Raw genomic sequence first — 113,372 nt, forward strand, 5'->3', positions numbered from 1 at the left:
ACTCACCCTGCCCCCTTCCCGATTACTGGGAACTTCTACGATTCCCCAGGTGGCTGCAGGGTAGGTTGCCAACTAGCTCATCAAGTCACAGTTTTATACGGGGCCGGTGCTCTCATTAGATGAAGCTATGTGGCTGCCTCGAGCGCCACACTTGGAGGGGCGGCAAAATCACAGGAGGCCCAGGGCTGTTGGCAGAGCCTGTCCCATTGGCAGTGAAGAGCATGGGATGAGGCCCAGGGGTGCTAGCAAAGCCCATTTCACCAGCAGCAGAAAGGTCCAGGATCTGCAACCGGTAAGAAAAGTACAAGGCTGAAGGTTAGCTAGGGCATCTAATACCCCGCCGAGTGCATGCATTTGTAGTCTTGCTTTTCTTAGGGATATCACTAGGGACACCAAAAGTAAAGTCCATGTAGGTAGGACTGGATTAATCTATCCTGAAAATCTGTAGCCAGTTGTTAACCATACTGTAGAGTCACCAAGAGGCTTCAGCCGCTCTAAGTCAGAGCTTCCCAAACCTGGCCTGGTGAACCCACACCCAGTTGAGTTTTCAGGAGATCTACAATAAATGAGCACAAGATAAAGTTTGCAAATCCTGGGTCTCCAGGGTATGCAAATGTATCTCATGCATATTCAGTTTGGATATCCTAAAAAACCCAGCTGGCAATGGGGGTCATGCCATGTGGGCAGATTTGGGAATTCCTGCTGACAGCTTTAGGCAGACACAGATCCAGATGCTTCCCAGAAAGCACGGCCTGTTCCCTTCCTCACCCCCACTGGTGCATGGCCTGGCAGAACATTTCGGCAGCCTAGAGGGCAGGAATATGCCCACCGAAGAGAGAGGATAGAGCCTTTATCTTGTCTTTCACATGTGTGGTAAACCACAGCAGATCACCCAGAGAAAGCCTGCACTGGTGAACCACCAATTGTCAGAGCTAGTTTTGACTGTGCGCACTAAAATGCAACCCTCCCCCCCCCAGCGCCACCTGTAAGATTAATTATGGCATTCAGAAAACACGCAACTCTTTCTCAATTTCTTTCAGAAGGAAGGTGTAGTTAATCAAGCTGTCATGGAGCAGCAGTGCTATCGGACATGAAACATCAGTGCCCTCCGTGGCAGGCTGGAGTGTTTATTTTAAAATATTTAATATATAAAACTATTTGTCAAGCAGGTGCAGGAAAAAAAAAAAGTGTCCAGGAGAGGATGCAGCGCAGCAGGAAGGAGCAGAAGGTGACTCCAGACTGGGTCCGCGTCTCAGCACTCCACCCCGTAGCGGTCAAAGTGCCGCAGCAGCACTCCCAGCTGCAGGTGCACCTTTCCCATAGCTGTGGTCTGCAGGCGGTAGCGGTCGGCCCCGCTGTAGATCAAGTCACTATTTTTCAGCTGCAGCCCGCCTCCGACAAAGAGCTGGGAGAGCTGCTCCTGCCAGGAGCCCTGGGGCCGCCAGGTCACACATTCCAACTGGTGGAGGCCAGGGCCAGATGGCACGTGGCAGAAGCCGTAGCCGTACAGCTCGTTGCGGCCAAAGGAGTCCTGGTGCCACACCTGCAGGTACAACTTCGGCCAACCTAGGGGAAAACAAGAGCAAGCAGCTGTCAGGCCAAAGTGCTGGCACTCGCTCTTCCATTCACAGCATCCCCACGTGCAAAAGGAAGAGGAGGGAGAATATTTTGAAGAGCCCTGTGTTATTTGCACTTTTAGCCCACATACAATGCAGTCAGTTTTCAAAAGGGGAAACTACACGCATTGCTCCCCCTTTAACAATCAGCGGCTGCAAACTGCAGGTGCCAAAACCACTGGAGGCTCCTGCACCTGCCATTTGCGTGGGGGACAGAGAGGAGGCACAATAGATCCCTGGACGTTTGTCACGCACAGGCACTGCTTTATTCCCTCAACCTCCACACAGCCCCAGGAACGCCCCCCATTTTAGTGCGGTGAAGGGTGCACACATTGTGTACAATCCCCAGACTTTTTTAGCAGCAGAAAGGGCTTTGAAAGTTGCCCTTTCGATGAATAATGAGATCTGGATAGAAGCATGATCTGTGCAACAGCAGCAGTACTGGGAGCCGTTCCACGGGGAGCCTCAGCCTGCTCGCCGACACGTGCAGGCCTTGCAGAGGATTTGCCCCATGTAACAGAAGGTAACAGGGGGCAAATATGCACACAGGGCATGGGGGCTCCCTGAAGGGAGAAGAAGAAAAGGCGTTAGGAGAGAGGCTGAGCAACGGAGCAGAGAGCAGCAGTAAGACTGAGGTTAACTTAAGCAAGAGAAAGTGGTGGGGTGTGATCTGTCTATAATGCTTAGCTTTTATCGGGGGCTCCCTAGTTTTAACAGATTTATCCTTAGAGTTCTTATTTCTAGCATTTAAAGTAAGGCCCCACATAGCATCTCACAAGCCCTGCTGAGGATTGTTCACCTAAGGGACGTTCTCCCTTTCTTGCAAGTTAATTTAAAAGCCTTGTGATGCTTTTAGCGCCTTTCTGTGTCCAGCACGTGAGCGGCAGTGTTTTCCAACACAGAGGCAGAAAAGACAAAGCGGATTAAATCCAGAATCCCAATTAAATTAGTAAATTGCATTATAAAAAAAAAAAAAGACAAAAGAAATAAGAAAGCAAAAAGACTCCCTTGCAGCCGAGACAAGAGCCATAATGATGTGAAATTAATTCGCAGTGGAGAGGGGCCCTGGGATTTCTTGTCTGAAACTGTTTGCTCACTGAGCCATGAGCGATGAATTGCTTAATCTCCCTGTAACACCCTGCACTTCTGCTTTGAAAATTAAAAAAACAAAACACCCAGAAGGGCAGAGCATAGGAAATGGAGCTTTCACGAAACATTCTTGGAAATAAAGCAAGCAATCCTTCCCTTTGGGCTGGACACCAGAACCTCATAAGGACACAGGATGGAAAAAGCTGATACAGAGCCAACAGCACCTTGCTGCCGCAAATGCCTGGCGCAATCATCCTAACTTCATGCATCCTGCTCCCTCTCTGGCCATATTTGCATCCTGCCTAAAAACCACCTTAAATCCTGATCACGGCTCTGTTGATTTTAACTGTTATTTCTATACTGGAGTGAAGGTTCAAATCCTGCTCCTCCCATAGATTCTCCTTGTGACCTCGGGTAATTCACTTTACTCTCCATAGAAAAAAAAAGAGGCTCCTTGTGAAACTAGGAGGAGGGAAGCTCAAAGGGACTATGCCAAAATCCTTCTTTACCAAGAGGGCAGCGGGTGCCTGTATTGCCAGCAGCCGAGGCAGTCCTAACCAGAACAGTAACAGAGTTCAGGTATGCCTGGGATGGAGCATGGCAGGGGGGGGAGGAAGTAAGGTCTGAGGTGACAGAGTAGGTAAGGAGCAAGTGGATGGACAAATATTCTGTTACTGTGTTCTGCTAGTGGGCTGTATGCAGAGAGAGCCTCATTAACCTTCCCCCCAGGGCCCACAGTCGCTTTCTTTCCAAGGAGCAGTTCTCAGTTAGAATGTCTGCTGTGGATGTGCAGTGGTAGAAGAGAGCGGAGGAGAGAGCGGAGGAGAGACCCTAGTGCTCAGAGCAGGAGGCTGAGAATCAGGGATGCCAGGGTGCAAATCTCACCAATGATCTTTGGGACCTTGGGCAAGTCACTTTCACCCTCCACTGCCTCATTTACTAAGGCTTTTCTCTCATTCTGTCTCCATGGAAAAAAAGGATTAGTAAATTTTGCTCTTAGATTATAAGCCCTCTGGGGCAGGGACCTACCTACTGTACCTAAATTGGAACTTGCCTTGAACACAGGTTTGGAAAAGTGAGTAATCAAATACAAAATATGTGCTCATCAGCCTCAGAAGAAACAAAGAAGTTACTTTAAGAAAATAATTTGCTCCTTAATTTAGTGGTTTTGTTCTAGTGCCATGTGTCATACTTCCCTAATGCTCCTTGCCTCCCCCTGCACGCTGGAAATGATCAGGCAGTTACTGCAGTGATGCCAGAAGTCCCAGGGAGAAGCACACCACCCTCGCTGCTTCTCAATAACCATTGGAGCAGCACCGACAAGGACAAGCAGCAATTCAATTTTTACCCTGCAAGCCTTTTGTGGCAAAGTGAATGTCAATGGGGTGGGACCAGAAGGCCATCTCTTCGTTTTGGGGGTTGTCAACCTGTGTCTGTCCTTCTGCTACCCCAGACAGCAACTTCCAAGCACCACCTAAAAAGGAAGCAAAGACATCAGCTCCACACCCCCTGCAAAGGGAACAGAACAGCACCTGGATCTGAACACACTGTTCTCCATTGATGACAGGAAGGTAAACAAGAAGGAAACAAAGGCTCTGGGTTATTAATCAGCTCTGCATGTGGGAAATTGCTTAATATGGTACACAAAGGCATTCAACTAGGGTCAGGGTGTTCCTGTATACCATACTGGTACTAGGACACACCACTAGTCATATCTGTAAAGCCACTCAAAGCCTGAGATCTAATGATACCATGTTCCTGCCTTACACTGCTTATTGAGCTTAGGTGCATACCGCTGGAGAAATCAAAAGGGCTCAACTGGACGATTAGAATAGTGGATATCAGGGGCCACTTACACTGTTTATGGCAGCTGCTGGATTTCTTCCCACATGAAAGAAAGGGAAATGCGACTGAAGTTAATCCAGCATAAGAACATAAGAACATGCCATACTAGGTCAGACCAAGGGTCCATCAAGCCCAGCATCCTGTGTCCAACATTGGCCAATCCAAGCCGCAATTACCCAACATTAAATAGATCCCAAATTACTATTCCTTATTGATTAATAGCAGTTTATGGACTTCTCCTCTAGGAACTTATCCAAACCTTTTTTAAACCGTTATAATAACTGTTGTAACCACATCCTCTGGTAATGAATTCCAGAGCTTAACTATGCACTGAATGAAAAAGAATTTTCTCTTATTTGTTTTCAATGAGATACTTGATAACTTCATGGAGTCCCCCCTAGTCCTATTATCTGAGAAAGTAAAATAACCAATTTACATTTACCTATTCAAATCCTTTCATGATTGTGTATACTTCTAGCATATCCCCCCACCATTACTAGACCCTGCAATCTGGATTTCTGTTCTGGAACCAGGCTCCATTTTAATGTGCATATTGGTCTGGGCTTACAACCACTCGTATTGCCAGATGTAAATGTAAAGGCCATTTTCTGGACCTGATGTCCAAGAGATGATTTTCTCCCATTTTCTGCCTCTACAGAAAACTTCAAGAACTCAGACTGATTATATGGTACAATGCTGCAGCACTTAGTTGCTCAGCCTGTGTTTCTAGTACTTTGTTCTGGTTAGTATGTAACACATGATTTATAAACAGTGGATTTCTACCATTCTGATAGCCTCCAGTGCTGCTTCAACACTTTCTGGTAGCTCTCCAACCTCTGTATGGTCATTGGCCTCCTCTCACCTGGACACAAACAGCTTACCATCCACCACATTCACACCATTATATAGCCTTCTTGGGAGAAGCAGTTTAAAAATATGAATAACAAATAAATGAAACATGCTTGGACCCTGATGGAAAACAGTTGATCAGGGCCCTGAGCCCACATCTTCCACGCCACAGACCACCCTCAGGAGATCAGACACATTTTCCAGGATAGAAATTTGGCTCTGACCTGCATGGATCCCCCATTTGCAAAAGAGACTATGCTGAGGGAAGCCGCTTGCCCCCACAATCTGCCCAATAATGTGAACCTCTGCCATGATCCTGAAAGAGAGGAAAAAAAGAACGCTGAGCAAAAATGTCTACAAATGGCCGCATAACAATGTCTTCTATGCGAGAACTACAATTACCACGATGCACTGGGCTGAAAAGTCAAAACGCGGGAGTAACCTAAAGCCTCCCCCTACCTTAGCAGCTCAGATGTGGCTCACCTACAGATAAATCAATCCATGCAAGATCCTGCACGGTTAAGGTAACAAAATGCCCCGGCCCAGGACCAGAGGGCCACTTAGCCGCTGTCAATATCTCATCCAGGGGCTCTGAGCACACTGCCCGAGGCTGCCAGGAGCAGATTGGCCTCGCTCTCCCTTGCGTTAAGGAATGCGCCCCGAGCCCTGTCTGCTCCCGGGGCGGGGGAGGAGGAAGGAAAGGGTACATACCCCACTCCTTGCCTGCCCGATTCTACCGGGATGAGGCCCACAGGATACGCTCTACGGAGTCGGCCAGTGCGGAGAGGGGAGTATCACTGCAACCCCCTTCGCTACGCCGCCGCTGCCATGGCAACCACGCAGGCCGGCGAGGAACGCAAGCCAATCAGAACCTGCGCAGGGCAAGTCACGTGAGACTGCGCTGAAGCCAGCGGGGCCTTGTAGCTTGAGGGCAAGGAGATGGGTGCTGGGGTCCTAGCAGGGGTGACAAGGAATAATAATAATTCTGTGTGACAGCAATGTCTTCAGAGAGGAAATTAAATAATAAACCAAATACATGATTCCTCCTGGTGCTACGAAACCATCTTGAATGTGATATTTTGAGCTGAGGGTGGGAATTTAACGAGGATAAGAAGAACTAATGATTGAAGACTGAAGACAACAATCTAGATAAGTTTTTAATCTGTATTTAAAATGTATAAAAATGGAAATCTAAGATCGATATTTTGAAATCTGTCTCGCACGGAAAGAAATGTGCGTTCAGATGGATTGGCAAATGATTATAACCTTTAATGTAAAGAGTGATTTTGGGCATATGTGCATTCTGCCTTTCTTATATGATGGTCCTCATCTGTTTCATTAATACATATTTGATATAGACAGCCTTTCGTTGAGTGGAATCTCTTTGGAATAATAATAATTCTACAGGAGTCCCGGAGCTGGGGCCCAATTAAAGGGGGGGCTCTGCTGAGGAACTGTGAGGGCTGCCTACCCCTCCCACAAACTTACATGGTTGGGGCACGGGGTCGAAAGGGCATGGTGAGACTTTGTCTGGTTAGAAGTGCTCTGGAGCCATCTAGTGGAAAATCTGAATCTTCCTGATGCCTAGCATTATGGTGTTGTGTGGGACGCCTGCCCACCATAAGGGTGGCTAAGGAAGACTAGCCATTGTACATCCTAAATACTAAGACTCCAGCAAGGGACCGCTCAGCCCCTTCCCTCTTCAACAGACACACACACATGTATATTATAGAACAGAATATGTGCCCAATATTCTCACTGCTGTGACAGTTGGAGGCAGGGCTGGTGTTACCCAACCAGCAGCCCAGGGCAGAAACTAGGAAGTGGGCTCAGCCAGTGTCAGATACTCCGAGGCTTATGTGCCACACTGACATTACTTAGCTTTCCAACAAAACCCCCTGTGGTGCCGGGACTCTGGGCAATTACCCTGCTTGCCCCCCCTCCCCAAACTGGTCCTAGATGGTGGTGTGCAAAATGACACACAGAAATGAGTGAACCCTTTGCAAGAACAGATTTACCCGATCACTCTGCCCAAGTTGGCCTTTGGGTTGCTCAGGGATCTGGAAGTGCACGGCTATGGAAACATCCTAGCTGGATCAGAACCCACGGCCTAACTAAGGGTAGCAGCTCTACTGGTCAGCCCCAAGGAAGAGAACCTCCTGCCGGCCCAGCAATATGTGTTGCCAGCTAGGTTTGCCAACCGACTCAGGCTGATCAATCTCCAGGCCCCATTGCATCTATGGCCTTGTAATTTATGCTTTGCTTAGAAGAAATGAAGCGTTGACTAAAGAATTGGTCATGGGGGCTGGTTCCGTTCAATAACTTAGTGATATTGCAGAGTGGTTAGAAGGAACAGTTTGTCATTTTGTAGAGGACATTACGATCTGCAAGAGAGAGGAATGCCTGAGGAAGAAGACAGAATAAGAAGTGCCTAGCAGTTAACGTTCACTGCAAAATCATGAGGTAAGGATGCAGAAATAGTGGTACGCAATGGCAGGCACCATGAGTTAAGGATGCAGAAATAGTGGTACGCAATGGCAGGCACCAACTAGCAGAGAGGCCTTGGAGTGTTCATGTCTGATGAGCTCAAGGTAGCAAAAGCATGTGATAGGGCCCATATATTTTTTTTGGAGGTACAGTGGCCTGAACAAGCCACAGTATAGTAGGTGAGGTCTCTCCAACAATTTGTACGCAGGCATTATCACTTTTTTTTTTCTGCTGGTCATGGCTTTCCCTGTGCATCCTGTGGTTATGGCCAATGCCTTATTTTCCATAGTACCTGAATTTTATATGCTTTGAAGTGGCTGAAAGGTGGAATATAAATACAATAAATAAAAACTAAAATAGAATAGTTACTAAGCATTTTTCCCCATAGACACAAAATGGGAGAAAACCTGTAGTAAAAGAGTCCCATAGGCTGGCTGGAGGTGGTCTAGAGAGAGGCTATCAAAATGGTGCAGGGTCTAACCTTATGAGCTGAGCCTGATGGACGTAATTATGTATATCCGGGAGGAGGGGAGAGACAGGGGGGGATATGAGAAAAATGTTCAAAGTGCTTAAGCACAAGAGGTCACAGTCTGAGGCTCCAGGCAAGTTGAGTCAGGGGCAACAGCTGAAAATATTTCTTCATCAAGAGGGTGGTGGATGCATGAAATAGATTCCCAGTGGAGGTGTGAGGGCAACAGAAAAAGAACATAAGTATTCAAGAAAACCTGGGATAGGCACAGATGATTCATAGATGCAAAGCCAGAGATCATTTGGGGTCTGTGCCATTGCACCTGGCATGAAATTGGGAAGACTAGATGAACCTTCTGTTCCTTATCTGCCATCACGTTCAACGTGTCCGCAGGTGGCCGGGGGGTGCAGGGGGAGTAAATCCAGTCTGGTTTTTGTATTTTTTTTTATGACTTGGAGCTCGTTGGTGACCCTAAAGGGCTTTTCACTAGCAGCCCATAACTGGAGGTGCCAAAGTGAATGTGTCAGCCATTAACAGAGACAGCAGCGATATTTTCCACCAGATGAACGTGGCTGATGAGAGCTAAAGCTCGGGCTGCAGATTTACGAGTTGCTGGGCCCAACACTATCAGTAATCCTGGTCAAGACGTGACTGTAGTGATAAAAAAAAACAAACAAACCCAACAACAACAACAACAACAGTGCTAATCATGGCACAAAGTCTTCCTCTTGCCTCTTGTCCTCCCTTTGGTGTTTCCCTGTTTTCTCGCATCCATCTCCCCAGGGTGATAGGTTTAGGCAGTGGGGTTACCCATTGGCTCCGTGTCATGGGGGTTGGGGGTGGATGGATGGGGGAAGAAACACACTGAGCCAGGCCTAGTTTTACCCCCTTGCAACTTACACATTTCATTTGTGGCAGAGAAATTGGAATCACAAATCCATAAATGGGATTGGAAAGGGGAGAAGGGGAAAAGCAGAAGCAGCTCAGCCTTTCCATGCCCTGCTAACAGCAGGAAAACGGATCTTGAAAATGAAGCTGTTCAGACATCGGAGGACGTTGATGAGGCTGCGAGTCGCTCCCATTTTAAGCTTTGAATAATAAACCCCCCTCAGTCCTTTCCTCTGCTTCTCTCTCTTTCCTCCTGATTAATAGTGGCAGGCTTGCTTCCCAGGGGTATTTCCCCAGATCGCTCTGACAAATTTTATTACTTTTTCTGTTGTTTTGGTACTATTTAAAGCTCCTCTGGTATCCAAATGTGTAGAAGATTATTATTTTTTTAACAGATGCAATTAAATGAAAAGCAAAGCTGAACCATCTGTTGCTTCCCAGCAAATGCTTTTAGCTTTCTCCCAGCCCCTGCGATGCTGCAGTGTCTGGCAGCTCAGAAACTACGCTGAGACTGTCCTCACCCTTACTGCTTGCCCTGCAAATACCAATGCAGCTGGCAGAGCCGTGCATGTAGCAGGTGCATTTAGGCGCCTATTTTTGGAACGGATAGCTAGTTACACAGAGTATGAATACAGCACGGACAGCTGAAGGGTGGCTTTCCATCAGAGCCTTGTGCAGGCATCACACTGATAGTTGTGAAGCAGGAATACTGCAGGGGACAGCCGAAGAGTGGATCTTCAGCCAAATCCCATGTAGATGTCACACAGAGAGATGTGAAGCATAAATACAGCATGCAGACCCAGGAAAAGAAAATCTAAAAACAAACTGGAATGTGGCCATGTAAAGGTGCGCACTTTTGTTCCAAAAACAAATGTAAAGAGAAACTAATGTAAAGAGAAAAGGAGACTGAGGAGTAAGACCCAAAGAGAAAGCGAGGGAGCCAAACTAGGAAGAACCAGGTATTTGCGCACAGCAGGCTGATGTTCTCCAGCTGCGCCATAGCCCTGCTTTCTTCAGCTTCTATAGCCAGGGAAAAATGGTAAGACTTAAGAACATAGGAACATGCCATACCGGGTCAGAGCAAAGGTCCGTCAAGCCCAGCATCCTGTTTCCAGCAGTGGCCAAGCAGGTCACAGGTACCTGGCAGGATCCCAAGGGGTTGAGAGATTCTAAGCTGCAGAGTAGTTTGGACCCATCTTTTCCTGTGAACCAAATTAGCCTCGCCTGAGCAAATAAGATGCCCTCGGCTATACCACTGCTGCGAAAGAAAGCTCAAGTCAAGCTAATTAAGATCAAAATAAAACCTGAAATGAATTGGATTTGGCTTATAAACTTACTTACTCGCCTTTCCAAATCTGAGCTCAAGGTTGGAGTTGGGTGCCTTAGGCACTTCTGAATTTGGCTGCTCTGCAAATATCCCCCTGCGTGTTGCCCCTTGACAGGGCATCAGGAGACAGTGAACGCTCTCAGCCAAGGTCCCTGTCATATCGGGAATCTGTAGCACTTTCCCACAGGCGGGTAATCTCTTCTCCAGCTGCTGGAGAGAATGATAAAGCCTTTGTCAGTGGAGCATATGAACCACACAGATTTTATATCAATCAGACGCTCTCCAGGCTGCAGAGAACAAAAGACGTGCCTTCAAGTACAGCTCTCACATTTACAATCAATTCAGAGTTCTGCCCCCAAACACTGACTGATTAAATCCAGCCAGGGTGAGAGAAAAATCACTTCAACGCACCTAGAATAAAAAGTACCTTAATCCGATCTGTAAGAAACACTACCAACTTAGAAGAATTAAGAGCGACAGGCGGGGATAACAGAGGCCCTTCAGTGTTCCACACCAGGGTATTACTACAAAAATACCATGCTACAGTGTTCTGTACCCAGGACATTACTTCAGGAATACCATGCTGCAGTGTACTATACCCAGAGCATTACTACAGGAAAACTGCCCTACAGTGTACCGTACCCAGGATATTACTACAGGAATACAATACCATAGCGTTTCATACCAGGGTAAATGCTATAGTGTTTTGTACCCAGGACATTACTTCAGGAATACCATGCTGCAGTGTACTATACCCAGAGCATTACTACAGGAAAACTGCCCTACAGTGTACCGTACCCAGGATATTACTACAGGAATACAATAACATAGCGTTTCATACCAGGGTAAATGCTATAGTTTTTTGTACCCAGGACATTACTTCAGGAATACCATGCTACAGTGTACTATACCCAGAGCATTACTACAGGAAAACTGCCCTACAGTGTACCGTACCCAGGATATTACTACAGGAATACAATACCATAGCGTTTCATACCAGGGTAAATGCTATAGTGTTTTGTACCCAGGACATTACTTCAGGAATACCATGCTACAGTGTACTATACCCAGAGCATTACTACAGGAAAACTGCCCTACAGTGTACCGTACCCAGGATATTACTACAGGAATACCATGCATATTGTACTGTACCCTGGGTTTTACTACAGAAATACTGTGCATATTGTATTGTACCCAGGGTATACTCAAGGCATTACGACAGGAAAACTCAAGCATACTCAAGGTATGACAACAGGAAAACTGCCCTACAGTGTACTGTACCCAGGATATTACTACAGGAATACAATACCATAGCGTTTCATACCAGGGTAAATGCTATAGTGTTTTGTACCCAGGATATTACTACAGGAATACAATACCATAGTGTTTCGTACCCAGGGTAAATGCTATAATGTTTCGTACCCAGGGTATTTCTTCAGGAATACAATACCATAGTGTTTCGTACCCAGGGTAAATGCTATAATGTTTCATACCCAGGGTATTTCTACAAGAATACCATGCATATTGTACTGTACCCAGGGTATTATTACAGGAATACCATGTATATTCTATTGTACCCAGGGTATTACTACAGGAATACCATGCTATATTGCACTGTACTCAGGATATTACTATAGGAATACAATACCATAATGTTTTTCATACCTAGGGTAAATGCTATAGTGTTTTGTACCAAGGATATTACTATAGGAATACCATGCTATGTGTACCATACCCAGGATATCACTACAGGAATACTGTGCTACGGTTCTCCATACCCAGGCCGTTACTTCAGGAATACCATGCTACAGTGTACTATACCAGAAGCATTACTACAGGAATGCTGCACTAGAATGTAGCATACTCAGGGTATTACTGTAGGAAAAATACAGTACAGTGTACTCTACACAGAGTATTACTACAGGAATATCAAGCTATATTGTACCATACCCAGAGCATTACTACAGGAATACCATGCCATAGTGTTTTGTACCCAGGGTAAATACTATAATGTTTCGTTCCCAGTGTATTACTACAGGAATACCGTGCTATAGTGTACCATACCTAGGATATTACTACCAGAATACCGTACTATAGTGTTCTGTACCTAGGGTATTACTGCAAGAATACCATGCTATACTATTCCATACCCAAGGTATTATTACAGGAATACCATGCTATAGAGTACCATACCAAGAGCATTACTATAGGAGTACTGTGCTATAGCGTACCATACACCTAAAGGAGTAGAGAGTGTGCCGTACACCTGAAGGAGTAGAGAGAATGAGAAGTGGTCTACAGTTTGGCAGTTGGAATTCAGTGCCAAGTTGCGCATTTGAGATATGACAATCCAATGAATTTGTTTGTGTTGGGAGTGAAAGACTGATGAGCATGATCTGAGAGAGAGACCTCGGAGTGATAACGTCTGATGATCTGAAGGTGGCAAAACCAGGGCTGGTGGAAGCACTAGACAGACTAGGCAGCCACCTATGGCTCTAGCAGTTTGGGGGCAGTGTCCTAGTGCTTCCACCGGCAGCGATCGGCATTGGCCCCGCAAGGGTGGTGTGGAGGAGTAACAGCTGAAGGAGGGGCAGCAGCAGTGGCCAAGTAGAAGGAGCATCAGCTGAATAGTGCGTTGGCGTGGTTATCTGCGGAGGCAGAGCAGCGGTCTGATGGCAGTGTGGGAGGGACAGGGATATGAGTGCACGCACGCGTGTGAGAAAGAGAGGAAGTTGGCGGTGGGCGCCTTCAGTCTGTCCACTCCACCTAGGGTATCTGCAATACTTTGCTCAGTTCTGGAGACCTCCTTTCAAAAAGGATAAGGACAGAATGGAAGTGGTCCAGAGAAAGGCGACCAAAATAGCGTGAGGTTTGTAGAGAAAGCCATATGAGATGAGACTGAAGAAGTTTAATATGGAGGAGCGGAGAGACAGCGGAGATATGATACAGATTCAAATACCTGAAAGGAATTAATGATGCACAAAACTCAAATCTTTTCCAGTGAAAAGGAAACTATAAAACTAGGGGTCACGATATGAAACTCCAAGGGGGAAGACCTCAGGATCAATGTCAGGAAATATTTCTTCACAGTAAGGGTGGTAGATGCCTGGAATACTCTCCCAGAAGAGGTGGTTTAGACGAGAACAGTAAGGGAATTCAGAAGAGCTTGGGACAAGCACAGAGGATCCCTAATGGCTTGGGATGGGCATTCATTATATCTGTTTAGGGGGTATGTGTGTACCTCGACGACTTTATAATACACTTGTGAAAACGGATCGTATACATGGATTTTTAATAACGAGTTATGTGCACACAGAGAAACGTAGAAATGACGGCAGAAAAGGACCCAATGGTCCATCCAGTCTGCCCAGCAAGCTTATGGTAGCATCTGCTGTGCCAGTGTTTTAGGGCTTGGTGTAGTATTTGCAGTGTTGCCTTTTCATGAGTAGGGAATTACCATTACTGTGTTTTTATGGCATGGCAGGCTTGCTCTAGGTACATTTTTTGCAGTGTTTTGTATTCTTATTACACAGTGTTACTGAAGTGCGCTAATGTCTTGCAGTTACAATGAGCTGACAGCAGAATTTGAATATTGTTTTTCTATGCTGAGGTCCTGGTTCTGCTCTGCACCCTTTGCTGGGGGAGTTTCTGTGAATGCAGGGTATTGTAGAATTAGAGGTGCAGGGTTCTGTCCCATCTTGTATAGATCCCAGACTTCACTCCCCTAGAGAAGAACTTGATTGATTGATGCTCCTGAATATTTTTAGTGATAGTTTTCTTAGAAGGTCTTTGCTGTCTAAAGAGGCCACTGACATGCATGCCCAGCACTCGGAGGTAACAGTGGTGCCTCCTGCATTATGAGTGGGGATTAAAGAATTACCTGGGTAGTTTGCCTATCACAGGTCATACAGGATGATTCCCTGATGACAACTAATTGGAACATAGAACAGAGATCCTTTAAAATGTAACATTTTCAAGTGTGAGGTCCAGTTATGTGATTTTACAGGCTTGTTCTGGGAGGGGGGAGGAAACTGTTGATTATGATTGAGTTGATTAATTATCAGAACCTTGGGAGGTGAGAAGGGGGGACAGCTTACAGACCTGTGCCCGGGATCTTTCAGGGACCCAGCAGTGCCTGTGCCTGCAGCATTGTAGGATTAGCAGGGGATACCAGCGGGCACAGACCCCCAGCTACTGCCCGGGACTGCTTTGCACTCCTCCAGTTCTGCATCTCCCCTGCTTGGCCCCAGCCCATCCAAAAAAATGTTTCTACACCACCAGGTTGCAAGAGCCACAGGGCTGAGCAATGTCCCTGTGCTCTCTCTGCCTGTGTCACCAGCCCCAGGCTAGGGGGAGGGTCCCGGGGTGGGGGAGCCACCTCCAGCTCTGACAAAGCTTTTCTCCATAAATACTGAAATAGCAGCCCTGCTGTATGGGGGCAGGGAAGAGGGGAGGAGGCCTTCCTTGCCACCCAACCCCCCTCCCACCTCCCACCCTCCAGGCGAGGGCTTTAATAATTCAAAGCATTCTCGCAGCAGCGCAGTGCATAATTCCAGCCGCAGTCAAGATGAAGGAGTTCATTACCATTCCTGCCCACTCTTCCCCACTTTTACTTTCTTCCAGGGAAGAAATAAATGATATTCTCTGCAGTCCTGCTGAGCCATTCCCACAGTGAGATAGTGAAGCGCATGGGGGGTGTACCTGTGCTGTTTGCCATCAGAAAACAGTGAACCTGCTCATCTGAGCATAAACAGCTGAAGAAAAACCTCAGAGGGGGAGAAAGCCTCAGGAGATCGCCATAGTCTGAATGCAGAATGGAGAGCTGAAGTGAGGCTCAGGGTTGGAGACAACAGCATCCTGAGACACAGAAACTGAAAAGAGACCACAGGGATGGAGACAACAGCAGCACCCTGAGACATCCAAGACATGAATACCTTATGGTCAGCTGAAAAGAGACCACAGGGATGGAGGCACAGCACCCTGAGACATCCAAGATATGAATACCTTATGGTCAGCTGAAAGGAGACCACAGGGATGGAGACAGCGGTGCTCTGAGACAGCTGCATGCAGGACAAACAACCAAAGAGAGGCCTCAGGGGAGGGGACAGCAGTGCTCTGTGACAGCTGCATGCAGGACAAACAACCGAAGAGAGACCTCAGGGGAGGGAATAGTGGTGCTCTGAGACAGCTGCATGCAGGACAAACAACGGAAGAGAGACCTCAGGGGAGGGGACAGCTGTGCTCTGTGACAGCTGCATGCAGGACAAACAACCAAAGATCTCAGGTGAGGGGACAGTGGTGCTCTGAAACAGCTGCATGCAGGAAACAGTGGAAGAGAGGCCTCAGGGGAGGGACAGCGGTGCTCTGAGACAGCTGCATGCAGGACAAACAACCGAAGAGAGACCTCAGAGGAGGGACAGTGGTGCTCTGAGACAGCTGCATGCAGGACAAACAACCAAAGAGAGACCTCAGAGGAGGGACAGTGGTGCTCTGAGACAGCTGCATGCAGGAAACAATGGAAGAGAGACCTCAGGGGAGGGGACAGCGGTGCTCTGAGACAGCTGCATGCAGGAAGAGAGACCTCAAGGGAGGAAAGAGCAGCACTTGAAACTTCCAGAATATGAAGACGGCATGAAGGGAGATTTCAGGAGCCACCGTGGCCTAGGGGTCCCTTAGCACAGGGGTGGGGATTGGGTTTTCCCCCTGATATCCCTAATGAATATGCATGAGAAAGATTTGCATGCATTCTGCCTCAGTTGTATGCAAATCTATTTTGTGCATATTCATTAGGGTTATCCTGAAAACCCAACTGGTCTGCGTCCCTTGAGAACCGGAATTGCCCACCCTGCCTTAGAGGATCAGTTTTTAATTTCAGTTTCACTTTGCCCCCATCTGTGAAACTGCAATGAAAGTAGCTGAATATAATATTGCTAATGCGAATATTCGGTTTTGAAAAATTGTGGGACTCCCTAAAGGATGTGGCCCTGAGCCATTGCCTGAGTCGCCATCCCCAAAAGGCCACAAGTGTCAGGGAAGGAGACACCCAAAGCATGGACAGCTGGGAGAGAAGGTCCCACCCTGAATGAGAGTACAGCAGAGGCCGCTGAAGAAAGACCTCAGAGGAGGGAACGGCAGCCAGGGCATGAATACAGCAGGGAGAACTCATATCCTCGGGCCACTTCCTCCCCTCAGGACCCTGTTAGGGATCTGCCAGGTTCCTGTGACCCGGACTGGGATGCTGGGCTCGGTGGACCGTGGTCTGACCCAGGATGGCATTTCCTTGTGTTCTGAGCACTTTAAATGCTCAGCTTTGCAAGAAGGCTCCTGAGCTTCCTGGAACCCTAAGGGCCAGGACGAGAGCTGAATAACAATTCCCCAGGCCCGAGAGAGAGACGCGCGTGCGTCTGCCCTTTCCGTCCCTGGCCTCACTCGCACACACTCCATTCCTCTCTGCTCCCTTCCCACTAATCAATTTGCTGCTACATTACTCTGACTGACAAGGAGAAAGGTTTCCATTCTGCTGAAAGTCACTGCCCCTCCCCTCCCCTCCATCCTCCATCCTCCATCCCCCATCATTCATCAGCACCGCTCCAGCAATTCACCGATCCCCAGATTATTAATGGGCACCGACAGGCCATAAACATCCAAGCAAGGAGAGCAGGGGCGCCAGTCCAAGGCATGTAGGACTGCCAACTGGCTCCGTATTTTCAGCACTGGTTGATGCAGTCCTAGTTTCCATCCCCCTCCCCACCCTCAAGAAAAAACAAGGACTACAAGTCCCTGCATGCAGTGCGATAGAAACCAAGGACTGGACTGTTTAAGGTGGGGGAGGGAGGCAAGAAACATTCATCCTGACTTTCTCTTAGGTCTCCAACCATTTCCCGTCTCTGTGTCTCTTATCCGGTAAGAGAGATCACCGGTGGGACTGATTCACTAGGAGTGGCGTTACACCATCATTTTGGTTTTCTTGTATTGGTTTCTAGTCTTTCAACAGAGTGTGTGTCTTATTCTGTTTAACTAGGTTATTGTTTTTTATTTTAATGGTTTATCACTCACTTTTCTTCCTAGATTTTGGGGTTCATGCATGGTTTGCAGTGACCATCCCATCCCTTATTCCCTGCTCCGCTTCTCTTTGGGGGGAGAGAATGGAATTGATAAGCCGGTGGGGAAATTCATCCCAAATTCTGCAGCCACTTAGAAATAGCTGATAAAGAAAAACAAATTGAGTGTCTTGATAGACCCAGAGCCCTAATAAACAGGAGTGGCATTTGGCCTGAAGTTATTTAATAACCTCCCACAGCGAGAGAAGATCTCTGACTGCTGTAAAGTGGGAAGAAAGGGGGAGGGGGGAGAGAAGACAGAACCTATGGAAGGGAGGGGGAAGTCATACCAATATATCTGTGTGAGAGAGGGGAATATTAACAGGAGGCTGGAGGCTGGCCTGCTTGCTCAGTGGCAATGCTGCCCACTGCCATGCAGAGGAGCTGGGGTTCAATCGATGGGCTCACAGCAGGGACTGGGGAGGCCACACAGGCAGTGCTCAGAGCCCCTGGGGCGGGGGAAGGGGGAGAGGGAGTCCCAGTCGTCATGCAACTGAGATATCTGGCAGTCAGATTGAGGGTGCATGTTACGCAGTTCTGAAGGCAGCCATGGGCAAGGTCTGTCACTGGGCTAAGTGAGCTGGGAAGACAGGTAAAATGGGAGTGGGGAGGTGGGAGGTGGGGGGAGGGAACATTCTTGATAGTTGTGAATGAAGGCGATGGCACCATAGACCAATGGTTCTGATTGAACTAGAAGGCCAAAGCCTCTGCCCCACCCCCAAACAGCTAGCTCTGTGTGTGACCACAGGGCGAGTCACTGGGTATCCTCCTGAGCCTCAGATCTAATCCCCGGCTCTGTCACTCATTCAGTGTGTGACCTCAGAGCGAGTCTGTATCTCCCTGTGCCTCAGATCTAATCCCCTGCTCTGTCACTGATTCTGTGTGTGACCTCGGAGCGAGTCTCTGTATCTCCCTGTGCCTCAGATCTAATCCCCTGCTCTGTCACTGATTCTGTGTGTGACCTCGGAGCGAGTCTCTGTATCTCCCTGTGCCTCAGATCTAATCCCCTGCTCTGTCACTGATTCTGTGTGTGACCTCGGAGCGAGTCTCTGTACCTCCCTGTGCCTCAGATCTAATCCCCTGCTCTGTCACTGATTCTGTGTGTGACCACAGGGCAATTCACTGTGTATCCTCCTGAGCCTCAGATCTAATCCCCTGCTCTGTCACTCATTCAGTGTGTGACCACAGGGCAAGTCACTGTGTATCCTCCTGAGCCTCAGATCTAATCCCCTGCTCTGTCACTCATTCAGTGTGTGACCTCGGCGTGAGTCTCTGTATCTCCCTGTGCCTCAGATCTAATCCCCTGCTCTGTCACTCATTCAGTGTGTGACCTCGGAGCGAGTCTCTGTATCTCCCTGTGCCTCAGATCTAATCCCCTGCTCTGTCACTCATTCAGTGTGTGACCTCGGAGCGAGTCTCTGTATCTCCCTGTGCCTCAGATCTAATCCCCGGCTCTGTCACTGATTCAGTGTGTGACCTCGGCGCGAGTCTCTGTACCTCCCTGAGCCTCAGATCTAATCCCCTGCTCTGTCACTCATTCAGTGTGTGACCTCGGAGCGAGTCTCTGTATCTCCCTGTGCCTCAGATCTAATCCCCTGCTCTGTCACTCATTCAGTGTGTGACCTCGGAGCGAGTCTCTGTATCTCCCTGTGCCTCAGATCTAATCCCCTGCTCTGTCACTCATTCAGTGTGTGACCTCAGAGCGAGTCTCTGTATCTCCCTGTGCCTCAGATCTAATCCCCGGCTCTGTCACTGATTCTGTGTGTGACCTCAGAGCGAGTCTCTGTATCTCCCTGTGCCTCAGATCTAATCCCCGGCTCTGTCACTGATTCTGTGTGTGGCCTCGGAGCGAGTCTCTGTATCTCCCTGTGCCTCAGATCTAATCCCCGGCTCTGTCACTGATTCTGTGTGTGACCTCGGAGCGAGTCTCTGTATCTCCCTGTGCCTCAGATCTAATCCCCTGCTCTGTCACTCATTCAGTGTGTGACCTCAGAGCGAGTCTCTTTTTCTCCCTGTGCCTCAGATCTAATCCCCGGCTCTGTCACTGATTCTGTGTGTGACCTCAGAGCGAGTCTCTGTATCTCCCTGTGCCTCAGATCTAATCCCCGGCTCTGTCACTGATTCTGTGTGTGGCCTCGGAGCGAGTCTCTGTATCTCCCTGTGCCTCAGATCTAATCCCCGGCTCTGTCACTGATTCTGTGTGTGACCTCGGAGCGAGTCTCTGTATCTCCCTGTGCCTCAGATCTAATCCCCTGCTCTGTCACTCATTCAGTGTGTGACCTCAGAGCGAGTCTCTGTATCTCCCTGTGCCTCAGATCTAATCCCCGGCTCTGTCACTGATTCTGTGTGTGACCTCGGCGTGAGTCTCTGTATCTCCCTGTGCCTCAGATCTAATCCCCAGCTCTGTCACTCATTCAGTGTGTGACCACAGGGCGAGTCACTGTGTATCCTCCTGAGCCTCAGATCTAATCCCCGGCTCTGTCACTCATTCAGTGTGTGACCTCAGAGCGAGTCTCTGTATCTCCCTGTGCCTCAGATCTAATCCCCGGCTCTGTCACTGATTCTGTGTGTGACCTCGGCGTGAGTCTCTGTATCTCCCTGTGCCTCAGATCTAATCCCCGGCTCTGTCACTCATTCAGTGTGTGACCACAGGGCGAGTCACTGTGTATCCTCCTGAGCCTCAGATCTAATCCCCGGCTCTGTCACTCATTCAGTGTGTGACCTCGGCGTGAGTCTCTGTATCTCCCTGTGCCTCAGATCTAATCCCCGGCTCTGTCACTGATTCTGTGTGTGACCACAGGGCAAGTCACTGTGTATCCTCCTGAGCCTCAGATCTAATCCCCTGCTCTGTCACTCATTCAGTGTGTGACCTCGGCGTGAGTCTCTGTATCTCCCTGTGCCTCAGATCTAATCCCCGGCTCTGTCACTGATTCTGTGTGTGACCACAGGGCAAGTCACTGTGTATCCTCCTGAGCCTCAGATCTAATCCCCTGCTCTGTCACTCATTCAGTGTGTGACCTCGGAGCGAGTCTGTATCTCCCTGTGCCTCAGATCTAATCCCCTGCTCTGTCACTCATTCAGTGTGTGACCTCAGAGCGAGTCTGTATCTCCCTGTGCCTCAGATCTAATCCCCTGCTCTGTCACTCATTCAGTGTGTGACCTCAGAGCGAGTCTGTATCTCCCTGTGCCTCAGATCTAATCCCCTGCTCTGTCACTCATTCAGTGTGTGACCTCTGCGTGAGTCTCTGTATCTCCCTGTGCCTCAGATCTAATCCCCGGCTCTGTCACTGATTCTGTGTGTGACCACAGGGCAAGTCACTGTGTATCCTCCTGAGCCTCAGATCTAATCCCTGCTCTGTCACTCATTCAGTGTGTGACCTCAGAGCGAGTCTGTATCTCCCTGTGCCTCAGATCTAATCCCCTGCTCTGTCACTCATTCAGTGTGTGACCTCAGAGCGAGTCTGTATCTCCCTGTGCCTCAGATCTAATCCCCTGCTCTGTCACTGATTCAGTGTGTGACCTCGGAGCGAGACCCTGTATCTCCCTGTGCCTCAGATCTAATCCCCTGCTCTGTCACTCATTCAGTGTGTGACCTCAGAGCGAGTCTCTGTATCTCCCTGTGCCTCAGATCTAATCCCCTGCTCTGTCACTCATTCAGTGTGTGACCTCAGAGCGAGTCTGTATCTCCCTGTGCCTCAGATCTAATCCCCTGCTCTGTCACTCATTCAGTGTGTGACCTCAGAGCGAGTCTGTATCTCCCTGTGCCTCAGATCTAATCCCCTGCTCTGTCACTCATTCAGTGTGTGACCTCAGAGCGAGCCTGTATCTCCCTGTGCCTCAGATCTAATCCCCTGCTCTGTCACTCATTCAGTGTGTGACCTCAGAGCGAGTCTGTATCTCCCTGTGCCTCAGATCTAATCCCCTGCTCTGTCACTCATTCAGTGTGTGGCCTCGGAGCGAGACCCTGTATCTCCCTGTGCCTCAGATCTAATCCCCTGCTCTGTCACTCATTCAGTGTGTGGCCTCGGAGCGAGACCCTGTATCTCCCTGTGCCTCAGATCTAATCCCCTGCTCTGTCACTCATTCAGTGTGTGACCTCAGAGCGAGTCTGTATCTCCCTGTGCCTCAGATCTAATCCCCTGCTCTGTCACTCATTCAGTGTGTGACCTCAGAGCGAGTCTGTATCTCCCTGTGCCTCAGATCTAATCCCCTGCTCTGTCACTCATTCAGTGTGTGACCTCAGAGCGAGTCTGTATCTCCCTGTGCCTCAGATCTAATCCCCTGCTCTGTCACTCATTCAGTGTGTGGCCTCGGAGCGAGTCCCTGTATCTCCCTATGCCTCAGATCTAATCCCCGGCTCTGTCACTGATTCTGTGTGTGACCTCGGAGCGAGTCTCTGTATCTCCCTGTGCCTCAGATCTAATCCCCTGCTCTGTCACTGATTCTGTGTGTGACCTCGGAGCGAGTCTCTGTATCTCCCTGTGCCTCAGATCTAATCCCCTGCTCTGTCACTCATTCAGTGTGTGGCCTCGGAGCGAGTCCCTGTATCTCCCTATGCCTCAGATCTAATCCCCGGCTCTGTCACTCATTCAGTGTGTGACCTCGGCGTGAGTCTCTGTATCTCCCTGTGCCTCAGATCTAATCCCCTGCTCTGTCACTCATTCAGTGTGTGACCTCGGAGCGAGTCTCTGTATCTCCCTGTGCCTCAGATCTAATCCCTGGCTCTGTCACTGATTCTGTGTGTAACCTCGGAGCGAGTCTCTGTACCTCCCTGTGCCTCAGATCTAATCCCCAGCTCTGTCACTGATTCTGTGTGTGACCTCGGAGCGAGTCTCTGTATCTCCCTGTGCCTCAGATCTAACTCCCGGCTCTGTCACTGATTCTCTGTGTTGCCTTGGAGCGAGTCTCTGTACCTCCCTGTGCCTCAGATCTAATCCCCGGCTCTGTCACTGATTCTCTGTGTGGCCTTGGAGCGAGTCTCTGTATCTCCCTGTGCCTCAGATCTAATCCCCGGCTCTGTCACTGATTCTGTGTGTGACCTCGGAGCGAGTCTCTGTACCTCCCTGTGCCTCAGATCTAATCCCCAGCTCTGTCATTGATTCTGTGTGTGACCTCGGAGCGAGTCTCTGTATCTCCCTGTGCCTCAGATCTAACTCCCGGCTCTGTCACTGATTCTCTGTGTGGCCTTGGAGCGAGTCTCTGTACCTCCCTGTGCCTCAGATCTAATCCCCGGCTCTGTCACTGATTCTCTGTGTGGCCTTGGAGCGAGTCTGTATCTCCCTGTGCCTCAGATCTAATTCCCTGCTCTGTCACTGATTCTGTATGTGACCTTGGCGCGAGTCTGTATCTCCCTGTGCCTCAGATCTAATCCCCGGCTCTGTCACTGATTCTGTGTGTGACCTCGGAGCGAGTCTCTGTATCTCCCTGTGCCTCAGATCTAATCCCCGGCTCTGTCACTGATTCTGTGTGTGACCTCGGCGCGAGTCTCTGTATCTCCCTGTGCCTCAGATCTAATCCCCGGCTCTGGCACTGATTCTGTGTGTGACCTCGGAGCGAGTCTCTGTATCTCCCTGTGCCTCTGATCTAATCTCCAGCTCTGTCACTGATTCTGTGTGTGACCTCGGCGCGAGTCTCTGTATCTCCCTGTGCCTCAGATCTAATTCCCTGCTCTGTCACTGATTCTGTATGTGACCTCGGCGCGAGTCTCTGTATCTCCCTGTGCCTCTGATCTAATCTCCAGCTCTGTCACTGATTGTGTGTGTGACCTCGGAGCGAGTCTCTGTATCTCCCTGTGCCTCTGATCTAATCTCCAGCTCTGTCACTGATTCTGTGTGTGACCTCGGCGCGAGTCTCTGTATCTCCCTGTGCCTCAGATCTAATTCCCTGCTCTGTCACTGATTCTGTGTGTGACCTCGGAGCGAGTCTCTGTACCTCCCTGTGCCTCAGATCTAATCTCCAGCTCTGTCACTGATTCTGTGTGTGACCTCGGCGCGAGTCTCTGTATCTCCCTGTGCCTCAGATCTAATCCCCTGCTCTGTCACTGATTCTGTGTGTGACCTCGGAGCGAGTCTCTGTATCTCCCTGTGCCTCAGATCTAATCCCCGGCTCTGTCACTGATTCTGTGTGTGACCTCGGAGCGAGTCTCTGTATCTCCCTGTGCCTCAGATCTAATCCCCGGCTCTGTCACTGATTCTGTGTGTGACCTCGGCGCGAGTCTCTGTATCTCCCTGTGCCTCAGATCTAATCCCCGGCTCTGTCACTGATTCTGTGTGTGACCTCGGAGCGAGTCTCTGTATCTCCCTGTGCCTCTGATCTAATCTCCAGCTCTGTCACTGATTCTGTGTGTGACCTCGGCGCGAGTCTCTGTATCTCCCTGTGCCTCAGATCTAATCCCCGGCTCTGTCACTGATTCTGTGTGTGACCTCGGCGCGAGTCTCTGTATCTCCCTGTGCCTCAGATCTAATCCCCGGCTCTGTCACTGATTCTGTGTGTGACCTTGGAGCGAGTCTCTGTATCTCCCTGTGCCTCAGATCTAATCCCCGGCTCTATCACTGATTCTATATGTGACCTCGGAGCGAGTCTCTGTATCTCCCTGTGCCTCCTCTGCTGCACCTTATACACTCTCATGCAGTCAGTCCAGGAGACAGAAATGTGTTGTAATGCGAATGCTTCCATGTGCGTTGCCTTTTCCTTCCTTCCCCATCTCCATTTTTCAGCTCTCTCCCTTCTTCCCCGCCCCTTCTCCGTTTTATGCTCTTTTGCTCCCTGGGTCACTTTTCTCCCACTGCTGGCCTCTGCAGTTGGTGTCGGCAGCTGACAACTCTGCCCACCAGTTTAGTAATTCCCCCCAAACGCTCTCCTCCAGGGGTGGCTCAAGGCAATCCGCTGCTGCCTGAGGCATGGAAAGAGATGGGTCCCCCCTCCCCCTCCAAGGTGTGCTGTAGGTCAAATCAGTGAGAAGGCAAGGGAGGAGGGGATCCCCCTCGGAGTCATTTGAAATGCTGGGGAAGTTGGAGGCAGGGTCAGGTTTCCCGGAGGAGTGGCAGATAGTGCTCAGGATATTTCTAGGAAGCTGTCAACCCTGTGGCACTCCCAGGAACCACCCTTCCCTAGGGTGAATGGGGTGGGTCTGTGTGGGACACACTGGGTGCCCTAGGCAAATCTTACAGCCTTTCACCTGCCTCCCCGCACACACCCACAATTAAAAAATATGTATTTATAATAACAGATTTTTACATGAAAAAGGACATTCATAGTACAGTCTTCTGAGATAAAAACATCACTTACAACATGCATATTATATGTACATGCACTGTCGGGGGTGCCAACCAGAAAACCCTGCAAAAACAAAAAAAGACCCTTGGAACCTCTATGTTATTAGGCCTGTTTTAAAGTGTGTTAGTGTGAGCTTGGCCCTAATGAGAAAACTGAATTACAAGTACAATATAGTGAACCTTCCATACCAAAGAAGCCCTAACTCCCAGTGACAACTCTACCTATGAAAAGACAACACCTCAAATATTACACCAGACCCTAAAATACCAATATACTTCCTATTAGAACAAGCTAGGCTGCTATAGATCCCTGCACAGAAACTATACGGTAGAAGAATACCTCACCTCAGTCACACATGCAGAACACAGACCCTCACCAAATACAGAATTAAAAAACTATAAAGTATAATCAGAAATGTGCAGACAAAAATTGAACTGGAAACCGTAACAAGCCAGACTCTGCATGCAGTGCAACAATGGAAAAACAGAAACATCATTTCTCATAACACATCAAATAGTACAACCACGAAATACAAACCATCAATCATAATAGTAAAAACATACTAAGAAAATGAATATTTCCAAACAGCTGACATATGGACTTCAAAAAACCAAGGACTTCAAATTTTCAGCCATTAATCATGCCATTTTTACATAGCATTTAATTTATTTGTATACCGTTCAACCGTTTATTCTTTCCTATCTCTTCCTTCTTACCCAAGTTCTGCTACCCTTGTTATTTGTAACTGCTCCTTCGATCACCACAGTTCTAGTTGATGTATTTAATGCACTCCCGTTTCATGTAAACCAGCAAGATATGTGCTCATGATTGCCGGTATATAAAAACCTTAAATAAATAAATAAATAAATAAATGGAACTTCACTAATTAAGCTCATTGGTATTTTTTAAAAGTTCCCAAGAATTAATAAACATTTCAAAAGAGCAGACACATGAAATAACATCCAATAATTAAAACTAATAAGGATAAAGGAAATTCCCCACTCTCCATACCTGGATTAGTGGGGGAAGGGGGCTGCACACAGACTTTGTCCTCTCTCTCTCTCATGTATACTCACTGACACACACACACACACACATGCACACACGCACATTTCTCCCCCTCTGCAGTGCATGGGCTGTAGTAGACTCCACCTTCAGCCCACACAGTGGATAGGATTATTTTTTCCTCTCGGAGCGTGGCAGACGTTGCTCCTGCTCCTTATGGCTGCCTCTTCTTCCTACCCAGGCAGACCCATGTGTTACAACTTCCTCTCTTGGGCCCATGCAGGTGAGAAGAACAAGGAGCTGCAGTCCTCACTGTCTCTGCTGTGCCGTCCAAACCCCTGTGACACTAGGCAGCCACCTAGTCTGCCAGACTCTGCTCCCAGCCCTGCACACTCTCTCACTCACACACAGCCCCATATATTCTCCTTTCCTCTCACATCCCTCTTCCACCTCACTCATGCTCACTTCCCTTTTCTGCCTTTCCCTCCCCTCTCATTCACTCACCCCCTTTCTTCCTCCTCTCTTCACTCTCACCCCCTCCCTTCCTACTCAATCAAACCCTTCCCTTCTCTCCCACTTCCCACTCACCCCCTTCCCTCTGACTAAATCCCCTTCCCTCCCAATTCCCATTCACGCCATTCCCTGGCCCTTTGTTCCCGTCACTCACACCTCCCTTCCCTCACAACTCCCTCCCTTCCCTCTCTCACTCACCCTGTTCCCTTCTTGTGCTCACCCTATTCCTTTCTCTCTCTCACCCCCTCCCTTCCCCTCCCTCATTCACTCACTCTCCCCCCATTCCCTTCCCCCTCACCCTCCCTCCCCTCCCCTTTCACTGCCTTGCCATCACTTCCTCACACGGTTCTTCCTGCCCATGGGGGATGGGAACCCCACGTGTACATCTCCACTTCCATGGTTTTCTTCTTCTGCCTGTGCGGGTAGAAACCCTGCGGACACGTCACTGAATTTGTGCCAATGCTGATGTCGAGCCTGAATGCAGATTGAGGTGGCTGTGGCAGAAGTGTTTTGGGGGACCCACTTTTTGCGCCGCCCCCCCCCCCCCCCCCCCCCCCCCGAATTCTGCTGCCTAAGGCGGCCACCTCACCCTGCATAATAACAGATCCACCCCTGCTCTCCCTGTTTCTCTTCCAGGGAACGGTGGGTCTGTCTTCTCCCCTTAGTGCAACCTGGTGGAAGGCAGCATTTACTGTACACTGCCAGGCTGGAGCCTATTCCAACCCTGGCTACCCCCTCCCTGCAGGAGACTGTGCTGGAGAAGTCACAGGGGTTGCCCCCTGTGTGACTCTGCCCCCAGCTCCCACTGGGCCAGAACACAGGCACTGGCAAATGGCAGGAGCCTTCCCACCTGAGGTCGCTTTTAACGGCTTTTAATTTTTCATGGCATTTCCACCGCTTTCCTGCCAACCACAGCAGGGATCCTCTGAAAGCATCCAGCATCTCCCACCACTGCTGGGTCTGGGGCTCTGTCGCTTAACCCCTCCCTGAGTCTCCAAAGCTGAGAAACCCAGAGGCCGAGGATCACAAACCAGCACTCCCTTTTCTTTCTCTCTGTTTTAACACCACCCTAGATCCCCCTACATGGTTCTCTTTGTTACCGGGTTTATTGTAATTAGGTTAGTTTATTTAATGTATTACTTTATGATGTATGCTTCTCTGTGATCCGCCGTGAATTTTGGATACATGTGCCATGTAAATTGTTGAAATGATTAAATAAGTTACCCACCTAAAGTCACAGTTCAGTAATCTCAGCCCAGCCGAGCTGGTCACGTAACCATCCCATGCCCTTCTCTCAAATCCCGGCTGCTGGGTTTCCAGGTGACAACTTTTAAATTCCCCCAGCACCAGGGATAGGAGACAGGCTAACATGTCAAGTGTCCGTGCTCAGGATCACTGCACACGTGTGCATGCGCCTACGTGTATGATGTGTCGCTGGTGTGTGTGCATGCCCGCACCCATGTGCATAGCATGTTCCCGGAGTTGCGTGCACACATCCTCTCAGCGTGTCCTGCTGGCTCTGCGCGATGCGTGTAGCTCCATTCCTCTGACCTAGAAACCAGCTACAGCGGCAAAACCTTCAGGGAGAAGTAAAGAGAGGGAGGGTGAAAAAAAAGCAGATTCAGAAGGAGCGTTTAAAGGTAGCGCGCTGGGCTTGGGATGCTGTCCTCTGTATCCCCAGGGGAGGAATCCCACAGGTGGGACTCGGCCTCTTTGGAGGGCTTGGTTATAGCTCTTGGTCTGTTCTCTTTATACACCGAGCCCTGAAGCTCGCTCACCGCTTGAAGCTGAAAGTAAAGGGACGTCTCTGTCTTTTCTTGGAAAATCCTCCATAGCCTGTCCTGATTAATGAGGCAAAACCCAGCAGCCCCAGGAGAGACTGGGAAATATTCCAGGTGCAAGGAGAGAGAAAGACAGGCAGATAGAAAGAGAGCAGCCTAGAAGGAAAAGCCAGGGATGGAGAAACAAGTAAAAAGTGTGACCCCCCCCCCCCCCTCAGTTTGGATGCAGTGTTCCCTTCTGCAGTGCCAGTGATTAAGCAGTGGCCCTGGGAGCTGTCTGCGGGTCTTAGGGCTGCAGAGCACCCAGCATTGCTCCACTCTGCATTACCCTGGTCTGGCTGTGGGGAGCAAGGTGCAGGTTCTGCCCCTTTATTTAACAGTCTCTTCTCGCTCGTGCTTTATTTAATTAGCCGGGATGGCGCAGTGTCGCTGCTGGGGACAGGCTTCATTTGTGACTATCACATGCTCCAGCAGCAGGATTTCTAGAGTGTTTGTTGTGTAATAAATCAGGCCCAGGGGGAGGGTGGCATATCATCACACCTCAAGCATCTGGATCGGAAGAAATAAAGCAAAGCATTATAAAATGCCCAGATCTGACAGCGTTACTCAGACACTAACTCTGCAATATCAGGAACCCCTCTGGTGGACTCTGGTTCCTACCAGAGATCACACATGGGGCACATCCTGCTGCTTAATAATAATAATAATAATAATAATAATAATAATACCTCTGCTTTCACCCAGACCCCAGAGCCATAATGTGCTGCTATTTTTAGGCCTGTATTTAAATCACGAGGGGGTCACAAAGAGAGCACACCATAAAGGAAACTGGAAGAAAGAGAAGAACCATCAAAGGAAAAGCCGCAAAAAGCAAGGGATGCAAATTTAACGTCATTAATTGAAAAAAAAATCAAAGGAGATAAGTGCAAAAGCAATAACGCCTTTAAGTAACCGAGAGCTGATGCAGAAAAAGACCTAAGGGAGGTGCCGGAACAGCCAGAGCAATTGGAGGAGGTGACGGGTGAGATAGCGGTGAATGATGGGGGTGCAGCACAGAAGGAGGAGAGCGAAGCAAGCCTGGCTGGGACGCAGAATCGAGAGGAAAGGCCGGTGCGAGGCCAGGAGCTGGCGGAGGTGGATACTGCAGGGGTGCTGGGGTCCAGGGGAAGGAAGTTCAATGTGACACACACACACCCCCAGCGTAAAGTGCAGGATAAGGGACGACCTATTGATAATCAATAAATCAGATACGATACTGTGCAGCAAACCAATGCAGACGGGGCCAGAAGGAAAAAGATAACTTCTCCTGGGGAAAAAAACCCCCAGATTAAAATCACAGCCTGCAGAGGAGTCACTGGTAGATGAGTGCCTGGAAATATCCAGGACATTGGAAGGGTGCAAAGGTCTGGCCACTGATTTTGGTGCTGGATGACACTTTCTAGAGGGGAGAGAAGGGAAAACAAGTTAGCACTGTCACTACCTAGGGAAGCTGAAGGAGCCCACAGGGCCTCAGTGACAGAGGGACTGAGGCTCATGCCTGCGATGGGTGGGGATTGCAGATATGGATATTGCATTATCCCCTGCAATTTTGGCAAGCTGGGGGTTCAGTTCCTCTGGGTTAGAGCAGGGTTTGGGGTTTTTGGACCTGGAGTTTAGATTTACTTGTCTTTCCCTACCCCAATGGGCTTGCAGTCACAGTCTGTACCCGATACAAATGTTTTTAAATGACATGAAAAATGCAATGAAACATCTGAGTTTCATCTTGTTTAAAAATCAAACAAAAAAAACCCTCTGAAGTTCTATTTTTTTTATTTTTGTTTTACTTTGGTTTTGGGGAAAAAAAAAGGAAATAGAAAGAGGCAGGAGCCATCCCCAGTACAAGCTAAGGGTGCCGGCCAACGCCATTATCAAACCCGGATCTGGAAGCGCAAGAGAGACTGGGGGTCACGCCCACCCCTTTCACCTTCTTTGGAAGGGGATAAGAGACTTCTGGGAGAGCTGGAGGCTTTATGAGGAAGGCCTGGAGGCTAATTTTGAGGGGGAGGGGGCTGAGGAGCAGTTCCTTTTCTGAAATAAACATTTAATGAATTAAAAGAATAAACTACCCAAAAGAAAAGGAAAAAAAATGTTACTTGCACACCCTTAGTATCCGAAGCAATGGAGGGTGAGGTGACTTGCCCAAGCAGGATTTGAATCCAGGCTTCCCTGAATTCTGGGCTCACCCCTCTAACCACTAGGCTACTCCTCCAAATCTCATCTCCCCCTACGGATACCCCCCACTCACTTTATATGCCATTACCTCAGGTACAATTTAGATGATAAACTCTTGGGGGCAGGGGTTTATGTATGTGAATTTGAATAATGCCCTAAACCGCCTTGAACATCATTTGGAAAAAGGGGGAGGGAGCTAAAAATCTCAAATTTCTTATAACCCCTCCTACCTCCACCCTGCAGTCTGTGAGTGATTTATAAGGGATGTTAGGGAGGGGGTGGGGGGTGTCTATCACACTGCCCCCTGGCCCTCCTGACGGAGGAAGGAGAAGGTACAAAGCACTAATTAACCTGCTCAGGGCCCGATCTGCCTGCCCTGCCTCCCGTTCCCGAGTCTTCTCTCTGCTCTCCCCTCTTTCTCCCCCTCTATGTGGCTCTTCCTGAGCTTTTCTTCCTCTGTCCATCTCTCTCGCCCTTTCCTCCCCGGTTTTTTGTTTTTTTTATTTTTCACCCTCTTTCTCCCCTGTTATCTTCTTCTCCCTGCTCCCCCTTCCAGCGGCCCGGGCTCAGATGCATGGAAAGAGGCGCGCTGGGCGGCTCGCTGCCGGGAGTGATGGCGGAGGCGCAGGGATAAATGAGCCCGGCAGGGGAAAGCCATAACTCAGGGGGAGGCGCCTGGCTGTCGCCCTCCGGGCTTGCGCGGCTCGGGACCCCCTTCATCGACTTCGCTCTGCCGAGTTGTCAGCTCCTGACGGATGAAGCGCCTGCCAGACGCCACAGCCAGGGAAAAGGGGAGAGACAAAGAGAGACTTCAGTCAGGATTGTGCAGCTTGCTTTCCCTCGTTTTCTTTTACTCTGGCTGGCTGGCAACATATGGACTAATTGTCAGGCCAGTAAAAGAAACTCCCCCGAATCTGAGAAAGCGCCGCTAATTAGCAGCAAAATCTGTTGTATGCTACGACAAGATCAGAAAGCATCTCCAGAACCCGGGAATTCTCCTTCTTCTTGTCCTTCCTGGATCTTGTACTTTGATTGTTCTGTTATTTACCAGACTTATTATTATTGTCTTGTATTTTAACCACTTTATGTAACACGTGTACAAATGATCATTCCTTTCAAGTTTTCTAGGTGAAAAGTGAGAGCGAGAGAGAGAGAGAGACAGAGCGAGAAAGACGAAAGAAAGAGAAAATGAGAGACGGTGAGAAAACGAAAGTGAGAAAAAGAGACAGAAAGACAAAGTGAGACAGAAAATGAGAGAGAGAAAACGAAAGAGAAAAAGTGACAAACAAAAAGAGAAAATGAGAGAGAGAAAACGAAAGAGAAAAAGTGACAAAGAGAGAGAGAGAAATTGAGAGAGAAAACGTGAGAGAGAAAGAGAAAATGAGAGACAGAGAAAACGAAAGTGAGAGAGAAAAAGAGAAAGTGAGAACCAGAGGAGGAATCGGGGACGAAACCTCCACTTCAGTCTCTCCTCTGGCAGCAGCCCGAGCCGCTGGCAGTGAGAAGAAGACCGCTCGACACACAGACACACAACCAACACTGGAAGGACAGCGCCTCCCCATCACCCCGAAGTGCCAGGTGAGGCTCCTCCCCCCGGCACTGCCCCACGGGGTCAGCACTGGAAAAATCGTGCTTCCAGCCGTGCAGTGCCTTCCCTAGCGCCTCCTGCCGGCCAGCATCTTGCCTAGCATTCCTGCAGGCCGTGCAGCACCTTCCCTGGCGCTGTCTTTTGGTGTTATTGCTAGAGTAGTTATTTCCAGGCAGAAAACTCATAAGTGACAATTAAATTGGTTTGGGGGGAGGGGGTGGTGGATCCATTCCATAAATCTCAAAAAGTGTCTTAAAACTAATTTATACGGTGGCAAAAGCTCTGACTCATCGTTTCCATATAATAGGCAAAATTCACTAAACTCTTCCTTCAGTTGCGGCTGGAGGTAAACTCAGGAGTGGCTCAACTTGTGCAGGTGACCTGAAGACAGTCAGTGACCCTCTACATCCCTTATTCCAGGGGGCCTGACTGAATTCTAAAACTCCTGCTCACCCCTCCTGAGAGGCATGGGGAAGGGGGTCCTTCCTTGAGAGTCCAGGCTTGGAAGGGGGAAACGCCATCTCAACCAAACAAGATAATCCAGTCCTGGTTTTGTCCCACCGCAAACACAGATTTGTAATCCTGATTTTCTGCTTGCTAGCCCTAAGACAATCAGAACTACAAATCCCTGCATGCACTGTGGCAAAACCAGGATTGGATCAACCTGATCAGGGGACTTGGGGGTGAGATGGAAAACTTAACTCCATGTCCCTCTGCCCCCCCTCCCCCTCTTCTGCATCTGCCCGGTGGGAAGCTACATAATTAATTTTGCTTATTTATACTTTTCCCTCTGAAAGATGATTATGGTCACATTTCCCACCAGCCCGCACCGCATCTGCTGTATCCGTCACTGGATTTCTCTGGTATAAACTGCTTTAACACAACTGAATTTTCACTTTTTTGGGTGGGTAGAGAAAGAGTGGGAGCTAGAGAGAGAAAAGCGTTGGTATAGGGGATCACCCATCCCCCAGAAGCCCCATCACCGCCTAACATAAGGGCCAGCTGTTTTAACCATCCGTGCATCAGGCCCATACTAACAGAGTAGATGATGACAGAAAAAGACCACTTGACCTGTCTACACCGCTAATATATCCCAGCTGCCAGCCATAGAGCATGAATAATCCCTGATCCAATCCAGTATTGTATATTTTCCTCCTTTCTGGACCACCCTCTTGGGTAGATGAGCATACACGATCCTCGATTTAGTTCAAACCTAGGACCCTTCTCTGCCCAGCTCTGCAATCCTGTAAATAGCCACTAATAACTGTGCCTGAACATCCGGGCTCCTAGGTTGCTGTGTTGTTTTTAAAGAGTTTTCTCCCCCACCCACCCCCAGATCAAACTGCTGCACTGACCCAGTTAATATGAGGAATGCGGATCCTGCCAGAGAGCCCCGCATTTCCACTCGAAATTTCCACTCCTTGTTTCTGTGCACATAGCCTGCCAGACAGCCTTTAATTCTGTCCTCACAGACGGACCCGGCTGCAGGATAGTTTGCATTTCCCTCTAGGATCCATGTTACATATTATCCATTTTGCCACTCATTCCGACAGTCCTGACACTCATTTTGAATTGTTCTAACAGTGCTAAGTATATGTTCGGGCATTCTCCAGACCCCTTTGATCTTTATCTGCTGTCATTGCTACCGTAGCTGCTCCCTTTGTTGCAAGCATGGATCCTTTGTTCCTGTCCCCGGGCCTTCTTGATGGCTGTTACTGTTTTAGCCTTCGCCGCCTGAGTTTGGTGCATCCACCACTCTTTCTGAAGCCATGCAAATTCTGAAACTGCAGACCTGGTAACTTGTAACTTGTCATTAAAAACAGCCCAGTACCTGACCATATGATGCCAATTTTTAAAAAAGGTTTGATGCAGGAAACCATAGATTGGTGAGCCTGACATCAATGCCAGGAAAAATGGTAGCAGCTAGTCTTAAAAACAAAATTATTAGCCATATGGATAGACATGGCCTAGTGGGGAAGCTTTTTATGGACGTGTAAATAAACATGTGGGTATGGGTGAGCTGCTTGATATGGTGTATCTGAATTTCCAGAACCCGTTTGACAAAGCCCCACATGAGAGACTCCTCAAAAAATTAAAAAGTCATGGGACAGGAGGCGATATCCTATTGTGGATTGGTTAATGGATAAAAGACAGGATTAAATAGTCAGTTTTCCAGGTCATTCGTGGAATGCCTCAGGAATCAGACCTGTGTTGTTTAACGTATTCATAAAATGATCTGGGAAAGGGAACAACCGGTGAGGTGATAATGTTTGCAAAGGATGCAAAATTATTCAGAATTTTTAAACATAAGCAGATTGTCAGGGACCGTAGAAGGACCTCGTGAGCCTAGGGAACTGGGCATCTAAATGGCAGCTGATATTTAATGTGGATAAGTGCAAAGTGATGCACGTGGGGAGAAAAATAATCCCGACTACGGATACACAATGCTGGGTTCCATATTAGGAGTCACCACCCAGGAAAAGGACCTGGGTGTCCTTGTGAACAATCTGTGGAAATCCTCGGCTCTCTGCAAGGCGTTGGTCCCAAAAGCAAACAGAATGTTAGGATTCTTCTGAAAAGAAAAGGAGAATAACCCAGAGACTGTCATATTACCTCTGCACTGATACATGGTGCGACTGCACCGTGACTATTGTGCGTACTTCTGGTCACTCCTTTTCAAGAAAGATAAAGCAGAACTACAAAAGGTACAGAGAATGGCAACCAAAATGATAAAGGGGATGGAACAGCTCCCCTATGAAGAAAAGCGAAACAGGTTAGGTTATAGGGCTCTTCAGCTTGGGGAAGAGACGGCTGAGAGAGGCTCTGATAGAGGTTTGCAAATCAAATAGCGCTAGGGACACTCCCTGACACTATCAGAATATTTAAGACAAATTGGAGAAAGTATTCTTTCGCTCAATGCGGCTTCGAGCTGTGGCATTGGTTGCCAGAGGATGTGGTCCAGGTACCTAGCCCAGCGGGGTTTAAAAGAGGGTTGGATAAGTTCCTGGAGGAAAAGTCCATAAATCATTATTAGCCAAGTAGATCAGGGAAAGCCGCCCTGAGCCCTAGGGTTTAGCAAGAAATGGATCTCCGCTTTGGGATGTGGTCTGGATTGGAGACAGGATGCTGGGCTCCAGGGACCTTTGGCCTGACCCCGCATGGCACCTCTCATGGTTCTTAATATTTTCTGACATTGATCTTGGGTCTACTTTTATGGAGCTGCGGTTCGTGACCCTGGGTTCTTCAACTTCCTTTCCACCAAAACAGGTTTTGCTTCTTATGCACTGTTGATACTTTTGAGGTATTTGAATGCCTCTTTTATTTTATTTTTTTTCCCCTGTTTCACTTCTCCTCTAGGGTGCAGATGTCTAGATCTTTAAGTCTCAATTTTGGTAGCCGTTCTGTGGGCCATCGCCACTCCATCTGCAGCCTTCCAGAGCTACAGCCTCCAGAACCGAGCACGATGGCATAATCACTTCCTTTTTTCCACCAGTCATACCTTTCCCTATGTATTGTACAGCACCAAGGGCAAAAAAAAAAAAAAGAGAGATTTCCAAGGCAATAAATCAGGGGATGGCATTCTGAGTAATGATCTGCAATTTGCATATGGGGGTGACAAGGCAGCTGACCTGGCTGCATGGATGACTAATTCCACCATGATTATATATGGCGAGGGCAATTCCATGGGTCTGGAGAGACATGGCAGCTCTGTCTTGCTTTAAGAGGTGTCTGTGCCCAGCTCGATGGCTCAGGGGGTCAGTGTTCTGCAGGGCCAGGCGGGGGGGACCAGGGCTCTACTCAAGGCCACTTTAACTATTTATGGGGCCCCGGGGGCAAACTCGTGCATATGCTTACCAGATTGATCCCACATTATACTGCTACTAAACTGGCTTGAAAGCAATGCTTTGCATGCCTGAATGATTACTTACAAAAGATTATGAATCCATAAATCATTGTATTTTGTGATGCTTTCTGCTTTATACCATTTGCTTGACTCCCTGCCGGCACAGAGAATGCCTCCAGCGAGGGGCGCAGATGTGTGCGTTGGAAGCTGCTCCGCGTTCCAGCAAAACCGGGCAGTGCGAAGGGCAAGGCCATCCGTTCCGCCGCAACTCAACGAGTAAAGTGGCAAACGCGCTCCCCTTCCTCTCCCTGTCAACGTCCAGCCAAGCGCTTTATGGAGCGAGAGAGAGAGAGAGATTCTGGTGTCACAGCAACACAGACTCCCTCCACTACCAGGCACTTGGTGAAGGAGTGCAAAACAGACACTGTACAGGGAACCCGGCAAACCAAGCCATCCCTAACTGCCGGAACCCAAACAATAGCCCAGCCTACAAAAACTATTCCGGCAGGTGCAAGAACATCACAGCACCTCCTATTGGGAAAACAGAACAAGCTGGACTGCTACAGAAACCGGAGGCAAGCAGGCAGAATTCCCAAAGGTCACACACGCAGAAGGCAGACCCTCAGCAAATAGACAAGGGGAGACCGCAAAGCAGGAAACGCCTGCTCTCCCACTCAGTACCAGAGTTCCTACTCTTTCACTTAATCCCCCAGGCCCGGCTTGCTCCCTCCCCCCCCCCCCCCCCCCCCCCCCCGAAATCTGAATCATGGTCTCCTCTTCCCCCATTCAAACCCCCAGTCCCTGCTTCCTTAATCCCCCACCTACCCCTTACTCAATCCAAAACGCTGCTCTGGTTCCCCTCTCCTCCCCACATCCTCTCCCCCACTCAAACTCCCAGTCCTGCTCCCCTCCCTTCCCACTCAGTTCTGTAACTCCCACTCAAGCCTTCCCCTTCACTCTCACCTGATCCCTGAGCCCCTGCTCTCCCCCCCCCCAAGGCATCTTTTCCTCTCCCCATGTATCCCTGAATTTCTGCTTCTCTGCCTATCCCCCCACCCAATTACAGAGTCCCACGCTCCCCTCCCCCAGCCCTGCTCTCCCTTCTCCACCTGGAGCCAACTCTCATTTCCCTCCATCACAGTCACAAATCACAGACATGGCAGTGGGGATGCAGGGGGAGAGGGGGTGCAAATCCCTTCAGGCACCTGCGGCTAAGGAGTGTGGGGGCCCAGTGCCGCATTCCTCTCTCCCCTCCCAGACTGCCGGGCCCACGTGATGCAGAAAGCAAAAATCACTCTCTCTCTGGCAGTTCTGCTCCTGCGCTGGGAGCCTGGATCCACCATGGCGCAGCGCCTCCGTGGAAAAAACCATTTGCCTCCGCTGGGGATGGGACTAGCGAGTTACGCGTTCACTCGGGCCGCAGGGGGTGCCTTCGTAATCTGGTGCTCTGCCAGGTGAAAGCTGCTTCAGCTGCCGCGCATGGCGCTGGCCTTGCATTTCAGGCCACTTTTACCTAGGGGCTCCTGCCCCCTTGTCATGCTGGGTCTGGGGCAACTACCCCTTTGGCCCATAGGTAAAAGCAGCCCTGGTTCCACTCCTGGCCCTGGATCTGAGGTGCTGGGAGCTCCGATAAGTAATTTTTTGCCCTGTCAGTCTCAGGTGATGGGCTGGACCCAGTTGCTCTCTCACAGTGACTCCTGGTGGCTCCAGAGATTATGAGCTCCAGAGGAAGGGAACAGATGTTACGGTTTTTGGGAAACTTGGTTAAGAGCTTTTTGGCAGCCCACCTGGTAATGCAGATCTTAAAGCGGCTATTAATTACCTCATAATTTGAAGATGATGTCTGCTGATTTAGCCATGACATCTGGGTGATGCCATCTGACAGCACCGAAGGGACCTCTCTCTAGAGCTCAGATAAAGCTTACACCGCATGTGGCACGCTGCCTCGTGAGCCCCTCAGTCTGATTTAGTGTGAGCTCTTGCACGGATGTGCGACCCTCTCTCTTGAGAATTTTTCTATATATTTCTCTTCTGCCTTGTTGCAGTTCTTTTTTCCGCTGCCTGGGCAGCCCCTCAGCAGCAGTTGTACATGCTACCAAAAAGATGCTTTAACAAGGATGGAGGTAATTATGACTTGTAATTGTTTTACTGTTTTTGTCAATGCTTGGGGGGGGGGGGGGGGGGAGGGGGTTGTAATTGCCTTGGGAGAATGAATACATTGAAATAAAATAAATGGTGACAAGGAAGTGGCTCCAAATGAGCTGCATCCCACTGTCTCAGCCACTGGAGGGCACTGTAGTGTTTGATCTAACTCCATTTGGTATGATTGAGAGAAAATAGAAGGCACGTATGACAGACTACTAACAGCTGCGTAGGGAGGGTGGTGTACAATGGTTCCCTGATGAGCTCCAGAGGAGGAAGAGCTGGAGACTGTGCAGGGGGGAGGATTGGCAGCTGCTCAGGGGGCCGCAGTCTGCAGATGGAGCTTTCTTCCCCGTGTTCCGCTGCACAGAAAAAGTCTTTTTTTTTTTGGAGCCAGACAGAAACCATCCTTCCAAATGCCGAGACAATCATGTCCCAATGATCTCCTTTCAGGCTGGTTGATTTTCCGATCGATGGGGATAATTTCTGATGGCGCCCTGGGGAGGCAGGACTTGCCCGCGTCTCTTCCACTCCAGCGCTCCAGGAACGAGCAATGGTGGCCAGGCCCCCAGGCTGGGTCCTGGATATCTCATTCTGCTACTGATTCTAGCTGGTGCCTGCTTTCTCTTCCCAGCCCACCTCCTCCACCCCAGGAGTGGACTCACTGGGGAACACTCAGAAAGGAGGGAGCTCTACCGACAAAATACAGATAGCGAGCTAAGCAGGGAGGGACCCAGTGTGTGTCAAGCAAGAGTCCCAGCCATAAACCGAGGGGGCATAGATTATTCTTAGAGTAACAGTGCTTTTCCCATTCTCAGAGGGGCACTTCAGGCATGTAGGGACTATGCAGGGGCCCTTAAGGGCCTATAAACTTCCTCTACATAGGCACCAGAGATTTCAGCCAAAGTAAGATGGCTGGGCTATCAAACTCCAGGCCATTAAGGGTTGGTCCTGCTTTTGACCCATCACAGGTGCAGATACATACGATAAGGCACATGGAAGAAAGCCGAGAGATACTAAGAAGGGGTTTTCTGGGTAACTCAAGGCCCAGAGTGCTGTTTCTTCTGATTAAGGAGCCTAAGTGCCATCTATCTGCTAAGTTAAACAAGACCTTCTTCAGTCAATCAAATAAATTACAGGTTTTTGAAAGTCATTTACCTATAATTATTACTAATTAAGAGCGGCATGTGTGTATATGTGTGTGTGTGTGTGTCAGCAACTCTCTAGCTTACAGCTGTCCCAGGGATGCTGTAGGGTAGGAGGGTTGCCAACCATTCCATGTCATAAGGAAAAAGCTGATCCAATCCGGGTTTGCCCCTCTGCATGCAAAAACTTCCTGTTGCTTGCTCGTTTTAAGTGGGATTAAAGAGGTAAATCCAGGCGCGGATTCCCATCCTGATGACAGCCCTAGTGCAGGGACCACAGTGTCCTCTTTCCCTGAAAGCAGCACCGGCTCAGGGTATGCCTGGTGGAATCTGAGTATTACCAAGTTAAATCCATGTCATGAGGAAACTATGAACCAGTCCTGGTTTTTCTTCTCCCTACATCCCTTTGTGATCTAGTTATGTGTCAAACTAAATTCAAACTGGTTCAGACTTGGGGGAGGCTGGCATGCATTAATCCCCATTTTGCTCAATGACTTACTGCACAGGAAAAATGGATTGAAAGGCATGGGATGTTTTCCTGCTCTATCTCATGTCCCTGGATAACCAGGTGACGTCATTGGATGATGGCTGGCTTGAAAGAGACGCTGCGGCCTCCAGAACCCTAAAATAACAAAAAATGTGTTATATAGCAGGGCTTTCTGGTTTTAGGTGTTTCTAATAATACGTCAGTGTTTGTTTGTTTGTTTGTTTTAATAACTGGTTTTAGAGTTGTTAGATACATAATCAGGCCGATGCAATATTTGTCGCGGGGAAAACAGGCGCTCATGATTGAGTGCCCGCTCTCCCAACAGGTGCCGATCGACTTCTCTGGGGCGCCCAATTTAATATTTAAATCAGCTGCCACAGTACAAAGGAGGTGCTAGGGGAAACTGTGCATCCCTAGCGCCTCCTCAGCAGCGGGCACCCAGGAGAGGTCGGTGTCCACAGCCATGGGATAGGGAAATGGATGCTCGTTAATTGAGCGTCCCTTTTCTTAACCTGACCGCCAACATTTAAGAACATAAGAACATAAGAAATTGCCATGCTGGGTCAGACCAAGGGTCCATCAAGCCCAGCATCCTGTTTCCAACAGAGGCCAAAACCAGGCCACAAGAACCTGGCAATTACCCAAACACTAAGAAGATCCCATACTACTGATGCAATCAATAGCAGTGGCTATTCCCTAAGGGGTAGATTTTAAAAAAGAGCGCGATCGCGTACTTTTGTTCACGCAGCAGGCGCAATCAAAAGTATGCTGGATTTTATAAGATACGCGCATAGCCGCGCGTATCTTATAAAATCCTGGATCGGCACACGCAAGGCTGCCGATTTTGGGCAGCCTGCGCGCGCCGAGCCGGGCAGCCTGCCTCCGTTCCCTCCGAGGCCGCTCCGAAATCGGAGCGGCCTCGGAGGGAACTTTCTTTCGCCCTCCCCTCCCCTTCCTCTCCCTTCCCCTACCTAACCCATCCCCCCGGCCCTATCTAAACCCCCCCCCCTTACGTTTATCCCTCGATTTACGCCTGCTAGAAGCAGACGTAAGTCTACACGCGCCAGCGTACTGCTGGCGCGCCGTCATCCGACCCAGGGGCTGGTCCGGAGGCCTCAACCATGCCCCCGGGCCGGCGCCACTCCCCCCGGTCCCGCCCCCGAAATGCTGCGTCCCGCCCCCGAAATGCCGCGTCATTCGGTCCCGCCCCTCGACACGCCCCCTTAAAAAAACCCCGGGACTTACGCGCGTCCCGGGGCTCTGCGCGCACCGGCAGCCTATGCAAAATAGGCGCACCGGCGCACGAGGGCCCTGCTCGCGTAAATCCGGGCAGATTTACGCGAGCAGGGCATTTAAAATCCGCCTGTAAGTAAAATTGATTAAAAGCCATTAATGGACTTCTCCTCCAAGAACTTATCCAAACCTTTTTTGAACCCAGCTACACTAACTGCACTAATCACATCCTCTGGCAACAAATTCCAGAGCTTTATTGTGCGTTGAGTGAAAAAGAATTTTCTCCGATTAGTCTTAAATGTGCTACTTGCTAACTTCATGGAATGTCCCCTAGTCCTTCTATTATTCGAAAGTGAAAATAACCGAGTCACATCTACTCGTTCAAGACCTCTCATGATCTTAAAGACCTCTATCATATCCCCCCTCAGCTGTCTCTTCTCCAAGCTGAACAGCCCTAACCTCTTCAGCCTTTCCTCATAGGGAAGCTGTTCCATCCCCTTTATCATTTTGGTTGCCCTTCTCTGAACCTTCTCCATCGCAACTATATCTTTTTTGAGATGTGGCTACCAGAATTGTACACAGTATTCAAGGTGTGGTCTCACCATGGAGCGATATAGAGGCATTATGACATTTTCCGTTCTATTAAGCATTCCCTTCCTAATAATTCCTAATATTCTATTTGCTTTTTTGACTGCTGCAGCACACTGAGCTGACGATTTTAAAGTATTATCCACTGATGCCTAGATCTTTTTCCTGGGTGGTAGCTCCTAATATGGAACCCAACATCGTGTAACTACAGCATGGGTTATTTTTCCCTATATGCAACACCTTGCACTTGTCCACATTAAATTTTATCTGCCATTTGGATGCCCAATCTTCAAGTCTTGCAAGGTCCTCCTGTAATGTATCACAGTCTGCTTGTGATTTAACTACTCTGAATAATTTTGTATCATCCGCAAATTTGATAACCTCACTAGTCGTATTCCTTTCCAGATCATTTATATATATATTGAAAAGCACCGATCCAAGTACAGATCCCTGAGGCACTCCACTGTTTACCCTTTTCCACTGAGAAAATTGACCATTTAATCCTACTCTCTGTTTCCTGTTTTTAACCAGTTTGTAATCCATGAAAGGACATTGCCTCCTATCCCATGACTTTTTAGTTTTCATAGAAGCCTCTCATGAGGAGGGACTTTGTCAAACGCCTTCTGAAAATTCAAATACACTACATCTACTGGTTCACCTTTATCCACATGTTTATTAACCCCTTCAAAAAAATGAAGCAGATTTGTTAGGCAAGAATTTCCTTGGGTAAATCCATGTTGACTGTGTTCCATTAAACCATGTCTTTCTATATGCTCTACGATTTTGATCTTGAGAATAGTTAACATAAGAAATTGCCATGCTGGGTCAGACCAAGGGTCCTTCAAGCCCAGCATCCTGTTTCCAACAGAGGCCAAAACCAGGCCACAAGAACCTGGCAATTACCCAAACACTAAGAAGATCCCATGCTACTGATGCAATTAATAGCAGTGGCTATTCCCTAAGTAAAATTGATTAATAGCCATTAATGGACTTCTCCTCCAAGAACTTATCCAAACCTTTTTTGAACCCAGCTACACTAACTGCACTAACCACATCCTCTGGCAACAAATTCCAGTTTCCACTATTTTTCCTGGCACTGAAGTCAGGCTCACTGGTCTATAGTTACCAGATCACCCCTGGAGCCTTTTTTAAATATTGGAGTTACATTGGCCACCCTCCAGTCTTCAGGTACAATGGATGATTTTAATGATAGGTTACAAATTGTAACTAATAGATCAGAAATTTCATTTTTGAGTTCCTTCAGAACCCTAGGATGCATACCATCCGGTCCAGGTGATTTGCTACTCTTTAGTTTGTCAATCTGGCCTACTACATCTTCCAGGTTCACAGTGATTTCGTTCAGTTCGTCTGACTCATTAGCCCTGAAAACCATCTCCGGAACTGGTATCTCCCTAACATCCTCATTAGTAAACATGGAGGCAAAGAATTCATTTAGTCTTTCTGCAATGACCTTATCTTCCCTAAGAGCCCCTTTAACCCCTCTGTCATCTAATGGTCCAACCAACTCACTCACAGGTTTCTTGCTTTGGATATATTTTAAAAAGTTTTTATTATGAGTTTTTGCCTCTATGGCCAATTTCATTTCAAATTCTCTCTTCGCCTGTCTTATCAATGTTTTACACTTAGCTTGACAATACTTATGTTTTATCCTATTTTCTTCAGATGGATCCTTCTTCCAATTTTTGAAGGATTTTTTTGGTTAAAATAGCCTCTTTCACCTCACCTTTTAACCATGACGGTAATCGTTTTGCCTTCCTTCCACCTTTCTTAATGCGTGAAATACATATGGACTGCGCCTCTAGGATTGTATTTTTAAACAATGTCCATGCCTGTTGAATACTTTTAACCTTTGCAGCTGCACCTTTCAGTTTTTTTTCTAACTATTTTCCTCATTTTTTATCACAGTTTCCCTTTTTAAAATTTAGTGTTAGAGCTGCAGATTTACTTATTGTCCCCCTTCCAGTTATTAGTTTAAATTTGATCATGTTATGATCACTGTTGCCAAGTGGCCCCACCACCGTTACTTCTCTCACCAAATCTTGCGTTCCACTAAGAATTAAATCTAAAATAGCTCCCTCTCTTGTTGGTTCCTGAACCAATTGCTCCATGAAGCAATCATTTATTACATCCAAGAACTTTATGTCTCTATCAAGTCCTGATGTTACATTTACCCAGTCAATGTAAAAATATTTATTTTTACATTTTTGTTTTTTAAAAGGTTGTCCTCACTTTTGTTCCTCCGACTTAATATCGCCTCCCCCACTCACCCCTGGAGGGCTGGGTTGTGGCACTCTCATGCACATTAGGAAACAGTGACCCCCCCAGGGGACTGTGCAGCCTCCCCACCCCCAGCCGCTGCCTATCTTCCCTTGTCGTAATAAGGGGGTGCCTCTCTAGAGCTCCCCTGTGAAACCGGGGCCACTGCAGGACCAGCTTGGCCTGTCCCTCTGGTCACCTTAGCAACGGCCTGACAAATGCCTCTTGTGCCTGCCCAGCTGTGTCTGTACAGGTCTGCCGTCACTGTCAGCTCCGTCGGGCTGAGGCTAAGTGAGATCCTCTGTGGATTAGATGACAGCGGCCTGCATGTCCTTTTGGTTCCAGACAACGCACCGGAACTGTAAGTGTGTGTGTGTGTGGGGGGGAATGTGAACTCCCTGGGTAGGCACTGCCGCAGGCAGAGAAGAGACTGACAGGGATGTGACAAACTGTCATGTTTTATGCCGTGTCCTAATCTCCAAACACAGAGACACCTTGCTCCTTCCCACATGCACAGTGCGCTATACAAAGCTTTCCTCCCTCCTCCTCCTCCTGTCTCACATACACGCTTAGAGCATACACAACTTGCCTCCCCCTCTCCTGTCACTCCTGCACACACACACACACACACAGTACGTACGCAGTTTCTCGCCTTCCCTTTTTCTCTCTTGTCACATACACAAACAGCATACAATATACACACAACTTCCTCCTCTCTCCTCCTATCACACACACATTCACACCTGTATTATACAACTTCCCTCCCTTTCTGCCTCTTCTCTTCCTTCTGTCTCTCTCTCTCACACATACAGGCCGATGCAATATCGTGCGCTCAGGCTAGTGCACAGGTTAACCCGTGGTTGGACGTGCGTTTTGCAGGCTCGTCCATAACCCCTGATTCAACAAGGGGATCAGTATGTCCAAAACGTGTGTCCAAACCAGTGCGTAGCTAGTAGCACTCATCACATGTAAATGCCATGTTGATGAGGTTATTAGCTATTATTACTCCCTTATGTAATAAATAAGCGTGTGCCCTACCTGCACATTTTAACAGAAAACACTGCTTTTCTGTGGTTCCTCTGACTTAATATTGTGGCAATATTAAGTCAGAGGAACCACAGAAAGCAGCAACGTGAAAAAAAAAAAAAAAGTCTTGCCAGCGGTCAAGTTAGGAAAACAGACAATTAACGAGCATCCATTTTCCTAACCCCTGGCTGTGCATAGGGCAGGAAAGCGGATGCTCGTAAAATTAACGGATGCTCGTAAAATTGAGCGTTCTCCTAACCCGCAGCAGCCACTTCTCCTGGGCACCCAATGCTAGGGACGCACAATTTCCCCTAGCGCCTCTTTTTTTTAATGCAGGGGCTCATCTGCCTACTGCATCGCGTGCCCGGGAGAGGAGGATGGGCGCGCGTTAGGAAAGTGGGCACGTAATCATGAGCGCCCGTTTTTCCACAGCAGATATTCCATTGGCTTGATAGTTTATACAAAGCTTCTCTCCCTTTTCCAACTCCTGTCCAAAATACACACTGCGTATACCCAAATGTCCTTCCTTCCTCCTGTATCTTGCTGACACACTCTCTCTCTCACACACACACACACACACACACACACACACATATATGCATAGTATACAGATTCCCTCTGGCCTTCCTCCTGTGGCACACGCAGAAATACAATGTATACACAGCTTCCCTCCCACCCTGTCCTCTTGTCTCACAGACGCACACAGGCCCGGATTTAGGCTTAGGCAACTATGGAGGGTGCCAGATTCTGAAGATGCCAAGTATCCAGGCCAAAGAGGAGCCTGCTGTGTCTCCTTGCTTTAGAGCTATATGCCAGCACACGGGCAACACAATGCCACTCTGCCTATGGGCGCCAACATCTTGAAATCTGGCCCTGCCTCGCAGAGGTCCAGGGAGGCCCAGGCTTCTTTCAGCTTTCCAACCCTTAATCAAAATAGCATTTAAAAAAAAATGATAACCTGTGAAATCAAAATAAGGCACCAAAACAAGCTTGGAAAGTCTCTTTTCAGCTAAATACTGCCCTTCCCCTATCCCGTCCCTTCTGAGTGGCCCTGCACACACACATAATGTGTACGCAGCTTTTTGCCTACGCTCTCTCTCTCTAGGCAGCATCCTTCCCTCTCCTCCTCCTCCTCATTCTAACATTTCCCTCCCCTTCCCTCTTTCCTTGTATTCAGGCCCCCACTCTAGCTTTTTCAGTCACATCGGATGTGGCTTTCTCACACTCGTTTACCACTTCTACACAAACAAACTCTAACAAACCTGCACAGGCACACTCTCCCCCCCCCCCCCCCCAATACACACACACTCCTTCCGCTCTCTCTCTCTCTCACACACACTTTTTCCTCGCAGCAGGGATCTCATGTAGTGCACAATCTGCCGAGATTACACTTAAACAGCCCCTCACCCGGCCTTCCTCGCGTCTCCCCCCTCCCCCTTTCTTTCTCCGGCGCTCTCTCCAGCACAGTCTCTCTCTCTCTCTCTCTCTCTCTCTCCCTCCCTCTCTCCCATGCACACGGACGTGCGCGCCGTATCACTCCGGAGTCGGTCCGATCGCCGTCCTCGAGCCAAGCGGCAGGAGGCTTCCGAGCCCGGGGCAGCCGGCAGTCCCGGGCGGGGAAAGTTTGGCCGGTGCTTCAGGACTGGGTGGGGGGAGAGAGCTGGCTCAGCCTCTGCCGGTGGATCGGTGCCGGGGGAGCGGCAGGAGGGGTGGGGGAACTTAGCTGCATCGGTTATTTCGGGCAGGAATAGGAGGCGCTACTGGCGGGCAGCTCTTCTTACCCTCCCCCGCCCGCCAAAAGGAAACTTTCCGGCGCCGCAGGTCGCCCCCCCCCCTGTCTCCCGGGCTGGGAGGATCGTTGCAGCCGCGGGACTTCTGAGGTGAGTGATCCGGGGAAGAGGGGGGGGGGGGGGGGCGGGGGTCACAAGGGGTAAAAAAAAAAAAGTGAGCGATCCCGGGGAGGGTGAAACTTTAGAAGGGACTGATCCTGAAGGAGCTTTACAAGGGGGCAAGAGGTGAGTGATCTGGGGGCGGGCGTTATAAAGGGGGCTGCTGTGAGAGGAAGAGAGGGATCGTGCAGAGATCGGGGAGCATCCTCTGTAAAGTGCAGAAAAGGGGGGGACGGGACTGGAGGGCGGAAGACTTGCACCCTTCAGCTTCCTCGTGTAGGAAGGAAGCTTTCCTCCCAGTGATTATTCAAATGTGTAGGCAGCCTGCATGAGCCGCAGCTGAGAGAGGTCCCTGCCCCTGGGAGCTGACGGAGGAGAGATTGTGTGTGAGATGGGGGCAGAAAGGATCTGCAGGGACGGGGTAACCAGGGGCTGGGATAAAAGGATGGTTTTGATTGCCACTTTCAGGGATGACAGCAGCTCCTGGGAGCGGGGGACTGGGAGCTCGGCGTCTCCTGCCGGATGAGAGGAGGCTGCGCGGGCGCCTCTGGCCGTCAGCTTAAGCGCCCAAGATCTCGGCCACACAGATTTCTTGGGAAAAAACCTTTTCTTCCAGATTACATTTTAAATAGGAGAAAACCCTCAGCCCATTCCGGCTGCCTCTCGGGCAGCCTCCCTTCTCTCCTACACCCTAACATCCTCTCCTCTCCTCTCTCCCTCTGTCATTCATCATTTCCCCTTCGCTGGCTCCTATTTTTCTGTATCTCTGGTTTGCCCTTTTCTTTCTCTCTGACTCTCTGTCTCTCTCCCCCGTTTGCTCCCGAGTCAGGGGGCTTTATCTTGGGGGGGGGGGGGGGTATTCCTGAGGCTCTGAAACACCCCCTGTTTGTGGGTTTACAGAGAGTCAGGTACGGGTGATCCATTGCAGGGACGCAGAGGGGAAGGGGTTATCCGGGCAAGCAGGAAAGGAACAGGAATCCTGCAGCGATAAGAGCCACTTAAGCACCGTTTCATGCTCTGCGGACGCCTTATCTCCTGGCCGGGAATACTCGGCTTTCTCCCTGCAGCCAGAGAAGATCATTTTGCTAATGACTCCAGCTCCCGGGGAGGGGGGAGGCCACAGTCAGATGCCTCCTTGGCCTTAAACGGAAAACTCTTTTGTATTGCTGACAGAGCCTCAGCTCAGATCACCGCCTGGGGGCAGGAATTCTTACCTTCAGCGCTGTCGCCTGCCAGAAAATGTTCAGTGATCTTTAGCCCTCACGTCCCCCCCCCCAAGAAAAAGAAACGGTCTCGGGAGTTCCCCGACACTCTCTTATCACCAGAAGGCTTGCACTCCCTTTCTTCTTGATTTGTGGAGCACTCTCGGTCGCTTCTTGGGGCCTTTCCGCCTGCGGGGTGGCGAGGCAGTCTTATCAGCCTAAGAGTGCCTGAGCCTTGGCAGAAGGGGTCTGTGCCCGGGGAGTCTCGGGCGAGCAGGACCGGCTTCAGGGTTGGGCCAGGGCAGAGTTTCAGGGCGCCTGGACCCCAGTGTGTCCAGGATCAGTTTCCTCCCATCCTGCTGCAGGAGGGCGAGGCACAGCTCCCCTCCCCGGGCAGAAAACCAAAACCACCCGCAGCCCTCATCGGACCGATTTCCCATGTGAAGGCCAGATTCTCCCGGAGCCCTTTACAGGGGACCCTGTTCCCTTCTTTGTGTGTGTGGTGTGTGGTGTGTGGTGTGTGTGTGTCTTTCCGGAGAGGTTTTTGTTTGAGGTGGGGGCTGTATTTAAGGGCAGCCACCCCATCCACCCCCACGAATGCCCTGACCCTCCCCCAGCATTAAGGGCCAGGCTGCAAGGCTGAGTGTGAAGTGTTATTTTTAACAGCACACGATGGTTCTCTCTCTCTCTGTCTGTCTCTTCCCTTTTCTCTCGCTCTTTTTAGAGGGAAGCCATGGGATAATGACTCTCGGTTTCTCGATGTGGATGCTCCACATCAAATGTTTTCCAGACAGTCTTCAGCTGAGGCCGATCCTCACCACAGAGAGCCTTGAAGCGCTTCTCTGATGATATAAATACGACTTTCCGTTATCTGCTCGGTTGCTTGGTTAAAATATCTTTTTTTTTGTTTTACATCTCGGGCCCCTGCAGAGAGAAGAGAGAACAGGAAGCTCGGCGTGTGCGCTTTCTGCAGCTGGAGGCAGATGTGGGCTGATTCTCCGAGCAGAGCCGCCTCCCAGCTTCTCCTCTGCTTTCCCTGTGCACTGAAGGAGTGGGCAAAAATCCCATCACCAGGCCTGGGATAAAGGCTCCCCGAAAAGCCGAAACTTGTCTAACATCCGCATTCAAAATCTCTCTGAAAATAATCATTCATCTCACTTCACTGCTTTCCCCCCTGCCTCGCTCGCCTCCACAGTGACCTTGCCTCCCCCCCCTGACCTTCACAGGCACCCCCCCCCCCTCTTAATGATCAGAACCCATCTATTGTATAACTACTTACAATGAGAACAATCTCACTCACTAGGTCCAGAGAGGGATGAATTTGACTCGTTCCAGGAAGCCATCATGAACATTACCTCCTTTATTCGCCAATACCTGTCTCTCATCAGGGATTCACTGTGCCAGTGTGCGCAGCTTCCAGTATTCACCCTGTCTCCAGCATTCTCCCCCCCCCCCCCCCCCCCCCCATGTAAGTCCTGTGTCTGCCAGGCTGATTTCTGCCTGACCGCTGGGAGTTGCCAGAGCCAGTGTCCTGGCCTCTTTTGGACCCTTCCCCCAATGAGGAGGGAGATATTCGGAGCAGGTGGCTGACATCCATATCACTGTCGCCCCGCTGAGATAGAATTGCCAGGGCAAAACTGCGCTATTCCAAAGGTTCTGCTTCATTTGGCACCATAAATTGTATGGAAGGTAGAAGGGGGATTTTGTATAGCACAGTCCCAGCTGGGAAGCTGCTGCTATGCAGGACAAGAATGAAGCCCGTTTCATTAGTGCTTTTCCACCATTCGTTTCCAGGCATCTTTAAGTTTGAAAACCTTTTCCAGCACAGATGACCTCCCCAGAGCATTGCCTTGGTGACTGAAGCTTTCATCTCACTGAATGCAGCACATTCCCCAGAGCTGCTCTCCATGCGCATGGCTCTGTGGTTGGAGCAGAAAGCTCAGGGTATGCAGAGACCTAGGTTCCGATCCTACCACCATGTCTCAGGAAGAGCCCCAGGATGCAGCAGATCATGGCTCTAAGCCCAGCACAGGCCTGCAACCTTACTCATTCTTCAGTAAACTGCAAATCTTATTTTATGAAGGGACTTGGCCTTCCCAGAGAGATGCAACTTTTCAATAGAAAAAAAAAAAAGGTTTTAACAGAAGTGGTTTGAAAGGACTCCAGCTGGCACGAATTGTCTGCAGGAAGGTTCCGGCTGAATACATTAATGGCTGCATAGTAGCCAAGGTGAGAGGAGAGCTCTCAGCTCTGGTCCTGGAGGGGGCTCTCTCAACAGGTATCCACAATGAATCTTCAAGAGATATATTTGCAAATAGTTGCACTACCAGGCAACTTAATTTGCATATTCTGGTTACTCTGCAACTCCTTTCTTCTTGCCCCCACCCCTCTCCCTAAAATCATAGAATATGCTAAAATAAAGCAGAGCTGCTTGAGGACTAGCAGGACCACAGTACTTGTCACATCATGGTCAGCCATTCCCAAACATGGGAGGCCAACCTCACTGTATTTACCGTATCATGGTCGGCCATTCCTTGCCATTTGGCAGCCACAATCACTGTATCCTCAGGCCACTGTCAGCCGTTTCCAGCCCCAGACACCACCGACACACCAGGATCAGTTCTGGCAGAAGATCTTGCCAGAGCTATGGTAAATGGATCCAGGTCCATGTGGATGCCATTAGAGGAGAGGGAGAAGATGCTCCATCACCATGACAACACGTTTAAATGCCTCTTGGGGACCCATTTCCTAAGCTTTTGTCCCATAGACCTAGAATAGGGAAAAAGCCTTAATAAATCAGGCCCTTAATATTATGATACAGCAATTGCCCTGCATCCAAACCCTTTCTTTTATCTGCAGCCTTCTCAGAGCTGCCTGTTGGCTGACAAATTTGTATGGGATGTTATCGGCGATTTCCCTACAGGCGGCCTAGCATTATCCGCAGGCTTTCTCCTCACTCTGGGACACAGTTCTCTGTCTAATCTATCTACTGATAGCAGCTTTGCTGGGTTGTTTTTTTTATATATCCTTACATGCCGACTCCTGGGATCATTTTCCATCTCCATAAAAACCAGAAATGGCAGGTGTGCTGTCCCAAGAGCTGAACAAGAACATATTGGATATGTGGCCCCTGGTGTTCATAGTGCTATATGGGGCTCCTCTGCCGGCATTACAGACCCCCAGTGACCAGATGCCCCCCCCCACCCCCCACCATAAGATCTGGTGCAGTTTGGACTACACGTCGGATGGGTTTTGTTGAGGCTGGAGAAAAAGGAAGGTAAATGCCATCAGCAGCCCGGGATTCGTAGTTCTGCATCTCCTGTCCCTCAGACAGGGCCACGACCTGCCTCTGGGTATGGGCTTGCAAGGACCAGGGTGTGATGTGAATGTGCAAGTTGCTATGGGGGGTCATCTGATAACCCCCAATGCGAGGGGAAGCCAGTGCTGGGAGCCCGTCCTATCGCACCTCTGGGCACTGTGGACTTTGTACTTTTGTTCTAGGTTTATCTTCCGGAGAACATGGGAACACAATAGGTTTTCCCTTCCTAAAATCTGCACCCCCTCCTTGCTATGCACAGGGGGTGAGCCTTTTTCGATGAAGAGGAGGCTCTGCAATGAGGGGGTGATGAGATCATGGGGGTGAAAGGGGGTAGACTCAGGAGTAATCTTAGGAAATATTTCTTTACAGAGAGGGTGGTGGATGTGTGGAACGGCCTCCCGGTGGATGTGGTGGAGACGAAACAGCATCTGAATTCATGAAAGCAGGGGATAAATACAGGGCATCTCTGAGGGAGTGATTGGAATTATAATGCTAAATTAATTGGATGGATGGGCAGACTGGATGGGCCGTGCCGTCTTTTTCTGCCGTCACGTTTCAATGTTGTTTCTAGCAGCACATTCAGGAGGCTTCCTGCTTGCACATCTCGTTAAGCACTGGCCAGTAGCAGGTCAGCAATTCCACGCTGGCTGGCTGACAATGCAACGATGCGGCCGCTGAGCTTCAGCACTTATATTCCAAGGGCAGCACTATGGCTAGCGCTTCTCTTAGGCACAGCAGGGAGCCTTTTTCTCAAAACTCCTCCCCAGAGCCCCCAACTACATCTCCAAGCCATGGGGGTCACTTTGAGCCTGTTCTGCTTGTTTTTTTGTTTTTTTGTTTAAGTCCCATCTCTCTGAGATTTTCTTCTCCTGCTGCTGGCATCGATTGAAACAAAACAATAAATCCCCAGACACTTAGGAGATGGCAGTTTAATGACCACGGCCGGCTTAGATGTTCTTCCCTTTAGCTAGGGGCTCACTGGCAGATCCATGAGCCAAAGAGCTTGGCTAGGTGAGATCCGTCCTGCCAGTTAAATGATAGCAAAGTGCCCAAGTGTGCAAGCAGCTCTCACTTGCTTTCCCCTTTAGCAATTACACTGGGTCAGTAAGTCTGGGGTTTGTTTTTTTTTAACATGTTATTAAGCTTTTCAAATATAGAACAGGATGAGACAGTGCTATGGTAAGGGATTCATTTCTTAACCAGTGCCTCTTCTTCCATTGTGTTTTTTGGGGGATGCCACAGATACAAGCGTCACCTCGGAGAAGAGAGCTGCTGTCACCTTTCTAGCCTTTTCATGTCCGAAAGATGGAGAAGAAAAGACTCTAGCCTGCACTGGACGGAGAGGACAGGAGGGTGCAGAAGAGAAAGGGGGAGGCTGGCTCCCCCACAGCTGGCCACATCTGGACCGTCCCCCATCCCGCCACTCCCTGCTTGGTTGTGAATGTGGCTACTGCCAGGCCCCCTCACTGCCAGGCCCAAACACGCCGAAGCCTCGCCAAAGGCAGAAATAAACACCAGGAATAGAGCAATTAGCCCCCGTGTCAGGGGAGATGGGAGATGCAAGCACTGATACTGTAATCAGAATCATCAGTAATTATGGGTCTGAACAGGGAACTGAGAACCGTTTTATGTTTACAGTGACCTAATAAGCCGGGGATGTTATAGCGAGGCGTCCCTGCACATTATGACTGGACATCCATGGGGACTTAATAAGCCGGGGTTGCTATAGGGAGGTGTAACTGAATATACTTTCTGGAGGGCTTCCATTGACCTTCCCTTTTGTTGTGTCTGCAATGGAAAGCCTGCAGGAGCTCCGACAGCCCCTGCTGCAGAAGGAGTGGGGCAGGGCCCCCCTGGGGGTCCGGGACGGGGAGCAGGACAAAGCCGGCTTCTTCTCCTGGAAGTCCTTCCCCCAGGTCTCGTTCGCCCAGCCCGAGCTGACCCAGCAGCTGCTGGACGTGGGCACCCTGCAGAGGACCGTGGAGCCCTACTGCACCCCGGACCTGACGCTGTACCCGGACCTGGCGCTGTGGAGATCCGGGGAGCCTCCGGCCTGGAGGAGGAGAGACTGCATCGAGACAGCGTTTGTGGGCACGGGCAGCGAGCTGAAGGAAGGCAGCGACGGGGGGGGACGCCGGCAAGAAGCTGATGGCCGAGAAGGACATCCACACGGTGTCCTACGACGTGGGGGACGCGGACATGCCGGAGCTTGAGGTAGGGCATCTTCTTCTTACCATTTATCAGCGTTTACGGGATGCGCGTTACGACAGCGTGGAGAAATCCTCATCACCGAGAAGCCGGGAGCTGAACAGAAGAGTTTAGTCTGGAGGGCATTTACAGGGCAATATTCAAATCTTTTTATGTGCCACTGAAAGTTTCCCATATGCCCTCTCACTGCGGTGACAAGGACCCATGCTGTGAACAGCACCGGCACTTCTAACCACAGCCAAAAAAAAAGGGATGGGATTGGATTGCGGAAGGGAACGGACCCACGGGGGCTTTCATTCTGAAAGTCCTGCACAGGCTTTATGCGTGTACACTTAACGCCTACTCCAGATGGAAATGTGTGCGCGGACTAAGTACTGCTGTGCGCTGCCGGCCCAGTTTCCAAAGGGAAAATCGTCCTGTTTACGGCAGGAGGAAAATCAAATATGCTGTAATTTTCTCTTTAAAAAATGTGGGGCCGGCCCAGTGGTGCAGACGGTTAAGGCCTGTGCATGCATTGGCATGCAGACGTTCCCCCGTTCAAAGCACAGGTCAGGCCTTCCACTCCCTGGCTCAGCCAGCGCCAAGGATGCTGCAGAGGCCCCAGGGGAGCCATGGTCGCTGCTTAAGGGTGACACCTAGTGGCCAGATTCAGGGCCCATGACTGCAGGAGCCCTGGCACACAGCCCCTGGCCCAGGGCTGGCGCTGCAATGACCGGACTAAGCACAAGTTGGGGGGGAGGGTACAGAATCGAGAAATAAAGGCTCACGGTGCTAGATCCAGGGCCCCAGTTCTGATAGATCTGAGAGTGCAAAAGAGGAAACTGACAGCTAAAAATAACTGGGATCTCCAAAAACCCACCCCATGTGAGAACAGAGTCCAACTTCAGGCAACGGCCTACGTACTAAGCATTTTCTCAATGACAAAAAAATGGGAGAAAGTGTGTGGTAGTACAGGCCCCTACGTTGGGCTGGAAGGGAACCCCCTTTTATGAACAAGGTCTCTGAGCCGACCCTTGGTTAAGCTGAGCTCTCTCTGTAGGAAGAGGGCAGGAGTCCCTACAATTACCCCCATGGCAGAAACAGGAGGACACCAACCCTCGCTTCATGCAGTACAGAAAATGCCTGTTCATGTTTAGCACTCATTACAGAGGGATGATAGGAGTCTTGACTCCTCGTTTTTCCATACGCTGGATTGCAGAAAATGATCTGTATGGGCCGCATAACCATCCTTAGCTGCAGCACCTCTACCGCTCCCCTAGTGAGTTTGCCAAAGGTGCTGAAACTTGCCCCATGCATTCTTCTGGACAAGAAGAGGGGAGGGTCTCACTAGAAAATGACACTATGGTCCCCTTAAATAGCAATCCACCTGGTGGCAGCCTGCTGTCCAGCCACTACTTCTCCTGCCCTAAACATGACAGTGATTCTAAAGCAAAACAGCTCCCAATCAGGTAAGGGCAGGCTAAACTGGTGCTGCTTTCATCCCGTTCCCCGATCCTCCATTGCACAGATGGGTTGTAGCTCCAGCATGCAATGGGGTAAAACCAGGATTGGCTGCTCCTGTCCCTTCGGTAACTCCACGTCTCCTGCCTTTCAGGACTCATCCAGTGACAGCGACAGTGAGGAGGGTGCGTTTTCCCTGGTGCTCCCGCAGGACTATCTGGGGCTGTCCGTCTTCTCCATGCTGTGCTGTTTTTGGCCTGTAGGCATCGCTGCCTTTTACATGTCGCAGAAGGTAAGGCTGAGGAGGAGCTGGAGGTGGTAGGTGCCGGAAGAGGTTTGCACGAGTATTGCAACACAAAGACAATCCAGGGAGCTGAAACGTCTCCTTCCCTCTTCTCCCTTCTGGTCCATGCCATCTAGCCTACAGAACTCCCTCCCTGTACACCTCAAAGGTGATCTCTATATCCTGTAGACACTACATGGTGAAACTGGATTCTGCAGCTCAGGCTTGGTTGTTCCTGCTCTCAAAGCCATGAGAAGCTGCGATGGGCTTCAGCCATCAGATTTGGCAGGCAGTAACTCGGTGCATGGAACAGGGCTCCAGCCAGCTGTGCAGGAATTCAGGCATCACCAAAAGATTTTGCTGCTACAAAGCAATGTGGCATGAGCGCTATGATGCATGTAAGGCGGAGGTCTCAGCTGAGTGTGGGAGAAGGGGTCATGCATGTGTTACTCTGCATGCTTACTGTGCCGTAGCTGCCTTATCTTCCGCAGTCTGGCTGGCCATACAGGAATTGAGGCTTGCCATACTGGGTCAGACCAAAGGTCCATCAAGCCCAGAATCCTGTTTCCAACAGTGGCCAAGCCAAGTCAGAAGTACCTGGCAGGATCCCAAGGGGTAGATAAGATCCCAAGCTGTTTATCTGTGGAGTTCCTCAAGTCCACCTTAATAATGGTTAATGGACTTTTCTTCCAAGAACTTGTCCAATCCTTTTTTAAACTTAGCTATGCTAACAGATTTTACCACATCCTCCGCCAATTAATTTCAGATTTTAATTATGCTTTGAGTAAAAAAATATTTTCTCCTATTTGTTTTAATTGTACTACTTAGTAATGATATTGCATGTCCCTTCGTCTTTATACTTTCTGAAAGAGTAAACAACCAATTTGTGTTTATCCATTCCATTCCACTCATTATTTTATAGACCTCTATCATATCTCCCCTTTCTGAAAGAGTAAAAAACCAATTTGTGTTTATCCATTCCACTCATTATTTTATAGACCTCTATCATATCTCCCCTTTCTGAAAGAGTAAAAAACCAATTTGTGTTTATCCATTCCACTCATTATTTTATAGACCTCTATCATATCCCCCCTCAGCCGTCTCTTCTCCAAGCTGAAGAGTCCTAACCTCTTTAGCCTTTCTTCATAGGGGAATTGTTCCATCCTTTTTGGCATTTTGGTCACCCTTCTCTGTACTTTTCCTAATTCTGCTATATCTTTCTTGAGATACAGTGGCCAGAATTGCACACAACGCTCAAAATGTGACCACGTCATGGAGCGATGCAGAGGCATTGTGATATTCTCTGTTTTATTCTCCTCTCCTTTCCTAATAATCCCTAGCATGCTGTTTACTTTCTTGGCTGCTGCTGCTGCACACTGAGCAGAACATTTCAACGTATTATTCATGACAACGCCTAGATCGTTTTCCTGAGTAGTGATTCTTAATGTGAAATCTTGCAATGCATAACTATAACTTAGATTTCTCTTCCCTAAATGCATCACTTTGCATTTGCCCACATTAAATGTCGTCTGCCATTTGCATGCCCAATCTCCCACTCTTGCAATGTCCTCTTGCAATTTCTCACAGTCGTCTTGTAATTTAACAAATTTGAGTAATTTTGTGTCATCTTCAAATTTGATCACATCACTCATTCCCATTTCCAGGTCAATTATAAATATATTAAAAAGCATCGGTCCCAGTTCAGATCCCTGGGGTTACTCCACTATTCATCTTTCTCCATTGAGAAAATTAACCATTTAGCTCTATCTGTTTTCTATCTTTTAACTGTTCCCAATCCACAGTAGGACATTGCCTCCTAGTACATGACTTTTTAATTTCCTCAGACATCTCTCATGAGGGACCTTGTCAAATGCCTTCTGAAAATCCAGATACACTGTATCAACTGAATCACCTTTATTCATGTTTATTTATGCTTTAAATAAAATGTAGCAGATTGGTGAGGCTTTGCCCCATTGAATTATGACTATCCATATGCTCAGTAATTTCTTTTCTTTATATAGTTATTACCATTGTGCTGTCACTGATGTTAGGCTCATTGGTCTATAGTTTCTGGATCACCCTGGAATCCTTTTTAAAAAGTGGTGTTACACTGACAGCCCTCCAATCTTCAGGTACAATAGAAAATTCTAACATAGTTTACAAATTACTCATAGTATGTCTGAAATTTCATTTTTCAGTTCTTTCAACACTCTGGAATGTATACCATCTGGTCCAGGTGATTTGCTACTCTTTAGTTTGTCAATTTGCCCTCTTACATCTTTCAGGTTCACTGAGATTTGTTTCAGTTCCTCTGGATCATCACCTTTAAATAATATTTCTGGCAAATAATTCATTTAGTCTTTCTGCTATAGCCTTGTTTATCCTAAGTGCCCATTTTACCCCTTGATCATCTAATGGTCCAACTAACTCCCCTGCAGGCTTTTTGTTTCAAATGTACCTCAAAAAGATTTTATTATGAGTTTTTGCTTCTATGCCAAGCATCTTTTAAAATTCTCTTTTTGCCTTTCTTATCAATGCTTTGTATCTAACTTGCCAGTGCTTATACTGTTTCCTGTTTGCTCACACCTGCAGCGATCACAATGCCACAGGCACCTCACGTATACATAGGGTTGCTCCATTGCAGGTGGGAAAATATAGCTCCTGCTTTTCTTAGGTAAATCAGAACAACATCTCCATTCATGTCATAGGACAACATTACAACTGAATCAGCCTCTGTGCATTGACCTGGGTGAGATGGAAACCCTGCAAACACAGGGTGAGTTCCAGCAGGGTAGAGTTGGTCTTCCCTTCTCCTCCCCCTCCCTCCCTATAAAAGCTGCTCTGATCTCTTCTAAAGGTGAAAGGATTTAGTTCTTTTCCTCTCTGGATGCACAAAGCCTTTCTAAATGTCACTGCTTTCTGCTTTCAGGCTCCCGTCCCCACCCACTGTGTATTGTGACGCTTCAGCCCACGCTGGCTGTACACGTTATTCTGAGAATATTGAAAAGCAAGATGGGAAGGGTGCAGTCCCAGTGCTGCTGCAAGGATATTAGGCACCCTAGGTGAATTTTCAGCCTTGCACCCCCTTCCCCATTAACTTTCAGGTTCATAGGCTAACTTTCCCCACCCCTAAGATTTTGACAATTAAACTCGATCATCATGATGACCCCATCTCCAGTATCCCTCCCAGAACAATCTTGTAAAAACACATAATTAGGCATGAGTAGGTAATTTTTTTAAAGCCATTTAAGAACATAAGATTTGCCAAACTGGGTCAGACCAAAGGTCCATCAAGCCCAGTATACTGTTTCCCACAGTGGCCAATCCAGGTCACAAGTTCCTGGCAGGAACCCAAGGGGTAGGTAGATTTCATATTGCTTAAGAACATAAGAAAATGCCATACTGGGTCAGACCTAGGGTCCATCAAGCCCAGCATCCTGTTTCCAACAGTGGCCAATCCAAGCCATAAGAACCTGGCAAGTACCCAAAAACTAAGTCTATTCCATGTTACCATTGCTAATGGCAGTGGCTATACTACATCTACCGGTTCACCTTTATCCACATTTGTTTTCACCCTCAAAAAATGTAGCACATTGGTGAGGCAAGACTTTCCTAGGTAAATACTAACTTACTCAGGTAAAAGGACATTTTGAAACTTGCCCACCCTAAAAGCAAAAAAAAAAAAGCATGCATGGTCCTAACCTGAGACACAAAGCTGAGCAGGAACTAGAGTCGCTGTCCTTTTGATACTGGACTGTAGTGTAGGGTCTACAGCCCTTTTGCTTATAGGACAGAATGTTCCACCCAGAACTAAAGGAACTTATGTTCCAGGACACACACATATGTGTAGAAAAACGTTATCAGAGGAAACATAGACAAAAGACAGACACATACACTTTGGAAAGTAGGCTAAAATGCAAGGTCAAAGTTCCTATAAAGGGATTTAACAAACTGTGTACCTATATCAGCAAATCATCCAACTAGGGTTTAAGTAGTTTTGTTGCTTATAAAAATGAATAATTTGTTTTCACTTTGGCCATGCTTCCTTTTTCAACACTATTAATGATCTATGGCACAACAAGTTTGTTTAGTGAAGAAAACACTTTCTACAGAGCAACAAACAATCCAGAGATGTTTCCTCTTTGCAAGAGTAGTAAAACAGCACAGCTTTTATTAACGAGGAAAAACAGAGTATAAGTAGCCTGGAAAGCAAGAGGAGCCGATGTAATAAGCTGTTTGTTAAAACTCTGCACTGAAAGTTGGTGCACAGTTTCTTAATGCCCATGCTAAAACTATTTTAACTCCTGATGCAGTAAGCTAATGGTATGTTAATGCATCAGGAGTTTAAAAAGCACACAGACCCAAAAAATATGCATAAGGAAAGGCTTAGCACGAAAAACATGATCTATGCAAATAAATCACAATTTATGCACAGAAAATATGGTTTATGGGCATAAATCCTGGGTACGAGTTCTGGAACTTGAACTCAATCTTCTGCCCATAGACCCACACTAGCAGCGGAAACTTTAATCCACCTCTGACCAGGAGTTATGTTTCTAGCACTAAGAAACCACGAGGTCACCCAGTGCACTTCTCTGCACTGGGGGGGTGATAGCCAAGGCCTCGTTACCATTAGATTTGCATGAGAGGGCGCCAACCTGTATGCACACTGTTGTACGCGAGCCTCCTTGCTGCTTTGGGAGTTAAGTTTCTGCACAAAAAAATGTACACACAGCTGCAAGTTAAACTGTGTGCGCTGCTGACCACATCTTATTGCATCAGCCTCAGCAATAGGATTCAAGTAAATACACAGAGCAGTACAGAAACCCTAGTGGTTCAAACCGGTTCTGTGCTAGCTAAACCCAATGCAGTCCAGCAGGGTGGTATAAAATGCCTTGCCCGCAAACACATCGGAAAAGCAGTGGCGTAATCTGTCTGTCTGTCCATTCGAGTTACCAAAGCTTGCAGTCAGGTTCAAACTTTGTGTGAAGGCCAACCCTGGCCCTGGAGTTTACTGTATTGGACTTCAGCAGAATTCAAAGTTTCGCCCAAAGTCAGTTATTGACGCCTTTCCCTCCCTGTGTCTTGTTAAAGACCAAAGTGAAAAGTTGAAAAGGATTATAAAACCCTTGCACAAGCATGATTTTAACTACCTTGAATTTTTATTTTTTTTTTTTTTGTACAAGGCAATTCTGGTCACCCCCCCATCTCAAAAAAAAGATATAATGGACATAGAAAAAGGTACAGAGAAGGGTGACAAAAATGATAAAGGGGAAGGCACAGCTCCCTTATGGAGAAAGGCTGAACATGTTAGGGTTCCTCAGCTGGTAGAAGAGACAGAAGGGATATGATTGAGATTTATAGATCATGACGGGAACGGGATAGGCAAGCAGGGAACGGTTATTTACCCTTTCAAACAACACTAGGACTGGGGCACGCCATGGATTGAAAACCAATGGGAGGAAGCATTTTTTTCACCCAGCGCACAAACAAGCTGTGGGATCTGTTGCCACAGGACGTGGGGTCAAGACAACTCACATAGTGGGGGTTCAAAAGAGGACACTACAAGTTTCAGAAGGAAACGTCCATTAACAGACTTGGGAAAGCCAGCGCTTATCCCTGGGAGTGTGATAGAGGAAACAGATCAAGTATTGGGGATGTGCCGGGTACTTATGACCCAGATGGGCCCTATGGGAGACAGAATGACGGGCTCGATGGACCTGGGTCTGACCCAGCAGGGCACTTCTTATGTTCTTGATTAGAAATTAAGGGGGTTGGGGGGGGGGGAGGGGCACTGAATTGATTTCACTGCAATAAATGATAGAGCTTGGTGGTCAGCAGGCTGTCTCTATAGAGCCCTTTAACCTTCCTCCTGCCTTAATCTGAATCCCTCTTTGTCCCCCCTTGGCTGAATTTTCTGCTCTGCCTTCCATTACTTTAACTGAATTCTGCCTTTTTTTTTTTTTCCAGACCAATAAGGCATCAGCCAAAGGAGATTACCGGGCAGCCGGTTCTGCCTCCCGCCACACGTTCTTCCTAGCTGTGCTCTCCATCGTCTTGGGCATCTGCACCTACGTCGGAGCCACTGTAGCCCTCATCGCTTACCTCTCCAACAAGGCTCCCACTTAGCCTTGCCTCTGGTGGGAGGGGCCTTCTCCCAGGCAGTGACAGAAGCTGGGAGGGCCTGGGCACCCTCCTTGTCCCTTCTCCAGCCAATGGACGCCTGCTGCCTTCACTCCTTCAACTGCTCGCTCTGCTTAATGGGGACTATACCTGGCCCTTGCGAACGGGGGACACACCGATCACTCTACTTAGTGGGGGCGATAGCCGGCTCTGCCTAATGCGGACACTCTTTAGTGTGCAGGTGTGTGCTGTTTAATCAGGACACTACGTTCTTATCCTATGCTATCGCAGGATGGGGGTGATCCCAGAAAAAGCGAGAGGGGAGTGTGGGGGGGAATAAGAACTGGCTCTCAGCTGGATGAGCCAGATTCAGGAAGTGGCATTGTCACAGGGCCAGGAAAGGTCCCTTCGGCTCCAGGTCACAAAAAAAAAAAATAATAATAATCCAGGGAAAAATAAACCAAACTCTGGGTTCCGTATTAGGACTCACCACCCAGGAAAAGGATCTTGGAGTCATTCTGAACAATATGTTGAGATCCTCAGCTCAGTGTGCAGCAATAGTAAAAAATAAAAAAAAAAAGCAAATAAAATGTTAGGAATGATTTGGAAATAAATGGAGAATAAACCCGAGAATATCATTTTGCTTCTGTATAGATCTCTGGTGCAACTGCACCTTGAGTACCATGTGTAGTTCTGGTTGCTCCATCTCAAGAAAGACATAGCAGAACTAGAAAAGGTACATACAGGGACATTAAAAATGTTGAAGGGGACTAGGGTTAGGGCTCTTCCGCTTGGAGACGAGATGACAGACGGTATATAATACAGGTTTACATAATCACAAGTGGGGTGGAACTGGTAAATAGGGAACAGTTATGAACCCCTTCAAATAGTACAAGGATTAGGGGACCATCCATGAAACATTTAAAACAAATCGGAGAAAATTCTTTTTCACTCAACGCACAATTAAGCTCTGGAATGCGTTGCCGGAGGATGTGGTAAAAGCTGTTAGCATAGCTGGGTTTAAAAATGTTTGGACAAGTTCCTGAAAGATATATTTGTTGAAAACCACTGCTTATCCCTGGGACACAGCAACAAGAAACTGGATCTACTCGTTGGGATCTGCTGGGTACTTTCTAATGACCCGGACTGGTCACTGTTGGAGACAGGCTGCTGGGTTTCATGGACCTTTGATCTGACCTAGCATAGCACATCTTCTGTTCTTAAAATAACATCATCACTCAGCAAAACAAACTGGTGCATAAGCAGCATGTAAATGCCCTCTTTATTAAAATAAACATTTCAGTGGACTCCCGTAAATTCTAGGGAGTATTAGGTGAATGATGTAAAGCAGATTCAGAGGGCTTTCTACCTATGATACACACTGAATCAGAGACTGTATGGCACCAGTGTGCGCACCCTATGGTTAGGTACCCTCTCAGTTATTGTTGAGTGTGATGGCTGGGGAAGCTTAGGCTGTGTTCCCTCAGACAGTAGTCTTTCACCATATTATCCGTATGGCTGACCATCCATGCAGCCAGAAGGTCCTGGTGATATGCAGAACGAACTGACCTTGAGTGGAGTGGTAGTTTCCTGGTTAGAGCAGCAGGCTGCAAACCAAGGAAGCCAGGGTTCAAAGCTCACCCCTGCTGCCCCTTATGACCTTGGGCAAGACACTGCACCCTCCACTGCCTCAGATACAAACTCAGATTGCAAGTCCTCTTGGGCAGGAAGATACCTATGGCACCTGAATACAATATGCTTTAAAGTGGCTGACCAGTCATGAAAGGCAGAATATAAATAAAACATTAATAATGTTTCAAACGATCCCAAAGGCTGGCAGAAATGTGTGCATGAAGGGGCTCACGTATGTGCATGTATGCATGCAGGACGTAGACTAATGCTGTGGGGGACATTGAGCCACGGAGTTTCTGAAATGCTTAGATCTCAGAATTTACAACCAATGTTCCCTCAAAGCTTTGTGCAACTTATTAAAATCCAAATTCAAATGTGTGCGCTAGGCGCCAGTATAATGCAAATAATATTGGGACTTCTTGTGCACGCTATGTTTTTCTGCGTGTGCGCGGTTCACGACCTGGTGCATGTGCACAAGTGCACAACTTGGAGGAATCAATATTTACAAGTCAGCTCATTAGATAACTAGATCTTTTCACGCTTATCTTGGCTTATTAGAGTTTTACTGGAGCAGGAAATAGTTCACAAGAGTTACAAATTACATTAGACAGTCTGACATATAGAAACAGTTCTATGTTCAGAAGTCTTTAAAACGCCTTGGGGGCTGATGCAATACAGTGGGCTCAGCCGAGCGTCCTGTTTATCCCGCAGTTGGATGCGGGTTGTGTAGGCGCGGGCACAGCCTCTTATGCTATAAGGGGATTAGCACCTCCACAAATGCACGTGAATGAGGCTATTAGTTATTCACTCTCAATGCAAAAAAAAAAAAAAATGCATGTCCAATATGCATATTTTTGCACTCAGAAATTAACGCCTGCCCGGAGCAGGCGTTAATTTCTGAGCATCCCAAAAAGTTGTACAGAAAAGCAGAAAATACTGCTTTTCTGTACATCCTCCGACTTAATATCATGGCGATATTAAGTGAGAGGAACAAAAGATTTAAAAAAAAACAAACAATTTTTTTTTAAAGGTACTGGCGGTCAGGTCCGGGAAACGGACTCAGTTAACCAGCGTCCGTGTCCCGAACGCAAGGCTGTGCGCTGATTAGGAAAACGGATGCCGATAGATTTTCTAAACCGGCGGACAGCCGCAGACAGCCGACCACTCGCGGGTGCCAGTTGTCAAGGAGGCACTAGGGGCGCGCAATCGACTCTAGCGCCTCCCTGACAACGTGACCCTTAATTTAAATACTGCATGGCACCCCCAGGAGAGGTGCCTGGGGGCGCGTTAGGAAAGTGGGCACTGCTTTCGACGCTTTTTTTTCTTATTTTTGCGCATCGGCCCCCTTATGTCAACTTAATCTTAACTTGCACTTTACAGATACGTTGGTCTCCGAATACCCAGCACAGAAGATTAAGCTAGCCTGGTCTTGCAGGAGAGTGTAAATGTCTTAGCAGCCTCGCCTATAACTGCCCTTGGTTGTCTGGTCCATGTTTCCAGCGCGGTCTCTCTCAGAGAGCGCGGAGGTGGAGGGTCCTGGCAATCAAATGTAAGGTATTGGGGGGAGGAGGGTGGGGGCACCGCGATAACATAAATGCTTTCAGCCGGGTGAGAGGGAAGGGAGGGGGCAGCCTGATTTTAGAATAAGTGGGGGGGGGGGCATTCTTTGTAATATTTTAAGGAGTTGGGGAGGTGAGGAGCATGGCCTATGGCCTTTACAAGATATTTTTTTTTTGGGGGGGGGGGGGGAAGGGAGGGGACGGCCCACTGGCCCAGGGACTTGCTTGCTGTATTTCATTTCTGACAGCGCTGCTTTGCAAGATATCTTTAAAGATAATCTGGTTAAGTTGCAAGTTATCTGGCCACACAAGGACAGATAATAATAGACCGAGCCAGCTATTTTCAACTCTAGCTGGTTATGATTTTTTTTGTTATTAAGCTTGTATATGCAGGGGGATGTTTATCGAGTTTAATATACGGGAAAAGTTATCTGGTTAACGTTAGCTGGATAACTTGTCAACTAAACGGCCTATTGAATATTGGCCTCCATATTTTTTGATTCATTACAGCACCCGACTCCCTTAATATTGATTTGGGCTACCTCCCACAGTATGGCCTGCGTTTTATGTACCAGCCTAGTGTAGGTGGACGCCCATGACGTGCACATGTATGACTTGAGGAAGCGTGCACAGAGTATATACAAAATTGTTGTGTGGTGTGAGGATGAAGTCATAGCGATTACCCAGCCTGTGTACCCAGGGAGTGGATGTGGAGTGTGCACGAATGGCGAATGTGCGTGGGAGGAACACGTGTTCCGTATGTGCGGTGCCTGTGCACGGTCAGACCCATGCAATCCCATGTGCTCAGGCTGGCGCACAAGTTAACCCGCGGTTACATGCACATCCATAAGCCCTTTTGCAATAAGGGGGATTAGTGCGTTCAAACCGGGGTACTGCTAACAGCGCTCATCACACGTGAATGGCATGCGGGTAAGGCTATGAACTATTTCCCCTTATGTAAAAAATAAAATGTGTGCACCCCGAGACGCACATTTTAACCCTCAAAAATTAACACCAGTCCCGGAGCTGGCGCTAAGGCTAGAGGAGCCCCCAAAAATGTAACAGAAAATCATAAAATACTGCTTTTCTGTGGTTCCTCCGACTCAATATCGTGGCTCTATTAAGTCGGAAGGACCACAGAAAGCAACAACTTGGGGGAAAAAAAAAAAAAGTGACTTGCTGGTAATCAGGTTAGGGAAACTGACACTCAAGTAACCAGCGTCCATCTTCCTAACCCGTGGCTGTGCATAGGTTAGGAAAACGGAAGCAAATAAAATTGAAGTCTGTTTTTCTAACCCTCGCACAGCCACTTCTCCTGGGCACCCGATGCCAGGGAGGCGCTAGGGACGCACAGTTTTCCCCTAGCGCCTCCTTTTTAATGCACCGGCTCGTTTGCCTACTGCACCGCGCGGCCCGGCAGAGGTGGATGGGCGCGCGTTGGGGGAGCGGGCGCTGAATCAGGAGCACCCGTTTTTCCTGCGCAGATATCGCATCGGGCCTGTCTCTGTATAAAGCAGCACGTGCATATGATGGGAAGGTAAGAAGACAGGTCTAAGCCTTTAGCATCCTGGCCGGTGCAGTCCAGGACGAATGGACATTTTCTCCTGACAGAGAGAGAACCATTTTAGCCAGCACTGCCCTCGTCCCCTTTTTTTTTTTTTTTATGGCACAAATACAAAAAATTGCAAGCATTTTTGGGCCATTTTCGTGGGATGTTGTTTTCAGTTTGCTCCATTTGAAACAACCCGAAATTGACCTCATTCACTGCACTTTTGGCATTCTCTATAAACGAATGCATCTCTCTAACACACATCCTTCAGCGATGCCAGAAGCAGATTCAAAGACAGGAAATGTTATTGGCACAGTACGTTGGACACACATCCATACATAAATAGGGCACTATCACAGCCATTTCCATGGGCGAGACAGTGGTTTACCTGTGGCAATAGGCTCTTGGAAAACCGTCCATCCTCAATGCAGATAAAAATAATGCACATTGCTAAATTGCATGGTCGCTTGTTCTGTACTTGGCGAGGGTCTATGCTCTGCATGTGTGACCAAGACTGTTTCCTACAACCTTCCTAGGCGGGGAAGCAGGCTTGGCTAAGATAAGAAACCAGGCACTTCTTTGCCGTAAGCAGAAGCAGCGTCGCTGGAGCAGGCATGGGGGTAAGCTGTCTTTCCTCTTGGCACTGAAAAGGTTAATGGATCCGTGCTGGAAAACACTGTCATCAGGAATCGCTTCTCACCTCACCCGCCCCCAGTTATAGGCGCATCTGTCACTTTCAAGCTGCCAGGCTGCTTAAAGCAATGGAGACAGACAAGTAATGCTGGGGAGAATGTGTTACCGTTTCCTGTTAAACTGATGAAAGTCAGACTCAAGGAGAAGGGCTGGAGATACTTTGAGTGCTGTGAATGTGCAGGCCGCCCGCCCGCCCCTGTACAACCAACACAGAAGTCACTGAAGTGCTCTTCTGCCAAAGAGCTGGTGAAGGGGGCTGGGCTGCAGGGAGATTAAGTCACATAGAAGAGAGGCAGGGTCTGCCCCAATCTCATTGCAAGACAGGCCAAAGGGCCAAGCCCCCTCCAGAATATTCCCCAAGGGGATCTGTGCCACCTGCTCTTGAAAAAGTGCCTAAACCAGGGGCAACAAAAGCCCAAAGCAGATCCCAACTTTAAAAAGGACAGCGACAGCTTCTGCCATCAGGATGGGGCCAAGAGGTTCTTAACCTACCACCGAAGCAGATTCTCATGATTGATGCCGAACTATACCCTGGGGGGGGGTGGGGGGGGGGGGATACAGGATATTCAAAAGGAAAAATACTAAAACAGTTTAAAGAAAACAAACCCTGCTATGCCGGTCCCAGGATGAGAAGGCACCAGCGAGGAAGGGAACGTGGAGAAGAAAATCACGGGAGCGTGGGAGACAGAAGAAGAAAAGGAGAAAAAGACAGATAAGGAAAATGAGAGAAGAACAAAACAAAGGCAAGTAAAAAGAGACAAAGCGAGAGGCAGTATTAGAAATACAAAGAGATAAGTGCAGAATGAGAGGCAGAGAAAGACGGAAATAAGAGCGAACGATCTCTCTCCAAGTCAGTGCCCTGCTCTGCTCCCAAGGTATTTTACCACACAGACGTGGAGCTCATTAATTCAGGACCAGTCTCTCTCTTCCCGTCAACTGCACCTTCAGAATTAATAAAGGAAATTTTAAAGACAAAGTCTATCCATCTTGTCTTTCTTATTTTGCAGCCACTCAGTGGGGATTTCTGCAGAGATGGATGCTTTCATGCTCGTGCCGGGTGACCTCCACTGCTGCCCTCTCTACCAGGGCTCCCAGGCTCTTGCCTTCCCCCCCTGGTTAGGGCAGGATGAAGGATCCCTCCCTGTTCCCAGGGCAGGTCTAAGGTTTCTGGCTCCTCTGGGCAGCTTCAAAAGTTGGGAAGCCCCTCCTTCACCAAGGCCAGTGCTGATGCCTCGGCTGCCCTGGATAGGTCCCGCCGCGACTACTAATACACGGGTGCCTGCATTGGGGGTAGGGAGGCACTCTGAGCTGCTGCCTGCTCCTAGGCCCCGCAGTCACCTGCCTCCACCTCCTCTGGAAGCAGCTAGGGCCGCGGTGTCACAGAGACTGGGAACACATGACAGCCCAGTCCATGGCTGCCCAAGATGGCAGTGGGGAAACAGAGGAGGGTGCCTTGTGATGTCACAAAAAGGGGGGGGGGGAGGGGGCAGAGAGCGATTTTACTGCCTCTTGCAGCTTGCTACCTGGGTCATGCCAGCCCAGGGACGAAACTCTATAATGAGGACAACCTACATTTGCATTATGGAGGGCACAGGGAAGAGAAGCAAAAGTTAACAGTTCATGTACCACCTCTGCCCAAAATTACAAGAATAGACCACCACCAATGTCAGGCAATACAGCTGGAATTTTAAACACACATGTAATTAAAAACTTCCTAATCTGATATTTAAATGAAAATAAAGATTATTTTGTCTCTGTCCTCTGCTTTAATTTTCTGGCTTCTCCCAACTCCTTCTGTTTCTTTTTACATGACATTTCTCTCTGACACCTTCCTGTTCCCCACTCGGCTCCCTCTCTGCCTTAACCCCTCCCGGACTTCCATCAGTGTCCCCTCATCTCCCTCTTCACACCCCTGTCCCATTTGTCATTCTGTCTCATTTCCCTCCTGTGTTCTCCCCATGTTTCTTATACCATTCCCTCCACTTCCCCTCTGTCTCTCTCCCCTTTCACCCCATTCTAACCCCCCTCTGCCCTCCCTCCTTTGTCATCGCCTGTTCCTGTATCCTTGTTCCATTTCTCTCCAGTGGCCCTGTCTCTCTCTCTCATCCCGCAAGCTACCTGCCGTTCCTTTCCCCAGCCGCTGGCTCAGCTCCTCGCTTATGTAGCACACAAGGGTCTACTGCAGCGGTATGACCCCTGCACTATAAGCGGCAGGTCCCACAAAAAACAGGATCTATGGGTCCCTGCAGCTTTGGACTAGGTGTGTTGCGCTGCTTTGGGTTGAAGCAGTCATGCTCTCGAGCACAAGGCACAAATATGGATGGCATCCAGTAGCGCTGGAGCTGCCAGAAGGGGTAGCTCTGGCGTTGGCCACCACTACAACAGTGGCTGGGGGTAAGTGATTCCACCCTCATTGGCCAGAAGAAATAGCTTCAGTGTTTGTATACAGTTGTATAAAGTACTGAACCATATAAAATTCATGGAGTAGTGATCCACGCATTAAGCATGGAGCTTTGAAACCTCTTTTTGCCAAAATTCTTCAGTTGCCTGGGATCTTTGTGTGCTGGTGTGTTTGAATATATTCTTGTTTTCTTCCCCCTTTTAAGAGTCGATTCCACCACTACTGACTGATAGGGTAATTTTACAATTCCAGCTTGAAATCAGGTTTCCTTGCTACAGGGGCACAGAAATGGGATTTTCCCCACATTCTCATTTGTAAATCTTGCAGAATATGATGAACCGGGATAGCTTCTAGATCCCCTAGCACTTCCACATCTGCAGGAGGGTGTTTGCCCTTATGTACAGTCCCTCCAAGAGCTTTTTCCAGTTTGTCCAGAAATCTAGAGTAGGAAAGGTCTTCTGGGAGAGAAAATTGTTCTGGGGCGGGGTTGGAGGGAAATCCCATCAATCCTTCTTCAGAGCCGAGAGGTAAGGGAAGACGGATCCAGGAGTCCAATGATGAAGGTGGAGACTGAGGAGGGAACCTCAGTCACCTCAGAGGAGAGGACTCCTGGTACGTATCCTTCCGAGTGACCAGGGTCCGCCGCATGCCAATGCCATGGACTAGAAACCCAATGGGGGTTCCAATGGAGAATCTACATGTATTGGGGATTCTGGAAGTAAAGAGGACATCTTGGAAAGGAACGATTGAATGGTACCTTCCTTATCTTTAGCCACTGATGAGGTAAAGAAATCTTTCACCAACTCTGCTACTTGGTCAAGAGGTTGCCGTGCCCTCTGACCAGGTCCAAATGGTGGAACACCTTCTCATACTAGAATGGAATGCTGAATATCTTCTGGGTTTTTTAGAATTTGTCCCGCAGGATGACCGGAAACACCAGAGAGCAAATAAGATATGGTGTTTCTAGACAGATCTTGTGACAATAATTTCATTGGCAAGAGTACTTTAGTAAATCCGTGGTGGAAGGGGGTTCATAGTGAAGAACTTGCCCTGACCAGCATGTAGCTGCCTGGGAAGATTTGCAGTACGATGCATCAATGCTTCCAATGGTTTAGTAGGCAAAGGCTCGATGTTCCAAGGCTCAATGCGTCAAAGTCTTGTGCATCAATTGAATCAGTGCACTTGAGCCTCTGTGCTTCTTCAGTGCCTGATGCTCCAGTGCTTCCGCAGAGTGGTGACTCCTTTTCTTTGACGTATGGCAGCTGTTTACTCAACCCCGAGGATTCAGCCTGATCGACTATCGGGGGAGATATTTTAGAGGAGCTGGTGCTCATTCTGTTCCCGGTGAGGCAGACGAGGCTGCACATCAGGGACTTATTGTGGCTTCTACAAGACTTACACAGTTCCTCCATTTTCCAGGACTACTGCATTCATGGGGACATCCGTCTGCAATTGTAACAATTCACTTGGCCAAGCTCGGGCCTCAGTCAGTAGTAGAAGAGTTTGTTTCCATCTGTAATGCCACAGGCAGTCTTCAAAATCATTACTGTGGCTTTCTTCTTGAAAGATATTCTGATGAAAAATCTTTTTATTTTTTTTTTTACCCCAAAAAGATAGCAGCAGCAAAGCAGCTTTAAAGGTAAAGTTTTGAAATGTTTTAAAGACAAAAAAACAGAGAGAAGAGGGTTATGCCCATGCTAGTGCTCACACACAAAAAAAAATGTGAGGGGGCTCACAAAACAACCTCCAAGTGGGAATTCCCACACATGCTCAGTAGGGCAATAGCTCTATGCGCTATGAGAGAGTAGTATATTCAGTGCCACTGGATGACATCACGCACATGGTATGGCTAATTCAGTCTACTTATTGATGGAAAAAGATAATACATTTTGTCTCTCTCTCCTGTTTATTTTGCTATTGCATTATTTGAGACGGCAGCATCTGTCTCTTGTTTTAATTATAGATTTATTTTATATTACTTCTCTCTCCTGCATGTTTACTTTGCATATTTTATGGATTTTTGCAATCTGGTACTCCATATTGTTGGAAAGCATCAATAAAAATTTATGTTACAAAACAAAAAAAAAGTATCAGTGTAGTTACAAATCGCAGTATACTGGCAGTCATGCCTAAAGAGGATCTTCAAAGAGATATCCATGAAAGCATTGCTTTTATTTAAGTACAAGTGGAAGAGGCAGTCATAAATGATGAGATGGACAGGCCTAGTGAAGTGCATGGCAGCGTGTTTACATGTGCAAGAACGATGGTGAGTGTGCATGGTGCATTTCTTTTCATTGTTAAGCGACACTGCTTATTAGCTGTAGTGTTTGTGACTAACGAGTACTGGAGTGTTATGTGTTATCTGCCCATATTGTATGGTAAGTTACGACACCAGGGCAGAGTAGCTGAATTGAGATGCAGCACTAGACCCAAGAAGACAGACAAAGCTAGAAGCACACAAGTATGGCTAACAGTCTTCTGATGATGAACAGCAGAGCAAGGCCTAACAAACTGACCCTCTCACTGCCCCTCAAAAAAAAAACCCGAGACACGGCAGAAAGACAGATGTAAGAAACATGGGAAAATGAAACAGAACTCAAAAGAACAAGGGGCTTCTTCTAAAGATTTCCTATGTCAGAGCGCTTGCTGAATTACTCAAATCCTACTTATTTTCACTTCTATTTTCTCAGCTTGGTAATTTCCTTCAGAGCATGCCCCCCCCCCCCCTCCCCAAGCCTAGCATTTCAGACCACAGCCTGCAGAGCCCCATCTCTTGCTGCGGACAGTCTTTACCCATCATAGGCAGGCCCGAGCTGACACGCTGTCAACAGGGCAGCCCCATCATGGGAATAATTATTTGTGAAGAACAGACAAGCACTCTCCCCCCAACCCCCTCACCCCCCCACCACAAGTCTTTCTGTCAGCAGCGCTGGAAGCTGCTCCAGAGCTTGAAAAGAATACGTAAGGCACAGGAGGAACAGGAGGAGACGTCTGGTGAGAAATGCAAAAGGACTGCTGCATGCTGAGTTAATGAGACTCTTTCCACTCAGGTTTGTCAAAAGTACATGAGGCTCTGGAGAGGTACATGCTGAGGTTTGGGAGGAAAACAGAAGCACAGAATGGCTCAGGGTTACAGTCACTTTTAGGCCTGGATGGCTGGGGGGGGAGGGGGGGGGACACAAACATAGGGATATATAGAGCCTGTCACTTCAGGGGATGGGCACAGGATACAGATTCTGTCATCTCTATGACTGTCGGATGTGATTACTTTTCACAAAAAAAAAAAAAAGGAATAATCCAGCAACGCCTGGCAACAAAATTTCAAATATAAATGGCCTGGCGAAACAAAGGTGCTTGCGATTCCCCCATAGCCAGCCTGGTTTTCAGGACAACCCCAATGAAAATATACACGAGAGATGCATACATCAATCTGGTTCTTAAACTCAGCCCTGCGAAAATGTGCGTCACTAAGGAGGCCCTGAAAACCAGACTAGCCAGGAAGTCCCAAGCATTGGACTAAGAAACCCTGCTCTAGGAAGCCAATTTGCTTGCCTGTAAACAAGGTTCGTCGTAGGCAGCAGAATGAGACATGGGTGCCCTCCAACAGTACACATGTGGACCCAGCTCTCTGAGCTCAGCAGAAAGTCTTACTGAGCATGTGCAGGAGGTCCCGCGTATACACACTGCCTTGTGAGCCCCCCAGGCTCTCCCTTAAGATTTAGTGAGGCAGTTGACTCTCTGGGGAGGCAGGTGGGAATTGCTGATTCATCCTGCTAGCTCTGGAGAACCCTGTTTACAGGTAAACATGCTTTCTGTCAACAAGCAAATTAGCAATAGCGCATGGGGAGTCCCAAGCAGATGGCTACATTGCCAAGCACTTACTGAATCAGGAAGATATCACTAATTGAGAGCATGCTAGCAGGTGAACAGGCTGCTCAAAGTTCCTGACCCTTCAAGGCACGCTGTCGAGACAGCAGTGGCAACTGACCACCAAGCAGCAGCTCTGCAAATGTTTTCAAAGCGCCTGGCTCGCACTGTGGTCGCCGTGGCTTTTACTTGATGAGCCTTGGCAAAGTCCGCGATCCGTAAGGCAGCTAGCGTGAAACCGTGCGCTACGGCAGGCACAGGCGGCGCCGGTCCCGAAGTGCCACAAACAGGCCAGGTTTCCAGGACATTCACCATGAATATGCACAGGATGGAGGCAGAGCATGCAACGCGATCTCCTGCATATTCCTTGTGGTGATCCGTACCATGAAGGCACCCAAGCCAGTGACATGACCTCCTGCCTTGGGGGTTAAAGACTGCTCTGCTCAGGCCAAAAAAAAAGCAAAACAGAAGAGTCTAGGAACACATTTCTGCGGTAGCTCGGTCCAAAGACAAAAACACGGAGCTCAGGAGGCAGTGCACGCATGGGAACTCCCACACATGCTCAGTAAGACTTTTACTGAGCACAGAGAGCTGGGTCCGAGTCGGTGCCGTCGGCCAGCGCCACCCATGCACCATGGCTAATTCATGCCTGCTTGTCGATGGAGAAGAAACCAGATGACAAGACTGATTAGAAAAAACAAATCCTATTTTAACAGCAAATTTTGGAAAAATATTTCCACACACATATAAGGAGCATTTCTTGGAGCAGGCTTCCATGCTAGAAGACTACAAAATGTAAAACAAGCTACTGTCCCCTCAATATTTGTGCTATCGGGTCCCAGAAGCTGGGTTGCTGACTGGCTGCAGGCCCTCGCTGAATGCTAGGATGCCACCAAGTGCTGTGCAAATGACCTTCCCGTTGACCACTGGCCAACTGGCAGCCACCACCACGCACGGGTGTTAACCATGCAAGCATTGGTAAACGTACGGAGGCCGCAGTATCAGCCAGTGACTACTCGGTGTGGTCTGCTGGAAGAGGGCAAAGGCCCCATGAGATGGGCTCGCCTGCTTCCGAGCAACAAAATCACCAAAAAAAAAAAAAAAAAAAGACAGCACGATGCAGCCCCACACCCACCCCTTCCACTGAAGTGGCAACTTCCTGGCCAAGGCTCCCGCTCAGCAACCAATCCCTGCAGAGGGAAAGGAGCCCCCAAAGCGAGACGCTGGGCTTCGTCCCCAGGGGAGGCATCAGGACTTGGAATATTTGCGCTCGACGGAGTCTCTGTAGAACTGGAAGAGCTTCTCGGCTGCCTTCTGGGACGCGGCGACGCACTGCTGCAACTGAAGGGGGGAGGGGAGGAGACAGAAGAAAACAGCGGAGAGGGAGCATGAGAGGTGGCTTATAGGAGAACGGGGGACACTCCCTGAAACCCAACCACCCCCGCAGATTCAAAACAAGTCACAGACGGCTTTCCCCCTCCGTGCACGCTCCCAGCCGTGGAATCTGTTGCCAGAGGACGTGGTCGAGGCGGCGAGCGGAGCGGGGTTTTAAAGGAGGTTTGGACAAGCTCCTGGAGGAAAAGCCCATAACACACTCTTAGCCAGGCAGACTAGAGAAAGCCATCGCTATCCCTGGGAGCGAGTTACAGCAATTAGATCTAGTTTATGGGGTTTGCTGGGTACTTGAGACTGGCCTCTGTCGGAGACGCGATGCTGGGCTCGATGGACCTTGGGCTGACCCAGCGAGAAAGGACAGAAAGCAGGCAGAGTGGAAGAAGAAGGGCCTCAGAGGACAAAAGGAGAAAAATGTAAAACTTAAAAATTAGAGAACAAGAGTTAAAAAAAAAAAAAGACAGTAGGGAATACAAGAAAAAGTCAGAGAGAAGGGATAAAAGAAAAAAAACAAAACCCACTGCAGAACAAAGGAAAAACAAAGATGTAAGTAACAAAAAAAAAAAAAAAAAAAGAAATAGAAAATCAAGCCATGAGCAGTTCTATAGGGGCATCGTAGGCTGGCGACCGAGCGGGCGCATGAACGGAAGCCTCGGCTGCCTGGCGGGCTGAACTCTACCCGACTGGGGCTCTGGCTCACACTCTGAGCATGCGGAGGAACAGCTCTCCCTGTAACAGAGAGAGCCCCCCAAAAAAGTCATTTAACGAGCGAGGGGCCAAGAGATGGGAGGAGAGGGGCCAATACCTGGGCATCTGATCGACAGCAAGCTCCTAACTCAGCCTGCCAAGATTAATTCTGCCTTCCTGGGGACAGGAGGTTTAGACCCACATCAGTACACCGTGTCCCATTAATCTCTGAAGGGAGGGGGTTTCCTAATGCTCATTGCTTCTCCCGCTCCCAGTTCATGCCTTAGTTAAAGAATAATGCTAAACCTTTCAGGGCAGAGGAAGGAGGGAGCAGGGCATGCACTGACTCTGCACCAGACAATGGAGATCTGCATTTAATGTTACAGAAAAGAAAGTCAGAAGACTCAATGAAGCAGATTAGCACAGTGGGGGGGGCTGGAACAGATTAAACACTCCCCGTTCCCCCCAGAGCCCACGCATCCAGCCTTATTAGATACCCAGGAGACGCTGCTTGTATTTCTCTAATTTAATCACTCTTTGAAAGCCCTTCTACTAATGGGGCTTAAGCTGCAAGAGAAGCCATTGCTAGGGCTGAACCTTTCACATCCTTCCTCCTTTCTACAGCTACAGCTGCACTCGTCACCTGGTGCCCAGGTCATGAATTCACACCCCGCCTGCCCCCCAGCAGGTCACAGAGAGTCCGAACACGTGCAGGCACCAGGACCAGAGTGCTTGCAACGCAGATGGGTAAACCAGGGCCCAAGGGAGTCACTCCAAGGTCACACAGAGAAAGTCAGCGACAGGGATGGGGGAAATAATTCACAGGCTGTCACAGAGCCACTGGGCAGACCCACAAACTGCACCCCCACCTCCCCCCCCCAACCAGGACAAACCTGTCAAATAGAGACCATGCAGAAGGGCCCCGGTTCTGATCCCTGGGTCAGCGTTCACACCCTTGGTGGCACCTGGTGGCCAGATTCAGGGCCCCCGGATGAGGACGGTCCCTGCAACGAGCAGACTAGGTATATGTTGGGTTGGGGATGGGGGTGCGGAAAGTGGATATCAAACGGAAAACTCCCCGGGGAGCTGGCGGCCTGGTTCTGACTGAACTGGAAATAGAGGAGGAGGAGGAGATGGAAAAACTGCTGGGGCAAATAAAAGAACTCCCCAGTAGAGACAGAGGTCCTCCGACTCCCTCTCCACCTCTCCTGGCGTTATCACTAATGAGCCAATTTATATGCCCTAGAAACAGATCAGCTGGTGGAGAGAGAGAGAAGCAAAAAAAAAAAACGAAACACAGGGATAAAGATTCACTTTGCTTTCAAATTCAAGTGATTTGCATGAGAAGTGTCAACGGCTGTCAGACGGGGGCTTCGGTATTTTTCACTTTTCAACTCAATTAGTTCCCGCCTGCTGCAGAGCCTGCGTCACCATACAGAGTCACCCCTGACTAATGAGGTTTTATTCCCCTCCCCCCCCCCCCAACACCCCCTCTCAGCCATCAGCCCGAGGCCTCATCGCTAACTTCCAACCTCCACAACGGAAGGAAAAAAAAAAATCCATTCACTGTTCGGTTTAAAATAGAGCCGCTCTGACTCCAGCTCCGGCCCATGAGGGGATCTCTGCCCTGCCCCCTCCCACGCAAAATCAGAGGCGGATGCCTAAAATAGCATTTTAATGAAAAAGTCTTGCGGTAAAAGAACATTTCCCTGATGCAATGGAGCTTTAACAGCTTCTACTGCGAAAACCAGGGTCTCGGTACTGGAACGGCCAGGGGGTGCTGCAGGGCAGGACCGGGGTGCACCGGCATTGACGTGTGTGGGGATGGGTCTCAGCGTCGCTACAGCCGGAGGTACTGCAGGGCAGGACCGGGGTGCACCGGCAGCGACGTGTGTGGGGATGGGTCTCGGTACTGGAACAGCCAGGGGGTGCTGCAGGGCAGGACCGGGGTGCACCGGCAGCGACGTGCGTGGGGGTGGGTCTCGGTACTGGAACAGCCAGGGGGTGCTGCAGGGCAGGACCGGGGTGCACCGGCAGCGACGTGCGTGGGGGTGGGTCTCAGCGTCACTAAGGCCGGAGGTACTGCAGGGCAGGACCGGGGTGCACCGGCAGCGATGTGCGTGGGGGTGGGTCTCGGTACTGGAACAGCCAGGGGGTGCTGCAGGGCAGGACAGGGGTGCACTGGCAGTGACGTGCGTGGGGATGGGTCTCGGCGTCGCTACAGCCGGAGGTACTGCAGGGCAGGACCGGGGTGCACCGGCATTGACGTGCGTGGGGGTGGGTCTCAGCGTCGCTACAGCCGGAGGTACTGCAGGGCAGGACCGGGGTGCACCGGCATTGACGTGCGTGGGGATGGGTCTCAGCGTCGCTACAGCCGGAGGTTCTGCAGGGCAGGACCGGGGTGCACCGGCATTGACGTGCGTGGGGGGTGGGTCTCAGCGTCGCTACAGCCGGAGGTACTGCAGGGCAGGACCGGGGTGCACCGGCATTGACGTGCGTGGGGATGGGTCTCGGCGTCGCTACAGCCGGAGGTACTGCAGGGCAGGACCGGGGTGCACCGGCATTGACGTGCGTGGGGATGGGTCTCGGCGTCGCTACAGCCGGAGGTACTGCAGGGCAGGACCGGGGGTGCACCGGCATTGACGTGCGTGGGGATGGGTCTCGGCGTCGCTACAGCCGGAGGTACTGCAGGGCAGGACCGGGGTGCACCGGCAGTGACGTGCGTGGGGGTGGGTCTCAGCGTCACTAAGGCCGGAGGTACTGCAGGGCAGGACCGGGGTGCACCGGCATTGACGTGCGTGGGGGTGGGTCTCAGCGTCACTAAGGCCAGAGGTACTGCAGGGCAGGACCGGGGTGCACCGGCAGTGACGTGCGTGGGGGTGGGTCTCAGCGTCGCTACAGCCGGAGGTACTGCAGGGCAGGACCGGGGTGCACCGGCAGTGACGTGCGTGGGGGTGGGTCTCAGCGTCACTACAGCCGGAGGTACTGCAGGGCAGGACCGGGGTGCACCGGCAGTGACATGCGTGGGGATGGGTCTCAGCGTCACTACAGCCGGAGGTACTGCAGGGCAGGACCGGGGTGCACCGGCAGTGACGTGCGTGGGGATGGGTCTCAGCGTCACTACAGCCGGAGGTACTGCAGGGCAGGACCGGGGTGCACCGGCAGTGACGAGCGTGGGGGTGGGTCTCAGCGTCGCTACAGCCGGAGGTACTGCAGGGCAGGACCGGGGTGCACCGGCAGTGACGTGCGTGGGGGTGGGTCTCAGCGTCACTAAGGCCGGAGGTACTGCAGGGCAGGACTGGGGAGAGGAGAGTGAAGAAAAAAATCAGACATGGGAAGCAGGCAAACTTCCTCTCAGGGAGAAGGGAAAGGAGAGACCTTATCTGTCTCCTTTTGATCTCCTTACCCTCCTTTTTTTTGTTGCTGCCCGGTCAAGCTCAACCAAGCACCCTGTCAGGGGCCGGGAGCAGGAGCAGAGGGGCCCGCGCTGCTGGTCTGAAAAAGATCCAACGCCAAGCTGCTGCCCCATCCCAGTCCTACCACAATCCTGGATCTCTGCCGCCTGGCATCATCCCTAGGCAGTGGCGACACAGAGGAAAGCAGTGCTGTCTGCCTCCATCTGCAGGCAGGGGGGGGGGGGGGGAACGGACGAGATGAAAGTCCAATTTATTTAGGGTCCAGGAAAGCAGGGTTGAGGTGTGAGGCCTTCAGTACTGGAATAGCAAGGGGTGCTATAGGGGTCCAGGACAGAGGGTGTTGGGGGCAGGTCACCCCAAGCTGCGATTACTACATCGGTTAAAACCGTTAAACTTCGGAGGATTTCCATACTGTACTGCAACATTTAAAATGTTCTCAAATCTTGAATAACTCCTTACTAACTAGGGCTTCCAGCAGGTCACCTACAACCACCACAACTATTACAAAATGCTGCAGCCAGACTATTACTAGGATCCAGGAAATGTGATCGCAGTAGACCCTCGCTGACGTCACCGATATCGGTTACCAGTACAATCCAGAATCTGCTATAAAGTATTAGCGATAATATTCAACATCATCCACTCCAATAACACCGGCCTGATAGGACTGACGCTACAAACCTTGCAATCCTCAGCCAGCACTAGGATCTCAAAATAAAGGACTATTATCTATTCCCACATCTGACGCAACTAAGAGAGCGCAGGTCCACAGCTCTGGAATTCTTTGCCTGAGACATTATGGAATTTACCAGGTAGAAAGAGATTTAAATGCTATTCCCAAACGCATATAATTTAACTTAAAAACATCAGAATATACAGGGCCACAAAAGACAAGAAGGACAAAAGATAATAATCGAATCATGAAGAATAAATCAAAGGAGAGACTGCAAGACTCTCAAAGCTACCCACTGACTAAGATGTGAAAACTCTCATTTTAGTACCCTTTACCTTATGTACTAGATCAATTAGTCGCATGCACTAGAAAACCTCACTTGATAGATATTAATGCCTGCCTATGAATACCACCCCTGTAACCAATCTTTGCTTGTTTGTCTGTCGAATTATAATTGTGAATGTCGCTTTGTAAACCGCTGTGATCTATGCATGGAACGACGGTATCTAAAATGACTGAATAAATAAATACTAAAACAGAAAGGGGGGCTGCACCCCGACCAGAAACATCATTGCAACCCTACCACTAACAAAAAAAACCAAACAAAAAACTTAGGCTTGGCTCCTTACCCCCAGCACACTGCCTGCCCCCTCCCCTTAAACAGGCAGGGCAAAAACATCCCCCTCCCTGACAGATAAAGCCAGTTTCACACACACACAAAACCTGACCCCTTCAGGTCCATCCACTTTGTACAGACCAGTGCTAACCGACACCTCTGGACAGCGGTCACTGTCACCGCATGCCAGATGCCAGCCTCTGCCTCCCGACGCCGTGCTTTCCCTCGGCCAGGGAAGGAACTCATTCCCAGGGGATGCGACTAGAAGCACACACGCAACAGCTTTATCGCCATCGCTTAAACCCAATTAACGGAGAACATTCAATTCCAAACCACCGCCCAGCAAAATTTACTACCGCCAATTAATCAGTGCCCCTCTGGCTGCCTAAAGCAGAGAAATCTCTCATCTCCAGCTTTAATTGCCTTAGCCTGAGTCATTTCGTTTAGATTTTCTGTTTGGTGCCGAATTGGTGGCAAAGAGCCAAGGCAATTACACTTCTGTTTTCAGGTTTTATTTTCCTTCCTCGCTAATTTTAGTGATGATAAAAAAGACAGATCAGCAGGCCTGGAGTCTGAAGACTACCATTTGACCACAGAACAGGTAGAGCATGAGCATGAGCAAAAGCCATGCAAGCTCTCCCGCACATAGGCACAGCCCCGCCAAGGAACAGGTACAGCACCGGCATAAGCTCCATGCACGGATCCAGTAGCAATGCAAGCTTCTCACTACACGGGCCACAGCAGTATGAGCTTCCCTCCATTCACACAGTCCCACCCTAGAACAGATAGGGCATAACACACACACACACACACACACACACCTCTTCAGCAAACAAAAGGTACAGCATGGGCAACAGCAGTGCAAGCTTCTTTCACACACCCATTGCTCTAGTGCAGGCAGTGGCAAGCTGTGCCACCCCCCCACCCCCTCCCAAACACACAGCAAAGAACAGGTACAGCATTGGCACCAACTACACATACACACACACACCAGCATGGAGCAGATACCACACAGGCAGGAACTTTCCTTCTGTGATCTTTCAAGAGTGCTTGCCCAGAAGCTCGTAAAACTCAAGTCAAAACCAAAACATTAAGAAAACAAAAATTCATCTTGCTCTACGTAGGGGAGGTAGGTAACCTCCATCCACAAGCGAGCGAGTGGATTAAAATCTTCCTTAAGGTCCCACAGGGCAGGCTCTGAGCTCTGTGTTCCGATTAGACCCCCTCAATTATGGCAGAAGCATTAACGTGCCCTCCTGCAGGGTCTCCAAATGTAGGTGGGTGGGAGGTGGGAAGGCATCATGCAGGAAGGCCGCTGCTTCGAGTTTCAGCGATTTCACAGTAATCTAGACCCAGAGGTATTACAATTAAACGCTGGGAAGACTAATTCCTTAAGCCCAGACTTTCACGGCACTTCCCTGTAAACGGATACCTCTCAGCCTCCTGTTTTCTTTATATATTGTGTCCCTTGCTACAGGGGTGGAGGCAGCAGGTTTTCAGCTCAAAAGTAACCTTAGGATTATCAAGAGGGGCAAATTAGAGGCCTGTGACAAATATCAAGCCTCGGTAAGAAGGAGACGCAGGAACTGCTGGGGAGCGAGGAGGGAGAGAGGGGTAATAACCAAATAAAGGAACTACTGAGAGAGAGAGAGAGAGAGAGAGAAAAAAGAGAGAAAAAGGGAGAGTGCACGAGAGTCGATTACTTTGTATTATGCTCGAGCCTTGGAAAAGGAGAGTCCTGGGACGGATGCTTTAAACAATGTAAAGTAATACAATTGGGGAGGGCGCGTTTATTTTCATCAAGCAGCTGTCACCGTCCCTACTGAAGACCTGTGTTGGGGATTTTAACGATTACTGTATTGTTCTACTTTATTGCTCTGTAATGTAAGCCACCTTGGATCCCCTTTATGGCAGGGAAGGCAGCCTCCAAGTACAAATAGAAAAAGAAAAGCAGAGACAATAAGCAGAGAGAAGAGCAAGGGGCAGGCAGAGGCGCTAAACAAATGCAGTAATTGCCAAGGAGGGAACCGAAGCAACAGCATTGTTTATAAAAACAAAAACAAAAAAAAAAATTGTTCCATTTTCTCCTCTGCGGAGCTGAACAGCTGGCAGAGAGCATTGAGGAGCCCGAGCTGAAACGCTGTTGACAAAATTCAAAATGAAAACCAGAAAGGAAGAAAATTGGTGCTGCCCCCACCACACAATTGTAATTCAGGGAATGAAGCAGAGGGAGAGAGGGGGGGGGGGATCCCTGCTCCTGCCACAGCAGCTCTCGCCCGCCAGCCAGCGCTGGTTTCTAATCCCTCCTGGGCTGCTTCTTGTTCTGAGCCATTTAACGAGAAAGACAGGAATGCAATCCTGAATCGAAAACACTTTCCAGAAAGAAATGAAAAATAAAAGCAGATCCTCTGGAGAAGGGGGTTTAGCTTTGTTGCTTCTGTTGTAATTTTCAGGTCTGGCTGATTCTGCCCTGGTAGAAGGCTTTGCTGGCTACCGCCATGTCCTCATCACGGCTTCTCGTGCTTCGCCCTCTAACCCTCCTGAAATGTAGTCTCACCTCCCGCCCAGCGGAGCTGAGGCTGCAAGGTAAGGCCCCTGCGAGCAGAGTGAAGCAAGGGCACCCAAAACAGGACAGAGGAAAGATAACTAAGCACTAAGAGCACCAGACTGGTGACTGGGGGGGGGGGGGGGGGGGGGAAGGAAGAAAGATACCATGAGTGAGAGAGGGAGAACAGTGAAAACCCAACCTGGTATTGGTACCGATGTTCAGAACCAGAGCCCCAGGCCCCAACCATGTCCTAATACCCGGCACTCGATGCAGTACCCATGCCAGAGTTTGGAAAACAGAAAGATGTAGCCACCGATAGCCAGGACAGGGGACAGAGGCAGCACTGCTCGCAGGCTTTATATTCCCCTCCTCACCTCGTGAATGGAGTAGGATCCCTTGGATGTGGTCATCAGTACCTTCTTCTCCACGCCCTCAATGGCAAACGTCAGCAGGGCTCTGCTTTCCTGAGAGCATGCAAAAGAGAGAAGGGACCATCAGCAGCATGGAGGTGTGAACACAGCCTTAGCTCTCTAATCTATTTCCATCCTGCAAGAAACTGTGTATTAAAGGTGAAATTACCTCTTACCTAATAATTTCCTTTCCCTGAATACAGTCAGATCAGTCCAGACGAACAGGTTATGCGTGCCAACCAGGAGATGGAGACGGATCAACAGGCTCGCAGATGTCACTCCTTTTTTCACATCCGTGCCGATACCAGCCTGCCAGTATTTCTGTGACAAGCTAACCGCAGACACACTCAATGTAAATCACAATACAAGGGGGGTTTTTTTTTTTCTTTTAACCGATGGACTTCCAGAAGAGGCAGGCAGCCAGAAACTGAAATGAAAGAAGAGTGGGCAAACAGCAGAACAAGAAAGAACTTGGCTGCGGCGAAGCACAGGCATTCCCTATGCTATTCAGCTACCCTCACCCGACCGCAAGGCCATCTTCTGGAGAAGAGAGACACTGAAGGTACCAACAGCACAGGGACTGAGCCGACTGCATTCAAGGAAAGGAAATCAGGTAAGGAGTAATTTCACCTTCCTCCTCATCCAGACAGATCAGTCCAGAGGAAGGGGATGTATCCGAGCTACTCCCTTACAAGGCAGGGTGCTGCCCACGACCTTCAAAAGCCTCCTCTCTAACCCGACATCCAGGTGGCAATGCTTTGTGAAAGTATGCAAAAGAAGACCAAGCTGCTGCTTTAGGGACCTCCAAAGGAGAGACCAAGCCCAGCTCTGTCCAGGAAGACGTCTGCGCCCTCGTGTAGCGAATCCGCCCAGCTGAAATCACCTCCTTAAAACACTGTGCCACCGTAGCCCTAGAGACTGCTTCTCCCCCCTCAAACGCCACTACCCAGGACAAATCGATGATCCGACTCCCTCACACGGCTGTGACCTGAAGATATCCTAAGAAATGTCTCCTCGAGACTGAGGGACCAAGGAAGGCACAGAACGACGGAGGTCGATGAGGGAATCGTACACTTTGGACCTTGTCCTTTGTAACCAACTGCAAAGCAACTCTACCAGCGAGTGCCTGCAACTCCGATAACCTCCAAGTCAAGCAAATAGCAACCAGGAAACCTGCCTTCAAGGTAAACAGCCATACAGAGACAGCCTTCAGAGGAATGAACTGAAATCCTGCCAAGAAGGCCAAAACTAAAGTCAGATCCCAGAGTGGGACCAGAATTTAAAGCAGGAGCCTAACGTGCGTCATGCCCTGCAAGAAATGAGGCACATCTGGATCAGAATATAGTAGTCTACCCCAACTACACCCCCTATAGCAAGAGAAAGCGCTGCCCCCTGCACTTTCGACGTGTTCAGAGCCAAGCGTCTACAGAGACCTTCCTGTAAGCCACCCAGACATTGGATAGATGGTATAGAAGGTTTTCAAATAAACAAATATTGAACGCTCCCCTTCTTGAGCCTCACCCAACAGATCAATTCAGGACTCAAAGCCTTGAACGAGAGAAGCCGATCACATATGGTTTGAGAGAGCAAGCGCGCGTGGAGAGAACGAGAGCGAGCCCTCACCTGGAGTAGATTTAGGGACCAAACTGTGACCCAAAGAAAAAAGCCTGCTCACATCCTGGATGAGGGATTCGCTGGCACAGGGAGTAAGCTCATAATACCAGGCACACAACTTCTGTGCGGAGGTTGGTGAAGGGAGCCCCAAGTCTCTTTATTCCCTTCTCTGCGGATCCTAAAATGGCCGCTGGAGCTGCCACGGTGAATACTTCACTCACGCAAAAAACAGAGGCAATGTCTAACAAGGAGACCATCCTCGGTGCAGCCCCTGATGCAGGTGTATGCTTAGGAGCTGCTGCAGCCTTTAAAAACACCAGGAAGGGAGGGCTGAAATCCCCCTCACTGCACCGCTGCAACAAAATGGCTGCCGCCGATTCCCCCCGCGGAACACGTTGCCGGTCAGCAGTCTTGCCCGCGGATTAGCCCAGCCCGGCAGACTCATTGCCACAAAGGTCTCCCTTTGCTTTCGAACCCTTGGGGCAGTCCTTTGGTTTCCCCTCGCCCACGATCGGCTCCTTCTGAAGGCCGCAGGCTGATCAAAGTGTGGCCTTCTTCCCGCAACGCCATTTTGCCTCCTTGCGGCCTCCCAGCTATGCGCACGCGCGGTCCCCTCCCCCCCAAACGCTGCAAATTCTAGCGACTCACCCAGACTAGAATCCAGCGCAGCCCGGAAGGTCCTATCATGTGCCTCCCACCGCTCGGCCAGCTCCAGCTGCTCTGCAAGGTTTTTGGGGGGCTTTATAGTAAACTCTTTATTGCTGCATTTGAAGACGAACCTCAGCAATAAAAGAGGAAGGCACCCAAAGACGGGGAAACGATTCTCCCCTGCCTTGGGGTCCTGGGAGCCCAAAGCTTTCTCCTCAGAAGCCAAGACTTTCTTCCTTGTTCTTTTTTTTTTTTTTTAATAAGTCTAAGCCATAGGAGCCCGCTCAGCTGAGGAAGGGAGAGTAATCTGTCACCTCAGGAACCTCTCCAAAGTTTTTCTGTTTCAGCCTGCCAGGCTGTGGTCCACAGCACAGGATGCATATGAGGAGTGACATCAAGCGAGCTTGTTGATCTCTGTCTCCATCTGCTGGCTGGCGGGCATAACTCGTGCGCCTGGCCTGATCTGACTGGATGAAGAGGAAGAATTAAATTACAGTAATGAATGGATTTGTGGCAGGGGGCACGGACTCTGCAAAAAGGAGCCTCGTTCCTGAACAGCCTCTCTCTCTTTTACTGTTCTGCCCAGTGCTCTCTTAATACCTCTTTTCCAGTCTTCACTTTCAATCAATCAGCGATGATGCAGGCCTCCCCACGGTAACTTGGCTTACCTTTTCCTGCTTGTCCGTGGGGTCGAGAATAATGCCCCCCTCAGAATCCAGGGCGCAGGTCACGCCGCAGAACAAGGACTTCATGGGCAGTCCGGCATCCAGCAGCCCCATGCAAGCAGCATTCAGACAGCACGCCAGCAGCTGTGGGGAGGCTAGGTTAAGGAGAACCCTCCCCGCGCAGGTGGATTGGTTGCAGAAATAGCCCCCACCCCAAAAAAAAAATAATAAAAAAAAATAATATATTTATATATAAAATCATACAGCAAGCAGTGACCCACATCACATGATCCAGAGCAAACCCAGTGCATGTAGGCAGCTAGAAATGTCAGAACGATAGTTATTATAGGATCACCAAGCCAAGTGACACGGGCACAAGAGAGAGCGCCTGGCTGCATGCACAGGACAGACAGAGCCTTCTCTGTAGGGCACACTATGAGCCAGTCACAGACTCTGTACTTCAGTCCGAGAGACAGAAAGGAAGTTTGCTGCCTCCCCAGTAATGGACAGCTGCCCTGCCACATTTCTCCATGCCACACAGCCTTCGGCCCTGCTGTGGCCTGAGCGGTAAAGAGGAGATGCTCCCCTCCCTAAGAAAAGAGCCAAGTCTCTTCAGTCCTACCGACTAATTACTCTTAACTAGAACTGCAGCTTCATTGATGCTCAGCTAGTAATTGGTCCTTTAAATGCTTCTGGTAGCTTAGAGAGCTGCTCTTACTAGCCTGGCAGGGGCTCCTCTTCCTCCTACTTCCCCATAAGCCTGCTCTTAGTAGGCAAACAAGGGGAAAGAGTAAGGAAATCTCATTAAAATGAAACTGCTAACAATCATCGGAAGGATGAGGCAAGGCAGCCAATGGTTTCCAAACCGATCTGCAGTCTCATTAGCTGCCCTACTGCTGATGGTCATTAGGATTTCTAGGTCACCTCAAGACTGCCGAGAACAAATCAAAATAAATATCGAACGACCTTCTCCAGCACACCAAGCCCCAACTCTTCGCCTGTGCTGCCGTATCCTCACTGGAATCCCTCCTACGAAACAGATGTGACCCGCCCAGAGAGCTCCCAGGAGACAGAAAATCAATGAAACCCACATCACCAGGGCTACATCATCTTTGGATAATTCTTATACTGGCCAATGAAAGGGACCACACAACCTACAAAGGAGCCAACCTAGTTTCAGATTTTCCTTTGAGCATTATAGTAGAGGATGGCAAAAAAGAGAGACCAATTGCTCCACCCAGTCTGCTCAGTTCTCCTTGTCCGCACTGCCAAGAATATATCCCAGGTGCCAGCCTAGAGCAGGACCACTTGCAGGATGACGACAAAAAGTTAGTGTTTGGTGCCTGTTGTCAGGCAGAGGAGCCAGGGCCAGGGGTGAAAAGAGCAGCAGCCACTGGAGCGGGCACAAGCGTCAGCTGTCCAGAGGGCGGAAAAACAGCAGTGACAGCTGGAGAAGGGAAGAGCAATGGAGGCACCGGAAGGAGTGGCTGCTGGGGCAAAGAGAAGGGGGGCATCAAAGCTGCAATGAAGAGCACAAGACTTCCCTACCCCCCCCCCCCTCTAAGATCTGACCTGGCACCCACGTTTTCTAAAAAAAAAAAAAAACCAAAACCTTTTTTCCACCTTTGCTCATAGATAATGTCCATGCAGAACCCCCTTCAGCACCCCCTCCTGTGTCCAACAACAAGGCCTGAAAATATCCAAAACAGCCACCAACACCAGCACGGCTGTCACCCAAACCCCTGCCTCCCAGGTCTCCGTGGCCTTTCCGCATGGTATCTCACCACCACCAACCCAGACAATGCAAGGAGCATGGAGACTGCCAGTCACACCCAGCCACAAGAGGGCATCTGCTTTTCCACTAGGGCCTAGCTCTAGCTCTTATACCTGCAGCCCACCAGATCCAGCTGCTAATTCATTCTTCTGCGCTCTCACCACCTTTTTGCAACCAAGAATCCTCTATGCTTTCCCAGGCCTTCTTGAAGCCTACTACCAAGGGGCATCACCTCACAACCCCTTGTTCTAGAACTTTCTTTCCATTCAAAAAGGTTTCATATCCTTCTGCACCTTCCCACAGAGCTGGAACATTTTTCTGGAAAGCTAAGTGCCAGATTGTTTTATTGTTCTATATATTATTAGCCAGGTAGAAGTGGGAAAGCCAGTGCTGATCCCTGAGAGCAAGATTCAAGAAACAGATCAACTACTGGGGATCTGTCAGGTACTTGTGACCCAGACTGGCCCCTGCTGGAGACAGGATGATGGGTTTGATGGACCTTGGCCTTATGTATTTTTTTTTTTTAAATTTTACATTGTGTTTCCATTCTTCCTACAGCCTCTCTCTCCCCCCCTCACCCCTACCATTTCTTTTGCCAGCCTGAAGCAGCAGCGAAAGCCTACATCACAACCACCACCGGGTGAAAGACGAACCCATAGAATTATTCTGGACAGTGAGCAAGCTCCCAGGACGCCCCCAACCCACCTCACCCAAACCTCTGAATCACAATGACGACAAAATTCTTCACTGATAAAAATCACACATTTCAGAACTATGTCGGACAAGGTCACAATTACAAATAGGTCACAGAAAGAACAAGTCACACCTTCTTGCACGTTCACTACAAGAAGAATGTGTTGATAATTCTCCTCATCAACCTCACAGTTACCGCATGCCAGGTTGGCCCATGCCCTTCCTGGATAATCAAGCAAAATGCCTCCAACACATCATCCACTAGCAGAAGGCCCATCTCCCAGATTGTTTAAAAGAAAGGCAACTGATGAAACCCATCTCAGAACCTACTGATTTCAACAGCAACCACCCTGTGTCTAACCTTTGGTCCCTAGGCAAAAATCATTAAAAAGGGAATCCTATTGCAATGATCTGAGTTCTTGCAAACCTCAAACAGCCCAGACCCATTCAGGCCTCACCACAGCATGGAAACCACATTGATGAGCAGCGTCAACGAACTATGTCTCTGCTTAGCCTGCAAGCAAACAGCCCTGCTGATACTCCTTGATCGTTCAATAGCGTCTGACATGGCAGACCAGGACATCCTAACTGCCTGCTTAACAGACCCTGGCTTAGCAGCTCCGGCACTAGCACAGTTTACGACCTTTCTTCATAACCGTGCACAAATTGGATCACATGGTCAGCCTCATCACAGCTCTTCCCCCTCCCATTAAGAGCTCTGCAAGGCTTTATCCTATACCTTATCTTCTTCAATATTTATACGCCTCCCTCCCACAGGAAAACTAATTAGAGACCACCAGATTACCTACAACTTCTAGGTCAGGGGTGGCCAACCCCAATCCTCAAAAAGCCACAGACAAACCAGGTCAGAATACCCGCAACGAATGTGCATGAGAAAGATTTGCATACAACGGAGGCACTGCATGTAAACCTCTCTCGTGCATCTTCATTCTGGATATCCAGAAAACCAGGCCTGTTCCTGGCTCTCGAGGACTGGAGTTTGCCACGCCTGTCATCCAGCTGCAAATCCTGCATGACAAGCCAGGATAATAATCACCAGCCCACTCAGGAACCATCTCTATAACTGGCTGTGCCAACACAAGCTAAGCTTAAACCTGAAAAAGATCAACATACCATGGATTGAAAGAAAAACTCTCAAGCACCCTCAGCCAAAAGGTGACCCAGGAAGGAAAGCCCCTCCCATCAGCTCGACTCTAGTGTCTGGGCTGGATTCAAACCTTATCATGCAGGCTCAAATCCAAAGAGATACGAAATATGCCTTCTACCACCTCTACTGACTCCGCCCTCTCCTAAATTGCAAAGCCTTTGCGACTGTCATAAAACCAAATCGGTGTTTGCAACTCCTGCAAAACACTGCTGTCCAACTATTATGGAACGCAAACAAAATATGAATGAACTTTGCCAATACTAAACACCCTACATTGGCTCCCAACACCCCATGCCATCAAATTTAAACGCCTAGTCCTGGCCTACAAGCTCCTCAAAGGATGGACTGCTGCCTACCTTAGCAGGTAACTCACCCAGTACACTCCCTCCCACTCGCTATGCTCATTATCCTCTAAGCACTCTCAGTGGTGCCAGTCCAAAAGGAAATTTGAGTTGCCAGTGACAGGAAGGTCAGTCCCAACTCTGTGGAACTCTAGCATCCAACAGTAGAGCAGCTCCTTATGTTCAGAAAACTCTTGAAGATCTGGCACGTTGAAGCTGCAGACAATCTGTATCTTTAATCAATCCAACTCCCCTGCCCTCATCTACTGTATCTGATTGGTCTTCATCCAATCGACTAGTCTCTGTCATCAATGTCTGTATTTTGAAGTGGCAATGCCTTGTTCTAGTTTTGCAACCGACTGGTCCCCCAGCCTTTAAGTTCCATGTATTGCCACTGCAACAAACCAAGCATGCTTTATCATCCTTGTGACAGAGTGGCCCTGTTTCCTCTCTATTTATATGTGCAGGACCAGGCTAGAAGCCTGGTCCACCTTAATTCCACAGAGAATGCTCTATGGGCGGGACCCTGCGAGGGCAGGGAAAAGTCCAGAGGACAGGACCCAGTTGGGGCTAGGATAAGAGTGCAGACTTAGCTGTGTTCAGGAGGTCCCTAAGCCTCCAGGAGGAAGGCAACTCCCGTAAAGCACATTGGCCTATGAGAAGGGAGTGTACACTGACCAAGAAGCAAGGTGTTCTACAGCCCTTATGTTGTAAGTGACTACAATTAAGGTAGGAAGTCGAGAGTTTGTGTTTTCTTAATAAAGTTTTTATCTGCATCAGAAAGGCTGGAATCAATGTGGATTTCTCTCTCCGGGCAGGGAAACTCTGCTCGGTCTCCCACGTATGGTATCATGCATGCAGAAGACCACCCTGTAGGGTGCTCAAACACTGCCGGGAGCCAAGACACAACTCCCATAAGAAGCCCAAAAAGAGAGGGTACGGAAAGTGCAGAGAGCCTAAAGGGAGGCACTGTGGAGGTCACAAATGAGAAAACTGCTGAGAGCCCAGAGGGAGATGCTATGGAGGTTGCAAACGAGGAAACTGTGGAGACCCCAAAAGGAGCCAATGTGTGGCAGCAACGAGAAATCCGTGAGAGCCGTGGTGGAATTGGGTCATGCCTTTTGCAGTTGATTTTGAAGGTTTGGGGGAAACGGAGGTCTAGGTTAATGGGAAACAAGCCTAGCACCTGACAGCTTTCCTATTTGATAGATCCTTTCCCCCTGGAACCACACTGGAGGGGGAGGGGTCCGTATAATGGGAAGATTTGTGGGATGGCCAGAAATGTACATCATTTACTGAAGTGCAACATTTATACCAGTTTCCTCTTACTGCCCTTTTTTCTCCTCCTCGAGCGTGGGGAGGAGCTAAGAAAGGGCAGATCTCTTTTTGAAAGCTATCACTTTCAAGCTGATAAGCTCATGAAACCAATCACCAAGATTATTGCTTTGCTAAATAGAGAGCCCCAAGCGAAGATGGCTTTCCAATCCGCCTGGGAGCAGGATTCAAGGGGCACGATGGAGGATGGAGAATGGGATCAATCTTTCCTTGCTGTCAGTAGAAGCTTTGTTTCCTCTGCAATAAAAGAAAATGGGTAGCAGATACCGTATAGGTGGTATCTTAGGCAGATGTATAAGGGTTCAAGTGATCATTGCTGGAAGGGCTGTGGAGCCAAAGGGTACCTTCCTATGCCCCAGTATCAGGAACCTAAAGGAGGCTGTGCTTGATTTTATATGGCAATGAAGTAGTATTTGAGCTCCCAAAGATCCCATGGTTTGCCTTCTACGTATCCCCTTTGCTGGGGGGGAGTTCTGTGTTTTTTCAGCGCTGGGTCCAGCACATGGTATTAGCCGCCAAATATGAAACTGCTTATTGGTGGCGCAGGCCCTCTGCTCCCTCTCTATCTGATGTGTAATCTAGAGTGGAAAGGGTGCACCGTTTGGGGAAGCTGATGGCCACACGTTATGAACAAATTGCCAGTTTGGAGAAGATCTGGCTCCCATAGATGAGCTTCGAGCATGTGCGACGTTCCTGTGGGGAATGGGATTTGGGTAACATTACTGCTGCACCTGTGTGTTTGTTGAGCAGGTTCCGGCCCTCCTTCATAGGTTTTCGGGTGTATACCTTCTTTGGAGAATGCGTATGTGTTTTTCTTGTTCCTGACCCCTTGTGGTCCTTGGACTTTCGTGGATTTGCTTTGATTGAGGTCTCTAGTATACAAATCTTTCCCTTAGTCACTTCTGTTAGCTTCTCTGCATCATTTCACCCATTGCTGGCTTGGGGGGGAATGTTAGGGTATAAAATGAAAATGTGCACACAGGTTTTGTTAAACTTTATTGAAGTACTTCCCTGATCATGTTAGATTGCCATAATCAATGAACAAGGCTTTCTGGTTCGCTTTTGTTATGACTAAATTATATTAAAAAAAAAAAAAAAAAAAATGGAGAAAGGCTGGAGTCAGTGTGGATTTCTGTCTCTAGCTAGGGAAACTCCACTCGTTCTCCCACACTCCTCTACTATATTGCTTTGCCTTCACTTGAAAGCAAGTGGTCCCCTTGTTGGTAATTTCTATATATGGCCAGCTATAGTGCCTAGTTATATTTATATATGTTTGGTCTCATTAACCTAATCTTGATGCTGCATAATTTAACTGCTACAAACTCAAAACCTATTGTAGAACCCGCTGGTCTCTAGGACCCATGACAGACGGATTTACAGGAGCATCCCTGTGTGGTGCACTGCTGCCCTCTTTGGGCCACTTGTGAATACTACACACTTCCCCCACCCACTAAGGCTACATATTTTGCATGGCAACGCAAGGAAACTAGTAATTTTCACCCTAGCAAAGCAGGCTCCCACATAAGCAGCCAGAAACCCAGACCCATCCACTATTGTCCATTTTCCTTTCCTGCTCCAATATCACAGACCCTAGTTCAGCTCTGGCTTCATCCTGTTCTCTGCCACAGAGGATACGCTGTACCTGTCCTGGGCTTTCCCCTTGCTTTCTCACACTGCTGAGGGTTCTCTGTACAAGTTAGGAGCTTTATCTTTCGCTTCCCTACCACTGATAATCCTCTGCGCCTTTCCCATGCCTTCTCCAAATGCTACTTTTGGCCCAACAGCTCCCCTGGTTGTTTCACACATCGATCTCTTCCTCCATCCTCCTCTAGCTGGCTTATTCTAAAATCTCTTTTCCACCTCGCTTTTCAAAAATTAAATTTCATATTAATATTTTGCTAGAATTCACAAAGCATTGACTATATTTCAACTTTTTTCAGAAGAGGGCAACACTTTTCTGAAAAGAGATTAACACTATTTTTCTGCACTTTGGTTGAAAAGGGCCCATCCCACCAACTGTATCAAGGAACAAAAATGTTCACGGTCAGGGAAAGGATACAGAGCCTGCATCGCTGACAACTTGCAAGACTATGGTGATTGAGGTCCTAGGGTGCAGCGCTGTCAGCACGACGGCTTCGCATGTGTTCCGGATCATCTGCTCCTGGTTCTTCTCTTGCACGGCTGGGGGGCAAGAAGGAAGAGAAGTGATGAGGACCCCTCTGCCTGCGATCTCTTCCACCATCTGACATGCAAAAAAACAAACATGCAGCATCCCATACTTCCCATTCATGCAGACCCCTAGTTCAGTATCATATACACCATCAAAGACACGAGACGTAGCAAGTTCTTTTCTGTCACACTGGCATGGCGATAAATCATCATCGTGGTGCAGTCCCACGCCATACATCTCTGTTTTACCTGGCAACCCGACTTTTGGCTTCAGAATGACTTCCAGCGTTGCCTTGTCAAAGATTTCCTTACTGACTTTGACTTCTGCTGGACCGTACACACCCGCAAGAACTGATGTATCACCTGCAGAAGAAGGGGAAAAAAAAAACAAACATCCATCCATTCACAATCTATTTTACCCATAAGCGCCTAAACACAAATCTCCGGCCATCTGTAAAACTTCCATTCCCATCTCCTCACCTTTTCTCAATAAGCAAAGCTATGTATGTAATGTATGTTATGATGGTGTTATTTTGATGTTTCCGAATGACGGTATAATAAACTCATTAAATAAAAAATAAAATAAAATGTAGTCCAGGAATGGCCCTAATTAACAGTGTCATCTGTCCCAGACTGTAGCCTACCAAATAATATGTATTTGTGGGTGTATTAGAGGGGTAAGGTACATGGTGTGAGAAAAGGAGCAGGGCTACCCTTCTCCCTCAGTACTGAAATTATGCAGCATGTGCAGGCCAGTGCCATGCACCAAAAAGGCAGAGAGCCCTCTCTAACATGCACATCTCGGCCCTGGTTCCAAATTAGTTGGAAGCCCAAAGGAGGGGGAGGGGTGGAATGCCAGGACACAAAAAGTAGGCAGAGGCCTACTGGACACAAACATGAGAAAGTGACCCACTTCTTCCTTTCCCCTAGAAAGGGACCTGAGGCCACATTTACTAAGGATTTCCCCTATAAACACGTGGAATGAAACTAGTTTTGGAGGATTCCTTTTTTTGTTGGACTAACAATTCAATGCAAAAAAAAAAAATGTGCACAATATTCACAGAGGACTGTAAACCTTTTATTTTGAATTGTTTTCATGGGGTAACCGAAGGCTGCTACAATCAGGCCGATGCAATATCAGTGCAGGGAAAACTGGCACTCATGATTGAGCGCCTGCTCTCCCAGCACGTGCCGATAGACTTCTCCAGGGCGCCCGATTTAATATTTAAAAATCGGCTGCCACAGTAAAAAGGAGGCGCTAGGGGAAGTTATGTGCCCCTAGCACCGCCTCAGCACAGGTGCCCAGGAGAGGTCAGCTGTGCACAGCCACAGGTTAGGAAAACTGGACGCTCAGTTTTACGAGCGTCCCTTTTCCTAACCTGACCGCTGGCTCTTTACTTACTTATTTTTTAAATTTTCCTCCAACTTAATAATGCTATGAAGATGCCTAACACCTCAGAGAGCACTCCAATGAAGTTTTGTGTCTCTCAAACTTTTTTGTCTTTCCTCTCTCTCAGACCACAGGTTTGCACCTCTACCATCTGCTGGAGACAGAGAAATACTGCTGGTAGGGATGGACTGATCTGGGGTATGAACAGGAATACGTATTTCACTTAGTCACTCTCCAGCAGCAGAGGTTGTAGATTTATTTATTTATTTAGGGTTTTTATATACCGACTTTCTCGATATACAAATCAAATCAAGACGGTTTCCAAAGAACAAAACTTTCGCCGTAAGGCGTTACATTAAACAATAGATATAGTATTGAACAGGTAATGTGCAGCTTTACATTAAACAATCCACATATTGAACAAAAGAACGAAAATCAATAAATATTAAAAATTAGATGTGATAGATATATACAATATATGACAATAATATTGTCAAACAACATGAATAAATGATAGGTAAAAGATCTTTTGATTTTCCAGTTCTGAATTGTTTGCTACTGCAAGTGGCACCCGCGCCATGGTTCTCCTGCACAACACCATGATGTAAGTTGTATGAGCACATATCACTGGATCCTACTACAGCTACCCACATGGAAAAAAAAAACAAACATTCATGCTTCTCTATAAATATTGTGCACATAAAAAAAAAAAAAAAAGATGTAAAAGATGCTACATTGGTGAAACAAGCTAAAAATTAGGGCAAGAATCAATCTTCATAACCAATATAAAACATTACAGAGAAAACCCAGAACGAAAGCTCAGTGTGAACATGCCCCAAAGGGAGACCATGCCCTTAATGACCTCACAAGCAGGAGGGAACTAAAATTGGCCTTTTCACTCAGATACAGCAGTCCCATCACCCCCATCCTCCTCTATATTGAACTCTGACATATGCAGACACCTCAAGACCTATTTAAACTACTTAAACCTAGTGTAACTGCATTGTTTCATCAAGGACCTGATGAAGAGAGAGGATAACTCTTGAAAAAGTGTCACAGATGTATTAAGTCCATCCAATAGAAAAAAAGGCCTCCCCTAAAAAAATGTTTAATTCCACAGATACAAAATAGACTAATGTAGCAACCACAGTTTTTTTCTCCATATTCACAAAATAGGAAAAAAAAATCCTTTAATAAAACAGGGCTGGTGGAAGCATTAGCCATGCACCTAGAGCGCCAGCAGTTTGGGGGCGCCGACGGCACGGCTTCTCCTTCCCACCAAAGTGGCCTAGAAGAGGAAGTGGTGGGCCCGCGAGCACAGGAATAAGAAGAGGCTATGCAGTCCTGGGTCAGAAGCATAAAAGAAAAACAAAAAAACAAACAGTAGTACATACTGTGGTATGGGGGCACAAAAAGAGCAGTATCAACAGCACCTCCCCCAGTTCAGGAAACAGTGCAGCAGCAGCAGCAACGTGGCCCAAATTAAAATGACGAGTTCTGTCTGCTGCGGGACTGAAGGAGGAGGCTGCCGCTGATGGGGAGGAGAGAGAAAGTGAGCATATCTGTGTATGTATGTATTTGTGTGAGAGCATACCTGTCTCTGTGTGTCTGTGAAAGAGCATGTCTGTATATATGAGAGGAGAAATACTGAGCAGAAGCTCCTCTCCCCTGCTAATCCACAACAATTTCAAGGCATCTGGAAATCAAAAGTTCCCAGGTATGGACAGCAGGAGTTTTATCCTTTTTAACTTTTAGATATTGGGTGGTGTTAGTGTCTGCTGTTTTGAAATCTTCTATTGGTCTTTGGAAAAGTTAAAAAAGTTTTAAATTATTAGATGTTATTCTATTTGTCAGTTGCTTTAAAATAGTATTTTTATTAGTATGGTTTTACTTTTATTAATTTATATTTCCTGATTTTATTATTTTATGTTTTATAAGGAATTGTAATTCTGTCTTTCCATTGTACTACATACATAATCTGGCTTGTGGTTTACAATTCAGTTTTTGTCTCACTGTTCGTATTACTACTTTATGGTCACTTCATTTTGCATTTGGTAAGGGTCTGTTTGTATTTTGCATGTGGCTACTAAAATGGTAAGAGGTCTTTGTTCTAAAGCATATGGGGATAGACAAAGACCTAGAGGAAAGGCAATATAGGGGAGATATGATAAAGGCATTCAAACATATCAAAGGTTTCCATGAACAAGAGGTAAGCCTTTTTCAATGGAAAGGAGGCTCTAAAATCAGGGGTCATGAGATGAGGGTGAAAGGGGGTAGACTTGGGAGTAACCTTAGGAAATCTTTGTTTACAGAGAGGGTGGAGGATGTGTGGAATGGCCTCTCAGTGGAAGTGGTGGAGATAAAAAGTGTCTGAATTCAAGAAAGCATGGGATAAACACAAGGGATCTTTAAGGAAGTGATGAGAATTATCATGCTAAATTAATTGGACGGATGGGCAGACTAGATAGGCCATAGTCTTTTTCTGCCATCTAATTTCTATGTATAACTGAGTCCATGCATTCTGCTAGTGTGTAGGGATCTATTGCAGCTTGGCTTTTTCTGTTTTCCTAATAGTAGGTGTATCTATAAGTTTCGCCTAGAGTGTCTAATCCCCTTGCACCGGCCCTATACAGGTCCCATTGGGCACAGGCAGGGAGAAAGCTGCCCTAGTCCTTCCTTCCTTCCCTGCGACAAATCAGAGCAAGGGCTATATAATGAGATGATTCTGCTCCTATGTGGGAAAAGAAGGTTGATAATTTAAGAGTTCTCCAGAGAAACAGAGCGGTATAATAGAAGAAGCAAGATTCCATCGCTCGGCAGGGACACAAAGCGGCATAGTGAAGAGCCTCTCCGTACCTCACCTTGCAGGAAAGCTGCAGAACCATCGGGTCTGGACAACAGATTTTGCTCGCAGGCGAAATTTCGCAAGCTTCGACCCAGCTCCATCCTCGCAGCTCACTTCCGGCCCACTGTGGGGCAAGCGGCGTGGTTCAAACCTCACGTTCTACGTCACTTTCGTTAATCCTGAGTGGGGGGGGGGGGGGGGGGTCACTATCCTTATGGTCTTCCGGTTTTCTGAGAGGCAGCGGTCCAGATCCCACGTCACAGTTGACGTCACTTTCGACCCATAACTGGAGATACGGCGCTTTTCTAACCTGGCGAGTTTCTGCTTCCGGTGTTACCGCGACCGTGAATCTTTCAGTCTTCTAGTACACGTGTGCGCTTTAACAACAACCGAGCAACCGCCGGCTGATTGGTGAGAAAGTCGCCTCTTCCTGCGCTGCCCGCGGAGATTGGCTGAGAGCGAGGAAGAAGACGCGCCCCTTCCCATCGGGATTGGCTGAGGGAAGAAGCTCGTAGGACCCCCGCCGCCGCTGGCTGTCGGAGGCGCTGCCTGCTTGGGAAGGGCACAGTGCAGAGTAAAGGTTGTTTTGGAGTCTTATTCGCCCGGGCAGTGTGAGCTCTCCCCAGCGGGGGGCGATGGCGGGATTCCGGGCGCTGTTCCGGGGCCTTGGCCGGGCCGCTGTTCCCTGCAGGACCTTGACACTAAGTGTGAGAAAGACAGGGACCGATACATCCTGCGCCTTATACTCGCTATTTACTGTCACTAGTATTGATTTAAAAATATTTATATCCCGCTGGCTCCAAGGTTCGCGGCGGGTTACAAATTAGAATACCAAATAATCATAGCACACGTATAAAATCCAATACAGTATTATTGTTACATAGTCTCATCTTGCTTATTACATGTTTAATGCTATAATGTATTGTTATGTTATTCAGTATTAGCAAGCATATTTTATAGTCTATGTTATCTATATCGTATTTCTCGATATACATTATGTACATGTCGTTATTGTTTGTTCTTACTGCATTTTTTATAATATGTTGATGATTATATTATTTCTTACTGTTTATTCTGATCTTAAGTATAGACTAAAAACCTAAGAGAGTTTGGGGGCTGGGATCTGCACTGTCACTGCTTTACTCAGTATTATTTATTCCCTCACAAAACTTTGAAGAGCGGTGAGGGGCCGAACTCTAATTAAGATTCTCCTCTGATTAGAAAGGAGGAGTTTAGAAAGTGCGGTGTTGCTTTAGTGTTATCATCCTCGTCATTAAGGGAGGTCGTGGCTCGCAGGCTCAGAAAGCGTGTGACGATTATTTGGCGACACGAGAAGAGGCAGTAGCCAGGCCTCTGCATTGTCACCAAGAATTGATTTTTGTTAGTGATCATTTATTTTCTGTGAGGATTCACGCAGCAGCTTGACTGCTTGTGCGGTAGTTTGGGACTCTTTGAGCCTCCAAGGGGCGAGAGATGCTGTGTCACCTACATGACAGAGAGAGACACAATCTCTCCTAAATTCCTCCCCATAAATATTATTTTCTAAACCCCGAGGTTTGATTGCCAGGGCTTAAACCGTTTATCAGAGCTTTTTACAAACCAGTTTGGGTTTTAGAGTGACTTTAAAAATATTCATAATGAGATACGTTTCCATGAATTGGGCTTTTAAAACAGATCGAGCTATGTAAGTATGCCTGGAGTGAATTCATTAGAGACATCCTGAATCTAGGATGGAACGAATTTGGTAGTTTGCTGTTTGCTGATTGGCCCATTTAGGGGGTGGGAGATGGGCTGGACTTGCCCTTTCAATACTGTGTACGTTTCTGGAGTTTAATTTGCAGTTCATTATCATGACCTTTCTGTAAAGGTAAAATTGATTTGATCATTAGAGACTTCGCATTTGTTTTCAGTACTTCAAGGTTGCCCAGTTTTCTTTTCTTCTCCTGTTTCAGTTCTTTGTGCCTGTGACCTTGACAAGGCTACCACAACAGTTTTCAGAGTTAACCAGCCAGAAAGGCCTATATTTCTGCATATATTAGTCCCTCTTCACAGTGAGGGTGTGACACATTGAACACCAGCTGAATAAGGAATTTCAGCTCTGTGCAAAAAATAAACCTTAACCAATAGAACCCATCTAAACTGTTTGTTTATATATATATATATATATATATATATATATATATATATATATATATATGTATGTATCACCAGATATATATATATATGTCTGGTGATACATCCACTGTGACCCTGGCCTTATTTAAGCTGACCACAAGTGTTTTGTGATGGAGGAGTAGCTAGAGATTAATCCAATTTTGTAAATATAATTTTCCTGTTTAAACAATATATTGTGTAGATAGAAATTAACAGAGAATGGAAATTTTCTAGTTTAGAAATGTTCAGCGAGTTTTGTCTATTCTTTTTACATTTCTTTTTCTTTTTAAATATTAAGTGTTGGATTTAAGAACAGAGCAAAAAACAAACAACCCCTGTGTGCAAAATGAAGAGTGCATTTTGCACACTGTGGATTTTTCCTTAAGCTAAATTTAAGATTTGTGCAACCCCAGCATTGGAATTTTCACCACTGTGCTATGAAAACATGTTTTTTTGCTCCATGCCATTTCCAGCATGCTCGTTGTCAGCATGAGTTCACGTCCCTGGAGGAGAAGCCACAGTTCCCAGGAGCTTCGGCCGAGTTTGTGGACAAACTGGATTTTATTCAGCCCAATGTCATCGCCGGGATCCCAATCTACAGGGTAATGGATCGCCAAGGGCAGATCATGAACCCAGAAGAGGATCCTCAGGTAACCCGCCAGCATATCCACCATTGACCTCTCCTCCTCCATCCCCCAGCTCAAGAGTTGAAAGCAGTTGGATGGGTTCTGTAGCAAATAAAGGGTTTGTAACTGTCATATGCTTCTGTGCATATCAGCAAGGACGCCCATCCTGTCTGGGGATCCACAATTTTCACCACTGTGTTTATTGACATTATTTCTCACCTAAACACTATAGCATTCTAGACAAGTTACATCAGAACATTTAGCATTAGATGATTATAATGTATACAGACAACGATATCACTAAACAAGCAGTCCAAAATACACTCCAAAACCAAGATGAAGATTAGCACTAGAAAGGCCAACGTCTTTTACTACCTCGTTGGGCTGCCAGCATGTTTTTATGCTGCTTTGTTTTAGGCTCCATAATTGAAAGAAAACAAATGTTTTTGATGCACAGATTGTTGCTCTGTAGTAAGTACAGACAGCAATTCTGCATTTTGTCTATTTATTTCAGTCTACGACAGCCAACCGGGCGTGGATTAATACCCTAGAACTGCCGCTGGCACAAAAATATGTTAGGCCCGATAATTGAAAGAAAAGTTAAGAATTTCTTACAATACAAATACAACTATTTTTCTTTCACATTTTAACAGTGTTTGACATTTTTCACATCAAAATACAGTTTCACTAGAACCTCCCGCAAGCACATTTTTATGCAATTGAGAAGTGTATTGGCTCACACAGTCTGTGTACAGGATTGCAGTGGGTGAAATGCTGTGAATTTTCATAATTTATGATTGTCAATATTGTACATATCCATAGTGTAATTCATGTTGGGCTTAATTGCACAGTATGATATACAGGGCACATATAACTGCCTTTATTTATTCTCTGTACTGTGCCCACTGCCCTTGGAAAGTGATCTCAGGACCTTGCATGTCATTACTAATAATAGGATTACATGGTGACCTTTGATTTCTGAATATTTTACCCCACCCCCTTCAGTTTTTGCTGAAAATGTTGTACACCCTAGAACAGCCAGCGGCACGTTTTTGTGCCAGTAAAGGTTTCTCTCTTCACGCTCATCCTGATTCTTCTTGTGAGGTGATCTGACTGCTATCTGCACTATTTCTATTTCTACAGCAATGTAGAAACTCTCTCTTTACAGAGGATTCTGGGAGTTTCAGCAGAGGTTTCTGGGGGTTCAAGAGTGCTCCAGGCTACAAGATTCAAAGACTAAATTTGGAAACTGTGTCTATTCAGTTGGTAACTAATGTAACCACTTTAGGACAGGGTTACATCCAGTTACATTGCAGCTGCATTTTTCACTAGCTGTAAACTTGGGGGGTCCCGACCAGCAACACATTTTTCCATACTCTCAATGGGACAAGATAAGAGCCTAACTTTCTCCTGAAAATGACTGGCAAAGTTCTTGCACATTTCATCCGAGGGACGGTGAATCTTACTTTGATGTGACAGCTTCAAAAGCCCTTTAACTACCTAAAACATTTAGTTTTTCTCAGCTCCTCCTTTGTGGCGTATAAACATTTGGCAATGAATGGAACCAAATCGCAGTCCGTAAGATGATAACCTCTCCATGCACTCTGCTCCTTGCAGCTTCCACGGGAGAAGGTCCTGAAGTTCTATCGCACGATGACGCTGCTGAACACCATGGATCGGATCCTGTATGAGTCCCAGCGGCAGGTTCGTGCTTCGGTATAGGAACCAGCCTGGCAGGTGGACACAGTGCCGACACTCTAGAGGTGGGAGGGGAATAGGGTGGAAGCTGCAGTCTCATCATTAGGGCATTGACCTGAGAGACCATCACGTATTCTGACTTGTCTCGAAGGTGCTGGGTGTGTTTGGACTTGTTTCCCGGGTGGCACAACAGTGAATTAAAAATGCTGGATTGCTTAACATCAACTGGAAAGGAACTTGTGTATGTTACAGGGCAGGATTTCCTTCTACATGACAAACTATGGGGAAGAGGGGACCCATGTGGGCAGCGCCGCAGCTCTGGATGACACGGATCTGGTGTTTGGGCAATACAGGGAGGCAGGTAATGGTTTGCTGGGGTTGGAGAGGTGTGAGGGATATGCAGGAAAGATGGGAGAGGAGCAGGGTGGTGGTGTTCCAATGACTGCCATGCTGTGATGGCAGTGACCTAAAGCTATCTTGCCATCTGCCTGCATTGCTTTTAAAGGGGTGTTCGTGCTGTGGAGAGTGCGATGTGCTGACTGCTCCTGTCCTGTTGCTTCAGGTGTCCTCATGTACCGGGGTTACCCCCTGGACTTGTTCATGTCACAGTGTTACGGGAACAGTACCGACCCAGGGAAAGGGCGCCAGATGCCGGTGCATTATGGCTGCAAGGACTTGCACTTTGTGACCATCTCCTCCCCACTGGCAACGCAGATCCCGCAAGGTGAGACCTCGCAGCTTTATTCTTGCGTGGTGCCCCCGTGTCTTCCTGCCGTCTGCTACAGATTCTGACACACTGTCTCAGGGAAAACAGCAGCAGGACCCCTCGCAGCGCTGCCAGTGCACCTCACTCCTGCCTTGCATCTTAGCGCCCAGGCAGGACCTCGCCAGCCTCATCTCATGTGATAAGAGCCTTTATTTGAAAGAGATTTTCAATCCCTCAGCATTGCATTCTAACCTTCCCTATTACTCTGCTTTCTGCTGGGATATGCATATAGGGAGGGACCTTTGTTTTCGGTTTTTATTGTTCTTTATTTTTTTCTGGGAATTTGTCAGGGTTTATTATGACAACACAAACAGGAGAAAATGTTGGAAAAAATTACTCCTTTTTCTGGCAAAATATCAGAGTTTATTTTGGTGGACAAGAAGCCAAGACAGTAAACAATAAGATTCTCCTACCCAGCCATCCAGCAGCACCCCCGTCTCTACCCCATCCCCTGCCTAACATGCTCCTCTCTCTCTCCTCCCACCTCACTAAGAATCTTCCCCCCTCCCCCCCTGCATCTTCTTTCTCCCTTAGGATGCTTACTAAGGCTCCCTCGCTCTGCGACACTGCACTTCTGCTTTTGTGCAGGGCCAGGGACCCTGCAAGGGAAGTGTTTCTAGTGGACAGGGCCGGCTTCAGATATAATCATGGCACCAGACAGCAGGCACTCTGGCTGCTTGGAAGGTGAGGCAGGACTTGAAACATGGCGTGGGTGGCATTGGAAGGCGAGCGCTTTCACTGGTGGAGGGTGGGACTTGAAAACACAGCATGCACTTTGGCCCTCACTGGCTTCCAACATTGGCTGAAGGCCTTGAAATGCTTCATCCGCAGCTCTGGAGCAGCTTTTTAATCATCCTAAAATTAGGGTGACTATCGGTTTAAACTGATTGTGATCTTTGGAAAAATTTGGGAATTTATGGTTGAAAATTGGTTTAAACTTAAAACAAGGACCCTACGTATGGGCTGAAAAACCCCAAGGGAGCAGTAGAAGACAGGAAGTGAAATTCTTCTATGCATGAAACAAAAGAGAGATTTGGGGGTGATTGTATCTGGTGATTGAAAGATGGCCAAACAGGTAGATAAGGTGATGGCAAAAGCTAGAAGGATGCTTGGGTGCATAGAGAGGAATAATCAATGGATAAAAGGAGGTGATATTGTCCCTGGTGAGACCTCATGTGGAATACTGTGTAGAGTTCTGGAGTCTGCACCTTTAAAAGGCTATAAACTGGTTGGAGTTGGTCAAGAGGCTGGCTACTAAAATGCTCAGTGATCTTTGTTCTAAAGCATATGGGGATAGATTTAAAGATCTAAACGTGTACACCCTAAAGGAAAGGCAGGATAAAGGAGAAATGATAGAGATATTTAAATAACCTCCTGAGGTATCAATGCGGGTGGTACTCTTTTTGAACAGAAAGGAGACTGTGCAATGAGGAGTCATGGGATAAGGGGGTAGACCCAGGAGAAAGCTAATGAAATATTTTTTTACGGAAAGGGTGGTGGATGCATGGAATGGCCTCCTTATGGAGGTAGTGGAGACAAGGAGGGTATCTGAACACAAGAAAGTATGGGATAAGCACAGGGGATCTCTGGGGATTGGAAGGGATTATATACCCGAGCAATTGTGTGAATGAGCAAACTAGAATAGCCCCTATGCCCTTTTTCTGCCGTCATGCTTTTCTGTTTCTATGCTGGCAGCTGTCGGGGCAGCCTACGCCATCAAGAGGGAGAAAACTGACCGAGTGGTGATCTGCTACTTCGGGGAGGGCGCAGCCAGCGAAGGGGACGCCCATGCTGGCTTCAACTTTGCTGCCACGCTGGAGTGCCCCATTCTTTTCTTCTGCCGTAACAATGGCTATGCCATCTCCACCCCCACTTCCGAGCAGTACCGGGGAGACGGCATTGGTATGTATATGTGAGGGCACCCAATTTGAAGTTGTTGGGCTTCTTTGCTATGTTGGTTTTACTGCAGTTTTGCAGTGCACTTTCTGGAAGCAGGTATAAAGCTCAGGTTTCTTCTGATCTTTCGTTTATTACGATCCTGGGGAGCCTGTGTTCAGACTCTGTGTGTGTTGCTGTCCCCACCTACCCCAGTGATTTTTCCAGCACCTCACCATCTCCCTCTCCCTTCCCAGCTGCTAGGGGCCCAGGCTATGGCCTAATGTCCATCCGCGTGGACGGGAATGATGTGTTTGCTGTGTACAACGCCATCAAGGAGGCAAGACGCAGAGCCGTGGCAGAGAACCAGCCCTTCCTGATTGAGGCCATGACATACAGGTGAGAGCTCTGTCCCCTGGTCACAGTGGAGACAGGAGGCAGCATGGGGCCATGTTGCAACCTGAAGCAGTAGGAGGATGTGCATGTTTGAGGAGACGGCAGGCTGATGTTCCTGGTTGCTTTCATGCACTTTTGCCTACTAAATCCCATCTTTCTCTTCCCTGTATGGGATTAACCATTGTAGTGTTTTTCTATAGCACTGACAGCTTGCTCAGCATTGGATGAAGTGAACAAGATATGTAAATACAGAGATGCAATGAATGATTAGCAAATGCCATACAGGTACAATGGATGAAGGAGTTCCCTGCCCGGAAGAGCTTAAGTCTTAGGCATGGGTAGAAAGGGTTGCAGGGTGAGTGGTGGCTGTTAGTGCCTGGTCTGAAGTGTTGACAGCTGGGCTTTGCATTCGGCTCTCAGGATCGGACACCACAGCACCAGCGATGACAGCTCAGCCTATCGTTCAGTGGACGAGGTGAACTACTGGGACAAGCAGGACCACCCCATCTCCCGGCTCCGACACTACATGCTGAGCAAGAGCTGGTGGGACGAGGAGCAGGAGAAGTCCTGGAGAAAGAAGTCACGGAAAATGGTGAGCCCCCGTCCCATCCCCCAAGGGGGAGAGATGGAGTTTGGGTGCCTGTGAGCAAATGCGTCAGAGCTTCCCAAGCCTATCCTGGGGACCTCATGACCAGCCAGGTTTTAAGAACCACTGTCATCATTTATTTGTGTCGCGCTTCTCCAACAGAGAGTTCAAAGCAGGTTACAGTAGTTTATTTTTTAAAAAACATTTGTATTCTCTCTTTTGCAAATAATTTATACAAGGTGAATTCCAATATTAACATGTATGTTCTTTCATGTTGATGTTATAACAAGAGAGAACACATGATTAAAACAAAATAAATAATTAAGTTCAAACTATCTGTCCTGCCAACACTGGATATGCTTCAAGAAGTAAAAAGGCTTTTTAGATGTTCCCTAAATACTGAGATTTAGGATGATTACAGATACACTGTGTAACATTAGTTAACTACATTGCTGAATCAGCACAGGGACTTGCAGCAGGTATAGAATCTAGGGAGCTGTACTCGGAGGTGTAATAGGACTTATGCTACTGGTTAGAGCTGAATGCTGCTTCAAAGAGAGAAGATCTGGCGTGAGTCTGATGTTGGGAGGGAGGTAAGAAAATGCCACAGAGTTGGGACCAGGGTTCTCTTCCTGGGGTTGGTTAGGCACAGCCTGACAGTGACTGTAACCGTAGTGAATGAAAGGGGTATATAAGGCGTGAGAGAAGCTGTTGAGGTAAGTCGGAGCCAAAGATTTTGAACTTGGTACGGTAGAAGACTGGGAGCCGTAGGGTTTTCGGAACCGGCATTGTCCTATCAAATCTGTTCACATTCAGTATGTGGACTGCAGGTGGCAGTTCAGGGTGCTGGGGATACCAACCCAGAGTGACTTACAAGTAGTCCAAGTGGGAAATCACAGAGGTCTGAATAGCAGTTACGAAAGCAGAGCCATCCAGGAGCCAGGCGTGGAGGTGGAAAAAGGCCGTTTTAGTGCGTGGCCTGGGCTTTGGTGATAAGTTGGAGGTCTGGTATAAAGCTTGAACTCCGGACTTGTGAGCTAAGGGGTTTGGCGCTGTTCCACCAAGGGTCACTTTTGGGAGTGGGTGACTGAGTTCTTTTTTTTTTCCTGATCCACAGCCGTTCTGTCTGGAGAGGATTCTGACTTAATTTGATTTGATATAGCCAGTTGGCTCTTCTTCCTAAACAATTCTCGAGGTTGGTGATAGTTGCATCTTGATCTGTGCAGAGTGGGATTGGTAGTTGGAAGGTGTTGGCATAGGAGTAATATGTGATTTGGCAGTCCCAGAAGGGCCATGTTGCTACTGAATAAGATGGGTGAGAGGAGAGAACCCTGTGGAATTGTGCAGGGAGACAGATTAGGTGCAATCATAGAGAAAGGAAGTAAACCAGACATGTGCTGGACCTACCAATCCTATATCAATTAGTCGGGAGATGAGGCTGTGGGCTACAAGTTTCGAATACTGGCGAGAGGACTAGGAGTATTAGTAAGGCTGACTGTTCATAATCAAAACAGTTGAGGTTCATCATCCAGACATATTAATGTAGTTTCATTGTTGCAGTGTGGTCAGAAACCAAATTGGTATGGATCCAGAGTGCTAGTGGTGAGCAGATATTTGGATAGCTGCAGTACCACTGATTTTCCAATGATCTTGCTTAAGAAAAGGAGATTAGAGACTGGGCGGTAGTCAGTCAGGTCATTGGGGTCAGTGCAGGTATTGCTGTTGCTCCGTTCAGGCCGGTTGGCGGGTGGGCCTTTGCTAATGATGGTATGGATGTGGTGTAGCAGTCCAGGTTTGGCAGGGCCTTCCTGGCAAGTAGTTGGTTTGAGGGTGGTGAGCAGGGAGCTGACGTCTTCTTCTAGCAATGGACAGAAGGTGGTAAGAGACTGGTAGTGGAGTCTGCTGTGTTTGTGATGGGCTTCCTGCTGATGCCCTATCCAGATCAGATCGGAGGCGCATGATCTTATTGGTGGAAAACGGGGCTAGTTTGTCGCAGTGGTATCGGTTATGAGGGAGAGAGGTTGGGGGGGGGGGGGGGGAAACCAGGATGTTACTGGTCCAGAATAATTCTCTTGGTGGGTTTTCTGTGTGATTGTTTTCATGTAGCAAACTCTCTTTGCTTCGGTAATGACCTTCCAGTTGGCTGTTTGACATGGTCTGCATATCCGCCCTGCCTGGTTGTGATTTTGATATTCTCCACTTCTTCTTCCAGCACCCTTCCAGTTCTTTCAGATCTGGTTTTCCATAGGGTGATCTTATCTATGGCTATTTTGAGATCAGTGCCCAGTTGTCTTCTAGAGTGGTGATGAGGGGGAGGAGGAGATTATTACTTTGCATTGGAAGGCATGCAGAAAGGACTGTGGATTGAGGTGAGATGTTAGATGGACAGATCTTGTAGCCCTTTCAGGTTTGGCTTTCAGGGACGGGGGACAGTTGCATTTCAAAAAGCAGCAGGTGTGGTCATTCCAAGGGAGGTGGATGACCTGTGTGTTCAGTGCACGCTCACGTAGCAGCTGGAGCAGGTCAAGGCTGTGTTCTGCTGCTTGGCTTGTCTCATTAACTAACTGGATTAGACCCAGAGTTTGTAGTGAGATTAGGACTTCCTGTGGGAGCTACAGGCATGGCTCATCACCATGGATGTTGAAGTCACACATGACTAGAGTCTTAGGGTGCTCCAGAATAGTGGCTGATATCGATTCAAGGAGGTCAGACAGGGCTTCATTGTTGCTTGATGATAGACGATATATTAGTTGGAGTCTCCATTTGGAATGAGTGTTAGCCTGGAGGAAGATGATTTGATTCCTTCAGGTTCCCTCATGAGGATATGTAATATGACAGTGCAGAATCTGAATTTGCACACATTGCAAACCCAGTATCTACAGACTTACCTCATGCATATTCATTAGAGATATCCCGAAGGCCTGGGGCTCTCATAGGCAGTCAGGTTAGGTTCAGGAAGCCCTGAAATATACCCTGGCATAAAGCTTCAAACCTCATTTGTCATTAGCTAGCATTATATTGTTTGTTATTCATGTTGTGCAAGATCAAAGACTTAAGGCTACAGCTCCCCAAAGAGCTTACAGGATCTCTGTTTGAACAGTGCCCAAGCTTCTCCTTCTTGCTCTGCTAACTTTTCCATCTCCTCCTCCTCCTCCTCCTCAGGTGATGGAGGCCTTCGAGCAGGCTGAGCGGAAGCTGAAGCCCCACCCGGATAACATGTTCTTGGATGTGTACTCGGAGATGCCTGCTTCGATCAAGAAGCAGCAGGAGTCCTTGTGGAGACACCTGAAGATCTACGGAGAGCACTATCCACTGGAGCACTATGAAAAATGAACCCTCGCACTCCCCCCTCTCCCAGGGCAGGCCGAGCCTGCCTTCTCCTTCAGATTCTCATTAGCTGTCTCTTGGCTCCCCCGTGGAGTAAAATCTTAATGACCTGGAGAGCCACCAGGGAGGGGAAGGACTGGAGTTATGTGAACAAACAGGTGCAGGTTTATTCAGAGGATGGGGAAGTTACAGTAATGACAGTACTGTTTCACCCCCTCAGAATGAACAGTGTAATAATCATGCTGGCCCAGTGTGTTCACCTCCTGCCTTAGAGTTGGCTAGAAGCCACAGTAATCTACAGCCAGAAGCACATCCTGGGAACAGTGGTGTGTTTGGGTTATGGTCAAGGCACCCCACGTTCCCAGTCCCACACATCCTTTCCAACAGAAAGTTTTGGGATACTGTAATATTTATACAAAGAGTTAAAACCTGCACGCTTTCTTTCAGCTGCTGTATAATTGTGGACATGATAATGTTTCCTGCGGCTGTCTTCAGCTTCCTTTGCAAGGACAGGCAGGGCAGTGATGTGAGATTTGTAGATACCTGTTTTAAAGTCGCACCTGCTTCCTGTTTCAAAGGGTGCATGGTACTAGACAAGCCAATTCACTTGGTTACCATCTCTCTTCTCCAGAGGGCTTACAGTCTGCCCAAGGCAGTTAAGGGTCTCAAAGCTGCAGTTGGGAGCTGTGAACAGAGGAACAGAAGCAGAGGCGGGACGTGGGCAGAGGGGCAAACTGGTGCTGCTCTCTGCTGTGTTCCTGCTCCGCCCTCCCATTGAAGCCGGAACCCTCCGGGGCTGTCTTCGTAGAATGGGCAACTGACGGCCCTGGAACTAGCCACCCCAGGCTGTGTTTGAGGTGGATGAAGCAGACAGGGTATTGGTTCATGGTGTGCTTTGCTGGTGCCCTTCCTGCACCCAGATGTGCGTTAACCAATCTAGGGGCTACTGAAGTCTTAAAGCCAGGCCTGCAATCTGCCCTGGGTGGGTGGGGGAAGGGAGATGGACAGTGCTGAGTTACAAAATAGGGGGAGGCATTGAGGAGGATTTGCTAATTTTGCTGGATTTAAGAAAATTGGGTGGATGGTGAATGAGGAAGAAACTCCAGATTTTAAGCTCATGGATTATTTATTACACAAAGGAGAATTGTAGGGGGGGGGGACGGGACACTATACTTGGGCAGTAATAAAGTCTGGATCCATGCGCTGGATCCTGCGGCTGCCCACACAGCAGCTAGTAACAGTCGTGAGGCAGGAAGAGTGCGTCCGCATGAAGCAGGAGCAGGCATGGTGATAGGGGGTTTTTTTCTGGGGTTATCACAGCGTGGCCGTAGTCTTGATATTATTGAAAGAGGGTGCTGTTTTCTGAGAAAATGGATGGGAATTGTACAGCTAGGGAACATGCTTACTGAAAAATAATAAATCAAGGGTGAAAAGTAAAATAAAGCACATGGGTAGTAATGTGTGTATACCTGTTTTAATGATTTTGCAAAGCACTATTAACCATTGCATGAAGCATATCATTGATCTTAGCTCCCTGTTTCCAAGGAGCACATCAGCTGGATAAAGGATGGGTCAGTGACTAGCGGAGAGCGGAGGCAAGACCAAAATTAGAACTTGCTTTCAGAGTGTGGTGCATTACCTATTAAATCTATTGCCAGCCCTTCAAAATTAGCAGCAGCTATCCTCTCTTGGGCCCCCTGTGGTACTTTCCAGGCCTGATCAGGCACAATGGACAGGGAAGCTCCTAACCAGATCCCCTACAACCCAGCCATGCAACCTATGGATTATTAGATTTATTCAGAAATGTCTCTAGACTATTCTGCCCTTCTGTCTGAGTGGAAGATCTTCGGTTGAGCAGGCACCCATGGGATAGAGAAGAGGGTGGTTTGAGGGTTGATAAGGCTCTGGATTTCCCTAGCTGGCGGATGCTGCATTACCTGAGCTCAGTTCTGGTATTTGGAGGACACCGGGGTTTGGCATCTGCCATGTTATGAGGCCTTTGAATGTGCATATACCAGCTTTGAGCAAGTGCTAGGACAGCAGGGAAGGTAATAGCTTTCTACAGAAGGGCTTCCCAGACTTGTCCTAGTGAACCAATAGCCAGACAAGTTTTCAGGATATCCACACTGAATATGCATTAAATACATTTGCATAAACTAGGTCTCCAATGTATGCAAATTTATCTTGTGGATATCCTGCAGTCAGCAGGACAGGTTTGGGAAGCCCTGCTCTATAGGATGAAGAGACCTAGGTGGTTGCCAAAACTCATATACTATGTTAACTTTTATGGAATCACCAAAAAAGCTATCATAACTAACATCAATTTCAGATCTTCATGACATGAGTATTGCACACAGCAAAACATGTAGAGTGGGGATATGGAAATATCAATTTAGCTAGCATTGAATGACTGACATTAGTCCTCTAATGGCAGGACTGGAAAATATCCATGAACCCTCACTCAGCAGCAAACGGTGAGATTCACGGGTAGGGGTAGGGGCAGGGTCTCATATACAAGAAGAGCACCTTTAGCAGCTGAGCTCTGGGTCTTGCAGTAGCTTCCAGAGGCGGAGGGTTTGCTGTGGGCTTCTCTGATGCACCAGCAGTAACGTCTTGTGCACACATGGGTTATCTCTGTTTTTAGCAGCAATGTCAAAAGTCTGAAATTGGGAGTGCACCATAGGTTCTATCTCTAATGCTTTGAAGCACAGTCCTGTGTAGACATCATCGATGGGGTAAAAGACTATGTAATGTGAAACCAAATACAACCACTTGGCCAGGTGCCCAGAAAAGATAAAGCCTCCACCTCCAGCATAAGCTGGATATGGACCAGAATAATATGACTCTGGGATATAATATTTGCTCTTGTACTCTCGGAAGGGCACAGCCTTTGATACAATGTGTCCCATGTAAAGGGTTTCAGCTACAGGAGACTTCAGGGAATGTAGGTAGTTGACGATGGCCATTGTGTTGGCGAAGACATCATCATCACCTTTGAAGATAAAGTGAGCATCTTGGCAGTAGTCCATAGTCCACTTCAAAAACAAGTTGTCCTTCAATGTCAGATTAAAGAAAGAATCATGAAAGTCCCATTGGAGAATGTCCTGGAACTGCTGCCCTTCAAATAGGAGGAGATGCTGCAGATCTGGGTCATATTCTCCCTTCATCCCTAAAAGGAAGACTGTGCGGACCCAGAGATCTCCATACACAGTCTCTCTTCCCCAAGTCTTCCTGATTGTCTGTCTATTGATGAAGTTTTGGGGAGCAGACTTAATGGCGAATAATAAGAAGGTTTGGTTCCCAGTACACTTTTTGGGTTGGTTAATAACTAGGGGGAACCAACGACAGTTACTATACACTAGGAATTGCTTGAATAACTTTGGGTAGGACTCAAAATTGCTGATCTCCAGGTTTACATTTGTGTTGGCTCTGCAAACCGTGGAGACATTGACTCCACTTTCCAGCCGTTGGAACATCTCGTGCTGCTTTTTGTTCCAGTAGGTGTTAATCATTGGGATTTTCTCTCTCAGCTCCTGAGAAAGGTTGAGCAGCAGAGTCCTGAATTCATCATCCTCAAAAAGGTTTCCCTCTGTTCCCACAGAGGATAGCTTGTTGATGGACGAAAGCTTCCACTCCAACTTGGATCGATGAAGTGAAGGCTCTGACCAGGGTAGAAGGTCATCCGAGCTCCAGTCAATGAAAAGCTTCATGGCCAAGAGTATGAAGAGAGCACAAAGGAAGGAAAACCATTTGGGGCATCTCATTGTCTCCCTCCCTCTTTCTCCAGGAAAACCTGCAACAGGAAACAGAGGCTTGTGCTTCCTTTATCAATTTTTTGCTTCACAGTAACATGCATGTAAAAGAAAATAATCACAACTCCTTAATATAGAATTCAGGTCTTACTCTTAAAAAAAATAAAAAAAAAGTCAGGTTTGTTCTCTCACTATGAAGCAGCATGGACAAAGACTAGACATAAAGCCCACAGAAAGACTGATGAAATCCAAGCCCTTGGTTTTTATATTCTCCATGCACACGCTGAGAGTTATAATCCTACTTTTTTGTCATTCTAGAATGTAATGCTGTAAATAGGGAGCAGGAGTTAAAAGGCCGGGGCTGGCTGAAAGTGTTCCTGAGGACCTGCAGTTAGCTGGCAACTTTCCCAGTGTGATGAATAAAACTGCTTCCTCATCATTCAGCCAGACCAGTCCAGACACATGGGCTATGTCCTCCAAACAGCAGAGCGCAACAGCCGACATCACCCCTTCTAGGGTTCCATACTGCCGCTAACCTGCCAGCATTCTCTGTCTCCAGCAGCTGCTCCTAGTGCGATTTGAGTCCTGGTGTTGGGCCTGGTGAAGGTGAAGTTGGTGGATTGGGCTGCTCCTGAGGTGATCATCTCTAGACTCCCCCCATGGTTGAGCTGCTCCTGGGATGAAAGTCTCAAACTCTTTCCCTCAGTTGAGCCTAGCCTTCTGAGTCATTTTTTTTGGCTCGCTCCTTTATCCTGTGACCTCTCCTCCATGAAGATTACAAATAAGGGTTTTCACCTTCTTTCTGTTGCCTTCTTTCTGTACCTTTTTTCCTCTCCTCCTGTTTACCCTGTTTGTCCT

The 113,372-nt window shown here is 48.3% G+C and overlaps 5 protein-coding genes across 6 annotated transcripts; 2 read left to right on the plus strand and 3 right to left on the minus strand.

Moving 5' to 3' along the window:
• Positions 1-1,111: 1,111 nt before the first annotated feature.
• On the minus strand, positions 1,112-6,259 carry B9D2 (B9 domain containing 2). 2 transcript variants are annotated; one of them, XM_029571791.1, is made up of 4 exons: positions 6,111-6,259; positions 5,624-5,715; positions 4,054-4,179; positions 1,112-1,566 (listed from the first exon to the last, which is right to left on the minus strand). In XM_029571791.1, exons 2-4 carry the CDS (start codon positions 5,709-5,711, stop codon positions 1,253-1,255), a joined length of 528 nt encoding a protein of 175 aa, XP_029427651.1. In that variant the 5' UTR covers positions 5,712-5,715; positions 6,111-6,259; the 3' UTR covers positions 1,112-1,252. The 2 variants fall into 2 exon arrangements, with proteins under 2 accessions (XP_029427651.1, XP_029427652.1); XM_029571792.1 differs by lacking the exons at positions 5,624-5,715; positions 6,111-6,259 and adding an exon at positions 4,562-4,693.
• Positions 6,260-46,140: 39,881 nt separating this feature from the next.
• TMEM91 (transmembrane protein 91) lies at positions 46,141-62,560 on the plus strand. Its single transcript, XM_029571304.1, is given in 5 exon segments — positions 46,141-46,665; positions 52,438-53,318; positions 53,320-53,409; positions 54,998-55,135; positions 61,097-62,560. Coding segments are annotated over 4 exon segments (717 nt in total). The 5' UTR covers positions 46,141-46,665; positions 52,438-52,988; the 3' UTR covers positions 61,256-62,560.
• An 8,676-nt stretch (positions 62,561-71,236) lies between these two features.
• EXOSC5 (exosome component 5) lies at positions 71,237-97,771 on the minus strand. The gene is made up of 6 exons (XM_029619044.1): positions 97,351-97,771; positions 93,349-93,462; positions 92,990-93,111; positions 85,623-85,763; positions 82,657-82,746; positions 71,237-74,291 (listed from the first exon to the last, which is right to left on the minus strand). Exons 1-6 carry the CDS (start codon positions 97,433-97,435, stop codon positions 74,199-74,201), a joined length of 645 nt encoding a protein of 214 aa, XP_029474904.1. The 5' UTR covers positions 97,436-97,771; the 3' UTR covers positions 71,237-74,198.
• Positions 97,772-97,828: 57 nt separating this feature from the next.
• On the plus strand, positions 97,829-110,224 carry BCKDHA (branched chain keto acid dehydrogenase E1 subunit alpha). The gene is made up of 9 exons (XM_029619043.1): positions 97,829-98,041; positions 99,962-100,138; positions 101,732-101,818; positions 102,065-102,173; positions 102,375-102,536; positions 104,274-104,480; positions 104,711-104,852; positions 105,270-105,441; positions 108,598-110,224. Exons 1-9 carry the CDS (start codon positions 97,970-97,972, stop codon positions 108,766-108,768), a joined length of 1,299 nt encoding a protein of 432 aa, XP_029474903.1. The 5' UTR covers positions 97,829-97,969; the 3' UTR covers positions 108,769-110,224.
• A 984-nt stretch (positions 110,225-111,208) lies between these two features.
• B3GNT8 (UDP-GlcNAc:betaGal beta-1,3-N-acetylglucosaminyltransferase 8) lies at positions 111,209-112,472 on the minus strand. Its single transcript, XM_029619076.1, has one exon. The coding sequence runs from the start codon at positions 112,470-112,472 to the stop codon at positions 111,291-111,293; it is 1,182 nt and encodes a 393-aa protein (XP_029474936.1). The 3' UTR covers positions 111,209-111,290.
• Positions 112,473-113,372: the final 900 nt, after the last annotated feature.

Source organism: Rhinatrema bivittatum, chromosome 11 (assembly GCF_901001135.1).
Source record: "Rhinatrema bivittatum chromosome 11, aRhiBiv1.1, whole genome shotgun sequence".
Taxonomy (NCBI): domain Eukaryota; kingdom Metazoa; phylum Chordata; class Amphibia; order Gymnophiona; family Rhinatrematidae; genus Rhinatrema; species Rhinatrema bivittatum.

Coding starts and splice junctions, on each gene's coding strand:
- B3GNT8 (XM_029619076.1), bottom strand. CDS start 112,472: ATGAAGCTTTTCATTGACTGGAGCTCGGATGACCTTCTACCCTGGTCA.
- BCKDHA (XM_029619043.1), top strand. CDS start 97,970: ATGGCGGGATTCCGGGCGCTGTTCCGGGGCCTTGGCCGGGCCGCTGTT. Junction 98,042..99,961: donor GCAGGACCTTGACACTAAGT/GTGAGAAAGACA, acceptor TGCCATTTCCAG/CATGCTCGTTGTCAGCATGA. Junction 102,537..104,273: donor GGCAACGCAGATCCCGCAAG/GTGAGACCTCGC, acceptor CTATGCTGGCAG/CTGTCGGGGCAGCCTACGCC.
- EXOSC5 (XM_029619044.1), bottom strand. CDS start 97,435: ATGGAGCTGGGTCGAAGCTTGCGAAATTTCGCCTGCGAGCAAAATCTG. Junction 93,112..93,348: donor GCCAAAAGTCGGGTTGCCAG/GTAAAACAGAGA, acceptor CTTGCCCCCCAG/CCGTGCAAGAGAAGAACCAG. Junction 85,764..92,989: donor TTGTCAGCGATGCAGGCTCT/GTATCCTTTCCC, acceptor GCCTCCCCACAG/CTGCTGGCGTGCTGTCTGAA.
- B9D2 (XM_029571791.1), bottom strand. CDS start 5,711: ATGGCAGAGGTTCACATTATTGGGCAGATTGTGGGGGCAAGCGGCTTC. Junction 4,180..5,623: donor CAAATGGGGGATCCATGCAG/GTCAGAGCCAAA, acceptor CTTCCTTTTTAG/GTGGTGCTTGGAAGTTGCTG. Junction 1,567..4,053: donor TGCCACAAAAGGCTTGCAGG/GTAAAAATTGAA, acceptor GTTTTCCCCTAG/GTTGGCCGAAGTTGTACCTG.